The 140,027-nt window shown below is 50.7% G+C and overlaps 6 protein-coding genes and 1 long non-coding RNA gene across 14 annotated transcripts; 4 read left to right on the top strand and 3 right to left on the bottom strand.

Annotated features, from left to right (window-relative positions):
- Positions 1 to 27,218: 27,218 nt before the first annotated feature.
- NXT1 (nuclear transport factor 2 like export factor 1) lies at positions 27,219 to 30,251 on the top strand. 2 transcript variants are annotated; one of them, XM_012533206.3, is made up of 2 exons: positions 27,219 to 27,532; positions 29,590 to 30,251. In XM_012533206.3, exon 2 carries the CDS (start codon positions 29,649 to 29,651, stop codon positions 30,069 to 30,071), a length of 423 nt encoding a protein of 140 aa, XP_012388660.1. In that variant the 5' UTR covers positions 27,219 to 27,532; positions 29,590 to 29,648; the 3' UTR covers positions 30,072 to 30,251. The 2 variants fall into 2 exon arrangements, with proteins under 2 accessions (XP_012388660.1, XP_004270477.1); XM_004270429.4 differs by having other exon boundaries at positions 27,220 to 28,186.
- LOC117201529 (uncharacterized) lies at positions 29,105 to 34,896 on the bottom strand. 2 transcript variants are annotated; one of them, XR_007472070.1, is made up of 2 exons: positions 34,135 to 34,896; positions 29,105 to 33,307 (listed from the first exon to the last, which is right to left on the bottom strand). It is a non-coding gene; the product is annotated as an uncharacterized LOC117201529 (long non-coding RNA). The 2 variants fall into 2 exon arrangements; XR_007472069.1 differs by having other exon boundaries at positions 34,714 to 34,896.
- On the top strand, positions 33,630 to 43,360 carry GZF1 (GDNF inducible zinc finger protein 1). 3 transcript variants are annotated; one of them, XM_033429415.2, is made up of 6 exons: positions 33,630 to 33,780; positions 36,230 to 37,649; positions 38,797 to 38,891; positions 40,309 to 40,476; positions 40,910 to 41,067; positions 41,389 to 43,360. In XM_033429415.2, exons 2-6 carry the CDS (start codon positions 36,253 to 36,255, stop codon positions 41,722 to 41,724), a joined length of 2,154 nt encoding a protein of 717 aa, XP_033285306.1. In that variant the 5' UTR covers positions 33,630 to 33,780; positions 36,230 to 36,252; the 3' UTR covers positions 41,725 to 43,360. The 3 variants fall into 3 exon arrangements, with proteins under 3 accessions (XP_033285306.1, XP_004270536.2, XP_033285307.1); XM_004270488.4 differs by lacking the exon at positions 33,630 to 33,780 and adding an exon at positions 35,085 to 35,322; XM_033429416.2 differs by lacking the exon at positions 33,630 to 33,780 and adding an exon at positions 35,333 to 35,723.
- A 1,320-nt stretch (positions 43,361 to 44,680) lies between these two features.
- Positions 44,681 to 84,457, bottom strand: NAPB (NSF attachment protein beta). Of its 4 annotated transcripts, XM_049699128.1 has the most exons (12): positions 84,272 to 84,400; positions 70,362 to 70,477; positions 67,932 to 68,011; positions 63,281 to 63,397; positions 61,695 to 61,741; positions 61,526 to 61,603; positions 56,964 to 57,019; positions 56,708 to 56,792; positions 49,701 to 49,805; positions 48,928 to 48,996; positions 48,543 to 48,593; positions 44,681 to 47,623 (listed from the first exon to the last, which is right to left on the bottom strand). In XM_049699128.1, exons 2-12 carry the CDS (start codon positions 70,388 to 70,390, stop codon positions 47,513 to 47,515), a joined length of 828 nt encoding a protein of 275 aa, XP_049555085.1. In that variant the 5' UTR covers positions 70,391 to 70,477; positions 84,272 to 84,400; the 3' UTR covers positions 44,681 to 47,512. The 4 variants fall into 4 exon arrangements, with proteins under 4 accessions (XP_049555085.1, XP_004270478.1, XP_033285311.1 ...); XM_004270430.3 differs by lacking the exon at positions 70,362 to 70,477 and having other exon boundaries at positions 84,272 to 84,457; XM_033429420.2 differs by lacking the exons at positions 70,362 to 70,477; positions 84,272 to 84,400 and adding an exon at positions 75,179 to 75,307.
- A 13,255-nt stretch (positions 84,458 to 97,712) lies between these two features.
- On the top strand, positions 97,713 to 101,572 carry CSTL1 (cystatin like 1). Its single transcript, XM_004270431.2, has 4 exons — positions 97,713 to 97,809; positions 98,193 to 98,528; positions 100,719 to 100,832; positions 101,489 to 101,572. Exons 2-4 carry the CDS (start codon positions 98,313 to 98,315, stop codon positions 101,570 to 101,572), a joined length of 414 nt encoding a protein of 137 aa, XP_004270479.1. The 5' UTR covers positions 97,713 to 97,809; positions 98,193 to 98,312.
- Positions 101,573 to 106,130: 4,558 nt separating this feature from the next.
- Positions 106,131 to 109,071, bottom strand: CST11 (cystatin 11). Its single transcript, XM_004270489.3, has 3 exons — positions 108,585 to 109,071; positions 107,907 to 108,011; positions 106,131 to 106,314 (listed from the first exon to the last, which is right to left on the bottom strand). The coding sequence occupies exons 1-3, from the start codon at positions 108,807 to 108,809 to the stop codon at positions 106,231 to 106,233; spliced, it is 414 nt and encodes a 137-aa protein (XP_004270537.1). The 5' UTR covers positions 108,810 to 109,071; the 3' UTR covers positions 106,131 to 106,230.
- Positions 109,072 to 129,122: 20,051 nt separating this feature from the next.
- On the top strand, positions 129,123 to 133,233 carry LOC101284081 (probable cystatin-15). The gene is made up of 3 exons (XM_004270491.2): positions 129,123 to 129,403; positions 132,001 to 132,111; positions 133,052 to 133,233. Exons 1-3 carry the CDS (start codon positions 129,197 to 129,199, stop codon positions 133,196 to 133,198), a joined length of 465 nt encoding a protein of 154 aa, XP_004270539.2. The 5' UTR covers positions 129,123 to 129,196; the 3' UTR covers positions 133,199 to 133,233.
- The last annotated feature ends 6,794 nt before the right edge of the window (positions 133,234 to 140,027 follow it).

The following is a 140,027-nucleotide window of genomic DNA, read 5'->3' as shown; positions in this document are numbered from 1 at the left end:
GGGAGTTGGGGTGTCGGCAAGGGCAGGGAGCAGCTGACGGGTACCTGGTCTCATGAACCCAACAGCAGGGTGTGGATAATGAGCCTCCCGGACCCCACATGAGGGACCCAAGGCTTACAGAGGTTGGAAAGTCCCCAAGGTCACAGATGGTCCAAGGTCACAGGGTGATGAGCAGAGTAATGTCTCAAACCTGCAGGGCAATTGCAGGGCTCGTGCTGAGCTGTGATAGGAACTTCTAAACATCCTCATCCCATCCAAACGTGCTTGCACGTTTCCAGCCGAAATGAAGAAAAAAAAAAAGATGAGACGTTTCATTGAAGCTGGAGGAGGATATGGAAATCTCCACTGCCCGTCCTCACCACTAGCAGAGATCCGGCGCTCACACATGCGGTCCCCTCTGAGGGCCTGTTGGGATTTTCGACTGACTCTTCTGGCATGACTGATCCAGGGTCCAAGGCCTTAGGGAGTCTGAGTAAGATGCCCAAACTCCTATGGAGGTGAGCCCTCCAGAGGGGAGTAGTATGAGCACCTTAGGGAGGGCGGACAGGACAGAATGGGGAGGAGCCCCGCACACTGGGCGTGGTCCCGCTTCAGTTGACCCGCAGGGACTGCTCTCAGAGTTCCGAGCACTCAGCAACGGCACCGGCAACGGCACCGGATGCAGGGCAGGGCTGGGAACCAGGGAACAGAGTGAACCTGCAGACGGAGGTTCTGAGCAACAGGGCAGTGGGAGCCCAGGTTGAGGGAGGGGAGGGGGAGCCCTGGCTGGGGGAGGGGAGGGGGAACCCGGGCTGGGGGAGGGGAGGCCTCCAGGGGTCCCAGTGCTGCTCAGTCTCTTAGTTTGCACCCTTGTTCCAAAGGAGGAGTTTCTACTCCATCAAAAGACGGTGAATGGGGCCGGCTCCCCACCACTGCACCCAAGCCCCAGGTCAATAGGAGACAGCGACCCCCCAGCCAGGCTCAGCCCCAAAGCCCCAGCCAGAGAAGCCAGGACCGACAAGAGTCCCACCTGGTGTCCCAGAGCTGAGACCCCTGGCGGGACACCTCCGACTCACCCACGAACCCATCTTGCTGCCGACATGCCTCCACCCCGCCCAGTCTGGGGGTCCGTCCCTGGAAAGGCAGCTTGGCATGGAAGAAAGGGACCCACATTAATTATTCACCCCGCCAAGCGGCCTTTCTCTTATGAGCAAAATAGATAATTTCCCTACTTCACAGGGATGTGTGACTAAAGGAGATGGCACAGGTAAAGCACCTAGCCCACAGGAAACATCATGAATTCTAGGCCTTACCATCAATCCCCTGTCCTGGGAGAGAAAGCCCGGCAGGCCAGGCCTGGTACCAGTCACTGATGGATGGAGCCCCACCTGCCTTCCTCCATTCTTCTCCGGATCCCAGCACAACCTGCTGCAAACTGGTCCCCAGGCCCAGACCCCCTGCCGCTGCCTCCCTGCCAGACCCAGACCTCTGCCCTCTCCCCGCTCCCAGGCCCTCTGGCCTCTTCACACCCGACCCTCCTCAGCGAGAACTGATTCGGGTTATCCACCAGGCCTTGACAGCCCTCTGCTTTCTTGGTTCTGCTGCCTCTGATCAGGACCATTTTGTTGCCTTCACAGCCCTGGGCTGTCTCTCAACTTGCAACCAAAGAACAACCATGCTATCTGTGGAAAAGGAAGCTGAATGTCAGGGGCCTGTGGAACTGGGAGGGACGCTGGCCCCAGTAGGGTGGTTTCCATCAGTGTTAGGGGAGGACTAGGTTAAGCCACGAGGCAGAGACAAATGCCCCAGACCCCAGGGCCTCACACAGAGGACACTTACCTCCTGCTTCTCCTCCCACAGCCTTTCGGGTGGCGGTCCAGTGGCTAAGACTCCATGCTTCCACTGCAGGGGGTGCGGGTTCGATCCCTGGTCAGGGAACTAAGATCCTGCATGCCACGTGGCACTGTCAACAAATTTAAAAAAAAAAAAAAAAAAGATGGGAGGGTGGAGCAGGCTTCAACAACCTGGGATGACTTGCCTCTACGTCCACATGCTGTTACCAGAAGAAAAGGAGAATTGGCTCTCACACGATGAAACATTTGCTTTCCCCCAAATTAACCTTTATATAGAACCCCAAACTGGGTGCTTCTCTGTTTTAAGGGGGAAGGGGGAGAGGCCTCTTGAAAGCCCACCCCCTCCACGAAGGACCAGCCTCAGCCTTCTGTCCATGGAGCAGAGGGGGCAACCCGGTGACAGGGTCTACATCCCACCCCCATTTGGCACATTCAGAAAAGACCAGCAAAGCCAGGGGTTCCTGGCCAACACACAGCTTGCCACTGGCGGGGAACCATCCCAGAGACTTCTTGCTCTCGGACTGACCAGACTGACCGACAGCACTTCTTAAAGGACAACACAGTGGATGAAGTCGCCCCCAGCATGGACTTCAAACAAAATCCTACCCGGTGTAATTGCACAATCCTATTAAACCGTGATGCAGGCGAGGAAAGGGAATATTGCAAGACACCCACATCCGGAGAAGACTTTGCAGTATCTGAGAAAGTTCAGAAATTCATCTGACCTTAGAAAATGTCAGAGGAAGGTGCCTGATAACAAAGGCCAGGGTGTTAAGTAAAGAGACAGGAATTAATCTCCATTCATTAATAGGAATCTAACGTGACCTTTAAATTAAATCGAAGTCGCATCATTGAGGAGCAGAAGTTCAGGCGAAGTTCCCTCCCACCCATGGCGCCAGCCCTCTCCTTTGCCGATGGAGCCTAACTGACTTCTTCCCTCTGCCTCCGTCCCTCCTCCAGCTAAGGGCATGGTGCGTGTCCAGAGGAAGCCACGCATCTGTGCCAACTGGGTCACCCTCCACGGAGCCAGATCGAGACCCGCCCCCATCCTCTCAATGGTCTGCTTCCAGGAAAAGCACCGCGGCCCCCATGCACCTGTCTCTCCAACCCTGCCCTGCCGCTCCCGGCCCACCTGCTCTGCGCCTGCCCCTTGATCACACCTGTCCTGCCCCCTCCTCCCCGAGGTCTCGAGACCTGGGCTGGCTGGGTTGCCCAGGAGCCTCCAACGTGGTCTCCCAGCCCCGGCCTCAACTTGCACACACAGCTGCTGCCGGGTCCGGTGCCCCCTCTCACTTCTGCAGCCCCGCGGCCCTGCCCACCCTTCCCGTTAGGCACCGCGCCTCAGGTTGTATTTTATGAGCATCCCTTCCACCCCGCTTTGTATCCTGGTAACTCCCTGGGCTCAGGGATTTGTCCTCATAATCCCGCCTCCTACGGAGATGGTTGCTAAATACACACTCACACACATGCACGTATTATATATACGTACACGCACATACACCGGTGCATGCACACACCCGCATACACAGGCATGTACCCACATATACGCGCACGCACATACACACACACAGAACCCCACCCCAGCACACCCCCTTGGCCCTCCATGTGGAGAAGGCCCTAGCAATGTGTTTCCAACCAGGAAAGAAGCTGAAAGCTGATGGGAGACTCGGCCAGCAGAGATGAGCCTCACATCATTGTGAAGTGTCCTCTCCAAGGCTGGGCTGTGCTGTCCAGCATGGTCCCCTGGACACACATTCTACCCGTAGTCGCTACTCCAGCATGAGATGTGCCTTCCTGTAGAGCACACGCCAGGTTTTGGGGACTGTGCTGGAGAAGGGTGTGAAATATCTCATTTTCAGTGACTACGTGTTGAAATGATAATACTCGAGATGTACTGGGTTAAGTAAACTACATTATTAGAATTAATTCCACTTCTTTCTTTTTGCTTTTAAAGCGCCTACTGAAAAGGGTACCATTACATGGGTGGCTCGTATTATCTTCCTACTGAATAGCACCTCCCTAGGAGCTGGAGACAGCAATACAGCCACGACCGGAAGCCCCTTGCTGGACCACAGCCCTGGCCTCGCACTTGCTGCAGGTCTGAAGATGCATCACCCAGAGCGGAGCTGAGTCCTCGTGATGAGACCAGCAGCCTGCAAAGCCGAAAATACTGACTTCCAGCTTTGACTGACCAGCTGAGGCTGGTCCTTCGTGGAGGGGGTGGGCTTTCAAGAGGCCTCTCCCCCTTCCCCCTTAAAACAGAGAAGCAAGAAACAGCTGACCTGCTCTACTGTTAGACAGTGGATGAGTGGGCTGTGCTGCTTGAGGGAACATAGCAAAACTTCATCTATCCGCCATCCACGAGGCTGCGACAAATTCAATCTAGTTAACCGAAAACTCTAGAAAATCTGGGTAAAATTTGTTAGAATTGCCCCAGTAATTCAAAAGTACATTTCTCAGAATTTGAAAAATAAGGTGCGTGTGTGTACAACTGAATCACTGTGCTCTACACCAGAAACTAACACAACACTGTAAATCAACTATACTTCAATAAAAAACATATATAAAATAAAATAACTTTTTAAAGTACATTTCCCTGAGAAGTCAGTTATCAAATACGATAATAATTCAATTATGGACTATTGTTGTTAGAAAGTGTGAGATCCCGGGTGGACTCCGCTTCTAACTTTGGGAGAATTTTATTTCTGGCAGCGTTTTGGTAACTGACAAAGAGCGGGCACTGGCATTTCGTGGCACCTGCTGCAGGCTGGACCCTGAGCCGGGGGCTGGACAGATATTCTTTCTCTTCTTCGAATTTCTGGTTTTTGAAACCAAGTGGCTTCGACTTAGTCTCGGTTTCTACTAATAGGGAGAGTAACTCCTTTGGGTCCTGTTATAGGCTCAGTGAGACCCCAGGACGGGCTGCACCTTGGGTAAGGAAGGCAGCGTGGGTCCTCCTCTCAGGAGAGACCCTGAAACCAGCCACAGGGTCCCCCCATCAAGGAGACCTAGTCACCCCCCGGCCAGAAGGTTCTTTGCTGAGTAGCTCCACGGACTGAGACCTGTCAGGTCTGTGCCCCCTCAGGCTCCTCCCGGGCCGAAGGAGCACTGCAGGAACTTAGGGAAGGTGGGGACGGACCGTGGCGAGAGGGAGTGCCACCTGGCCGGCAGGGAGACCAGGGACCCTTGGCCTTACAGGTCACTCACTTCCAGAAAGTCCTTGGCGAGAGACGGTGCCGCGTGCTAAACACTGCTGCAGGCTAGTGTTGAGCTGAGGAAACTCTCTGTTCCTGACTCTGGCCAACAAGTGCTGACATGAAAGTGAGACACGGCCGCCCCCAGTGTCAGGATGGCTGCAAACGCCCACCTACCCAACCCCAGGTCCAGCCAGCCACTCGACCTCCTGTCTCCCAACTGTGGGAGGGGAAGTCTTGTCATGAAGCCACATCGCGTCTTCTGCACGTTTCTCCCCACCCTGCTCCCTGCCCCACAGAACACTTCCCAACCCACAGGGTTAGCTGTGACCCGCAAAAAAAATAAAAGAAAAGAAAAAAGGAGAAGAAGAAGTCTGTTCTTTGGCAAATGTCTAGGGAGCGTGGGGTGGGAGGGACACTCGTGTGTCCCAGAGGGACGCAGCCTGGGCAGTGTGCCCAAGCGTCCCCTCTGCCCCGTGGACACCTAATGCTGTGTTGGAAGCAAACAAGCTCCTTCTGCCCTGGCCTTCCCGGCCTCATCCCAGCCGCCACCACCGTTCCCGTCCCCCTTCAAAGCTGCTCCCACCCGGAGGTGGCATCCTTGCTCCCATGAGATTTCTAACGTCCGATGGTCTCCAGGACCTCAGCCAGAAGGCTGGGGCCTCCAGGGCTGAGCGGATGGAAGGCAGCAGGATGTTCTCCAAACCACCAACAAATGACTTGACTTTCCCAAGAAGAGGAAGCTGACAAGTCCTGGAAAGGCCTCATTCTGGGCAGAATCCCAGCCTTTCCTAGGAAATGGTGAGGAGGGGCCATTCTGGCCGCAGCCAGACAGCTCACGTGGCCCAGCAGCCCTCGTGGAGTTGTTCTACTTCCCTTCAGCTCTGAACAGCCCAAAGGTGGACAAGCTGAGCGGGCACGCGGGCCTCCTCCTGCAGCCCATGGCCATCCTGCCCCTCCCAGAGCCCTTGCCGTGGCTGTGTGCCCACCGCCCTCTCACCCTCCCTGCATCACAGCCCAGGCTCAGGCTCCAGGCCTCTGTGTCCGCCCTCCCACCCCGGACAGCTCCCCCATGCCCCCTCTGCCCGGTGAGCTCTGCACACTTCCACCTGCCCCTCGGTGTCTGTGTCCCTGAGTGGCTCACACACGCCTCGCCTACGTCTGTCTTTGTTGTCTGTCCCTCCTCCCTGCCTGCACTCAGATGTTAGCACCCAGCTCCACACCGGCAGACGGGGGCCGGGGACCAGTGTGGAGAGTCATTCCACAAGGCGTTTCCTCCCGGGTTCCTGCAGGAGACCCCTGCTAAGGGGTTCTGCCCCCGAGGAGCTGAGAGACACTAGGATTTTATGTACACCCCATAACTATGATTGAATGCTGCCCATTTTGTGTGTAAGGCACAGTGTCATGTGCTGCAAACACAAAAAAGGAAAGGAAAGGACTTCCTAAAGGTGCTCTGGTAGCCGCTTCCAGCAGGCATTTGAAAGGCCCAGCCTTCGTGTGGTTGGTTCACATCTTACGCCCAGAAAGGTGCATGTGAAAAAAAGTCATGTTTCTTTATTTTCGTTTTAACTTTAATTGCATTGATCTTTTCATAGGTGATGCATTTATATGGCAGAACATTCAAAAAGCTACACAGTGAAAATTCCCTCTCCAGCTCCCCAACACCCAGTTCCCTTCCTTGGAGACCACCTGTTTCCTTTCTGTCCTCCGAGGTATTTCTACTCATCTACAAACTAATACAGAGGCTTTATTTTCTCAAATATTTATAAGTCTGACTCCAGCCCCCACGTCACTTAACCAGGCACAAAGTCCACTTCGATAGTACTAGGCTCACCGGCCACTCCAGAGTCGCAGGAAAACCAGGTGGCTCGGGCTTCCCTGCTGGCGCAGTGGTTAAGAATCTGCCTGACAATGCAGGGGACACGGGTTCGAGCCCCTGTCTGGGAAGATCCCACATGCCGCGGAGCAACTAAGCCCGTGGGCCACAACTACTGAGCCTGAGCTCTACAGCCTGGAAGCCACAACTACTGAGCCCGTGAGCCACAACAAGAGAAGCCACCGCAATGAGAAGCCTGCTCACCACAACAAAGAGTAGCCCCCGTTCGCCACAACTAAAGAAAACCCGTGCAGCAAGGAAGACCCAACACAGCCAAAAATAAATAAATAAATAAATAAAAATAAAGTTCCCTTTAGAAAAACAAAACAAAACAGGTGGCTCATGCTAGGCCCAGAACACGAACCCAGGGGACCCTCATCTGCACCGTAGCCACGTCTCCCGGTCCTGGGACACCACGGCCACCGTTCTTCTCTGAGGCGCTCTTCCCAGCTGGGGAAGTGTGGAAAGTGGGGTGCTACTGATCAGTGCTGTCAGAGTCAGGCTGGGCCGAGGGTGCAAAGTGGGAGGAGGCCCCTCTGCAGCGGTGCCGTTGCCCGGCCTGTGAGCTGTAGCTGTCCCAGCGGGCATGTGGAGGAACTTCATTGCGATTTAACTGCATTTCCCCAATGTCTGAGGAAAGCGAGTACCCCTTCACGTGCTTGTGGACCATTCCTGTAGTCTTTGGACAAAATTTTAAAGGACTCTGAAAAGGTTTGGGGCCTAAGCGCTCGCACCCAGGGGTTGTCTCCCAGGCCCTCCCACCTGGCCTTCCCTTTACCCCCTCATCCCACCCTCCCAGACTCCTTTCCCTTGCTGAGAAGTCTTAGAACCAGCAGACCCCCGGGCCTTGGGGAAGGGGACTAATATCTTGCACCCAATTCCAACGTGCGGGTTTCTTCCCAACACATCCCAGCGATTCTCTGATGTCAGCTGGGTGCCCTACAATTCAACTCCATTCTGATGCCATCTACCTGGAGACGGCATCAGATCCCACAGAGTAGGTCACTCCCTCAAGGTGCTCCCCACTCCCCACCGTCCGCCCCTGCTTCTACTTCAGGTCCTCACCTATGCTTCTCACCAACCAGCTATAGATCAGAGGTTCCCACAACCGCCTCCTGTGTTTGATTAACTTGTTAGAGTGGCTCACAGAAGTCAGGGAAGCATTTCACCTACCAGGTGACCAGTTTATTATAAGAGGGTGTAACTCAGGAACAGCCGGTGGACAATATGCACAGGGCCGGGTGTTGGGAGGGGGTGCCGAGCCTCCGTGCCCCCTCCAGGCTCACCACCCTCCCCAAATCTCCACGTGTTCACCAACCCGGAAACTCTCTGAACCCGTCCTTCTGGCTTTTTTATGGAGGATTCAGTATGTAGTCATGATTGGTTAAGTCATTGGGCATCGGCGATGGATTCAACCTCCAGCCTGTCTTCCCTCCCTGAGGTCAGAGGTCAGGACCCAATCACGTGGTCGGGTCCCCATCCTTAGGTGTTTCCAAAAGTCGCCTCATTAACATGGCAAGACGCCTGTAACTTTCTCATCTCTTAGGAAATTCCGGGAGTTTAGGAGCTCTGGGCCAGGAGGGGGATGAAGAGCAAACGTGTATTTCTTATGATAAATCACAGTATCACAGGGACAGAGGTGGTTTCAGCCTTGATTCAAGCATTTCCTCAACAAAGAACATTCTCCCCTACAGGGACTCTGCTGCCAACCACGAGGACCCATTATGGCCATCGTGTCACGTGTGTCACATGAGAACTGCCTATGGCCTTCAGCAGGTACCTTCACTCCTCAGAGGAACCTGGTGAAACAGGATCTGAGAGCCCAAGTGCCCTTCCCAGGGGACCCCGGAGGACAAGGCAAGGTTCCCTGTTTCCAGGACAGGTTAGGGCTGGGCCTGCTCTCAGCCAGCTTCCCTTCCTGACTGTACATCCATCCAGCCCCGAATCCCACCAGCCTCCTACTCCCTCCCAGGTGCTGCCTTCCACCTTGGACCCTAAGCCAGCCTGGCCCAGCCCTAGCAGCGAGAGCAGTAGAACAGCTTCCCCACTGGGCTCTGCACCCAGGACAACACCCCAGAAGCCACTCTACAAAACAAGAACTCTGTCACTTTCAATCCTTCTCCCAGAGCCTCCCTGCCAGCAAACTGGCAGACTTGGGGAGTTGCCTCCATCGCTGGAGCTGGACCTTTGGGCAACGATTCACCCACACAATGAAAGGAGCTGGACCAGGTGAGGAGAGGCCAGGCCTGGTCTCCATGTGCCGCTAAGGGGCCACCCTGGGCAGGAAGGGCCCCACTGGGACGGGGAGGCCCCCTCGATCAAGGCCCAACTGGAGGAGTCAGGGCAGCCACAGGGGGTTGTCAGAGCCCCAGAGGAGGAACAGCAAGGAGGGGCCTGGAGGGGTCCGGTTTCTGGCCCCTGCACATCTTTTCGGATGGGTCATGCAGCCAGGAGACGGGCCCCAACCTGGGTGCCCATCCCTGAGGCTGTCCTGGGACGCTTGGCTTGAATCCTCCAGCAGCTATGCCCCTGAGTCTGATTGCCTCCATGCGGGGTCACCAAGGTTCTACCCGCTCCCTTCCCACCACCCCTCAGAGAAACTCCCCAGCAAAGAATCAGAGGGGGCAAGCCTGGGGCAGCTGTTGGCCTGGTGGACGAGGAAGCTGGGAGTGATGGCAGCCAGAGGAAAGGCTCTTTGTTCTGGGAGAGCTGGAGCTGGGCTGCGCCTGGGTGGGTGCCCACACACAGGCCTCAGCCCAGCCCTTCCACCCTGGGCTGCAGGGCACTGGAGACAGAAGGAAGGGGGGCCCCTGAGCCGTGCAGAGAGGATCCAAGTGTTGGGGCGCCAGTGCAGAGGGAGCTCTCTTGGGGGAGAGGGACATGGTGGTGACGGGGCTCAGAGGCCAGCCAGGCTCCGAGGAAATAATGATTTCTTCCTTCAGAAGCAGGTAGCTCTTGGAAGCATATACTGGGAAAAAAAAAGAAAATCTGTGATGAAACCCACTTTTTAAGTCCCTGAGAGATAAGGTGTGTTTGTTTGTTTGTTTGTTGCGGTATGTGGGCCTCTCACTGCTGTGGCCTCTCCCGTTGCGGAGCACAGGCTCCGGACGCGCAGGTTCAGCGGCCATGGCTCACGGGCCCAGCCGCTCCGCGGCATGTGGGATCTTCCTGGACCGGGGCACGAACCTGTGTCCCCTGCATCGGCAGGCGGACTCTCAACCACTGCGCCACCAGGGAAGCCCAAATATGAGGTGTGTTTAAGCTAACGCAGACCTGCAATGAGCCCCCAGTCAGATGTGGAGGGCGTGACCTCTGGACCACTTGTGCCCCGGGAGTCATGGAGGGCTGGGGATCGGAGCTTCCCCTGGCAGGTAGCATCTGAACAGGAACTTTCCAGAGTTCCACTCTCTTCCGTGGAAAAGGACCCCAGTGTCTGTCCAATGCGCCCCTCCGAATGACGCCTGAGTCCCTGGGGACCACTGGGAGGGTGGGGGAAGGAGCCCTCCGTTGTGCTTTACTCTGAGGGAAGCTGTGTAAACCTTATTTCTCTGAATCAAAAATACCTGTCCGATTATGATTTCAAGTGGTTTCTGTCACTTTCTCTGACACATTTCCATAGCAAGAAGCCTGTCTTGGATGCCAGCTGCCTCTCATTCTAATCATGCAAAATGTGCATAACGTACCTAAAGCATGCCTAAAACGTATTGAAATACATGCTGCCGTCTGTAGGTCCAGCAGCCCAGAGTGCAGGGAGGGGAACCAGACCCCACCTCTCAGCGGAAAGAGCAGCAGAGTGTCCAGCCGTCTCTAATCAGCCACACGAGCTTTGCATGTTCTGTGCATCTGTGCTGTGTCGTAAGTGTTGCTGTTGGCAGAAAACGACAGAAAGACAGCGAGGTCAGAGGAGACGGGAGGAATCCACTCCCACCACGAGGACAGGCTCTCCACACTTGGGACCTAAAAGGGGCCGGCCCCCAGGGGCACAGAGGGACAGCTATTTTAAGGGAAAGGTCCAGGGACATGAACTACGCTTGAAGAAACTTGATGAGCTAAGATGTAGCCTCATGGAAACACTGTGAAACAGGAATGGGCCACGGAAGTGGTGGAAGAGCCAGAAACCCCTACAGTCTGGCCGCGTCCAGGGACTCTCACTAACAAGAGCTGCACCACCTCCAGGTGTGTCCAGGGATTCCGGTGTCTTGCTCAGTCCGTGTGTTTTGCACACCCTTCCCTTCATGAAAGACAACAGCGAGGTGGGCGCTCACCCACCTGCTCTGCCTGAACCGGCCCACCCTCATGGGGGCAGGGCTGCCACACTGGATCCTGCCTGTCTCAGAGCCAAGGTGCTGGTGTGACAATCAGCTGGCCAGAGCCTTCCCGGTGAGCTAAGACCACCATGACCCTGGGGCTCATCTTCCAACAGATGTTAAGGCCCTTCCTCCCAAGATTAGGGCTGGGGAGTCAGCACGCTCCAGGGAGCTGACCCACCTGGGCAGCAGAACCATGTTTGGACAAAATGCCTGGAGGACCTCTGATTCTTTACCCTACAGATGTTACCTTAAAAGAACAAAATAGCACAAATCATGTGGCGGATGATGGAGAGCTTGAAGGGAGAAGGAAGGAGGAGAGTTTTCCCCACAGGAAGTGGCAGCTAAGACCTCAGGGTCCCTGCAAAGACCATCTCCCAGGGGCCACGTCTGCAGTCCAATAGGGTGAGGAGAAGCCGTGTTTACGGCTCTGCTGAGAAGTAGGTTTGCAGAACTGCGGGGACCTCAAGGCGAGGCAGGGAAAGGGGTCCATGTCCCCAAGCCTCCCGCCTTTCACGGGTGTCAGAGCCACGTTGCACAGGCCCCCTCAGTCCCATCTCCTCTACGGACAAGTTGCTCCCCAATCTTGGCATCTGCTTCCTGAGCTGACGCATGACCCATGTTCACCTTGAGCATCTCTAACTGCGGAAGCTCACAAGGAAGCCTGCTCTGCTCTGACGTGATGAAAAGAGCTCGCTTATCATCTGATTGCCGCGCTTGCAGAAAGCAGACGTCCTCACGGACGGTTCAGATGGAACCTTTAGTGGAGGGAGACGCATGTAGGGATAGGAAACAAACTAGGGCTGATGAGGCACCTGAGGCTCCCCCAACAAACCTGAAGCTCTTTACACCCTAAGCCTGAAGGGGGGACTGTGTTCCTGCAGCCCCATGGGACTGGAGCCACAAGGGTGCAGCCACTATGCAGCGTGGTACCAGGCAGGGAGGGGGCATGGGCTGCAGTCCTCTGGGCACTGGGCAGGACGGGGATGGACAGGAGGGGCGAGCAGAGAGAAGCATCCTCGCACCAAACTGCCGCGTCCCTTCCTTAGTGCCCACTTGTGGGTTCCCGGGCGTCTCCCTTGCTGCTGTTCTCATTCTGTATCCGACCCATGATTCCCCCAGTAGCTCCTCTCACGTTTCAGCCTAATACTCACTTTCACACTTTCGCCGCCGGCTCTGGGTTCACGCTCCAGGTCTCGTGATGACGCACAGGGGTCTCCACCTAACACACCCCACTCCTCGCCGGGGCCCCTCGTGCCATTAGCTGAAGCCAGACGGAGGGTGTGGCACCGACGGGGACCCTGAACTCATCTCCCTACACACATACTGTATCTTGAGTGGAAACCCTGGGCTGCCTGAAAATGTTTACCAAACCACAGAACCCTGTGGACTCTTGTTGACAGCCGCTGATTTCAGAAGTCAGGGACCACCCGAGCCCGCCTCATTCTACCGACTGTTTGTGGTTAAAACTAGTTTTCCAGCTGACCGTGGCCCTCCCCACGCCAAGCCTGCAGATCCCTGGCGACCACTGCACATCCACTCAATGCCTTGAAACCAGAACCAGAGTCCAAGGAACTTTCACCATCACTGCGAAATATATTAAAAATATGAAAACTATCTGAAACATACAAAAGTCCCAATTTACTCAACAAATCCCGAGGGAGTCGGTTGCCTCGCTATTGTATTTTTTGCGGGGTAGCCATGACCTCTCAGGCCTGGATTTTTATCGGCAGTAGCAGCTTCACTGATGCACTGATCCAAACACGGTGCCCTATCTCTGTCACATAAAAGCCAAGGAGCGTGATACAGGATAGAAAAAGGGACCTCCTTTATCAGCACGATGTCCCAGACTGTGTGACTCTTCCACAGGAGAATCTGGACTTAAAAGTACGGCAAGCTTTTTATTCTGAAAACTGTAAAACTACTGCATTACAGAAAGTGTTGAAAAAGGACAAAAGGCTTTGCTTTTTAGTGGTATCCTCCTACAGGTCTTTTCCAGACATGCATTTGCTACAGAAGGAAAGAACACCCCAAATCAGCCATCTAACCCCACCCTGAGAGTGACATGGGTTTTCCAGGAGCCGAGGACCAGTGAGTGAAAACCCAAGTGTCCCCACCCCAGGCACACATACCCCAACCTCCCATGGACCCTGCAGAGATGCATGCCCTCTCTCTCTCTCTCTCTCTCTCTCCCTCTCTCTCTCTCTCTCTCTCGGTCTCGCTCTCACTCTTTCTGTGTCTCTGTCTCTCTACCTCTTTCTGTCTCTCTTTCTCTCCTTCTCAATCTCTCTCCACCCCCAGGCTCACCCGTGGGAACGGCTGGCCATGTGGTGAGGCAGCCCAGGTCACACGGAGGCACCATGGGGCCCCTGCTGAGACCCAACAGTCCCTGGGGGCTTGTGGGTGGGTGACTTCAGGTGACCTGAGTCTCTGGCCCTCACATCTCCCAGCTGAGGTCTCGTCCTGTAGCAAATACAAGCCGTCCTGCTGTGTCGAGTCTGAATTCCTGACTCGGGGATACCGTGGCAGACAGTAAAGGGTCGTTGCTGTTTCAAAGCCCAGGTTTGGGGGGATGTGTTATGTGGTAATGGACAACTTCCTGGGCAGAGGGCAGTCGGTCAGCAAGCATCTCAGAGCTCCAGCCCCACCCACCGCCCCTCCAGCCTCCTCCCCATGTCCCCTCACTGCCCCGCCCTACCCTGCCCCCTCTGCCAGAAGGCCCCGCTTCCCAGGCCCAGCGCTGTCCCCCTCAGTCTGCAGGTCCGTGTGCAGCTGGTTATGTCGTTTCCAGACTCGGTGTCCCTGCAGCCATGGTCCCACAGCCGGATGTGGTCCAGCATCCCAATTAGAGACAACATCTCGGATGGGAGGCCTGAGGGAGCCTCTGCCTCTGCACCCATCTCCCCGGGGGTAATTATGATGACAAAGAAGTGACTTCTAGAAAGAAGTCTCCCCCTGGGATGCTTTCCATGCCACAACTTCAACTGCATGTGAGTCTGATTCGGGTGCCCCAGCCTGGACGGCCACCCCCTCCTCCAGCTTAGTTGCTCCATCAGTTGGAGCTTCAGCCAGACGCCAGGCGCCCTTCAGCCTCCTCGCCTGGAACACTCTTTCTTACCCCTTGAAATTCCCACTACGGCCAATCTAGTCTACTTCTGTGAATGGGAATAACCCTGTTAACCTTGAGAACTCAGGGCCGATTTCTCCCCCGACCTCCAGTTTTCACTGTCTGACTGCCTCGGGACCACCCACGTGGGTGCCCCGTGGACCTCACGCCCCAACTGGGCTCAGATGGGGCTCCCGCTTCCTCCAAAGCAGAGACTCTGAGACCTCCTTATCCTGGCCCATCAGGAAGTCGGGTCCGTATGATCCCCAAATGCACCTCACCCATGGCCCCTTGTCCCCGTTTTCACTGCCACGGCCTCCCCCAGACACTGTGACCTCTTTCCTCAGCTACTTCAAACGTCTCCAAGTTGGGTCACCTGCCTTGGGTCAAGCACTGAGCTCCAGCCTGAGAAACAGGAGTGACCAAGACACCCCCCTGCTCTCCAGGAACTTGCCTGTACATGGAGTTGGCATTGCCCGCAGGGTTGGCGAGCGCAACGAGGGTGGAGGCGGAGGGGAGGGCTTCAGAAAACTCCATCTGGGGTGGAGGTTCGTGACGTCAGGGTTGGGCAGACGGGGAATAGGATTAAGTGGGCCACCCGAGTCCTCTCGGCTCTAGGACTGGCATCTGCAGGAACCCTCGCCTCTGTCAGGGTCTCTCACCTTCTCTCTGCAGAGCACTCAGCAGAGACTCAGTCTTATTTGTTATGTCCCCTCTTCACAAGAACTTGGGGGGCACTTTCCTTCAGCACGGTCCCCCAAGCATCTGTGAGGAGGAACCCAGCCGGGACCCAGGGCAGGTGTGAGGGCACGAAGGTGAGGATGCCGTCACCTCGCGGGTCCAAGAACCGAGCAGCCCTGGAGGCTAAGGCCTCCTTCACGCAGAGTTTAGCGGGAACGCCAGAGTGGTTGTTGGGTGAGTTTCTTTTCCACCTTTGTCCTTCCTCCTAAACTCCAGCCTATGGTACCTTCACAGGGAACACACTCCCAGGAGATGGAGAGGACATTCGGGGAGCATGGCCCCCAAATCACAATAACCTTCGCATCACCATCATGTTTAGCAGATGTTCGTAACCTCTTGAAAAACGATTCTAATGATTGTGATAACTGTAGAACACGCAGTGGAGTCTTTTCTTAAATAATTACTAAATATACAAAGCAGCGCCCAGATGTCATGATAGGTCACCCTTAAACACTTGGCATGAAGACATGTCAACAACTGATTCCGGTAAGAAATAAATTCTTCGTTGTCATCCTTGATTCAGAAAGAACATGTGAAAGGAACTGGATTTTTGGTCCAAAACTTTTAAGTTTAAAAAAACTAAAAACTATCGAGTGTTGCTATGGAGGGTGAATTTCACGAGTTGGATAATTTTGTGTAAAGGTGGACTGTGGCTTATTCACCTGTGATCGATATACAGCAGTTGATGCCACATTCAAAGTACAAAAAATGACCACATGGAACCCTCCAGCCTCTCTCCAGAAAGACAGTCAAGTGTGTATCTTTTTCTGCTGTGTAACAAACCAAGCCAGTACTTTGTGGCTTAAAATAACAGTGCTTTGGGCTTCCCTGGTGGCGCAGTGGTAGGGAGCCCGCCTGCTGATGCAGGGGACACAGGTTCATGCCCCGGTCCGGGAGGATCCTGCATGCCGCGGAGCAGCTGTGTCCGTGAGCCATGGCCGCTGAGCCTGCGCGTCCGGAGCCTGTGCTCTGCAACGGGAGAGGCCACAATAGTGAGAGGCCCGCATACCGCAAAAAGAAAAAAAAATAAATAACAGTGTTTTGCTATTTCTCCCAACGCGTGGGCTTACCTGCGAGGCTCCATCCAGCTGACACTGGACTGGTCGGCACGTGGTGTTGGCCGTCGGCCGGGGCAACTCAGCCTCCTCGACATGACCTCTCTGGACCAGGCGTCCTCCCACCCTGGAGGCCTCAGGGCTCCAGGAGAGCAACAGCCAGAGCTGTCAGGGTCCTTGAGGCTCCAGAACTTACCCAGTGTCCCGTCCTCCACGTTCTACTGGTCCAAGCAGATCACAGCGACCCAGATTGAGGGGACAGAGAAACAGGCCCCTACCTTGGGGCAGGGGGAGCAGGGCCACATCCCAAAGGTGCGTGGACGCAAGGCGGCAACTCACCGAGATTCACTGGGCCCTCATTGTAACCACCTCTCTCGTGTCAAGCAGAGCACAGAGCACGTGTGGCGCTCTGCTGGAGGTTTATAGGAAGGCAGATGTGCCCAGAGAGGGTTCCAGTGCCCAGGGGATGGACCGCTACACCTTGGAGGAGAGCCTGGCCCAATGTCAAAGCCACCCCTTTGCCCCGCGTCTCACAGGCGTGTTAGCGGCTCCTTCAAACTCCTGAGCAAAGGGCCAGAGGGGCACCTCCTGTGGCTTCGCCCAAGACTCCATAGCTCAGAAGTGCGCTTGCAAACGCATTGGTCCAGGAGACTCGGCGCAGCCAGGGGGTGTCAGCCCCCTGCCCAGTGAACGGGTCTATGAGAAAGCGTGCTTTCCTGGCCTGGCTCTGGGGTGAAGGTCAGATCATTCCCTACTATTCCGGGGGAGAATGGGGCCGCCCCAGGCGCCTGCGGACCCAGGCTGATCCGCTCAAACACGCTGTTCTTGGCGCACCAAAAACTCCTACCTCTGCAGATCGTTCTCTGGAGTGAGCGTTTTCACGCCCTGGTTCCAGGCTCGGTCCACGGGGGAAATTACTCAAGACTCTTGAGCAAACTTGCAGAAGAGCCAGAGGTCTGACCAGCACAGACTCGCCCCTCCTGACAGCTCGTGCCACCTGGCGAGGACGTGAGACGCAGCACCCATCGCCGCCTCTGAGCCCCAACCAGACAGTTCTACAGGATCGGGGACCTCGCCCCGCTTCCCAGGCAGGCTCGCCAAAGCCCACAGCACCCTGCGAGTCACAGACGGACTCCTCATTCACCACGGTTCCCCGGCCGCACCTCCGCGCCGCCAGCCCCAGGTCCCACGCCAGCCGAGCCCGCTGCTGCGTGTCCGCACATCCAACCCCGCGCACCCCCGCCCCCTCCAGGGCCCTCCCTGCCACTGGAAACAGTCAGGGGTCTGGTTTGCAAGCAACAGAATCTGAAGCCAGACAAATTAGGCAAAAGGGGAAATTTTGTGGAAGGCTACCAGAGCTCAAGGAACAGATGGGAAGCGGAGAACGGTGGTCTCACGTGCTACTCTCAGGACCACCGGGTGGCTGAGAGGCTCAGGGAAGCTTCCCAGTTAACGATCCCAGAACCGAGAACTGGGGATGAACCCGAGTGGCCTGCCCACTAGCCCTGCCCACTAGCGCCCGCAAACTGGACTTTGTAACAAGAGAAAACCGGCCTGCAGGCCTAAAAGTGACTTCGGTGGCCTAGTTTGCTCTCATTGGGGGGTAGGGTGGACGGGGGTGCAGGGAAGAGCTCTCTTTGGGGTCAAGAGGTGGGGATTTTTGTCCGGATGCCCGGGAATGACACTGGGCCCCAGTTCCCTCCATGTAAGGGAGCAGCTCTTCCTGATGACTCTGAAGGTCCTGTCTTACGTCCTATTTGGCTGCAGAGAATCCAGGCTCTCCGAGCTCTGATGTCACCTTTGTAGGATCACGGCCAGGTTTTGCAGAGCAGTCGTCATGGCAGCTCCTTTTTCCTGAGCATTTACAAAGCCTGACTCCTGCCTAATGATCTCGACACTGAGGCTCTGAGTCCCCCAGCGATCACGAGCCAGCAGGCCCAGACTCCCTTAACCTGTCCCCAAAGTCTCTGGGCTTCAAAGCTCTCAGGGTACCAAAGTACCAATGTGCCAGCAGACAGCCCCACGTGGCCCACAGGCCGTGGGGCACAGGATCTGCCCACTATGCCCCTCGTCCCCTCTGGGGCTATTCCTGGTCTCCTTCTGCTGTTCACAAACCACGTGCCACTCGGGAAGAGCCCTGGCCAGCACCCGCAGTCCACCCCAGGCCTCCCACACTATTTGGATGCCAGAGCAGCCCTGGGCGCCCGTGCTGTCAGGGGCCCCTCTCTCCAACCATATCCCACATGTGGTCACTTGGCCCCCGAAGCAGCTGGGCCTTTGCCCACAGTCCGTACAGTTTCCTCCCTTGAGGAGCATCCCTGGCCTCTGGCTTTGCTCAAGCCCGTCCACGGCGCTGAGTTCAGATGCCATGCCCTTCTCTCTCAGGGCCCCAGGCCCAATCCAATCCCCTCTTCCTCCACTGGTAGAAAAACCAAAGCCCCAGGCAGAATGGTTACGTGATCTGCTGGGTCCAGTGCAGGCTGAAAACCCGGGGTCCCCTGCTCAGAAGTTGTTAAGATTCCAAGACACAACCGTAAAGCATGGAACCAAGCTCGGGGCCCTTCTGAGCACAGGGCCCTATGTGACGGCCCAGGTCACACACCAGGAAGCTGACCGTAGCCCCAGGACCTGGATGGGCGTCCACTGGCGGCGAAAAGGCCACCCAGGCAGCGTCAGGTGCCACCCAGATGGGGAAACCAAGGCCCTACCTGTCTGTGCACCTGCCTGCTTTCTTCCACTTACCCATCAAAAGTGCTCAGGAAGTAGACTTGACAGTTGAAGGAGGGAGGAGTCAACAGACAAAGAATCAGAACTGGGGCTGGGCTTCTCCGGCTCCTTCTGCATTTCCACTCTTCCCAAGGCAAAGCCGCATTGCGGGCATTGTTTTCCCCAAGGAAAATGTTCCATGCTTATCATATAACGAGGTTGGAGGCACGCTCCTCTCCTAGCCTTACCAGGAGCTCGGGCCCCACCCTCTCGACTGACCTTCCCCAAATACTTTGCGAGTGTCCTCGGGTCCCCAGACCTCGCTGTGCTCGCTGGATGCCGGACAGGCCTGGGGCAGGTCTGGAGCAGAGCAGGCTGTCGGGGGCCAGGCCCTGCCTGCAAATGATGACCTAGAGCAAACCTGCATGTCTGTCCCTGCACCCCACCTGAACGGTGTCTCTGGACGGCCCGTGACGTCCCTACAGTGTTTCTGCTTGTGTTCCGAGCCCAGCGTGAAAACCCGCTCACATCACCTGCCCGAGCCTCCCTGGGAAGCCGCGAAAGCCCATCGCACGGGCTCCTGGCAGGGGCCACTCACAGTGGGCTTGTTCTGCAAACTGCTTGTATCTGAACTCACTCCACTCCCATCCTCTCCTCTCCCTCGACTGCCCCATTCCTCTAAACGCATGTCTCGTAAGCTAACAAAGAGGGGGAGGATGGAACCAAAGGAGGTGCTTTATATTTTACATAAATTATAAATTTATTTAAATGTAAATAATATTCATATATTATTCAACCATAAAAAAAGAAGGATATCCTGCCGTTTTCCACAACATGGCTGAACCCTGAGAGCATTACGCTGTCGGGCAAAGACCAATACCATATAATGCCACTTATATATGGGATTTCAAAAAGCCAAACTCACCTCTGTGGGAATAGAATCTAAAAAAGAGTGGATGTGTGTATATGGATAACTGATTCACTTTGCTGTACAGCAGAAACTAACACAACATTGTAAAGCAACTCTACTCCAATAAACATTAATTAAAAAATAAAGAAAATAAAAGAATTCAAAGACTTTTTAAAGAAAAATAAATAAATAAAAAGCCAAACTCACTGAAACAGAGTGAATGATGATGAACCAGAGGTTGGAGGTGGGGCAGGGATGGGGAGATGCTGGTCTAGGGCACCAGTTTCCAGTTATAAGTTGGATAAGTTCTGGGGATCTAATGTACAGCGTGGCGACTGTAGTTAATACTGTGCTGTACACTTCAGAGTTGCTAAGAGAGTAGCTCTTAAGTGGTGTCAGCCATCCCTCCACAAGTGGGAGAAATAGATTTCTGTTGTTTAAGTCCATCCAGTCCATGGTACTTTGTTACAGCGGCCAAGCTGACTGGTACCTCACCCTCCCAGCCTGCGTTTCCTCCTCTATGACATGGAAATAATCGTGAAACCCCCCTCACAGAATTGTTGTGGAGCTTTCTGGATAAAGCCGAACACAGATGGAAGTAGTTATTCTTTGGGACAGTAAAAACAGCTTCTCACTCAGAACCTTGAAAAACAGTTTTCGGTAAGGAGCATCGGTTTGCCTCCCCGCTCTACCCCTCCCACCTCCCCCGCACAAAATCTCTGCAATTTGGGAGCTGCTGCCAGTCATGACCCTGACAGTGAGTGATGATAAGTTTGCAATCCTTCTGCACAGCTCTTTAAAGTAAAGCATCATCTGATCTGACTTCCAAATTGCAAGGTTCGTTCCTAAGCAACGAGCACAGGTTTCAAGAAAAACTGACGAGAACAGAGAGAATCCCGGGCTGTGGGAAGATCTCTGGCGCAGGGCTTGTGCCGGTGACAATAAGCTGTGGCCCAGTGTGCCGGCCACTGTCTACCATCAGGTCCTCTCCCTTGGGGACACCTTTTCCTCCTTCTCCCGGAGGCAGCGGACCCCAGCCCTGGTGGACCATTTGCTTGATCTCACCTCACGGGACCGGCTCTGCAGCTCCAGGAGCGCACAGGGCATCCGCTTTCCCAAAGGCTCCCAACACTTCTTCCCCGTAAAGAAAAACCCAAAGCCCCTCTGTACACCCACTGCCAAGCCACAAGAGATAGTCTTGGGCTTTGCCACATTTTCCCGGGTTTGATCTGGGAAAAACAGAGCTGCTTTGTCCTCGCAGCCCTGGAGCAGCTGAGCTGAGCAGACGTGCGTGCAGAAGCTCTTTCCAAAGTCTGGACCACACTCTCGTGGCCATTGCTTGAATAGCAGCTCAGAATCCAAGGGCAGGAAAGTTCAGACAGCGTCAAAGGTGGGGAAGCCACGCACGTAGTCAGGTCTGAGCTAACTGCCAGAGGAATGGAAAGTAATGCCCGATTTAAGATGCTAAAATCACGAGGACCCCAGGGCTGGGCTGCGGGGTTACTTCCATCAGCAGAATCTAGGAAGCCTCTGCTTCAAGGGGCTTTTCTCCCAGCCTTCACCCTGCAGCCCCTCGGAGCTCCATCCCTGGGCACTGTCCTCTGGTTCTCCCTGTGGTCCTGGACCAGCATTGGCGGCTCCAGCGAGCCCTGGGACTTAGTTAGAAATGCAACCCCAGGCCTCACTCCGTCCTCCTGAGGCAGAAACCGAGGCAAAGGCTCCAGCCTCTGTGAGTTAACAAGCCCTCCAGAGGGTCCTGATGCTTGTGGTCTGTTAGGTATGTTTGGGTTTATTTCTGTTTATTGCCGTTGCTGCAACATACCTGGTAGCCAAGGTACTGACCCGGCAAGGTGCCCGGAGGACCCCCTGGAGACTCCCCAGGACATCTTATGTTGAGACAGTCTTGTCTTCTCTCTCACTGCTGAGGCTGGGTTCCCCCAGCAGTGACCCCAACAATCATTCCCGTGCGACTGGGGCAATGGGGAGGTGGCCACAGGACGCATGTGCTGGGCGTGGGAAGGCTGAGGGCAGCCTGGCTCCAAGGGCAACTGGGGACGGTGTGGGCATCCTCAGAGATGTCCCTGCCGGGGCTCGGGAGCTGGGCTATCTATCCTCCAGCCTCCATCTGTCACTGTTGAGGGCAGCTCTGGGGTGTTGACCCCCGGGGTGTCCTGCTCCGCCCTGGGTGAGGCCGGAGTCTGTGGCCAGAGGACCCTAATCCAGAAAGGAGAGCATGGAGACCCCTACTGTCGGCCCTATGCAGCTTCCCCGGGCTGCCGGGCGGGAGGAAAGTTCTAAGACTCTGGTTCCTTATTCATTTCCTCGGCATTGGTCCCGTCTTCCCCGGACACCTCGGCCTCTCCAGGTGGAGCGCTGCCTCTCTAGACACACGTCTCCACGGACTCTGGGCCATGCTGTGGGTGTGGGTGTGAAGTGGGGCCCCAGGGGACAGGCAGTTTTACGAGGCCACCTCTCCCTGAGGACCTCACGCTGACGGTCAGCTCACTGAATGCAGGGACCAGGAAACGCTCTGCTCTTCCCAGGGTGGTCAGCTCGGAGCAGCCATGGCTTAAGGAGGGACACAGCGCACTCGGCTGGGTGTCTGGGGGCGGTAACACTGGCACCAGTCACCTCACAGGTCCACCCCGTGCCCGCAAGGGGTAGCCTGTGAAGGACACTGGGCATGGGGGTCCCCACCCCTTACAACGCCTGCCTTAGGCCATGGTACCAGGAAATGACGCCCTCCCCTCAGCCCTTGACCCTCAGGAGTTGGGTGCAGACACCTCAGCTCTATCCCCCTCTCTGGCCTCCAGGTGGGATTGTTACCTGAAAAACTGGGTTCACCTCTTGGTGGGTATCAGGCCAAAAGACACAAGACAAAAGACAAAGAGCGGGAGATAGGGGGATGTATTACTTGCAGGAAGTAAAGAGAACACGGAAGATCTTTCCCAAAGGAGTGTCTCCCCAGCAGCAAGACTGGGGAAGTGTTAAGCTGAGGGTATATGCATGTTCATGAAGGGGCTTGGGCAGGAGACCTCAGCATAGAATTAGGGCAAAGGTGGAAAGACTCCAAGCTTTAGTTGATTGAAGTCACAAGGGTCAGAAAAGGTCAACATTATCATCCCTGAGGTTCACTGAAGTGGGGGTCTTCACAACTGGCGTCCGACAGTTCAACACAATTCTATCTACCTGGAGATGGTGTCGGATCCCCCAGGCTGAGGGCTCAGTCCCACAAGATCCCCCCACTTCAGATGCCAGGTCCAGGTCACAAGTCCAGGTCGTCACCTGGGCTTCTAGCCAACTGGCTGGAGATCAGATGTTCCCATGACCCCCTCCTCAGGTTAGATTCACTGGAGCGGCTCACAGAATTCAGGGAAGCACTTTACTTACTAGATCACGGGTTTGTTATAAAAGGTTGTAACTCAGGAACAGTGAGATGGAAGAGATGCACAGGGCAGGGTGTGGAGAAAGGGCGTGGAACTTCTATGCCCCCTCCAGGCTCATCACCCTCCCAGCCTCCTCCTTCTGGGTGTTCTTCAACCCAGAAGCTCTCAGAACCCCTTCCTTTTGGGTTGTTTTTCTTTTTAAAAATTAATTTAATTAATTTATTTTTACACGGTAGGTTCTTGTTAGTTATCTATTTTATACCTATTAGTGTATATATGTCAATCCCAATCTCCCAATTCATCCCACCACCACCACCCCGCCTTTCCCCCCTTGGTGTCCATACGTTTGTTCTCTACATCTGTGTCTCTATTTCTGCCTTGCAAACCGGTTTATCTGTACCATTTTTCTAGGTTCCACATACATGCGTTAACTTTTGGGTTTTTATGGAGGCTTCATTACACAGGTACAATTGGTTAATCTTTGGTCATTGGTGATTGAACTCAACCTCCAAGCCCCTCACCTCCTCAGAGATCCAGGCATGGGTCTGAAAGTTCTACCCTTTAAACCTCTCATCACCAGGTGGGTTCTTCTGCAAACAAGCCCCACCCTTAGGTGAGGTCCCCAAAGTCACCTCATTAACACAACAAAAGACAACTTTATTGCTCTTATCACTGAGGAAATTCCAAGGGTTTTCGGAGTTCTATGCCAGGAAGGGGATGAAGACCAAATCTGTACCTTTTATTGTAAATCACAGTATCACACCCGCCCTGTCTCAACGGCCCGCTTCCCCAGCGGTGCTCCCACACCTCCCAAATCTACAATCCGCACTGAATCCCTGCTCTGGATCTGCCACACGCCAGCAATTCATACGCAACATTCAGGGATGCTGCCGAGAAGCAGAGAAATCAGATGGCCCTGAGAGTTCCGTCAGCGAGGCACCGACTGGAGCAGACAGGGGCCACGTCACCCTTAAGAGAAACGAGGCTCGGGCCAGCCCGGCTATGATCTATCAGCCAAGTGGGAAACACTGAAGCAGGGTGGGAAAGCTCACAGGGCAAATGTGGGTGGTGCTGCTGGAAGGAGCTGTGCTCACGGGACTCTGTCTGGTCCCCCTGGTGACACTTTCCCTGCTGGGAACGCAGACCCTTGGGATCATATCGTCCACTGCCTCTCCTTGTTCTGGTCACTGCTCCAGAGCCGGCGCACCCCACCCACACCGTCCACATTGCTGTGGCTCCCACGAGAATGTGCTAGTCTCAAAGCGGGGAGGGGTGTTCCAGCCCCCGGGACCCTGGCTCTGGCTGCAGATGAACAAACCTCCCTCTCAGGGCTTGATTTTAGAGATGAGGAGGGAGCCGTGCGAGCAGTTCCTCGAGGCCGTGTCCCAGTGGAAGACCTGGTGGGGTCTTCAGGGTCCCTTTAACAGCAAGTGGCCCACCCAGGTCATACAGGTGTAAGTTAAAAAGGGAGATCCTGGGCTGGAGGCTCTCCTGGGGCCTCAGGACAGGGCCTCAGCGGGGCTCCGAGGGTGCTGCACAACTGACCACGGGAGCCTCGGTGCATAACCAGGCGACGCCCAGTTATTTGCTCTGGAATCTGAGATCCATCGGGGCAGGGCTTGGCAGGGAGGCCCATTTCTGCCCTGAGCCACACCAGCACTGGCAGCCCGACCAGGACTGGAGGGTCTATTTCCAAGGCAGCCCCCTGCCCCGCTGCTGGCTACTGGGGAAGTTCAGCTGCTTCCTCTCTGGGGTGTGTGTACGTGCGTGTGTGTGTGTGTGTGTGTGTGTGAGTGTGTAGGTGTGTGCACACGTACCTCACTCCAGCTGCCCTTCTCCGTCCCTCCCTCTCTCTTGCTCACATCTCCCCTCTGGGCTCCGGCCACAGCTCAGCTTCTAAGCTAACGAGCCTCCATTCTCCCTGCCTTCCCAGAATCTCCCTAAAAGTCTCGTCCCAAGTGACCTTCCAGACATGCAGCCCCAGCTCACCCTGGTCCAGCAGCAGCTCAGATGATTCCTCTAGGGCAGGGGAAAAAACAACACATGATTGTTTTGGAGGCAACGTGTTGGAGGGACAACTGCCCAGCCATCACCGTAGACCCCCGGAGATCAGCTCCAAGTCACACAGCCTCTCGCAGGAAACAAACGTCATCAGATGCTGCACCAGAGAACTACGTTAACAACTCGGAAAGCTCGGCCCTGTGTTTACAGACCCAAAGATCCCAGCCTGTCTTCAGAGCTGCCAGCAGCTCAGCGTGTCTGACCAGCGGTGTCCTTCCTCCCTGGAGAGACTCCACGAGGCAAATGGGCCATTGGTTCCACAGCTGCTCAAACCAGGCTCATCTTCCAGAAGGCGCCCATGTGGTTTGGTGACAAATCCTACCAATTTGTCAGTACACTTGTCCCAAGTTTAAAAGCCAGGTGTTGGAAGGATTGTTGGCAAATAAGGAAGCTGCTGTCGATGCAAAATGTCAAAATACACCAACGTTTCCTGGATGCTTGCTTTGCGCTCGGCCCTGGGCTAAGCGCTGACCACAGCCTCCTCCATTAGCTCCTCACATCAACCCGAGGAAATGATGGCATTACTATCCCTCTTCTACAGGTGAGGCACTGAGCCTCAGGTAGGTTAACTCACTTGCACAATCACTCTGCTAGTACACTAATTAACTTACAAATACGTTTGTTTATGCCCAATTTTTAATAGTATTAAAAAATAAAGGGAATTTACTGGCTCTTGAAATCAGAAAGTCTAAACTTCAGAGTTGATTTGGTTCCCAACAGTCATCAAATTCTTGATTTCTCCCCATCTCTCCAGTCTGCCTCATGGTACAAGGGCACCCCCCTCAGCGTGGCAAGATGGCTGCAGCAGCACACATCACATGTCCAGGAGAAAGACAAACATCATCTTTTCCAAAATCCCCTGGCAAACTCCTCTAGGCTCAGTGGCCCTAACCAGGCATCCCACCACTCCAGAATTGTGCCCTTGGAGCCAGCGGTGTCTCTAACCTCCCAAACTCCAGAACCATAGGGGGAGTAAAAAACAGGCTTGCTTCCAAGAGCAATGGATTAAATGTTAGAGAGGAGTCATCACAACTAGAATGTTGTGGAGCAATGAATTGAACCCAGCCCTGTCTGTTCATTCAAACAGTACTTATCGCGCCCTTGCTGTGGGTCAGGCACAATTTAGATGCTGGAGACACAAATCTGAAAGCTTCCTGCCCTCCCATCCTCCCGCTGCTGGCTCTGCTGCCTCTCAGGCTTAAAGCCTTGTGTTTTCACCAGAACTTAGCGCTGGATTAATGTCCTCCTAACCAGCTTTTCTAGGACTGAAGTGGCTCTGTGACTCCAGGCTGTCATCTAATTTCTGTCTCTCGGCCTCCTCGTCTATAAAATCAGGAATAATGATACATCCCCCGAAGCTATGAGAACGAAATGACAAGGGCTGACATGGGAAACATAAGGAAACTTAAAAGCAGTGCGACATCCAACCCAGTGGACATGCAGGTCAACTCTCATTTTCATTCTACAGATTCGGAGTTTTGTACATTAAACTCCAATTTCACTGGCTCGGGCTTTGTAAAGTGTGAATACGTCTCCAAAGATGCGAGTTCAATTCACCTTTCTACTTAGCCTGCAACTTATTTGTTTATAATCCACACTTTTCATTGGGGGCGGAGGGGTCGCCTATATGGAAGAGCCCACCCAGTTTCTAAACTTGTCCTGAACACTGAGAGCAAGCTTTCCCTTAGGAAAGCAGACAAAGATACGCCCTAGCGTAGCCTAGTTGGGGTGAACGCACACACCCTGAAAACGCGGCGGCATCAATAAACTTCTCATGCCCGGCAGCTTTCGCGCAGCCGCGAGACAGCCCCGCCCCGAGAGTCGGGGACGGGACTTGCGAAGCTTCGTCCAATCAGAGGCCCCACCTAACGTCGGGCCGGAGTCTGTGATCCAGGTTGACCAATGAAGACTCGAGCGTGGATTTTCCGTGGTCTTCTGGGAAAGCGTCTCTCCCGGAAGCCGCCTCGCCTCTGCCACACATGGGCGGAGCTAGCCTGCGGTCCGCCGTCCCACTGGCTGGCACAGCTGCCCGTCACGGGGCGGGGGCGGAGGCCGGGCATTCGCGTCTGCGCGGACTGGGGGGCCGCGCGCGGGAACCTGCGGAGGTGCCGACCGGACCAGGCGGTTGCTGGGAGGAAGGGGTTCGTTGGAGGCGGCTCTTCCTGGGCCGCTTCGGGCGAGCAGCCGAGGAGCGCGGAGCCTCGGCGGGCCCGGCCCAAAAGTCCGTTGTGCCGCGGTCCGCGTGACCGGAACCGCCCACGCCGACCCGGGTCGTTTCGCCCACGCCTACTCGGCTGACTGAGGCCCACGCTGTCCGGTGCTGACTAGGGCCGCCGCCCCGCTGTCACTCCCGCGCAGGTAGGTGCCCCACGCAGGTCGGTGCCCCCCACTCAGGTAGGTGACCCCCACCCAGCGCAGGTAGGTGCCCTTCGGGCAGGTCGGTAACCCCGTGCAGGTGAGTGCCCCCTGCTCAAGTAGGTGACCCCCGCGCATATGGCTGACCCCCGCTTAGGTAGGTGACCCCCGCAGGTAGGTGCCCCCGACTCGGTTAAGTGATCCCCTCCCAGCGCAGGTAGGTGATCTCTGCTCAGGTAGGTGACCCCGTGCAGGTAAGTGCCCCCTGCTTAAGTAGGTGACCCCCGCGTAGGTCGGTACCCCCCAGCGCAGGTAGGTGGCCCCCGCGTGGTGGGGATGCCGGCTGGTCCCGCAGCGGGTCTTGGGCCGGTCGCAACCCCGCAGGAACGACCTCCCTCCCTGCGGACGCCCGGGCGGGCAGCCGGTTGAGCTGCGTTCGGGAGGCGGAGGCCCGAGGTGCTGGGGAATCGCGTGGACGCCGGTTGATGGGGAGTCCAGCGAGGGAGACGGGCCCACAGCGGGAAATGACAAACTGGCTATCCCGGAACCTTGAGCCCCAGACTGGACCCCAGAAGGGCAGGAGCCAGTGAGAGGACCGCGTCGTACCGGCAACAAGTTCTTGTAGTGACAAATCAGGGGTGTGACCTCCATCCACACGTAAGTTTTCTTTTCTCATTAGCGAAGTTGTTATAGTAACACCCTCATCCGTTCTCAGTGACCATTAAAGGACGTGGTGTACGAATGTAAAACACTAGGAAATAGGAGCTTGGAGTGAGTGTTTGGGAGGCTGGACTTGAGGTCCCCGAGGGGGTGACAGGACCCCGCATCGGCGCTCGGCACCCAACGCTGCTTTCTAGGTGGGAGCTCCCGCCCAGCCTGGCTAGTTCTCTCCTGGAGGCTCAGGCCTACACCTTCCTCCTCCCTTAAGAGTGCCTGACTCCTTCCCAACCCTGCCTGGGATCTTTTATCTCTTTCATAAGATGATTTTTTTTTTAAGGTTGTTGAAATTTTAAAAAATATTCAGTATTTAAGTTTGTAAATCTAAATCCATCCACTATTTTAGTAATGTTGTCCTCTGTTGGATTTTTGTTTAGTGAAATATTTTAATCGTGCAAAAAAGAATACAGCTATAATAGTTGTACCATACCCTGAAAAAAGGTAATAATAATTTTTCTTTGTGCTTTTGGACCTTTCTTTAAGGAAATGTGACATTTCGCCTACAGTTGAAATTCTAACTTGCTGCCACCACCCCGCACCCCGTAGAATTTCTTCCACCTGGCCTGTCTTTCCTCGGCTCACGGGGCTCCCCTGTGCTCCCAGGAGCTTGGCACCAGCTTAGCTTCTCATTCCAGTCAGCACCAGCTTAGCTTCTCAGAGCCCGTCATGAGGACTGTGGCCACCATGTTAGTCCCGTCCTGTCCTCATGGCATTTGCTCTCTTACCCTCTTAGGAAACCTGCCTCCTCCTTCACAGACCCTGTGGGTGAGCTGAGGGCCACTGTTCCCTTCCCCAGGGTGCAGCGTCTTTACCCGCTTCTCTAATTTTTTTTTGGCTGCACCACACGGCATGTGGGATTTTTAGTTCCCCGACCAGGGATTGAACCCGTGCCCCCTGCATTGGAAGCTTGGAACCCTTACCACTGGACCGCCAGGAAAGTCCCTTTACCCGCTTCTCTAGGGCAGTCACAGCTGTTCCATGCTTCCAGAAAAAAGCGGCCTTCCACTATCAGTTGTACTACAGCTTATAAAACGAAACCGTTAAAATTCATAGTAATAGCTACCACTGCGGACCATGTGGGTCTCAGGCTTTTTAACTAAGCCCGTGGTGTACACGGCTTCTTTTCATCCAACACTGCAGTTATGCACAGCTGGGGATGGTCCCGTTTAAAGTGAGTGAACTGAGGCCTAGTCAGACCAGCTGTCAGCACCAGTGTGCGCCTAGAATCATCTCTCCACCATGTGTAGCTGTTCTGCCACCACCAGAGGAGGAGGATATTCATTTGTCCGGCAGGATGGGCAATGGCATTCACACAGGGTCTCTTTCACCTTCCTGCCCCACAGCCTGGCTCCCCCAGGTACAGGAAGCACCTGGGTGGAGGCCTTCCTCAGCGGGGCCAGAGATGGCGTCCGTGGACTTCAAGACCTATGTGGACCAGGCCTGCCGTGCAGCTGAGGAGTTCGTGAACGTGTACTACACCACCATGGACAAGAGGCGGCGGCTGCTGTCCCGCCTGTACATGGGCACGGCCACCTTGGTGTGGAACGGCAACGCCGTTTCGGGACAAGAGTCCTTGAGTGAGTTTTTTGAGATGCTGCCTTCCAGTGAGTTCCAAATCAACGTGGTAGACTGCCAGCCCGTTCACGATGAAGCCACCCCGAGCCAGACCACGGTCCTCGTGGTGATCTGTGGGACAGTGAAGTTTGAGGGCAACAAACAGCGGGACTTCAACCAGAACTTCATCCTGACAGCCCAGGCCTCGCCCAGCAACACGGTGTGGAAGATTGCCAGTGACTGCTTCCGGTTCCAGGACTGGGCCTGCTAGTGGCGTGGGGAGACACCCCCAGACTGAACCCTGCGCTCCCTCGAGTCCCAGGGGCGCTTTTCTCGGCGTACACTTGTCATAGCTGCCTTTTCAAAGTAGTAAAATTCTCTATTTTTCTACTTGCCCGGTAGAGACCTGGTCTCTGGAAATTCTGACGAATAAAATGATGATATGAACGTTGCTTCTTTTCCCCTCGCCTGATGTGTTTGGTAGGTTTTGGGGGAGGGGGAGCAAGAGAAGGAGGATTAAAGGCAACAAGCTCAGCAGAAGGCACTGCAGAGGCTGAGGTCCAGGGCCGAGCACCTGCCCCAGGCACAGGTGTGCACACAGGTGTACGGGAGCCGGGCTCACAGCCTGCGCACACAGGAATCCGTTGGGACACTTTGAAAAATCACCAGGCTGCGCATCCCGGACCAAATACTTGTGAATATCTGAGGGTGGGGCTGGCGTTGGCATTTTACAAAAACAACCTAGCTGTCCATTAAGACACTTTAGAGCACATTAGAATCCCCTAAAGAGGTGCTGGGCCCTCCCTTAGCACCTGCGCTGGGAGTCACATGGATGAGAACAGGTGAGATACCTGGGGTTAGCTAATAATTGCTTGTAAGTGAAGCAGCTACACTGACTACTCCCTTACAAAGAGGAGGAGGAGAACTGCTTTTAAGAGGAAGAAGTACTGAGGTGGGGCTGGGGGGCATCAGAATTGGATGCTGGTTTTATTGACCCTGAGGACCAACCCTAACTGCATTTCTCCAAAGTAAAGAAAGAGAAGAAAACTAGAAGTTTCCATCATCCTTTGATTAATAGATGAGATCTTGTGGACACATGGCTTCCCTGGGTAAATCTGTGACAAAAGGTTGGGCTAGGGGTGTGGGTTAGGATTAGGAATGGGGGAATTTGATGTGTAGGCTGCACAGATAGCAGGGACCTCTACCCTGGGGCTGTGGCGTCCGCTGGGGATGGCTGGGCAAGGTGGACATTGCTGCTGTGTCGAGAAGGATCTCACTCCCCTCTGATAGAGCAAAGGGCCCTGACCCTGGGGATTGGACGGAGAGCTGGTGGGACAGGAACAGGGCAGGAGGCAGGACAGAGGCTGCTGTACGGGGGGCAGCTTGTACTTAAGGGCAAGCCCTGGTCAGTTTCCCTGGCTGAGATGCAGGCCTGAGCCCGGAGCCCTGCCTGGGGATTGTCTCAGGCGCTGGGTGATTGGGCCCCTGGGAGAGGCTAAGAGGAAGGTGGACATGGTCCTCAGGGTTCATAGAGTTGCTAGGGGAGCAAGAACCCACCCAGAGCAGGAGGTCCATCCTCCAAGGCCAGATCTCAGCAGTGTTGGGGGCCTCAGAAAACCCACTCAAGTGCCCCAGGAGAGAAAAGATCCCAGGTTCAGTGACAGCCAACTCCTCTTACAGAATGCTCCCTTCCAAAGGCTAATGACTGAGAAACTCAGGGGTGATGGAGGTGGGCACAGGGGGCCAGAGGGGCTCCAGCCCGGCTGAGGGGGTCCAGGCGCAGAGCCTTCTAACACTTGAGGCTTCGGGGGTATTTAGGTTAATGCAGGACTGTCTTATCTACAAGTGAGCACGTGTCATCAGGGTGTCCCCATCGAAGGGCATGAACTGCCCTCTGACCCCATCCCACTGAGAGCTCGGTCAGACATCACTTACTCTGTGGGTGGACCGAGCACCCTGGTTTGCCCAGGACTGGGGCTTCCCAGATGAGGCCGTCAATGCTATGATCAAGAAAGTCCCAGGAAAACCGGAACTAGCTGGTTACCCTACCCTCAGCCCAATTTCTGCCACAGACTAGTAAACTCTAAACAGTATGGTGGCTTCTAGAAATAGGCGAGGAGCGGAGTGGGGTGGGCCCATTAGTGCTGGGAGCAGGAGGGCATCAGGCTGTCCCACTGGGCCTGGTGTGCGGACATGTCCCCCAGCCACTTGAAGTGTGGCTCGTGTGACTGGGGCACTGGGTTTATACTTTATTCTAGTTAATTTCAACTTGAATAGCCATGGTGCTTGGTCCCTACTGTACTGGTGCAGAGATAAAGAGGAATGCTGGTCCGGAGACAGGTGGCTGGGAACCGGAAATGAGTGTGGCCAGGGCCTAGGCGTAGGCCCAGGCGACAGAGGGGACACATGCCCCTTCTTAGCCGGAATGGGCCTCAGAACTGACCAGGTTGACATGAAGCACAGATCCCCGCTGCCATCTCCTAAGGAGAGAATTTTGTCCTGCCCATCAGGAGGCGAGGCCAGAAAGACCTTGTTCCTCGATTTCCCAAGCACATCAGTGTTACTGAACTCAGCTCCAGATGCTCAATGCTTGAAAATCAATACTCGAGAGGGAAGTGTTGGTAGAAATGGAAATTTTTTTTTTTTTGCAGTACACGGGCCTCTCACCGTTGTGGCTTCTCCCGTTGAGGAGCACAGGCTCTGGACGCGCAGGCTCAGTGGCCATGGCTCACGGGCCCAGCCGCTCCGTGGCATGTGGGATCTTCCCAGACTGGGGCATGAACCCGTGTCCCCTGCATCGGCAGGCGGACTCTCAACCACTGTGCCACCAGGGAAGCCCATAGATCCCTGGGCTTTTGTGAGAAGTCCTCCCATGTCCCCCCAGCATCTTAGAAACCACAACTTCTCGGTGTTCACTTTTGCACTCATGCAAACCAGACATGGAATTTCTAGGATGCTATTTAATCACACCCTCTCTAGTTCCCTTTTGACGTTTACCTGATCTGACAGGAGACAGCTCTATTTTGCTGTAGTTGGGGAGGCATGTGGTCTGCACAGAGCTGAGCTGTGGAGGTTGTACCCTGGCTCTGTCTTGCTCTCTGTGTGATCTTGGGTAAGTTGGCTAACCTCCCTGTGCCTCAGTCTCCTCATCTGTATAATGGGGGTAATAATACTACCCCCCCACACACACACACAGAGTCTTGTGAGAAGTGACTAATACTAGTAACTGGGGGTGGGTAGTAGTGACCCACCTTCTGTAACCATCAAGCACATTCTGTTCTTATTATCCTGAGACTTGGGACCAGTTTGGGGGAAGTTGCAGGGAGGAGATCCTTTTGCAGGAGGAAGTCGGGGCCCCAAGTGCGGGAGGGCAGGAGAGTCGTAGGCTGGAGAAAGACTAAATTCAGCGTGTGCACCTGGGGCTGAGCCCAGCCTCCAGGAACTGAGATGGCTTCTGGAAATCCTCCTGAGATGGGGAGTGACAGCAGGATCCACTTCTGGGTGCACCTGGAGGTAGGAAGAGCCCATAGGTGTGTGAGGAGGGCAGGGCTGTTCTGGAACCAGCAGAGTCCTGCCATGTTTTTTAGCTGCAGCAGAAAGTAGAGATTGTATGCGTTTGTACGAATCAGAAGCTAGAAAGTAGGGCGGGAAAGATGGTAGAACTGCTTTGTCCTGTTTGGGCTCCACTGTGAATAGCGGCCGACCCCACTTCCCCAAGGTCTGGCTTGTGCACTGACTACACCCAGGGAGGTCAGGTGGGCACAGTGCCAGGTATCACCATAGGTGGCAGGGAGGGCGGGTGGCATGTGCCCTGCATCGAGGAGGAGCCAGGCCCAGGCAAGCTGAGCACCATCTTCTGCCACGCGGCCTCCAGGCTTCCTGGCCCCGGGCTCCTTCTACCAGTGACGCTGGGTCCATCAGGGCAAGGCCTCCCACTCTGTGGAAGCGCTTATAGCCCTAAACACAGACGCTGAAGGATGGTAAGTACAGTTATTTTCAAATGCTCCCTTTCCTTCCCCCCTGACAGCATTGAAAAGAGGCTGCTGTCCGAGACCTTCTTGCCTGGACCCTCTCACCCCGGCCCTGCTCCCCGTGTCCACACTGCATTCCAGCAGCTTCAGGCAGATGCTTTACAGGCTATGACTGAGACAGTAAGAGAGGGGTTGTTCTAGATCAGGGGTCCCTAACCCCTGGGCCATGGACCACTACCGGTCCACGGCCTGTTAGGAACCTGGCCGCACAGCAAGAGGTGAGCGGCGGGCAAAGCTTCATATGCAGCTCCCCATCGCTCACGTTACTGCCTGAACCGTCACCCCAACCACCACCAAAAATACCTGTCTTCCACGAAACCGGTCCCTGGTGCCAAAAGGGTTGGGGACTGCTGTTCCAGATGACTGCGCAGAGGATCTGTCTCATTTCTGGACGTTGTCTACACTGCATAACCTGAACCAGAAGACACCGGATGAGAGATCGGCCCAGGGTCCGCTGGGCGTTTGGGAGAAATGAGGACAAACGGAGGCTCGGAGTAGCGACGTGAAGCCTCTGGGACGCGAGGGCCCGTACCCTGGGGTCGCCGGCGAACGGCCGACGGCTTGCACACACCCGGGAGCGGCGGCCGGAGCCCGAGGCTCGGAGGCTCTCGGAGCACAGACGGCCTCCGGTTCAGTTCCTGACTGCCTGCCCGCCTGCCGCGTGCCCAGAACGAACACAGCCGCCGACTCTGCAAGGCGCCGCTGGGTATCCAACAACCGCTTCTTGCGGCACGTGGAGGCGCCGAGCTCCCTCCCCGAGCCGCGCCCTCTCCTGCAACCTCCTCCCGCAACCTCCTCCCGCCGCCCCGCCCCTCCACCTCCCTGCCCTCTCTCTCCGCCCCGCTCCTCCAGGGGCTCCACCCAAGCCGGCGACCCGCCCACCTGCTGTACAGCCCATGGGCTGGAGCCGGGGCGGGACCCACGTGAGACGGTGTGCGTGCCCCGCAGGTCACGTGATTTTCGGGGTGGGCCGGCCCTGCCCCCTCCGCGTAGCGAGAAGCGCAGAGCCGCCGGCACAGTGCTCTGCGCAGGCGCAGACCGTGGTTCGCGGTGGGTGACGCAATCCTGCGCAGCCGGCCAGGCGTACGGCGGCAGCGTGTGTCGGATCACGTAACTTCCCCGAATGGCCTCCGCAGTGGGACGTGCATGCGCAGGTCCTCCCCTACACGCGAGGGACGGGGCCAGGCCCACCGCGGCCAATCGGCGTCGCCTTCGCCGGCGCCGCGCCCCGCCTCCCCATCCGTCGGGCAGGCTGTCCGTTCCGGGGCCTAGTCCTCGGAAGCTCGGCGGCGGCGGCCGGGCGGTGGGTGCGCGGCCCGCGAGGAAGAGGGCGCTAGGCCTGGGTTCCGAGTCGGGCTCAGGGGCCACGCGCGGGCCGGGAGGCCGCCGGGGAGTCGGGGCTGGCCTAGCTGTCGGCGGGCGAGGGCAGAAGCAGCCACCTGCGGCCATTGCCCCGCCGACCGGCGGGCGCTGAGGAGCTGGACCGGGCAGGTGAGGCCGGCCTCAGGGACCCGGCCGAGCCTGGAGGCGGGCGGCAGATGCGGGAGCTAAAGGCGGGTGCGCCGGGGGGAGCGTCCGCGCCGGGTCCGGGAGGACGGATTCCCGGGCGGTCCGGGCTTGGCGGCGGGAAGGTGGTGCGCGGGGAGGCCCGAGTCCGGCCCGGCCGCCCTGTGACCTTGTCAGGGCCTCCCCCGTGACGCCTGCTCGAGGGTCGCCGGGACGGCCGGCGCGGCTGCAGCCCTCATGACGGCCTGTCAGCCTCCAGCACGGGAGCCACTGCGGCTCGGAGGTGTTGAGGGCCCTGCTCGGCGTAGCGCAGCTGTGCCCCCGGCGCAGTGTCCCGCATCGCTTCGCTGCAGTGACGGTGACTCCAGTAGGAGGGACTTAACGAGGTTGGAGAATGACTGTGAATTGTGGGCTACTTTCCATGAAATTTTCTTCATATAAAATAGTTTAGTTGGTTGTTTTTAAAGGTAGACAAGGTTTGCTGTCATCCGTGGCCGCCATGTATTATATTTTGTTTTATTTGGTTTCCTGATCAAAGTAGTAGAGGTTATTTATTGTTGCTATAAATTCTGTTAGTTTGGGGGTCTGGGTCTGTATGTAAATCACAAAATGATCTAGAGAAGCCAATTACTGCTTTAATGTATTTCATTAATCATCACTTTATCTTTAGGGCAGTCTTAGTCTGTTTTCATGCAAATATCTCATGAAGGTGCATCAGGGCTTCAGAAAAATGCTAAGAAGTGACGCGTGACTTGAATCTGTACATGAGAAAAGTTAGGTTTAGGTCGTTAATCAGCTTATATCCTTTAAAGAACTGATATAATCCTCATAATTTTTAATCCTTCTACTTCAGAGGTTGCTCATGCATGAATAATTCTTGGTTTGTTTTCAGAGCTGTTCCTGGGAAGAAGAAACATGGAGAGTGGTGCAGTTCTGCTGGAATCCAAGTCCTCCCCGCTTAACCTTCTGCATGAAATGCACCAGCTCCGGCTGCTGGGTCACCTGTGCGACGTGACTGTCAGCGTGGAGTACCAGGGCGTCCGGGAGGAATTCATGGCCCACAAGGCGGTGCTGGCAGCCACCAGCAAGTTTTTTAAGGAAGTGTTTCTTAACGAGAAGACTGCGGACGGCTCGAGGACTAACGTCTACTTAGACGAAGTGCAGGTGGCTGACTTCGCTTCTTTTCTTGAGTTTGTCTACACTGCAAAGGTCCAGGTGGAGGAAGATCGGGTGCAGCGAATGCTGGAAATGGCAGAAAAGCTGAAATGTTTGGACTTATCTGAAACTTGTTTCCAGTTGAAGAAACAGATGTTAGAGTCGGTACTTTTGGAGTTGCAGAATTTCTCGGAGTCTCAGGAGGCAGAAGGGAGCAGCGGCTCCCAGGTCTCTGCTGCTGTCTCCCCTGATGCTCGGGCAGGTGTGGCTGCGGACAGCCCTCTGGCCAACGGCATCGCGGGTTCCTTGGATCCCCCAGCAGCAAGAATCGGCAACAGCCTGTTGCCAGATCTGCCCTCGAGAAAGTCCAGGGAGAAGCCAGACAAGAGAAAAGAGATCGCTAAGTCCCCCTACCCCAAGCTCAGAAGGGCTAGTGGGAGGCTGGCTGGGAGGAAGGTGTTCGTGGAAATCCCTAAAAAGAAGTACACTCGACGACTCCGAGAGCAGCAGAAGAGTGCCGAGCAGGACGCCGGGGACCGCGGGGGCCCCCGTGAGCCCAGCCCAGACGCCGGGGGAACGGTGAAGGAGCTGGTCACAGTCACGAAAGACGAGGAGGACGGTGGGGCTGGGGCCGAGGCGGAAGCAGTGCTGCCGAAGGCGGGGCAGGGGCAGGAGGAGGAGGACGAGGACGAGGATGAGGACGAGGAGGGGGAGGAGGGCGCGGGGAGGCGGAGGAGCAGCTTCCGGTGCACGCGCTGCGAGAAGGCCTTTCTGTACGAGAAGAGCTTCCTGAAGCATGTGCGGCACCACCACGGCGTGGCCACCGAGGTGGTCCACCGCTGCGACACCTGCGGCCAGACCTTTGCCAACCGCTGCAACCTGAAGGGCCACCAGCGCCACGTGCACAGCAGCGAGCGCCACTTCCCGTGCGAGTTGTGCGGCAAGAAGTTCAAGAGGAAGAAGGACGTGAAGCGGCACGTGGTACAGGTGCACGAGGGCGGCGGCGAGCGGCACCAGTGCCAGCAGTGCGGCAAGGGCCTGAGCTCCAAAACGGCGCTGCGGCTGCACGAGCGCACGCACACGGGCCACAAGCCCTACGGCTGCACCGAGTGCCCGGCCACCTTCTCGCAGCCCTCAGCCCTCAAGACCCACCTGAGGTAGGCACGGGCCGCCTCGAACCCCAGAACGCACGTGGAGACGTGGGGGGCGTGCAGGAGGCAGCCGGTGTGGCTGCCTCGCGGGATGGGTCACTTTTCAGTTCGCTCCCTCTCAAAGTCGGAGGCTGTGTTGAGCCTCTGGGTTCTCTCTCGAGGCAGAGATGCGGGCATGGCGCTCCCTGGGCGCGGGCCCGGCTGATGGGGACCCGCGCCTCCCGCTCAGGCGCAGGGGCCTCTCCCGCTCCTGGTGCTGAGGCCTCCTGCCACCCTTGCCGAGTGGGGCCAACGACCCCGTCTCCCTTCCTGACCCTTCATTTGGGACTCAGTCCTGTGACCGGCTGGGTGGCGAGTCCCACTGAAGACCTCAGCAGGGCGACACTTCTTTGGGCTTGGAGAGTGCCTGTCGCCAATCTAAGCTCCAGGATTAGGACGGACAGGGACTCCAGTTACTGATTTTTGAAGTGTAGGTGGGTGACATTCAGTTTTTAAATAAATTCCCTTGCAGTGCTCAGTACTTATGCTTGAAATCCAGACAAAGCAGTTTTCTACTCTCCCCTAGATCTGCCATCATCCTGGGCCAGTCCAGGGGTGGGAGCTGGGTGTTTCTTGTCCTTTTATTGTCATTTATAGCCCGGCTCAGGAAAGGCTCAGTAAACATGGTGACAGCCACTCCATCCTCGCCCTGAAGTGAGTGCTTACGCATGCACCCCAGGGACCGGCTGGCTTCGTGTGTTGATAACAGTTCTTTCTAGACTGTTACGTCAAACTAGGAAAGGATGGTAAACATTTTGATCACGTGGTACTTTTGTCAGCCATGGTTCCTAAGGTGTCTGTGGGTGACTCTTCTCAACGAGGGAGCTTTATAAATACCACACGGTGCTGTTTGGTGTTGCAAACAGCCTGCAGAGGCACAGCCTGTGCCTGCACCTGGGGGCAGCACGCGGGGGGACTCAGCGTCTGGCGGGGATGTGGCAGTCTTGACTCGGGCAGAGACTGATTTGGGGGTGAGAGTCCTGGGCCTCGCCGCCTTTCAGTCCTTCGCATTCGGGCTCCTGGAGCAAAGCGTCTCCCCAGGTGAGGGAGGAGATGCTAATGCAGAGTGAGCTTTGACACATCCTGAGTTACCCTCTGAATGTTGTGCTTTCAGAATTCACACAGGGGAAAAACCTTTTGTCTGTGATGAATGTGGTGCAAGATTCACTCAGAACCACATGCTGATTTATCATAAAAGGTGTCACACAGGTAAATACTCCATCGTGATTGAATGTCTTTCCTGGCTGTAGGAGGAAAACTGCAGTTTTCTCCATTTAGAAGTTGGCATCTGCCAAGTGGTTTAGGTTAAAGCCCTGACACGCTCTTCCGTCTCGTAAGTGAGCATAAGTAAATGAGTAAAATCCGCCCGCTGCCTCCAGGGCTGTGTGCTTGTGGCCATGACCTGAAAGAAATTGCTCAGAGTATGGGGAAAGCTGTATGCTGTTATCCCGCTTCTTGCCATCTCTAGGAACAGAGCATTAGAAGAAACCTGACTGTCCAACCCCAGGGAAGTGGTTCAGTAAATGGGTAAATCCACCCTGTCCCGTCCCAGGCCCTTCTGACTAAGGTCTCTGAATATTAGGAAAAACACCTGTGTTTGGCTGTTGACTTGAAAAATGCACAATTGAGCACACAGTGAATCCCAGCTTTATTGAAAACCTGCAGAAATATGAAGTAGTTACTTCATATGATGTGTTAAGGTGGGGGAATTATGAGGTTTTCAGAATTTCTGTGGTACGATTTCATCAGGTGAGGGAGAACATTTAAGCTCTTTATTCTGATTTTGTGCAGTGCTCCTGGGGTTCAGAGCCCTGGGGCGTGTGGAGTCTAGCTGTCGGGTACTGGGCTTATCACGCTAACCCAGTTCTGCTCCCATTTAAAAATTTTTACTTCTTTGTCCTATGAGCCTCAAGTTCAAATGGTGAGATAGATGAGCCGCTTAATGACGTGAATTAATAGACTAAAAAGAGCAGAATTGGTGTCTGATGGAAGACTGGGGTCGGGGGAGGTCAGGCCACACCGAAGGATTAAGTTAGAATCGGTCATTTGATGAACATGCTAATATATTTGGATTTTATTAAAGCCAGTAGTTTTGTTTTGATGTTTGAGAAATTGGGGCACGCCTGACAGAGGAGTCTGGTTTGTGGGCCCTCAGAGCCCCAACTGCACAGCGTGAAGGGTGGACGCCCTCCTTGCCCTGACCCCACCCCGGGCGGCTGGGAGCTGCTCCGGGACAGCCCCGCGTGTCCACTGCACACTCCTCTCCCTTCAAGAGGGGTTTCTGTTCTGATAGAGACCCACAGAAGCCCTGTGAAAAAGTCCAGCTGTTCCACCAGACCAGTTGTCGAACTGTTTTTCTTGTTTGGGATGACTGAATTTCCAAAACGTGAGCTGGCTGAATGCGCTCTTTAATTCTCATCTACTGGGATCTTTCCTGGGATTTCCAGGGACATTTTACACCAGCTTTCAGCAGGTAGCAAGCACTGGACACAAAGAGATATTTTATGACAGTTTTAACTAGAAAAGAACGCGCTGCCTGCCAGGGCACTTGGGAGGGTGGACCCCATACTCCGCGTGTTCTAGCGCCCGTGTCTCTTCTAACTTCGTGTCTCATGTCTTCATGTAGGTGAGAGGCCTTTCATGTGTGAAACGTGTGGCAAGAGTTTCGCTTCCAAGGAGTATTTAAAACATCACAACAGGATCCACACTGGGTCCAAACCCTTTAAATGTGAAGTTTGTTTCAGGACTTTTGCTCAGCGGAATTCGCTTTACCAGCATATCAAAGTTCACACAGGTATGGCCGGAATGTTGCCAGAGAAGGGAGGTCAGTGTGGCAAGAAAATATCCCGAAGGTTTTAGATTTTCTGGAAAATTATTTGGAATTTAGCTTTAAGTCGTGCGTCCTAATAGCATTTACACATTTTTGAGTGTCTAGTTTCTGGCTCTGACAAACTGGAAAGGTGTGAATGTGTGAACATGGATGTGGACGTGTGAACCTTTGAACACCTTGAGATTAGAATTAGGGCTGATGATCTGCACGTGCTAGTGAACACTCACACCCGCGTAGGGTCACTTACGACTGGAAAGCTGTGGGTGAGGCCACGGACCCCTGGGGCTCCTGCACGGTCGGCTGCTCGTGCCCGTGTCGCCCTCCCCATGGCAGCTCGGGACGCCGGGCGGCCCAGAGCAGCCGGTAGCTCTCGTGTCCTCCGTCCCTTCCCTCCCAGGGGAGCGGCCCTACTGTTGTGACCAGTGTGGCAAGCAGTTCACGCAGCTCAACGCGCTCCAGCGCCACCATCGGATCCACACGGGGGAGAAGCCATTCATGTGCAATGCGTGCGGGCGGACATTCACCGACAAGTCCACGCTCCGGCGGCACACCTCGGTGAGCGGCCAGGCTGGCCCCCATGGACGGCCGCCGGACAGCAGAGCCACCCGCCCCCCTTCCCTGAGGCCCTCAGTCTGTAAGGGGGTCCCAGGGGAAGGCGGGGCTCTCCCTCCCCTGCAGCGAGGGCGGCCAAGGCGGGGGTGAAGCAGGGCCCGAGGCATCCTGAGTTCTTTCTGGCAGGGACCACGGTGGCAGACATGTGTCTGACGGTTGGAGAAGGCTGTTGTACTTGGTAACAAGTGGCTGTGAATTGGGGGCTCTGCAGATCCTGGTTAGGGACACAGTGGGTGACCTCTCTGTTCTGCGTTTGGTCCACAGATCCATGATAAGACAACTCCATGGAAGTCTTTCCTCGTCATCGTGGACAGCTCTCCCAAGGATGGCGATGGGCACAAGACTGAGCAGCCCGATGAAGAGTACACGCCATCCAAACTCTCTGATAAATTGCTGTCTTTCGCAGAAAATGGCCATTTTCACAACCTGGCCACTGTGCAGGGCAGCATGCCTGCCGTGCACGATGACAGTCCTGCGGACCCGGCCTGTAAGTCGGACGGCCCTGTGGGGTCCCAGGACACGCTGCTGGCCACCACCATCAACGAGCTTAGCGAGCTGACGCCGCAAACGGACGCGGGCCCACACAGCTCCACTCTCTGACTCACACGGACTAGAGCACAGGGTCACCTGCCCCGCGGTCCCAGCCTTGCACCTGCACGCATAAGGGCTGGACACGAGCGTTCGTCAGGGGTCAAGAAGAACTGTGGGCAAAGAAGTGGGCAAGGATGGCTTCCGCAGTTTCTTGAATTTCTGCTAACTTGCACGTCTCTATCGATCAAACCGTTTCTCATGCTTTCCCTTAGAAATCCTGATCTGCATGGTCTCAGCCACACTTTATCAGCAAACAAGGCAGTTAACATAACCTCACCTAATTCTGGTGGAATTATCCTAATGCTTGATGACCTTGACATTCCTGAGGCTGGGGTTACTGCTCAGCTTCTTCGTGGAAGTTTATTTCTGATACTTTAAAGCTATTTTTCTACCAACCTGAAGTAAAACTGGGACCATATATTTATTTTCAGCTGTTTCTTTCCTGTTGAAGCCAGTCAGGTGCTCTGGGACACTGGAATGGGGCTAAAGAGACAGATGACTGCACTTGTCCCCCTCTGCCCCCCTGTTTGTAGGCACTAAACACTTGTAAAGTAGCTGCTCACAGCACACATGCAACTAGGAAGTCTGTCATAAAATGACCTGAGATGTGGCTACAGGTTTCATTTCTAAAAATCCAATTTTAAAAAGCTGTCCTACCAAAGACTAGCAGAAAACAGCACAGTAGTTTTTGCAAAGAGGTGTGAAAAATTAAGCCAGGGGCTTGAGAACACTTGAAACATAGTGTAGTTATTTTATCCACGAGTAGCACTGAGGTGGTGGTAGCCAATCTAAGAACACAGAATACTAGTAGTTTTGCTAGGTTCTTTTGACAATTTCTGTGATTTTCAGAAACCCAGCATTTCTCATTAACATGTCAAGACGCTGACACAGGCAAGTCACTGGCGCACATGTTCCCCCGGGAGCATGAGTGAATTTGGCAAAAGGGACCAAAAGCCTCCGTACACTCCTCTTTGATTAGCCTTAAGAGTGGACCATGGAACCGCCAACCTTGTTTTAAATGCACATCTGTCTCATGCTGGCCTTTGGTAATTCTGCTGGCCTTACCCAGCCTGGTTCTTGATCCAGTGGTGAGGGCGGGTCACCGTGCGCACAGTGCTTTGACTCACACGTGACCCAGGTAAAAAGAGAAGGGGAATTGTCACTAGTTGCTCTTTTTCTTACATTTAATTTATTACACTTGCTGTTTCCTCGTTTTCTAAGAGGAAGGGTACTTTATGCAAGTCCAGGAAGAAGACACAGCTGCACGAGATGCCAGAAAAAGACCGAGGACACTTTCTTCCCCATGAGACGGTGACGTCAACACCGAAGGTGCTGAAGGTGTCGAAGGCGTCCCAGGTGCTGACACGGGCTGCAGGTGGCAGTACTGATTCCACCTCCAGCTGTGACAGCGTGACCCACTTGTGTTCACAGGACAAAACAGTGACTCTCACACACAATTTACTCTCGAAAGGAGAATGAACCTGCCCGGCTAGTGAACTGTTTCTTGGGGTAAAGTCATCTTAATGAGAAGAAATTTAAATAATAGATTATTTTGTTACCTATCGGAATAATTTTTGTCTTGAATTTGTTTCTTTAGAAATTCTACAGAAAACTTTAATGTGTTAATAAATGTTTTGTAAAAATAGTTTCGCAAGTCTAAGTTTATTTCCATTATTAGAATTTAGGTTCTACAGAAATAAGATTCCTGATTCATACAGGTAGCTTAATTCCCTGGTCCTTGGAGTCTCTCCACCTCCGTGCACTGCACGTGTGTTCCTGACACGGGACGGGACAGGCCTGGCCCCGCACGCGCTCGGCCTCGGTAGCTGGTGCCAGGTGGCGGGGAGGGGCCCAGCCTCATTGCAGCCACGGTGACTCTGTGCCTCAGAGGCTCCTCCATCTACGGTCACTTCTCTGCTTCCCGGGAGGGGACAAGAGGGCTGCTGCCCCAAACCCTGCCGAAGATGCATCTCACCTCGGGGATTTGTGGGGCGTCTCCGTTTCTCCCCATCCAGGTGCTCTGTTGCCACGTGACTGTCAGCCCCAGACGATCAGGTCAGGCCACACCAAGGCGGCGATTTCACGCCTTCCAACCATCGTGTGGGAGACGCTCTCAGCCCAGACTCCAAAGCTCCCCTGCCTCTGCTTTTAACCAAAATTTGTTGTACAGTTTGAAAACAAAATTGGCCAAGTGGTGGGGTAAAGCCTTTATTAAAGGTGATCTTCACAGAAATGTGGTTTTGCCAAAGGTGATCATCTAAACTGACCAATTTGAGTGTAAGTTATCATTTAATTCTAACCTGTTGTATATCTTGCCAGAGCAGGGACATTTTTTGAGACCAAGCAAGTGCCTGTCCCCTTAACTTGATGGTGTTCCTGTCACTCTAAGTAACATTATTTCAGGCGAAAGTCCATTTGTCCACAGGCACCAAGATGGGCAGATGGATGCGGGCACAGGGCCGCCTGGCACATCCGTCACCCCCCAGCTGAGCCCCGGGAACTGCCCACTTCCCTCCACCAGTTTGCACGGGCCTCTGGGACCCTCACCGAGGCTGGCAAAACCCACCACGGGAGCTTCTGTTAGGAAACAGAAGAGACATTTGAATGAGAAAGTAACCCTGAATATCAACAACCTGGCAGAATTCCTAGATGGGACGGCCTGTTCGACCATTCATTTTGAATTTGCCTCAAATGATCTTTGAGGGACCTGAACAAGGCCCGCTGTCAGCGTAGCTCCACCAAGGGAGATGGGGCTTCGGGCCCCCGGCCTCCCGCTCTGAGGTCTCCTAGGGGCCACTCCTCCTTCAAGCCTGCCAGTGAGATCCCTGACCAGGCAGCAGGAGGGAAGGGAACGGGGAGCCTGCAGAGCCCGGACGGCTGCTGCCCACTGCCCTGAACCCCGGGGGACACCTTCCAGGACAGGAAGCCACTCCCGACCTGTGCAAACCAACCAGGAAACTCACCATACCGTTCACAACTTCGACTTTATTTACTGTACAGGTTCACATGAAACACACAGGCTCTTTGCGAAGGTGGATTTATCATCACAGGATGAGTTCTCATAATACAACCTCCCCGACAGCGCGGGGGAGCAGAGGCCGTGCCAGGCTGGGGCCCCGGGAGGCAGGCTGCCTGCCACAGGCCCTGAGAAAGCCACGGGGGTTGCCTCTGGGCATCTTAAATGCACAGTATCAGAGGAAACAATAAAGGTTTACAGGGACATCATCACACATGGTCACGACTGCAAGAATACTGTTTTCAAATCATTAAATAAAAAAGGAATTCACATAAGCTATAAAAACGTTGCCACAAAAAGCAAAGCTTTCCTGTAAGAAATTTTAACTCATTCTGACAATGAACTAAACACGATCTGCTAAAACACAAGGACTGTAACATAAATAGTCATTATACTTTGTTCATAAATAACGATCTGTAAGTCCTGGAAACCTGACCCGGGCTCTGAGTCACAGCACTGCCCACTTTGACGGAACACTTCAAGGGAGAAAGTCTGGATACTGTTAATGGGACTTTTTTCTGCTCATTTTCCTGTTACGTTCTGGCAGGTCTGCTCTAGCCATTACAATTATATTTTACTCTTTTTCACGTGAAATATTAAAAACAAAAACATCTTAACCCAGGCACTGATCCCAGTGTTCATTTCAACACAAGCAACTCTAACTGATGTGACAAAACGCTGCCAATACTATTTCTCAAAACCACAGGTCTTCTGTCAGGGGTGCAGGATGAAAAGCTAATAAATTGCCTTAAAAGACATCATTTGCTTTTTACTTTACATGGTCAGACCAGGTTCCTTTAACAAGTGGGAACAAAGCTTCCAGACTAACGACAGAGCGCACACACTGGCGGCGAGGGTTACAGCCGCTCAGGTGGCACAGATCTGCAGCCGGAGGACACAGGCCCCACACTCTTCTCACCCAAGTGCTTCTGGCCGGTTGGCACTGGATTAGGTAGAGCAACAAAACCCCACTTTTCTCTCCAAGCATTTTTCATAGTTCCAACAGGAAGTGGAGAAGTACCAAGCAGCTCCATCCCAAATGTACCGTAGCTGACAGCCAGCTTTCTTTTAAGAATCCCAGACCTCTGAAGGAAGGAAGGAATCCTCATCGGATGCCAGGGCCCACGGTCCGAGCGCCTGCGTCTCCTGGTCTGTTCCTGCTGCCCTCAGCCAACACTGTGACATGACTGCCCTGCCTCTCCACCAGCCAGCCCAGCCTGCACAAGTGACCCCGCAACTACGGCCACCGAATCCTCACGGCTGCCCACAGGGCTTGCTCCATGACCGGGTCCCAGCTGGCCCTTCTTAGCCTCCTTTCCTGCCACTTTCTGCTTCATCCCAGACGGACCTGTTCCCCATCCCCAAGCCTTCCTCCCCGCTCAGCCCTCAGCCTGGGCACACCCTCTATTTCTGCCCAACAGCAGCTACCAATCCCAGTCGAGGACCGTCCAAAAATGCAAACACCATTCAAATACCAGCTAACGTTGACAGGGCACAGGAAATTCCACTTATCTGTCAACACTGTCATTACCTGGCAATTAACACACATCAAACATAAATCATTTATGCCTAAAAATATGGACACAGGAGATTCAGGAAACAAGACCACGTCTAAAGTACGATGTCAGCACATAACATAATGCACAGGGATCAAGTTCACAGGTCAACAGAGCACATATATAAGCCAAAATAATAGGACAGAATTCAAACACACAAGCTAGAACAACTCCATCAGCTAAGCGCAGGTCCCCTCAGAAGCTAGTTGGGGATCTTTTCCTGACTCAGCACAGCAAACCTCTGTACCGTACTCAACCTACCAAGCCCATCACATCCAATTAATGGATAAAATGAACATGACACACAATTAAAAATTAAAATTAATGACACACAAGCTCCGACTGAGGTAACCTCCCAGCCCTGGTGAGCACGTATGTGAGGGGGCACACGAGGTGCCCTCTCAGCGTGGGAAAGTGTGTGAACACAGAAGTAAAGGGATGTGCCCGTTCAAACACCTTCCTATGAAGATGAAGCAAGGGTCCCGCCCCAACTAAAAGTGGACGCCATCTGCAGGAAAGGAAAACGCCCAAGTCTTCTAGATCTTATATGTGTGTGCACTTGTATGTAAGATCAGGCCCACCTCCACACGCGTCCACACACATAACCAGGCAGTGCCAGGACGCTCCCTCTTTTCCCACTGTAAGCGGCTGGCAGGCCCGGCTGATCTGAATTCTCACACGCACATTACCTACGGAACGATATAAAAAGCAAAGAAACTGGTCACTAGCACCATCAAAAGAATCACGAGACAACAAAAAGGATAAACAATTTCTCACGAGGAAAGTCATAAACGCGCTCCTAACAACGATCCTACACTAAACACACACGTTTAGAGAATCCATCCAGGTGCAAGTTCACGGAGAACATGCAAAGCGTCTATTAGAACTGGGCTGGGTACTCAAGTCCAGGAAAAAGGACATAAAAATATGTGGCAAAATTAAACAGGAGCTCTGCATGTATCAAAATAACAGGAGTAAGATTCGGAAGCAGTTCTCGGAAAACTCTGGGGACTGACAAGCGGGAAACAGCCTGTCACACTCGCAATACACACAAGAGCCACCCACACATCCACTGCACGGTGACACACATGGCGGCTTAAACACACACACATCATCAGGCTCATGTGCAACAAAATGAAGCCATTGAATGGGCATCCCATAAGGATCACTGGCCCTAACACGAAACTAAAGAGGACTCGGCGGCATGCCACAGAGACACAGCGCTTCACTTGAGGTCTCCATCTCCTTCCCCGTCCCCCTGGATGGACTTCTTGATGCGCAGCAGCATGGTGGTGAGCCACTGGTCCAGGCGGGATATCGAGTCAAATTCCTTCACCTGGTTTAAGGGAAGAGGAACAGGAATCATTCCATGGAAATACAATCAAACACAGAACTACACTGCCCCACACTGCTTAAACATTAACTTTCTTCATTTAAAATCATTCGTTCAAGCTTGCAACTTTCTTCATTAAAAACTTTTTTTATATTGCTCTTATGCTAACATGCAATGGCAAAACTCCATAACCGCCTACTGGACGAAGAGTACATTTAGCGTGACAAAGGACATGAGACCCTGCATAAGAACAAGGGGACATGGAAAAGTAATGTGGCTCCAGTATCCACTGAACACAAACAAACGTATTTGCAGCAAGGGAACATGTGGAAGCAGAATTCCTTTAACTCATTTCCACAAGTTATCGAAGAATGGACTTTCATAGGATGAAGAGGGTTTGGCAGCAAAAGTTAAAGGGGAAACCTCACCTTCCCACTATTGCTTCAAAGCCAGGATGAATGACTTACTGAAGGACACTAAGAAATTCACTTGATTATGAACATAAGATGGAAAAAGATGGGAAAACAGGAAATTGATGAATGTAAAACCAATTTTCCCATTTACTTTATGCCAAGAATATAACAAACTCTCATTGCTTTGTTTTTGTTTTAAATTTAAGTGATTAGATTTCACTGATTTTACTTGACACTTATTTATGGAGCAGATTATTTTCCATAGACAACATCCAAACAAGTCATAACATTATGTGATGTATATTTGCCTCACAGCTAAATTCAGCACAGCTCATAGAACTGTCTGATTGTGAAGCCTGGTGGGATCTAAAAACATGCCTTTTGGAAAACACAACGTAGGTATAGTGCAATAATGTCCAAATAAATGTTCAGCATTTATACGATGAAAAGGAGTTGTTTCTGTAACGTAAACTTTCAGAGAACATGCTAAATCCCAAAAGCGAACGTACTGCTTCCGTGTAAGCTTCACTGTTCTGCTCTTCATGAGCTTCTAGAAGTTTCTGGGAACATAAATACAGAAAAATTAGTTTGGTAGGCTAAAAAGTTCCATCTATGAATGGATACTTTAAATACAAAATAGCCTTCATATCACACTAACTGATGTTGCCAAATGACTTACAAAACTGGGGAAAATTCCAAATACAAGTCAAGAGTTACCCCGAGTCAGGGATCCAGCCTTGTGCTAATGTGCCTGACCCGCCAGGTTAAGAGCAGTGTGCGCCTGACCCTAACGGCACCTGAGGCCTAGTGTGCAAGAGCAGGAAGGCACGGGGCTGCTCAGTGAGCGGATTCACAGGATGAAAACGTCACTGTATCCCAGCCCCGCCTACTTACTTTCAATAACTTGCATTCTCTCGAATCAGTGAACGCCGGAAACATTTCCTCGTATTTCTCCAGAGCAAGCTGGGAAAGAAAACCACTCGTTAACACCTGAGTCACTGAACCAGGAAACGAAGCTTTGACATTCTACTAACTTCAGTACGATTTATTTACATCCTACTTAATTATGAGACTCAACATCAAAATCAACCTGTGTTGATCAAACCCGTTGATTGTTAATTTCAATTTCAGTTAAGAATAAACTTCTAAACCAGTTTTTCCGAATGAGGTTGCTGTGGGGAAGACCACGTGAGCCAGATCCAATGTTCGGACCTCCCAGAGCAGGCGTCTATTTTCACGCGCTGGAGGAGGCTCTGCCCGGAGCCCGGGGCCCTAACCCCGACCCCGAGGACACCAAGGCGGCCCTGTCCCTGCCTCCACCTCCAGCTCTCTCTTTGCTTTCCTCCCAACCCTCACCCCAACTCCATTTCTGAGTTTAAAAAAAAGACACGATTCTGCTTTTACTGTCTCCCCTCAGCCCCTAATTTCTTTAAACCAAAACTACTGAAGGAAGTGTGGCCCCCAGGGGGCGTTCACTTAAGAGAAGAGCCTCAGCAGCTGTCACTCCAGCTGCGGTAGTACAGCCAGGACAGGGTCAGAGTATCACCCTCCATGTTGCTTTTCATGTACGCAGCACATTCTTCCTCCGAGCTGGTATCACGGACAACGGCTGAGCACCTGTGCTTAGGGGTGAAGCGCATCAGAACCCACACCGCAGGGCCCCTCACCTTGGCATTTAGCTCATCCACTATGAAGTGACAGAGGGCAGCTTTAAAGAAGTAATCCTTTGCACTGTACTTCAACAAAGGGTTATCCATGGTGTTGGCCCCAATCTAGGCAGAGAAAGTGGGGTCAGAGTGAAAAGGTTTGCCCTCCTACACTAGGCATGCTAACCCTCATCTACTCTTTAGCAAGTACTCTGCATCTTACGTTAGTTAAGCTATGAAATCCATTCTTTTAACCCAAAGCCATGTACCAGAAATGTTACTAGATAAAAAAACAATATTTAAGACATAAAGTGCTGACCTGTTAAAAACAACTCAGCAGAATTCCACATCCAGGAGGATGGAACAGACATGCTGTCCTCTGTCCCTCCTGCTAAGTACAACTAAAAGCCCTGGATCTTTTATATGAAACTAACATAGGGAGACTGAAAGGTGGAGAGAAGAGCAGACAAGCCAGGGACACAGGGCAAACACGGCAGGGAGTTCCCTGGTTTTTCTTTTTCTTGCATAAATCCCTGACTTGGAACAGAAAAAGCCAGCAACCCATAAATGCCGGTGGGTGCAGCGAAAGAAAGAGAGAGAATCGATGAAAGCCTGCTTTCTCCAGCCAGAGGACCAGGAGAGGGGCAGCTAGCAAGACAGAAAATGTTTAGATGACACCTGCTTTGATCCACGCCACTCACAGCAGCAAAAGCCAAAGAGGAAGACAAGACGCCCATCCTCCTGGGAGAGCCCCACTCTCCTGCCAAGGAGGCCAGAGCAGGAGCCAGCCTGCGCCCCCATCACAGAGGCACTGGAGACCACGTGGGGACTGCGTCACCTCCCCCCAGTGAGAAAGAGGCCCCGTCATCTCCCAGCGGGCATGGATTCACCTTTACCTGATGGTAACCAGGCGGTCAGGTGGGGAGCTTGAACCCTACCTCCACCTGGCAGGAGCGAGGCCACACCCCTTCAGTGCCAAAGAAAACCAGCTGAGAGTGGAGGTTTAAACAAGACCCTGTCTTATAACACAATGTACAAATATCCAGTTTTTAATTAAAACTCACTTGCAATACCAAGAAAAGGGAACATCTCAAGTTGAATGAAAAAAAGACAACTAATCAGAGTGAAGTAAGTTAGAAAGAGAAAAACAAATATCGTATATTAACGCATATATGTGGAACCTAGAAAAATGGTACAGATGAACCGGTTTTCAGGGCAGAAATTGAGACACAGATGTAGAGAAAAAAACATATGGACACCAAGGGGGGAATGCGGCGGGGTGGTGGTGGTGGTGGTGTGATGAATTGGGAGATTGGGATTAACATGTATACACTGACGTGGATAAAATGGATGACAAATAAGAACCTGCTGTATAAAAAAATAAATAAAATAAAATTTAAAAAAGACAACTAATAAACAACAGCTCTCACATAGCAGAGATGTGAGACTTATCTAACAGATTTTAAAGGGGCCTTTCTAAAATGCTTCCACAAGCCATTAGAAAATTGCTTGAGACCAGAGGAAAACCAAAGCATCAATGAAGAAAAATTCTCAGTAAGAAACCCCAGAAGATACAAAGAAGAAATGAGTGGAAACTTCAGAACTGAAATACACAATAACTGACATAAAAAGTGGATGGGTTCAACAGCAGATCCCATGGAACACAGGAAGGACTCAGTGAACTGATGGTAGAACATTAAAAATTACTCAGTCTGAACAACAGAGAGCAGACAGACCCAGAAAAGAGGAGCAGAGCATCGGGACATATAGGATGATAAAACAAGGCATAACATCTGGGCTGTCTGAGCCACAGAAGGGGAGAGAAAGAGGGAGTGGCTAAAAAAGCACTTGAAGAAATAACGGCTGAAAACTTCCTAAATTTGGCAAGAAACAAACATAAACCTACAGATTCCAGAAGTTTACTGAAATCCAAACAGCATAAAAGCAAAGATACCCATGCTAAGCCACATAAACTTCTGAAAACTGAAGACAAAGGTAAAACTTTTTGAAAGTAGCAGAAAGAAACACCACCTCACCTACAGGGAAAACAGCTTGAATGAGAGCAAACTTCTCATTAGAAACCATGCTGGTTGTAAGGGCACATTTTTCAAGCACTGAAAAGAAAAGAGCTGTCAACCCAGAATTGTATACCCAGGGAAGATATGCTTTAGGAATGAAGGGGAAATCAAAACATTCCCAGATGAAGGAACACCAAGAGAATGTTTAGCCAGCAGCACTACCCTAAAAGAATAGCAAAAGGTGGTTCTCTAAGTAGAACAAAATACAGGAAGGAATCCTGGAACATCAGGAAGAAAGAACACATTAAGCAAAATATGGGAAAATACAATGGGCTTTTCTCCTCCTCCTGAGTTTTCTAAATTAAGTTGGATGATTGAAGTAAAAATTGTAACAGTGACTGATGTGTTTCTAAAAGTGTGTAGAGGAAATATTAAAGACAGTTATATATTGAATGGGGGACGATAAAGGAACAGAAAGTAAGGTAAGATTTCTGTATTTCACTGGAACTGAAAAAATGATGACATCATTAGCCTGTGATACTTTATGTAAATAGAATACCTATAGCAATCACTACAAAAGCTATTTAAAGAGATACACCCAAAAACACTATAGGTAATCAAAAACCCCCTGGAAGGTAGGAAAAAGGAAACAGAAAAACAAAAAACAGAGGATAAACAGAAAACAAAAAAATAAAATGGCAGACTTCAGTTCTAATACGTCAATAATTACATTAAATGTGAATGGTCTAAACATACCAATTAAAAGACAGAAACTGGCAGAGTAGATTAAAAATATGACCTAACTCTGTGCTGTTTAAAACAAACACACTTAAAAAAAACAAAACAAAACAAAAAAAAAAACAAACACACTTCAATTATAACAATATAGGCAGGCTGAAAGAAAAAGGATGCATAAAGATATATCATGTAAACATTAATCAAAAGAAAGCAGGAGAGGCTATATTAGTATCAGATAGACTTCAGAGCAAAGAAAATTACCAGAGACAGAGGGGGACACTATATAATGATAAAAGGGTCAGCCCAACAAGAAGACACAGCAATCCTAAATATGTATGCACCAAACAGAGCTGCAAAATATTGTGAAGCAAAGACTGACAGAAATGAGAGATAATCAAATCCACAGTGATAGTTAGAGACTGTAACACTCCACTCTTAACAACAGAAGTAGACAGAAAATCAGCAAGTATACAGAAGAACTCAACAACGCCATTAACCAAGAGGAGCTAATCAACATTTATAGAACATACCACCCAGCAACAGCAGAACCACAGAATACATGCCAAGACCATATTCTGGGCCATAAAACAAACTTCTAAGAATTGAAATCACACAGAGTGTATTTTCCAGCCACAACAGAATCAAACTAGAAATCAGCAACAGAAAGATAACAGGAACACCTCCAAACACTTGGGAATTAAACAAAACACTGATAAATAATCCATGAAAATCAATAAATAAAATAAATAAAACAATATAACAGAACTGTGAGACACAGTCAAAGCAGCACTTAGAGGGAAATTGAGAGCACTAAAAATGCCCACACAACAAAGAGGAAAATCAATTAGCTAAGCTTCTACCCTCAGTACCCTAAAAAAGAAGAGCAAAATAAATCTGAAGAAAATAGGATAGAAATCAGGATAACAATAGGAATCAATGAAACTGAAAACAGAACGACAGAGCAAAATCACTGAATTCTACCAAATGTCTAAAGAATTAACACCAATCCTTTACAAACTCTTCCAGAAAAGGAAGAGGAGGGAACACTTTCTAACTCATTCTGAGGCCAGTATTACCTGGCTACCAAACAGACAGAGACATTACAAGAGAAAATTAAAGGTCAATATCCCTTACGAATGCAGATGCAAAATCCTGAACAAAACACTAGCAAACTAATTCTAGCAACTTACAAAAAGGATTACACACCATAACTATGTAGTAAAGGATTAATTTTGTCCAAAGTGCCTTTGCCCATGATTCCTGGTAGATAATCTCTAAGCCCCTGGAATGTCCTGCCTGAAAGAGTGTTTTTGTTTACCCAGGGGTCTTAGACCATGTAGTTTAGCTCAACCTATGGAGGGACTGCAGAATAAGGCCAACCATGTTCAGGTGAGTTTCTTCCCCGGTGGCAATACCCTACACATGCTTTCACACATCACTGTTGGGAGAAGTCAGTGCTGTCTGCACAGTTGCACAGTCCCAGTCTGGGCAGGACAACAGGAAGCTCACACTCAGGGCTCTCCTGACCTCCTCTCTGTGCCTCTTCCTCTGGCTGATGTGGGTCACATCCTTCTGCTGTAATCAACCATAACTGTGATATAGCAGCTTTCATTGAGTTTTGTGAGTCCTTCCAGAGAATTATCAAACCTGAAGGTGCTCTTGGAGACCCTGAAACTTTTCAACAACCAAGCAGGATCTATCCCAAGGATGGAAGGTTGGGCCAACAGATAAAAATCAACCAATGAAAGACACCATGTTAACAGAACAAAGGACAAAAACCACATGATCATCTCAAAAGATGCAGAAAAAGCACCTGACAAAAACAAATACGCTTTGATGATAAAAACAACAAACTGGGAGGAGAAGGGAACTTCCTCAAACTGATAAAAGGCATCTGCAAAAACCCACAGCTGACATACACTCAATGGTGGAAGACTGAATGCGTTCCTTCTAAGACAGAAACAAAACAAGGATGTCTGCTCTTACTACTTCTACTGATCATCGTTCTGGAGGATCAAGCCAGAGCAAATGACAGGAAAATGAAGTAAAAGGCACATAGATCAGAGAAGTAAAACTATCGCTACTTGCAGAGGACATGATTTTGTATAAAGAAAATCTTAAGGAATCCATAAAAACTCATTAGAGCTAGTAAACAAGTTCAGCAAAGTTGCAGTATATAAAATTAGCAATTAAAATCAGAAAAGAAAATTGAGAAAACAATTTCATTTACATAGCATCAAAAAGAATAAAATACTTAGAGTACATTTAACCAAAGAAATGCCAGTCTTGCACACTACAAAACTCTAAAACATTGTTGAACAAAATTAAAGATGATCTAAATAAATGCAAAAGCACCCTGAGTTCACAGATTATAAGACTTAATGTCAAAATGACAATACTTTCATCAAAATCTCAGCTGACTTTTTAGCAGAGGTTGACAAGCTGATCCTAAAATTCATGCGGAAATGCAAGGGACCCCAAATAGCCAAAACAATCTTGAAAAAGATTTTAAAACTTTTAAAACTCCTGATTTTAAAACTTACCACACAAAGCCACAGTAAACAAAACAGTATGGTACTGGCATAAAGACAGAAAACCAGTAGAATAGAATAGAAAGCACAGAAATAAACCCTCACTTATATGGCCACATGACTTTCAACAAGGGTGCCAAGACCCTTCAATGGCAAAAGGACAGTGTATTCAACAAACAGTCCTGTGAAAACTGGACATGCACACGCAAAAGAATGAAGTTGGACCTTTTACCTTCACCACATACAAAAATTAACTCAAAATGGATGAAAAACATAAACCTAAGAACTTAAACTATAAAACTCTTAAAAAGAAACATGGGGAAACGCTTCAGGACATTGGGTTTGGTAATGATTTCTTGGATCTGACATGAAAAACACAGGCAACAAAAGAAAAAGACAAATTGGACTTCATCAGGACTTAAAACTTTATGCATCAAGCGACACTAATAACAGAGTAAAAAGACAACCCACAGAATGGGAGAAAATATTTGCAACTCACATATCTAATAAGAAATTAATATCCAGAATATATGAAGAACTTCTAAAACTCAACAGAAAAAAACAACCCAATTCAAAAAGGGACAAAGAGGGACTTCCCTGGTGGCACAGTAGTTAAGAATCCATCTGCCGATGCAGGGGACACAGGTTCGAGCCCTGGTCCAGAAGATCCCACATGCCGCGGAGCAGCTGAGCCCGTGCGCCACAACTACTGAAGCCTGGGTGCCTAGAGCCCGTGCTCCGCTACAAGAGAAGCCACCGCAATGAGAAGCCCGCGCACCACAACGAAGAGCAGCCCCTGCTCGCTGCAACTAGAGAAAGCCTGAGTGCAGCAATGAAGACCCAATGCAGCCAAAAATAAATAAATAAAAAAAATTATATATAAAAAAAAGGACAAAGAAACTCAATAAATATTTCTACAATGAAGGTATACAAATGACCAATAAGCACATGAAAAGATTCCCAACATCACTAATCACTAGGGAAATGGATATCGAAAACACAATGGGATATCACTTCACACATTAGGGTAGCTATTGTTAAAACAGAAAACAAGTGAAGCATGGAGAGCTGGACCACGTGCGCTGACAGAGGGGATGTAAGATGGGGCAATTTGGCAGTTCCCCAGATAGTTAGAAAGGGACTTGACGCGTGACCCAACAATCCCAATTCTAGGTATATAAACTAGAGAACCGCAAACACGCCCCCCAAACCTGAACACAAATATTCTTAGCTGCATTCTTCATAACACCCCCAAATGCAAACAGCCCAGATGTCCATTAATTGATAAACGGTTAAACAAACTGTGGAGTATTACAGTCACCCCTCGGTATCCAGTTTGAAGTCACCCCTCCAAGCTGTGGAGTATTACAGTCACCCCACGATATACAAGGGGGACTGGTTCCAGGACCACTGAGATACCAGTGTCTATGGATGCTCAACTCCCACAGTCGGCCCCCCATATCCGAGGTTCCACGTCCACGGACTCACACACCACGGGACTGGGAGGAGGGGAGGATGGGATTTCTTTGTGCGATGATGGAAATATTCTAGAACTAGGCAGTGGTGCTGATTACACAACTCTGTGAACATACGCAAATTCACTGATGCGCACTCTTTCAGAGGCTGAATTACATGATACGTGAATTAGATCTCAATAAAAATCATTACTAAATCAAAAGTTGAATTTAAAAAGAAGATCCAGAAGGCCTTCTGCCGGAAGCTGCGCAGACAGCAGCCTCACCTGCTCGAAGATCTCGATGGCCTTCTGGTACTGCTCCAGCTGGGCGGCGTACGCAGCCACTTTCAGCAGACATTTGTTAGCCGAGCTGAAACCGAGAACCAGAGCAGACAGAAAACACTCCCAAAGAGAAATGACAAGACATCTCAGTGCACCTTCACGTGGTATGATGCAAGGGGCTCCCAGAGCAGAGTGAAGGTCTGTCTTTTATTACATGTAACAAAACCCATTGAATTATATCAAGAAAAATAATACTTGCCTGTTGGATTCTTCCCCTTTGTAATAATCAGCTGACTGTTCGTAATGGGCGATAGCCTGCAAACACACACACATTTTATTCAAACTATTTGTTTGAAGAGTTGCATTCAAAAACTACATTTGCACAGATATTTTTCCTATAAATAAACCTTTTCCAGCAGCAAATCTTTCACAACCCGGCCTGCTTTATTTTGGGAACAGAAGAAAGCACGCGCTTCCAGCAGATGGCTTGCTGTCCATCAAAATCTCTTCTTCCCTACCTCCCACCCAACAAACGCCCTGCCACCCCGTCTCCCCAGGCCTGCTGCAGTTACGGGCAGCCATGTGACCTGTCCTTCCCAATGGGATGTAAGCAGACATGCTGTGGGCCACCTCCAGATGTGACCCACACATCTGACTCTGCAGCCTTCTCCAGGCCTGTCCCCTTCCCGTGAGCTGGAAGGCAAGGGCCACGTCTAGTGATGCTGGAAGCCGCAAACTGAAGATGGCAGCCCTTCTGTCACCCTGGTTCCCAAGTGATGTCCCCACGACGGCCAAACCCCAAGCAGTGACAGTGGGCTGTTACTTCAGAGACGTGTGAGGCCCTATTCCATTCAGATCTGTGGCTTGCTGAAGCAGCACAGACGTCCCTCACGGATGCCTAAGGGTCATCCAGAATAAAGGTGTTGCCTTCCACCTAAGATGGGGGGAGCTGTGAACAATCAAGTGGAGAGGAAACAGGCTGCAGCCTGGAAAGCTAGAAGCCCTCGTCATGCTGCAGCTTAAGACAGTGAAATCAAGCACCTGACAGCTCAGAAAGCAGAACGGTGCCTGCTGGAGCAGTGACCCCATGGTTAAACATAATGGGCTACCGGGCTAAGACGAAGAATAATGATACAAAGCATCAGTACGAAAGCTCTTCATGAAGCAGTAAATAAAAACAGCCAGGAAAGAGTATATACAGACACACAAACACGTGGAGGAAACACCTGGAATCCACCCTTTTGGAGCACCGTCAGAGCCCTCACACACACACACACACACACACGCGCGCGTGCGCGCGCGCATGCTTTACTCTCCCACTACACCATTAGCTCTGACGGCAGGCAGGCCCACGTGGCTTTGCTCCCAAGCCCGGCGCGACGCCTGTCACACAGCGGGTGCTCAGCAAACAGGTGCTGAGGGGACGTGGGCAGCTGCATTTCACAGGTGGTCCGGATTACACTACCAGCACCATCATGACTCATGGGAATGCCTATCAAAGAAAGGTTTCCCATGAATTTCTGATTAGTCCAACATCATCTCTGAACTGTCCTCATTCTCTGAAGTACTTTGCACCCTTTCCCATCCTAATAATGGGGTTAAGTATGGGAAACAATACCAAATCACTGTGTAAAGAGTACCAGGCTGTATAACCTCTTCCCAGGGAGGGAGCTCACCTTCCTGGCTCTTACCGCCCAGAACTCAGGGAACAGTGCTGGGCTGAACCATGTGGAACTGCTGTTTTGGAGGGTAAAAAAAAAAGGCCAAATGCGGATGATATGGTGTAACCTGACACGTAGTAAATAATGACACTGGTTCATCAAGACATTATAGCTCTAAACTACAGCTAGAGTTATCATAGTAAAAGAAAAAATCTGTTTGGTTTTTAATAATTAATAATGCTAATTAAACCACTAATCAAATTTCATGGTATTCCCAAGTTTTGACAGAAAATAGTTGAAAAAAAACTTACCTAGCGGTTAACAGAGAAGTTTCAGAGAAAAGAGGTTGGGCACGGGTTATCTTTGGATGTTCACACTAGTGTGGAATTTTAACACATAGTGACATTAATCAGGCACAAGTCAACCCTTACACGTTAGAATTCAGCCCAGAGTATCTTACAATTTCAAGGATGATAATAAATATCAAAAGTAGAGGGCTTCCCTGGTGGCGCAGTGGTTGAGAGTCCGCCTGCCGATGCAGGGGACACGGGTTCGTGCCCTGGTCCGGGAAGATCCCACATGCCGCGGAGCGGCTGGGCCCATGAGCCATGGCCGCTGAGCCTGCGCATCCGGAGCCTGTGCTCCGCAACGGGAGAGGCCACAACAGTGAGAGGCCCGTGTACCACAAAAAAAAAAAAAAAAAGTAGAACACAGCCGCCAATAACAACAGCACATGTAACAATAAATCCAGACACAAAAAGCAGTTATTATCCTGTAATTTGGATAGCGTGCCAAAGGAATCACAATACTCCTCCTTGGGGAGTCTGGTAGGCGTCACGGTGCTGGAGAACACTGGGCCCTGAAGGCAGAGACTGGACTCTAGGACTGCGCTCACCAGCGGAGTCTTAAGGCAAACGCAACAGCTGAGGGTCAAGCTCAAGAGTCCACTTTGTAGGTGAAACAGCCTTAAACAGCCTTCAGATGGGATCGTCCTTTCAGAACCTACGCCCTGAGAACCTGCCATAGACACTTACCCTACACTGTAACAGACAACACGAAATCACGTTCTCCAGGGGCTGAGACGGACACGAGCCAGAGCTCCTCTGGGTCACTGAATATTACTGATTATTATTATATTAATGTTTTACTTGGAAGTCAAAGGAGTATCGTGAGCTTATGGAACTTCACGTTTCCTTGTTCACCAGCTAAAATCTGAGTGAACCAGGGAACACATCGCGGCCATATTAACAGGGAAGAAACATAATGAATCAGACATAAGATGCCTCAGTGTAACTGATTTTTCAAAGAAACATCACGCGCCACCAACACAACCTGGAGAGTCCCACCAGGGAGGCGAGGGTGAGGACGCTTCTAGACACAGGAGCCCAACGTGAGGCAGCAAGACGAGCTGAGCCCCACGCGTGTGCTGAGTGATGTGGTTCTTACGACGCACCGTGACACGCCCCACGTAAGCGCCAGGAGGTGCTGCCCACGGGCACCCTGTAGAATGGCAGGAACACCGCGGGCGACAGGCTGCAGAAGGTCCTGTGCGTGACAAACTGTCAACTTTGTTCAAGAAGAAGGAAAACAAGAGTTCACCACAGGTCGTTTATCCGCCCTGAATCTTCTGGAGACGCAAGTCGTAAAGAGGCTGCCCAAGACCACCCCGGAAGACAGAGGACTGACCACCGAGGACAGGAGCGGACCAGCGGCCTCGGCTGGAGAAACGCTCTGCCCAGCGGCCCTCATCCCCGCAAGGTGGTTCAGCTCAGTACAGATGTGGAGCCACCCCAGCCACCCGGACTCGGCTCCTCCTGCTCTGCCACCGACTCTGCGCCTGGGGCTCATCACCTCCTCCTGGGTCTGCAGAAAAGCTCCCCACAGAGACGGGGAGTACGGCCCTGATGTAGTCAAGGTCTAAGGGCAGCCTCAGAAAAGCATGGCACAGTATGACAAAAACGGCTCAAAGCCAAGTCCATGAAACGAGCCAGAGAGTTCTGAGCTGTGTGACCACAAGGGGCGTCAGCATGAAGTCAAAGGGCAACGTTAACAAGGCCTGTCTGACTGCAGTACCGAGAGGGCCTCCCCGCCCGAGACCCCGTCTGCTCTGGCGGGTGCAGTGTGACAGTGAGGGCATCCTCTGCTCACTCACCAGAGCCTGGGCTCTCGGACACACCAGTAAACCACAGGAAGGTTCGGGCTGACGTGGGGCACCCACTCCAGTGGAGGGAGACGGCAACACAGGGACGGTGAGCAGGCCATCAGAGTGCCTGTAAGGGGGCCACTGAGGTGGGAGGGCGTCTGGGTGTGTCCCCGCGAGGGCTGAGGTCCCAGTTTTAACTAGGTGGCTGTGATATACTTCTCATCACAGTTACAAATGAGCAAAGCTCTGAAGGACAACTGACGTGTGGGAGAAGAGCTCTGGGCAAAGGGACAAGCAGCGCAAAGACCCTGAGGCAGAGAACACCTGTGCGAGGGTCAGCAGAGGTCAGGGTGGCTGCTGCAGGGGGAGCAGGAGAGCAAGGGGGGACGAGGTAGAGGGAAGCCTGAAAGGTGCTGGGTGAGGGGCCAATCCGTGGGGTGCAGGAGGCCACCTGCAAGGTTGGAAGCAGTGGAGAAACAACCTGATCTCCTGCGAATGAGGATGGCGAGTTGCTAGCATACACGGGACACTTCAAGCTGTGACGCTGCGTGAGCACAGACCGGAGCACGGGAGCGAGCACAGTGAGAGCGGACGAGGGCCCAGCCCCAAGGGGAGAGAGGAGGAACCTGCCAAGGGTGGGGGGCAGAGAACCAAGCGGGGGCCGTGCTCCAGAAGCCGAGGGAAGAGGTGAAACAGGAGAGGAAGAGAGACAAGAGTGACAACGGTCCAGCGCAAGCAGCAGGCACGGGGTGAAGGGCGCTCTCTGAGAGCTCAGCGTCCGCCCCAGACAGTGCAAGCCGTCCCTCCCTGACTCGCACCTGCTTCCCACGGCGCTCGGTTTTACATCAACGCCGTCCCCAGTTGGAGGGAGGCAGCCTGGGCAGCTGGCAGGGCTCTCCCTCCCGCCCCAGCCCGAGGTCTCCACATGACCCTGTCTGCGCGCGCATCCCTCTGCCCTCACGAGCCCACTGCAGGGGCGCCTGGGGTCCCTGCCCGCCGCCTCCCCCGTCCACACACCTTCTCGATGTCCACCAGCTCCGTCTCGTAGATCTCCGCGATGGTGATGTGGTGCTTGGCCGCGATCGTGAACCTTCCCTGGGGAGGAAACAAAGCAGTCACATCCCGGTTAACTGTGAGCTATCTCGAGGGTTCCACCCCACGGCCGCTCAAGCAAGGCATGTCTTACCATGTCTGTGTAAATGTCGATGGCTGCATTTAAGCAGTTGATAGCCTCTGAAGCGAAGGCATTCAAGAAAGACAATGAAAAATCCATTCAGTCAGAGGGTTCGCTGAGCCTGTCTTCCTGGCTGCTTCTACACGGCTAAGGGGCCCCGCTGGGGCGGGGATGGGGCAGAGTGGTTGGCAAAAAGCAAACACACGTCCAGCCCCTTGCGGAACCTGTCCACGGAAGTGTCATCAACACCTGTCAATCTATCCACTAAAACCTTAAGTGCAGTGCACTCCTCACTGGTATCACGTGTATGTATTAATTTTGAAAGACAGTACTTTTTGTACAGTGTTAAAAGACGCTAACTTTCGGTGTACTAACAAATACCAGTAGGAAGAAAAAATCTAATAAACGAGAGTGCTAATGACACTCATTTTCTGAAACAGTGAGCCGACAGCTTCCCACCACACGGTGGCGTTTACAACGCTGGCAAGCAGTTGGCGGCTCCAAGTTTACTGCTTTTGCTCTAAAGAGGCAGCAGAGCAAAAAGGCCTGACCGAAGGATCAGAAAGATAGTAGATTAGTGAAAATAAAAGCAATTTCCCCCTAAGCTGCATAAGAAATGTGGATTGTTATGCCGTTAAAAATACAGAAAAATAGAAAAGCTACCCACAAAACCCGCTCAAACCCCCGGCTAGGAATTTGATGCACTTTTCCTCCCTGTGTTTTCTGGATGCATTTCTATGAGCACTGACGTATTGTGAATTTCAGATTTCGGCTCTCCACGGTTCCTCAGCTGCCTGAGAACATCTCCCAGGTCAGTGAGACACCCTGAAGACAGGGGTTCAGTGCCTGCAACACACTCTGAAATACTGATGTGAGGTGATTCTACTGTGCACTTAGGCTGTGCCCAGTTTTTCCCCTTTGGAAAATAAACTGTGGCTAATCCTTATACCACGGCCCTTGAAATAGCTTGTTTCAGTGTGATATATTCACAAGAGCTGGGATTTCTGTGTTCAAACGGGCTGCTGAAACAAGGAGGGAGGTTCCACAGCCACCAGTGCACGTGTGGAGGGAGGAGATGAGGCCTTCAATCGCTAAGTGTGCGCTCCTCTAACTCAAAAATAAAGAACGTCTGCAAAACTTCACCTCTTCAAATACCCAAGATCATTCTTTCCTCAAAACCTAAAGTGTTTGAAAAACACTTTTTAAAGAAGTCACATGAATGCTGTGTGAATAAGCTGTTTTCAACTATAGGATTTTACGACCTTCCATTAACTGGATCTCCACACACACTATTCGGGAGCGAGGGAACACTTGTTTCCTTTAGTGAGCGATGTACACACTCACACAATTAAGGTAAGACTTAGATAAAATTAACGCTAATTTCCAAAACACTGTCCATAACGCAACTCCACAATGGAGTTCAAGAAAATGGTGTTGAGCACTAAGCTGGATAAATTTAATAGATTTTCGCCTCATAAAAGCTTCAGCTGATTGCAGTTAAAAATCCCCAAATCTCCACCGTCCTGAAGCACGAGCATGTCGCTCTAGCAGCACAACCTGCATGAGGTCCGGGGGGCACGGGACAGAGCGCGGCTCACCTTGGGGGTCTGCCTTCTTGTAGGCGTTCCCAGCATCCACAAAGCTGGTGGCGGAGTCGTGTTTGCTCTGCAGCTGCATATGGAGCTTGGCTGCCTGACAAAACGCATTTCCTGCAGCTGAAGAAGACAAATGACTCAGTTAGCACAGAGGAGCAAGCACCCTGCAGAGCGGCCCTGCTCCAGGAACCCGGCCCACGCCCACCTGGGGAAGGCGCCATCCCTGACAGCAGCACACGTGCCTGTGACCCAGTGCACCCTGGGTGGCCACGAAGATGCCCAGGACCCAGGGGGACAGCAACAAGGGCTCCTCTCAGCCCCAGGCCTCCTTCCATACTGACCGCCCGGTGGCGGGTGTTCAGCTCTGTCCCCGGCACAGGCCCCGCACCAACAGGGTGTCTCCACAGAGGCGTGAGGCCAGGAGGGCCCGCAGGCAAGGATGAGCACCGCCCATCTCTCTGCGTCCACTGGCTCAGCTGGCATCACCGGAGAAACAGCGACAAAGGCTCCCAGAGCAGGCTCTCAAGGAATGAAGATGAGGCCCACAATTTCTAAAGTCAAAGCTCTTTCCTAAGTTTATGACAAAGTGTGACAGAGACCCATGGGGTTGAACTGTGCATGTCCCACTTAGCGTGGAACTGGCACACTTCCCTGTAGTCACACGGGTGCTGTCCGGGGGCACAGCGTGAGAGGTTCATGCACTCAGCTTTTCCAGAAAAGGTTCTGGATCAGGAAATGTGGCTTCTGGTGGGGCTGAAATGGAGGAACGAAGGAGGAAGGACCGGGCTGGGGCGGAAGAGGTCAGGCCTGCCCAGGAGGCTGTGAAGGTCAGCATGGGACCTGGACGAGGATGAACCCACTTCACCACTAGGTCCTCAAGCGCAGGGGAGAACCAGGACTGGGGGCGGCTGATGCGGGTCTGGAGTCGGAAGTCAGGACCAGCAGGGATGGAGGAAGAGCTCGCCCCATTAGGAAAGGCACGACCAAGAGTATCACAAAACCTCCTGGTACTTAAAAAAAATTTTCAGTCATAAACATTTCAAAGACATTCAGAAAAGTATAAAAAACAGTGACAGATGCCTAAGAACCCTGATGGTATTAAACATTTACTTTAAATTTCTTTTCAGAAACAGAACAGTCAATTCCACTGAAGCTTCAGTGGCTCTCCGTGTCCCAACAACATTCCCAGAGGAAACTACATAACTCCCACTGTGGTTTCTGGACCTCCACCCAGGGGAGAAGAGGCAGCACAAACCCCTGAGCCAGCCTGCCCAGATTCAAGTCTTGCTCTGTGCAAGACAAAAGAGCGCCCAGGCACTTCTGAAAATATTTACCCACCAGCGTGGCCTGGGCCCTGCCAGTCCAAGCAGACACTGGCCTGCGGCTGCAGCTGAGACTGCAGAAGCCTGCCCGCCAGGCCTTGACCCCTACCTTGGTGGACCGTGAACCCAGAGGCCCAGAGGAGGGGCCAAGCCACTGCCAGGGTGGTGGGCAGGCACCCAGGTCCTACGGGCAGCTGTGAACTTCCCGGTGGCAGTTCAGGAACGTAGCGGCCAAAGAGTGGCTCTGATGGGCTCGGCCTCAGAAGTGTGTAGCCATCACTTGGACCTTCTAGGCAAAATGCTCAGAACAGCCTGGCCCCAGGCACTTGCACGCATGCTGGCCATTGTCATTATCACACGTAAATGTCCTTAGAGAACACCTGTGCTTTGCTGTGTTTAAGTGTCATCGTTTCTTTTACAACCGAATCCTCCCTCTCCCACCAATAATTTAGTTTTTGACAGTTTATTTGTGCTGGCCGTCCCAGAACCAATCGTGGTCCATCCTTCCCTGGCTGAGGGTAACAGCACGGCATCCAGGCTCTGCCGTGTTGGCTCCACTTCCCCGGATGATCTATTTTCTTTTAATAAATTGATTGATTGATTGAATTTTTTGGCTGCGTTGGGTCTTTGTTGCTGCGCGCGGGCTTTTCTCTAGTTGCGGTGAGCAGGGGCTACTCTTCGTTGCGGTACGCGGGCTTCTAATTGTGGTGGCCTCTCTTTGTTGTGGAGCACGGGCTCTAGGCATGTAAGCTTCAGTAGCTGTGGCACGCAGGCTCAGGAGTTCTGGCGCACGGGCTTAGTTGCTCCGTGGCATGTGGGATCTTCCTGGACCAGGGCTCGAATCCGTGTCCCCTGCACTGGCAGGAGCATTCTTAACCACTGCGCCACCAGGGGAGTCCTCCCCAGACAATATTAAGAGCTTTGATTTTACAATTTCACACTCCCACCTTCCAAAACTAGGTGCTGGCTCACTTTTTCAGTCTGAGCACTCACTCCAAACACCGCTAAAAATGCCAGCTCCATCTCTCCAAACTTGGAAGTGGTTTAATACATGCGCCTTCAAAGACAAAGTTACACACTTTCTCAGGCCCAATTTCCTCAACTGTAAACATCTAATACCTGCCAGGATGACCTCTCAAAATTGGAGTAGCAGATGAATTACTTTATAAAAGAACTTCTAAAACTATAAACAAATGCAGTGGTGCCATGATCACCAACCACTAGGACATGGAAGTAATTTCAAAGAACCTGATTTTTTTTCAGTTTCTTATTTCATTTTTTAACCATTTTTTAAATTGAAGTAGAGCTGATTTACAATGCTGTGTTAGTTTCAGGTGTACAGCAAAGTGTTTCAGTTATATATATATATCTATTCATTTCCAGATTCTTTTCCATTATATGTTATTACAAAAGATTGAGTATAGTTTCCTGTGCTATACAATAGGTCCTTGTTGTTTATCTATTTTATGTATAGTGGTGTGTATCTGTTAATCCCAAATTCAAAGAACCTAATACTTATTAATTCACTACACAAATATGCTGAGTATCTATCGTGTTGCACATACTGGTCCAGGGCCTGTAGGTAGAGCAGGGATAAAGGCCAGAAACACCTTGGCTTTCTAAGGTTTATGTTCTAGCGAGGAACAGCACATAATAAAAGCACAGACAATACAAATGAACAAACGTACTTCATTTATTTTTGCTAGATGGTGGTAAGGGCATCGGAGAAAAGGGAACGGGGCTTCCCAGAAGAGAGGACTGCTATCTTTAAAAGCGACGGCCAGGAAAGACCTAAGACGACGATGACATTTGTAGAAGGACCTGGAAAAAACAGGGACTGGCCACGCCCTACTGTAGGGAAGAGAGTGCCAGAGGGACGGCACAGCACAGGCAGAGCCTCAGAGGAAAGAGCCGGGGAAGGAGTGGGTGGGCAGAAGTGTCCAGAGTCGGGAGGGGATGGGAGATTGAGTAGATCCTGAAGGGCACCGTGAAGGACTGTAGTTCTGATTTGAAATAACATGACCTGACTTAAGATTTAATGGGATTACTTTGTTTTCTTCATTAAAACACACTAGGAAAGTAAAGAAGCAGGGAGGTAACAGGCCAGGCAAGAGATCACTGGGGTCAGGGTGGGGAGAGCACACACGTCCCCCTCGGTTACATAACCGGTAATGTCCTGCTGAAAGGCATTTCCAAAGTTTAGAACATCTGGTCACCAAATAAATAAAGGGTCTTTTTAGATAAGATCACTTTTTACGTATGATTACAGGACCTGAACCAAACAAAAGATGTGAATGCTAATACTCTTTTCTCCTCCATTTTAAAATACATTATAATTCAGGTATAAATGCACTTTGGAAACAGAACATACCTTTTTAACCTACAACTAAACCTATAAAAATAATTTTACAGCCAGAAAAGACCTTTTAGGGTCATCCAGTTCAACAGCATTTTCTTCACTGAAATGATTTTAAAGTGTCAGCCTTAGAAGCAAGGGGGGAAATCGTCACACCGCACACCTCACACTTACATGATGCGATGTGTCACTGACATCTCGATCAAGCTGGGAAAGCACACGGGGAGACACACTTAGAGAGGGCAAGACCCTGCCTCAGGTCATCCGCAGGTGCGAGGGGCCTGGAGACCCACGTCCTGCCCTGTCAAAGGCTGTCTCCACCTGCACTACAGAAAAGCCCCAGCACAGAACTTCTTTCTCCAGGGGTAGAGGATAAATTTGTTTCTCAAATCAGTGTTAGAAAAAGCCATCCCCTCTCAGAACAACGAAAAGAATTCTGATTTTATTTTGTGTAATTTCCCCCAGTAGAAAGCATTATGTTAGAAACTGACAAGTCTGTCAGGGTGTATAGAAATAACACCTCCCACTGCTGCATTTCTCAGTGGATTACAACCAGTTATCAGAGTAAGGAATGGTTAGAAATTCTGCACCAAGGTTTAGGTAAACAAAAGCAGACTCTCCTGTTTATCCTACTTGTTTTCAATAAGTTTTACTACAACTTTCATTCCTTGCGGTACTGAATTTATTTAAGCACATTAATAAGAAGCAAAGATTACTATTCTTAAATCCAAGTAACTTTAAGTCTTTTTAATCACCATATGCCCACTGTATGAAATGGTTTACAGACACTAAAACAGACACGGCCTCTATGCTTAAACTTCAGCCAGGATTTCAAGCTTTGTTCCCTTGGATCAAGCCCCCCCTCTCCCAGTCCACAGCCAGCAGTTTTTCTAAGGGGAAGGCAGACAGTCATTTCCTCCTTCAAAGTGATTTTAAAGTTATTTGCCTAAAAAGCAAACAAAAACTTTATACATACCACTCCAATTCTTAGCCATCTTGAACATATTTGCAGCTCTGGTATACATTTCACAAGCTTCTTCTATTCTTGTGTTTCCTCTGAGAAAAATTAAAAAATGAGGTTAAGTTTTACTATAACAACCATCCACATCCCTAATCCTCCCCTCCTCCCTCAAACAATAAACATTTAATGAGCACGTACTATATGCCAGACCAGCATTAGAGAACCTTAACAGCTGTTCAAAGGAGTTACTCTAATTATCCCTGTTGTCCAGATGAGGAAACTGAAGCATAAGAAAGTAGCCACACAGCAAGGATACCACAGAACTGAGACTCAAATACAGATGTGGCAGGACTCAGGGCTTACACCCTCAACCAGAGTCTTTTCCATGCTTGAAAACTGAAGTTTTACTCATTCTGAGAAATGAGAAGTATATTTTTCAAAGGAAATTAGGATAAAGACATCTTGACACTTTTAACATCCAAGAGTTCAGCACTATGTTTATTCAGACTTAAAAGTAAAAACAAAACCCAGGGCTTCCCTGGTGGCCCAGTGGTTAAGAATCCGCCTGCCGATGCAGGGGACACAGGCTCGAGCCCTGGTCCGGGAAGATCCCACATGCCGCAGAACAACTAAGCCCGTGCACCACAACTACTGAGCCTGCGCTCTAGAGCCCATGCTCCACAACAAGAGAAGCGACCGCAATGAGAAGCCTGTGCACCACAACAAAGAGTAGCCCCCGCTCGCCGCAACTAGAGAGAGCCAGCACATGGCAACGAAGACTCAACGCAGCCAAAAATATGAATGAATGAATGAATGATACTCAACGTCATTAGCCATCAGAGAAATGCAAATCAAACCACAAACGAGCTATCGCTTCACTCCCACTAGGCTGGCTAGAATCAAAAGACAGATCTAACAAATGTCAGGGAGGATGTACGGAAACTGGAACCCCCATATACTGCCGGTGCAGGCGGCAAACTGTATAAAAAAGCCACGTTGGATAACATTTTGGCAGCTGCTCAAAGGGTTAAACACAGTTACTATATGACCTAGAAATCCTACTCCCAGGTACATACCCAAGAGAAATGAAAACATCAGTCCACACAAAAACCTGTACACAAATGTTCACAGCAGCGTTATTCATGACAGACAAAAATGGAAACAACTCAAACGTCCATCAAATGATAAAGGAGGTACACACACAATGGAGGAGATCAGACAATAAAAAGGAATGAAGTACTGATCATACTACAACGCAGACGAGCCTTCAAAACACATAATGCGCAGTGAAGAGCCAGTCCCAGAGGAGCACACCATTCACATGAAAGGTCTACAACAGGCCAGTCTACAAAGACAGAAAGCAGATTGGTGGTTGCCTAGAGCTGGAAGTGCTAGAGAAAAATGAGGGGGGAGGGTACAGAGTTTCTTTCTGGGGTGATGAAAATGTTCTAAAACTGCTTGTTGTGACAGTTGCAAAACTTGGTGAATATGCTTAAAACTACTCAACTGGACACTTTAAACAGGTGAATTGTATGGTATGTGAATTATATCTCAATAAAGCTGCTCCTCTCCCCTCTAAAAAAAACCCCTTTGGAAGCTATGTCACACAGCCAATGATAGGATGGCAACAAACCACACCAAAAATGAAGCGTCAGAATAGGCAAAGCCTTCTCTCACTCACACCTTCATGTTTCTTTTTCTCTACTTCAGAGCTACATTTAAAAGAAAAAAAGAAAAAAAAAAGCTAATTATCCCAATGGAAAATTCCCAACTTGAGAAAGCTTTCAAACTTAGCCACAGCTCCTTGGAGCTAACAAAGGCTTGCCACTTTCTGTCTTATTTTTCTAACATGTACCAGGAATCTTGAATTGTAATTATAGTGCAATCATTCTTTTTTTTAAAAATTTATTTTTGGCTGCGTTGGGTCTTCATTGCTACTCGCAGGCTTTCTCTAGTTGTGGCGAGCAGGGGCTACTCTTCGTTATGGTGCGCGGGCTTCTCGTTGCGGTGGCTTCTCTTGTTGCAGAGCACGGGCTCTAGGCGCGTGGGCTGCAGTAGTTGTGGCACATGGGATCAGTAGTTGTGGCTCACGGGCTCTAGGGCGCAGGCTCAGTAGTTGTGGCTCATGGGCTTAGTTGCTCCGCAGCACGTGGGATCTTCCCGGAACAGGGCTCGAACCCGTGTCCCCTGCACTGGCAGGCGGATTCTTAACCACTGTGCCACCAGGGAAGTCCAGTGCAATTGTTCTTATTAAAGGTTTCCAAATAAAACTAGCTTAATTAAAATATACTTTATCCTATTATTTTCAGAAGCAGGTTCAGCTAGGAATAATAGACCACCTACATTATGCTAGGTTTTATGCTGCATATTTCCACATGCCTTACGTCATCTTCATTATTACGACGACCACAAAAGATCTCCATGTTACAGAAGAGAAAACTGTACCTGGAGGTCAATGGCTTGCCCAAGGTCATCCAGCCAAGGTCAGTGGTGGAGCTGACACCTGATAACAGGTTCAGTGATGTTTATAAAAATAATGAATGAACCCTGCCTCACCTCTCCTAAAACAGAATCACCAGAAAATTTCTCATGTTAAAAGCACCAGAGAACTCATGTGTCATAAACAGACATAACTTAAAGAATTCATGAAAAAAATATACTTTTAAGTCACTCCAAATGCCTACTGTGTTCTACACCCATGAACGCTGATTTTTATGAGTTTTAAGGACAAATATTCAGAATTCACATTCAAATAATTCAACTGATCATTACCCAGAGCCCCTATAAGTGAGGTAGCTCCTCAAAAACAGAAACAAGTTTCATTGAGGGAGTCTACATTATACAGTGATATAGCACAGTACATGGCACTGACCTGCCAGAAATCACTAAGAAAACAAAGTCCTTACCCAGGAGGAGGTCAGAATGCCAAGAAGAGTATTTAACTTCAGGGCTGGAGAAGTCTGAGAGTGTCTAACATCCCACCCCAGGTTCCAAGGAGATGGGGTGAGAGTCACACGCCTCCCCCAGCCCCCAGGAGCAGCAGAGCTGGGCCCGAGCCTGCCTGCAAGCCCCTGCCTCTCTTAACTACCTTCCCCGGCCCCCACCTGTTCTCATTTTAATGTTTAGGAGGAAAAAAAATCAGCCTGGGAAAAATCACAGCCCATTATTCCAAAGAGCTCCGATGACATCTACACGCAGACCGGCCTATTAATCCTCCACTCATCCGAAGTCTTGCATTTTCCTCATGGTGAGTGAGAGCTATCTGGGAGCAGCGGGAAACTGCAACTGAGCACGTGCACAGGTGGGGGCCAGAGACACCAAATCAAGAGCCGTGGGGACCAATGACACACACCAAGAGATATGCCCCAGAGAAGCGGGGTAACTGCTGAGGCGGAAAGAACGCTGCTCTTAACCCTCGAGACCTGGCACAGAAGTGTCCTACCACGTGACAATCACAGAGCTGTGATGATGCCAAAGCAGGACTAGAGACGGAATTCAGCTTCATCATCAGAACACCCCGAAGGGCTGTCAAACCGTGTGGAAGACTGAACACAGGGATCACTTTGAGTTTCCCAGGGCTGGGAGGGGCTCCTCCTGCTCGTTCACCAGTGACACCACTCCAGCCACCAGGCCGATGCCGGGACAGGGTCCAGCACAGGGCCTGGCTCACGGGCCTCAATCACGAGGCTGAAGACCCAGCGTCTGCATGGAAGAAACAGCCCACATCACAGATCTGCAAGTTCTCCCACGTGTCCCTCAAAACAAGCAAATACAGAAAGCATCCCGAAAAGAAGTGAAAAATTCAAAGTCTGTTTAAAATACCTCTATCATTAAAGGAAACAGTTTCTCTATTCACAACACTTCTGACACCAAACGTGGGTTTTCTATGCTAAGCAACTCTCCAATTCCCTGCGGCCACCAGCGGGATGTCCTGAAGTGCGGGTTGAGCACCCGCACTTCAGGTGCCCGTTGCAAGTGCTGGGTCCCCCGTTCTGCTGACTGACTGGCTACAAATCAGTAGTTCCCACAACCTCCTCCTCAAATTCGATAATTTGCTGGAAGGATTCATAGAACTCAGAGAAACACATTCCTATCACTGGTTTCTTATCAAGGACACAGCTGAGAAACAGCAAAACGGGAGAGAGGCACAGGGCAGGCGTGTCAGGAGGGCACCCGGAGCCCCCCTCTCTCCAGGAGCCCCCCTCTCCCGGGGAGCCCCACTCCCCCAAGGAGCATCCTCTCCCTGGGAGCAGCACCTCCATGTGTCTCCAACCCGGAAGCTCTCTGAGCCCCATCGTGTAGGGTTTTCACAAGGCTCATGGCAGAGGGACTGACTACCCTGGTGACTGACTCAATCCCCTCGGGGGTGGGACTGAAAGTTCCAGCCCTCTAATCACTGGCTGCTTCCTCTGACAACCAGCCCCCATCCTGAAGCCATCAGGACCCACCTTGAGTCACCTCATTAGCATAAGCCAGGTAGGGTTGAAAGGGGCTTATTATGAATAACAAGACACCCCTCTCACCCTCACCACTCAGGGTCTTACAAGCCTTTACCAGCTCCGTGCCAGGAACCCAGGGTGGAGAACAAATATATATATTTCATATATCACAACATCACAGCCATATACAACTATTTATTCTACTTTTTACCCTCCAACAAGCAATTTACTTTCATCTGATACTTTATATTTGTAATCTCCACAGATTCTAAAACTTGGGAGTTTTCCTAGATAAACTTAACCCTTTCAGGGTTATTTTAGTTCTGGGTTTAATATGTCTGTAAACAGTCCAGCTTCCTCCACCTGATGACGAAGCAGAGCGCCTGCAGCAGGTGGAATGCAGAGGCCCCAGGGAGATACTTTTCTTAGTGCTCATTTGAATTCTTAAACCAAATGCCTGTAACTGCTTGACTGAAGTCCTCTGCTTTTTCACCAACCAGTAACAGGAGGAGTAGTGCAAGCACGCAGGCTTTAGAGTCGGACTGCCTACCACAAACGTAGGCATCTATCTGCTCCCCTCCCTCCCCGCCCCCCAAGAGCAGACACAGCTCCAAGCCCCAGAGCAGCTGGCAGGAGACAAGCAGGGGCCTCATACTTGACAGGTGGCCTCAGTGCTTTGCCCTGGACCCTGGGATTCCATCTTCTGAGAACATCTCACTTTATTTCCATTTATGTAAGAAAAAATAATCACAGATTCTCAGACACAGGAAACAATCTGAGACATTTAAAGACTGTCTGACAAAAGTATCTGCATTTAAGCATAACTTGCTGAAATAAAGTTACAAGAACAGGTGCAGCAAAGAAAGCTACTTGGACTTTATTTGTAATAGTCCCAATGCCTTGACTTGACATGGGGAGTCACCTCTCTTGAAGAGGAGAGATATGTATAGATTGGACCTTTTAGTAAAACAAACCAAGATTCTTAAATATTACAAGGAAGCCAAAAATAGGAATTACTGGATAAACTCAGAAATGACACACACAACATGACTTGCCAAGAGAAGTTTTTATATTTAATTTCAATCTTTATAAAAATTCAAGTTTTAAACTGAACTCAATCTGTCAGACTTGCGATTCCCATAGGACAACGATGGCTGCCTAAATACAAGCGCGTCCTCACATCCTCGAGAACCACACAGATCGACAAGGAGCAGATACAACCACCCATAATACACTCACGGCAGAACTAGCGGACAGAATTCAACAAGACTTCATTTAAATAAAGACCCTGAACTAGCAGAGACAGGGACACAGCCCCTGCTAGAAATCAGGAGGGGACGCCTGGACACAAGACGGGGTGCGGCAGGGTCCCAGCAACAGCAGCTCACAGACAAGACCCCAGCAAGGAGGGGCCGCAGAGTGGGGTCAAGGAGGCAGGTATGAGACCTGGAGCACCTGGGGGGCTGGAAGGGTGGCCTGGCTAGAGGCGGCAGACTCCAGAAGACGTGCTTCTGCGGGAGGGAGGGGGAGAGGAGGCTTGGCAGTGAAGGGAAAGAAAGCGGAGGTGGAAATAAACTCAGGGTCTTAGGAAACGGGAGGAGGCAGAACTGGAGTGGCAGCAAGTCCCAACCCACCCCCATGACCCTAGTCATCAAAGAAGCCGCACTAACTACTGCTAGAAGGCGGAGCGCTCAGGAGGAACCAGGCTTCCCATTTTGATCCTTCCCCAAGTTAGGGATACGCAGCAGACCCTCTCTTGTGATGGGTCTGGCAGGGACACCAGCTGCGCTCGCAGTCAGCCATGTGATCACCGACACACTCACAACTATTCTGGACCCAGATGCCCGCTCTGCTTTTCACTTGCAGTACCTATTCAATGAACAGCAAGAGACATTCAACAGTATTATAAAACAGGCTTTGTGCGAGATTGTTTTGCCCAACTGTAGGCTAATCCAAGTGTTCTGAGCATGTTTAAGGAAGGCCAGGCTAAGCTATCATGTTCGGTAGGTTAGGGGTATGAAATACATTTTCAACTCACGAGGGGTTTATCAGGACATAACCCCACTGTAAGCGGAGCAAGAATAACTGAACCTCTCCGGTACACACACACCCTGGATAAAGGGGTAAGCAGAACACCCTCTCTGAGTGGCACATAGGTAGGTAATGGATTTTTCCCAGGGCAGACAAAATACTAGATGCCTAAGTAAGAAAACCGAGCGAAGGGTATTAAAAAAGATTCATGGCATAAAGGTAGCCAGTAAAATAAAATTACGAAATTTCCTAAATAAAAAGCAAAGAAAAGAGATCACATGAAGAAAAACTGAAAATAAAACACAATACGGTTGACCCTGGAACAGTGCGGGGTGTTGGTGCGCTGACCCTGGTGCAGCCAGCCCTCCAAACACGCGGTCCCCCGCCCGCACCCTCGCGTTCCACAGATCGGGCAGCACCGCAGTATCTACTAGTGAAAAAAACCTGCGCGTAAGTGGACCCACGCAGTTCCAACCCATGTTGTTCAAGGGTCAGCTGTACATAACAAATATAACAAAATGACAGAATTAAAAATCAACCATATGCTAGTCATACCAATAATGTAAATGTGCTGAAGATTTTTAGATTTGCTCACAAATCTAAACAAACAAAGCCCAACTCTGTGCTCAATATGACAGACACAACTAAAATAAAGCTATTCTGAAAGCCTCAAGATAAATAGCTGGTCGGGAGTTTGCCAAATATGTCAACCTGCGTTTGTTAGATTTGTTGCAACAAGAAATATCCCCACGTCTTCCCAAAGCTTCTCTCTCTCTCTCTCTCTCACTCTACCTTGTGCTGGTTGTGACTCGCTGGCTCTTTCTCCATGGGTCTTCTCTCTGATCTGGAATGTGGTCCCCATCGGGTGTACTCCTCTCATGACGGAAGCACAGATGACCCCTGCAGCTTCTGCTCTCACTTCCTACCTCAAAGTCAGTCCCGGCCACCTTGCCTGGCACTGCGCCTGGACTCAACGGGGAGGGGAGGTGCCCTCTCCCTGGGGCGAGGCAGCACAGGCCACATGGCCACAGGCATCAGGTATAATCCTCTTACCTAACACAGCTCTAAAACAGGCAAATGCAAGTAACAAGAAAGCAGGGATTGCTGGCATCAGACAAGGTAGAATTTGGGCTCAAAAGTATCAAATGAAATAAAGAAATTCACTTCATAATGCTAAAGATACAATTCAAATGAAATTATATTAATTGTGAATATCTATGTACCAAAACCTGGCAGCCACCTTTCTACAGCAGAAATGACAGGAATCCTAAATGCCAAAATAATCTTGAGAAGGAAGAACAAAACTGGAGGGCTCATACTTCCTGATTTCAAAACTTACTACAAAGCTACAGTTATCAAAACAATGTGATACAGGCATACAAAAAGACATACAGACCAACGAACTAGAATAGAGAACGCATGAATAAATCTTTGCATATATGGGCAAATGATTTTTGACAAGGGTGCCAAAATATTCAACAGGGAAAAGACAGTCTTTACAACAAACGGTGCTGGGAAAACCGGATACTGACTTGCAAAAGAATAAAGTTGGACCCTTACCTATCACCTTATACAAAAATTAACTCAAAATGGATCAAGGACCTAAATGTGATACTTAAAAAAAACATCTTAGAAGAAAACAGCAAAATCTTCATGACACTGGATTTGCCAATGATATCTTGGATATGACACTAAAGGCACAGGTTAGAAAAGAAAAACAGACAAATTGCATTTCACGAAAATTAAAAAAAATTTATGCATCACAGACACTATTCACAGAGTAAAAAGGTACCATACAGAATGGGAGAAAATACCTGCAAATCACATACCTGATAAGGGATTAATATCCAGAATATAAAGAGAACTCCTAAAACTCAACAATAACAGAAAAAACAAACCAATTCAAAAATGTGCAAAGGACTTGAATAGACATTTCTCCAAAGAAGATATATGAATGGCCAATAGGCATATGAAAAGATGCTCAACATCACTAATCATTAGGGAAATGCAAATCAAAGCCACAATGAGATATCATCTCACACCTGTTAGAATGGCCATTATTTAAAAAAAAAAAACACAAACAGAAAATAACAAATGCTGGCAAGCATGTTCAGAAATTAGAACCTGTGTGCACTGTTGGTGGGAATGTAAAATGGTACAGCTACTGTGGAAAAACAGTATAGCAGTTCCTCAAAAAATTAAAAGAATTACCATATAATCCAGCAATTTCATTTTGGGGTATATACCCAAGAGAATGAAAGGCAGGGTCTTGAAGAGATATATGTACAATCATGTTCATAGCAGCATTATTCACAATAGCTAAAATGTGGAGGCAACCCTAATGTCCATTAATGAATGAATGGATTAGCAAAATGTGGTATATACATACGATAGATTATTCAGCCTTATAAAGGAAAGAAATTCTGAAACATGCTACAATGTGGATGAATCTTGAGGACATTATGCTACGTGAAATAAGCCAATCACAAAAACACAAATACTGTGTGATTCCACTTATATGAAGTACTCAGCATAGCTGAAATCATGAAGAAAGTATACGGTGGTTTCCAGGGGCTGGGGGAGCAGAGAATGGGTAGTTATTAATGGGTACAGAGTTTCAGTTGTACAAGATGACAAGAGGTATGGGATGGTGGTGGTGGCTGCACAACAATATGAATGTACTTTAATACTACTGAACTCTACACTTAAAAACGGTTAAGATGGTAAATGTTATGTGTATTTTACAATAAAAAAAGAATTAAAAAAATTACAATAGATCCAAGAAGACAGAAATACACTCATAAAAGGAGATATTAATATAACCTTTCAGTCCAAAACAGGTCAAGTGGACAAAAAATATAGACATGAAAGACCTACACAACATAATCAGTAACCAGATCTCAGGGATCTCTAGCAAGTCACACACTCTGAAAAGAGAAAACCCACTTCTTCTTAAGGGCACATGGACCACTAATGAACACCAATCACATATTAGGTGGCAAAGAAAACCTCAGTACGTTCTCTGATCATAATGAAATAAAGCTAGAAATTAATAAGATACAAAAAAGGCCCTTCTACCTGGTACAAAACCCTCAAAGAACTCCTGGGTCAAAGATGAAACAAATTAAAATAAAAACACTATATATCAGCATCTATGGGATGCAATTAAAACAGTAATACAGTTTTAAAGGAAAATTCATCCATGAATATTTGGATCCATATAAATAAAATAGAAATAATGAATTAAATACCACCCCTCACCCCCCAAAAATGCCAAGGGAAAAAAACAAAAGAAAGTAATAAAGGCAAAAGAGAAATTAATAAGGTAGAAAACAGGAAACCAGTAAAACTCATAAGTCAAAATATCAGTTGTTTAAAGAAAAAGAATCAAGACAAAACGGGGACAAGCCCTAACACATAAGTAAGAAGTAAAAAGAGGGAAATAACTGCTGCAATAACATTTTAAAAGTCATAAAAGACTACTTTGCACAACTCTGCAAATAAATTTTAAAACTTGGATGAAATGAATAATTTCCTTGTAAAATACAATTTACCAAAACTGACCTCAGCAGAGATAGAAAGTTTAAACATTATAAATTCCAGAGGGAAAAAAGAGAAAGTTGTCAAAGAAATACCCACCAAAAAGCCCAAGATGATTTCACTGTAAGAGGATTCTATTTAAAAATCCAAAGACCAGAGCATGGGAAAAAAGAAAAACTTACAAATTCTTTTTATGAGAGTACCTGCGACATGCGTGCCTGTGACATCAATACTTCAATCTGAGAAAGACTATACACAAAAGAATTGTAAATAAAAGAATTTGAAGTAAAATATTTAAAAACAGAATCCCAGAGTAAAAATAATACATTGCAATCCAGAGGGGTTATTCAAGGGATGCAAGCAGAGTTCAATATGAGGCTATCCATTAGTTAATATACTAATAACTAAGAAAAAAAGTCACGCTTACCTGACAGCTATTGAAAAGGCCCTCATTCAATCCCTAATGAAAACACCCATTAAAACCGAATTGTGGGGCTTCCCTGGTGGCACAGAGGTTGAGAATCTGCCTGCTAATGCAGGGGACACGGGTTTGAGCCCTGGTCTGGGAGGATCCCACATGCCGCGGAGCAGCTGGGCCCGTGAGCCACAACTACTGAGCCTGCGCGTCTGGAGCCTGTGCCTCGCAACAAGAGAGGCCGCGATAGTGAGAGGCCCGTGCACCGCGATGAAGAGTGGCCCCCGCTTGCCACAACTAGAGAAAGCCCTCGCACAGAAACGAAGACCCAACACAGCAAAAAAATTAAAAATAAATAAATAAAAAGGCCGTGCTGAACCGTATGGAGGAGTTCGGGCTTTCTGAGCGTTGGCTGTCCTGGACTCCTTGTATGGCGCCTCACAATAAATGCTGCCCTTTCGGTCCTGTGCTAATGAAAAAAGAAAAAAAAATGAATTGGAAGATGCTTCCTTACGGTGAAAAACATATTTTAACCCAAGAAAGAACTATTACTTTGTTAGATTTTAATTAAATTACCATTACTTACGATAAGCTCTATTCAAATACAGACGTGATTAACACTCTGAGATTCTATTTTCAAAGTCTCCTTACTGTGCACTCACAAGCATCACTAACTGAAAATTCTTAAGGTACGGAAGTTTTACCCATTTTATCATCTAATCAAATGAATGTAAAGTGAAAGCATAAAAACAGATTATAGAGTCGCCTTTAACTAGGATGATCCTCCGTCCTGGTTGCGGGGACACTCCTAGGTTATACCTCAAAAATATCCCAGTTTGGACATAATACTCACGGCCACTCTATAACTCACAGTAATAGGGAAATATCTGAAAAAATTTTAAAGTAGAATTATAAATTTAAATGTTACTTACATATAAAAGATACTATTTGGAGATTGAGAATTAACTAAAATGAAGAGGTGAAGGAGAAAATGCACTGCCACATAAGCTATGTGGCAGGGTCGACAAGTATTATCTAAAATTAATCAATCTGGTAGTAGAAGTATTCTAAAATTACTTAGACTTATGGCAATAACCATCAGAAGAATCAAAAAGAAAGTTAAATGGTTACGTCTGCTGAGTAAGATTTAGGAGAGTGAGGACTCAGGGAAAATTTTACTTTTCAACTGAAACCCTTCTGTACTCCTTGCATTTTCCTACCATATATGGATTTATTACAAACACATATTTAAGAAAACAGAAGAAAGTGACATGAACTCCCCTGCTCTTTGTTACCTTTGCTCTTGAAACTAGACAAAAGTGTACAAGAAAACAAATCAACATCTGTATCCGCATTCACCATAGTCCACGCGCACCTGCCACAGCCACGTGCTGCGGGAGGTGCTGGGCCAAAGCCACCAACTAAGGCAGACGCCCCAGGACCTTACATCCTAGAGCCACAGGCCACCACAGTCCTCCCTACTTCTTGTAAAGGACTCTGCACCTCGCAGGGCTCACAAGAATGAGAAAATATATGGTGAACACTGCAAAAATGCAGACAGAAAAAGGCCAATCTTGTGAGAGTTTATCACTTGATATACAAACTGTAACTTGACATTGACACTCAAATTAGGAAAGCAAATGATTATAAGTAGCAGTAATATAGCTCTGTGCAGCTTAATAAGCATTCTGACACCTCATTCAATCCTTACAACTCTGACAAGTAAATTCTTTCCCTCTGCCCATTCATTCAAAAGCCGAAAAAACAGAAGCTGCGAATATTATTTACTTGGCCAGGGTCACCAAGCTAGTAAACTAGAGTCTATATTTGGTCTTCTTACATATAATAGTATGTATTATTATGCTTCATACATAATATACCTTATGTAATATATAATTATTCAATATATAGGTTATTCTATTTTTTCTTTTTTGGGGGCTGTGTTGGGTCTTTGTTGCTGCGCGCAGGCTTTCTCTAATTGCGGCGAGTAGGGGCTACTCTTCGTTGCATGTGTGGGCTTCTCATTGTGGTGGTTTCTCTTGTTGCAGAGCATGGGCTCTAGGTGCGTGGGCTTCAGTAGCTGTGGCGTGTGGGCTCAGTAGTTGTGGCTTGAGGGCCCTAGAGCACAGCACAGGCTCAGTAGTTGTGGCACATGGGCTTAGTTGCTAAGCAGCATGTGGGATCTTCCCGGACCAGGGCTCGAACCCGTGTCCCCTACATTGGCAGGCGGATTCTTCACCACTGTGCCACCAGGGAAGTCCTCTATTTCTTATTACATAGGAAATAAAGAGTAAATATACATATATATTTCTTATACTGTACTACCTGTCTCTGAGTAAATCTGGGCTTAATGCTTTTTTTAAAAGTTTAATCTGCATTTGAATATCTACTGTAACTGAGGCAGACCTAAATACTTTATAAATGCTTTCACATGCCCCCACCATATTTTGGCAAAATTTAAACACAATCTTTGACAAAATAAAGCTAAGTGAAGAATACTGATAATGTCCTATAATGCTTAAGAAACATTGCCAATTTTTACAACTAGCTAAGAAATTATAAACTTATAGTTATTTCAAGATAACCCTACAGGGCCTTTCAATAAATTTACTTCAACACTGCCAGATTTACAGCTCCTTATAAGCTTTGAGACTGGGGAACGTTCAAGAGCACGAGAAGGAAGCATTAACCATCCAGAACATCTTCCCACGGTCTGTCTTAAGCCACTTTCTCCATGTGCGCTGGGCAGTGTACCCAGTGTGGTCTCCTATAACAAGAGAAATGCGAAGCTATCTTGCTGTCAGACCCAGGTCAGCTAACCATCATACCAGTAGTTAAGATGCTAAATTAAAATTTGAAATTAACTACAAAGTTCAATAGCTCATCTCTGGAAACAAATGAAACCGAAACACAACTCTTCCGGTGGTAATTTTGCTATACTAAGCTCGGTCAGCAAAAGAATAAGTTTTAATTTCATTCCACAACTACAAAAACACATCACTGTTTAACTGGCAGCCAAACAGAAAGACAGACCACCACGACAGTGGCTTCTTGTGATGGCTGCATCCCTCAGCAGCTCCTTTCCTGCAGGGGGACACGGGGAAGGAACACTGACATCTTGCAGACAAGCCTAGACACAGAAGAACGCATGACTGACTTTTTCTCGGGAATACACAATGCATATTTTCATCTAATTTTACTGAAAGCAACAAAAAAGGAAGAGCTACAGAACAGTAGTGAGAGTACAGTATTGCCACAAAACTAGCGTGGGTGGTGGATCAGCACTGAGTGAAGGGGACCAACTTCTAACAGGTTTTAACCTGCAGCTGGGTTAATGAGTCCGTGGTGTGAAACATCTGCAGTAAAGTACACTGAGCACCTATGATGGCTGCCACAGCCCCAAACAGCATCACATGCCCCCTTTAAAGCACTGTTAGCTCTTAAACAGATGGGCTCGGTGATACTGGTGATACTCATGCAGGTATGTTTTGTTAATTAAGGAGCCTGACATGAAGATAGATTACACTGTGGTTTGAATAAAGGAAAACAAGTAGATGGGAAAATTCTCAGGCTAAGGGAGTAGGGGTAGGGTGGAGTAACATATATCCCAGCTTATAAGGGTGATGACAGGGGCAAGTGATGCTACATGTAACATCAGATTCTGAACAACTGAAACTGATACAGAATCTGTCTTCCCACTGTCACTGAGAGAGAAACTAGGCCTGGTTTTTGGCTTCAAAGAATTATGTAATGCTATTAAACCTCACAGAACTCTGAGTACCCTCTTCCCCAAGTTTTTCTGGAGCCAAGTATTACTAAAAACACAGTCTTCCATAGTATAAATAACCCTTACATGGTGCAAAGCTCTTTCAGATACTTTATTTCATTAAAAGACCAATGATACAGTCCAAAAGGTCTCTGGCTCCGAAATCCTGGCAAAGTCACTTGATCTGTCTGGCTGCTTCCTTGATAAATAACTGGGCCTGAAAATTTTGATGAAGATACTAATTAATATTTCATAATCCCCATCTTCAGTGACTAAATGTTTTACAAGCATATACTCACAAAACCCTCACTCACTATGAGATATACTTCTCTTACCCTCATTTCATAGCCGAGGAAACTGAGGCACAGAGGGGCTAAGGAACTTGCCCGAGGTCCCAAAGCGAGGATAATAAACTGACCTGCTGGATCCAGGTCAGACCTAGGATGCAATGACTTTCAAGCAAACTGAGTGTGAATGGTGAGGATGAAGTCTTCCTACACAGCCTGCCAATGAAACAGGTGATCAAAGGCCAAGGAGAAAAAAAGACAAAAGGCCTTTTTAAAATCCCTTAAGGATTACTAATTCAAGATCTGGCATACTTTTCAGGAAAACAATAACGCAACACCTCTTCACAGAAAGGAGCACGCCCCTGAGAAGCATCAAGTGCTCTCCGGCTTTTTTCCTCTGCCGATTACAGATTCCCTTCCAGGGAAGCACATCTGGACTTGAAATGCTGTGCCTTTACGATCACCTCCCAGTGTGAGGTGCTATGACATTAAATTTTATATAAATAAACTGTAATTGTTTTGTGAACAACCAGAGAAATGAGCTATTGTTTGGTGTTAGCATCGAGTATTAGGCAGTGCTCCTTATGTCTTGCCATAACTTTCAAAGGGGAACAAATTTATAATTCACTGCTACAATGCAGACCACACATCACATGAGAAATTTAGAAACCAGCTGAGATAAATGCCCCGAGAGATTTTTGAGGACAGGAACCCTTACCTTTTTGCATCTTTGCACCCTGCACTACGTGCACTGCATGAAACCTGCATATGAGCATTTCCTGGAGATTATCAACAACGGTAAAGTATTACCAAAAGAACGAAGGTGGCAAGACTAGCAGATTCCAAACCGATTTTGTACAGATATAAAACTGCGTCTAATAATGCAACAGTTAAATACGGACCCCCGGTCCTTCTCAGAATAAAAACATGCTCTGGTGTTGGCCGAGGACCTTTCACCTCCAAAAGGAAAAAGAGTAAACCACCACGAACTTTCTGCCTCTCTCATCCTAAACAGCTGAATCATTCACATATTCAACCGCCCAGAATTCTTCCAAGGACTGTCAATGCAGGCTCTGCTTCTTGGGAAATCCGAATTTAAGACCTTCCCTAGGAGAGCACAGAAGAATTATAGGAAATGAACGGGATTCCCAAATGACGCAGACTTAGAGGAGTTGCGTTATCCCTAATCCAACAGGAGGCCCTGGATATCACATCAATCTCCAGTGAAGGAAAGACACCAGTTTGAGAAAACGTACTCATTCCTCCCACGGATATTTATTAAACCTGTACTTGGCGCAAGGCGCACGGGCACCGGGTGGTGGAATGCGGCTGCCGCGGCCCCACCGCCAGCCTGACGCCCCCAAAAGACCGCGGGCCAGGCGCTGGGGCTGGGGGTCCGGGACCCGGCGCCTCACGCCCACACGGGTCTCCCGAGCTGCGTGGGTTCACTCGTGGCGAAATAACAAACCGGTGTGGCCGCCGCGGCGAGGGTCACGCACACCCGCGCGGCCGGTGGGACACCGCACCCGCGCTGGGGGGGGGCCCTCCGGGGGTCATAGGGGATCCCTGGAGGGCGCATGGGGGCCCCTGAAGCGCCGTGGGGTTCCAGGGGGTGCGTTGGGAGGGCTACATGGGTTCCAGGGGATCCCTGGAGGGCAGGTGGGGGACTCCGGGGGTCCTAGGAGGTCCCTGGAGCGTGGGGGGGCCAGGGGCATTCTGGGGATTTCAGGGGGAGCCGAGGGGCCCTAGGGGAATCTCTGGAGGGCGTGTGAGGGTTGAGGGCCCCTGGGACGTTCTGGGGGCCCCCAAGGAAAGTGGGGGGGCCGCCGGCCAAGGACGGAGACCCCCGATCAGGGCACGCGCGGTCCGGCGCTCACCCAAAGAGCCCTCGGAGGAAGGAGTGGGAGGCCTTGACTCGCTTCTCGGCCTCCGCCATCAGTTGCACCGCCTCTCGCTCCTTCCCCGCGTTGTCCATGTCGCCAGCCGAGACCGCCGCCACAACCTCCTCTACGAGTCGGACGCGCCTCCCGCGCCTCCCGCGCCTCTCGCAGCAGCGGGCCGCGCAGCCTGTCGGGAGTTGCAGTCCAGGCCGCCCCCGGGCCGTCCTCTCGCAGCTGCGGGGCGCGGAGGCGCAGCGTGCAACCTGTCGGGAGTTGTAGTCCAGGCCGCACTCTGCGGCGGGAGCGAGCGAGGCGTCCACTACCATACCCAGAAGGCCGCAGAGTCCGCAGGCGTCGGGGGCCTCGAGGCGGGGGTCCTGACCCTCTGTAGGGCCCTCTGCGAAGGGGAACGTTAATCTTTTAAGGATGTGGGGAACGGAAAGGAGCCCGTGTCTTCCAGAAAGATCGCCTCAAACTCAAGCATCACGTTGGATCAGGAGTCTCTGCCCAGCACGACCGTGGCCGGGGGATGGACGGGGACGCGGGGACAACGGGGTGGATGAGGACACGGCGGGTGGCAGGCTGGAAAGCTTCACTGCACGCGAATTCCGCGAGCGTGTAAGGCGGCCAGGGACGCAGCTGCAATAACCTTGCGATGCCCCGCCCACCCACCCTCCAGCTCCAGCAGGAGGAGGAACCACGTTTATCTTCAGAGCAAGGCATTTAAGAGGGAAACCGTTGCCCCAATATAAATTCAGAGTTGGGGCTTCCCTGGTGGCGCAGTGGTTAAGAATCTGCCAGCCAATGCAGGGGACACGGGTTCAAGCCCTGGTCTGGGAAGATCCCACATGCTGTGGAGCATCTAAACCTGTGGACCACAACTACTGAGCCTGTGCTCTCGAGCCCGCGAGCCACAACTACTGGAGACCCCGCGCCTAGAGCCCATGCTCCGCAACAAGAGAAGCCACCGCAATGAGAAGCCCGTGCACCACAAGGAAGAGTAGCCTCCACTAGCCGCAACTAGAGAAAGCCCGCGCGCTGCAAAGAAGACCCAACGCAGCCAAAAATAAATAAATAAATAAATTTATTTTTTTAAAAATTCAGAGTTGTTTTTCAGTCTCTGCATATTGTAACTTTCTGTCGGTCCTCCTCCTTGGTTAAAGAAGACTTGCATATATGGGATATGTGCATAATCCTCTGTTTTTACTGACTGAATTCTTTTCAATGGATGTGAGCCATTGAGCTCTCTTATTCTTTACATAATGCTGGCCACAGTGTGGAGTGGGTCTCCTGGGACACAGTTCTGCCTGCCAGGAACTTATAATCTCCTAGGAGAAGTATCCGTAGATAGACGCTACCCTGTGCCAACGATTTCCAGGCCTGTCCTGGAAGGACAGGGGGAGTTATTTTTTAATGCAAAGTCTAGGCCATTTACATTTGGTAATGCTAAAGCAGAGGTGGTGAAGCAAATATGAAAATCGCTGCGAAATGAGAACTTGTGACAGTTTCAAACTATTAATAAATACACTGTGGGCACTGGCACACAAAATACATCTAAGCAAATGAAGCCTGAACTGAGAGAGCAAGGTAAGAAGGGCGAAACTCCTAAAAAGAAAGGTCACTAAAGCGTATGTCAGAGTCCCTACAGTGCAGCCACTCTAGAGACGGAAGGAAGCCTCAGATCCTCAGGCAGAGTTTATTAACTTTTACTACATGCATTATTCTAATTTCAAAAAGCTAATCTGGAGCAGTATTGGTGAAGAAGGAAGCAGGAAACTAGAGGAAGTAAATGCAGGAGTAAAGAGAAAAACTGCGAAAAGTGGACACGAGCAGTCGAGGAGCAGAGCAGTCTGTGGGAATTTGGTGGAGGGTCCAACTCGAAAACTCCAAGTGCAGCGTGAGTGTGTTGATTAAAGCAGTTCCCAAAGGATGTTCAAGAAATACTGATCCCTGAGCTCCTCGCTCTTTGTTTTGGCATCTCGTGGAGCTGGAGTCTAGGAAGTGTGCGTTTAAGGAAGAACACCACTATTCTGAAGCATGCAATTCTAGATTCTCAAATCTGTAGTCAGCGGAGAAGGAGGCAGGATGGACTGCCTTCTCTAAAGCAGAACTTGCAGTGATGGGTGGCAGGGGGACATCTGGACAGTTTTGATGTTTCTGGGTATTTCGCTCAGTCTCTTCTCTCTCACGGGCACTCCCAGCCTTCCCCGCCAGACCACACCCCTGTGGGAAAAAACGTCAAACCTTCATTGTTGTGTCAAGTGCGTGTTTTCTTCTCCCGGTGGCTGGGTGAGGGGAGGTAGCAGGGCAGAGGGACAGACCTCTCAGAATAAGCACTGACCAGAGGGATGGAGGAGGGATCCTCAAAGCAGGAGGGAGGAGCTGTAGTGGACCAGGGAGGGGGCAAGGCCCTGGAGTAGATCCGAAGGAGCCGTGGCCCACACCTGTGCCAGCCAGGATGGTGGCCACTTAAATTTAGATCAGATAATATGAAATGAAATGTGAATTTCACCCCTCAGTCACGCCGCATTTCAACCGCTGGGCAGCCACATGTAGCTAGTGGCTGCCGTTTTATCACTGTACAGAGTTCTAGTGGACAGCACTGGCCTGTGCATACCTTGCGTTTTGACAGCTCCGGACACTTTGAAGAAAAGAGGAAGACGGCTTCAGAGCTTCTGAGAAGATGGAGCTGGGAAAGAGGAGCTTCACCCCGAACGAGACGGAACCAGGCAGAAGCTGCAGGCCTATGCCTGTGAGCAGGTCAGGTGACCGACACACAGGAGTAGATGGAATGTCGTGTCCACCCACCCACCTGAGAGGTGGTCTGCAAAGGCAGACACAGGCCCTGTGACAGCTGCAGCTCTAGGAAAGGCGGGTCAGGACGCGACCCACGTGGGAATCTAGGTGTGGTGTCTGCATGTGCTCGCAGAGGGGCTGCAGCATGGGGGTCCCGGGTGGAGTCGGCACCTGGCCAGGCGGCAGCTGCCAGGTACAGCTCACCTAGTGTCACCCTCTGGTTCCAAAGTCAGTAGGAAACTTCTGACAGTGACTAGCACTTAATCTTCCTGTCCCTGCTGCTCCCGACTGCCAGCACCTGCAATTCTCCTGATGGTTCTCTCTGGCCTTCCAGCCTGCTCTGATTGGATGCTGCGGGAGGCAAGGGGGAGGTAATTAACCTCATGAACAGGGGAATTCACGCCCCTTTGCCTCCTGGGAGCAGCCCTCAATCAATGACTGTTAGAAGTTGGAGGATAAATACCCCTCTGGTCGGACAGCTGAGGAATGTTCTACACTCTCCCCCGAGGTGCTCAGTGGGAATGAGCCCCCGTTGCCAAAAGGAGAAGGTAGCTTCTTCGGTGCCCTGCATTGGCTTCCTTCCCCGCCCTGTCCCCACACCCCTACTGGCGCTGCCTAGTGGTGTCACCTCCCCACAAACTGCTCTCACTAGAATCCTTGTCTCGAGGTCTGCTTCTGGGAGGACACCAGCCTGGACAGGGAGAGTGTGCGCTGAGGACCAGTAGGTGCGTTCCGGCCCCCATGCTCATTGCCAGTTCATCAGCCGAGCTTCTCACCTGTGGGTCACTGCAGACGCAGGGCTCTGGTTCCCACTTCCAACGTGGTATAAAACCACAACGGCCATTTGTCACTGGCATCCCCCGTGGTCGAGGCGCTGCCTGGGATGCCTGGCGTCTCACTCAGGGTCTCTCAGTGAGGGTGTAGCTGGAGCTGGGGTTGACTCTTCCCACTCTCCTGGTGCCGGGGGTGGGAAGACTCATGTGGCCCCTCGCAGGCTCTCTCTGGACTCACGTGGCGGCCAAAGAACCAAAGGTGCTGGGGGCCGGCACCCAGGCAGCAGCCCCGTCACCTTTAACCTAGTCTCCAAAGTTTCCAGGCATCACTTACGTTTCCCGGAAGGAAATCACTCACCTGTGTTCAAGGAGAGGATCTCAAAGGCTTTGCAGACATGTTAAAACCTCCACAGTTAGGTTCCAGGGAGCCAGTCCCCACCCTGGTCCACTCTGGTTGTGCTGACAAAGCTGGGAACCAGGAGCCCCCAAGCTGGGAGCCACCCTTTCCTCCAAGGGCCCTGGAGACCTGAGAGGCTCTGCCCCGTCTTCAGCTGCCTCCTCCAAGGACATCTCGGCCTCGCTTCCATCTGCAGCATGAGTGGCTCAGAGGCAGCCAGTCAAAGCCAGGCCCCATCCACTGCTCCCCTTTAGAAAGAGGGAAAAAGGAAGCCATTCCAGAAGGCCCTTCATCCAAAAGCATCAAAGTAACGAATTCAGGACAAGGAATATTCTCCATTCTTGTTGATGAGGTTGGGCTTCTGTACTTTTTGCAGCATTAAGGGTAGAATTTAATTACTTTATTTCCAGTGGTTCTTTTCATTTTCCTCAAGGACTTGCAAAACGCAAGAGCAATTGAATGGGGAGCTTCAGAGGAATCATTGGATCTGTGTTTTTTATTACAATTGTTTTTACTTTTCGAAACAACATTTGGGTATGTGTATGTTTGAGACATTTCACACCATGTCAAAATTTCTAGAAATATTCCCAAAGGCAGCTTTGTTAATATTATTTAACATTTCCTTAAGAAATTATTTTATAAAATTTAGAACAAAGAATTAGAAAAGGTAAAATTAATTTAATACACAATATCTGTTATAGGAAACATAGAAAATCTTAAGGTAAAATAAATACTCATGAAAAAATAGTATTGTTGTTAATGTTATTCTTCTAATTAATCTATATGAAACTCTAAAACGTGTTTTGAAATTAACTTGATGCATTTAAATATGGCAAATAGGCATAAAAACAAAGATGACACAATTTTTATTCATATGATATGTTCAAAGACCTCTCTTTTCTCTCAGCTTAATATAATTCTTTTCAAAGTTATGGTTCTGAGCTGCAGGGAAAAAATAGTTTATTTCCTGGACTGTTCTGATATCCTTTCACATTATTTTTTAAATGGAATTTGTTTATTTTAATATTTATTTATTTATTTATTTGGCTGCACTGAGTCTTAGTTCCCTGACCAGGGATTGAACCCGTGACCCCTGCGTTGGGAGTGTAGTCTTAACCACTGGACCACCAGGGAAGTCCCTCCTTTCACATTATCATTTAATGCTACAATAAAGGAAATTTTAGGAAAAAAATTTTCACCCATATTTCTACCTACCTGAGACTTCCTTTTTCACAAATATGTTTTCCTATCAAATCTTTATCTTTTACACTGCTATATTTAAAATGGATGACCAACAAGGACCTACCGTATAGCACAGGGACCTCTGTTCGATACAGGGGAGAAGGCGGGCCATGCCCTCCAGAGGAAACACGTCTGTTGGATAAGCTTTGTTGAGGCACGAGTTACAGGGCTGTTGGCTGTGAGTCCCTGTTAATGAGTCAGCGACATGTCAAATAAAACAATATATTTCACATACAAGATGGTGACATACTGATGGGTGACCAGACACTCACGGGAAGCAAACCTATGTTACCCTGGGATGGCGATGGTTCGGTCTTTGATAATTTAGGGATTTGTGCTGACTTTACAGAACGGAACTACCTCGAATGATGAGAATCGACTACACTAGGAGGGTATCCGGTAAAGACAATGAAATGAAGTCAGATCAGGGAATCTCTCTTTCCCGCTCCTTAAAAGAAATGGATAAAGTAAAAATCTAGCAACTCTTCCTGAGAATTAAGACAGAGAAATCTCCCCGTGTCAGATCACATTGCCCCCAGCTCCACTCACCACCCATCTATGAGATGTCTGTCCTGTGGTGCTGACCTGTACGGACTCCATCAATGGGGCCCTGACTTCTGACTTCCTGTTGTGTCTGGCCAAAAAGGTGCCCAGCCTGTGGTAGAGGGCAGAAGGTAAGGGACATCCCCTGACCAGGTGGCCAGCTGAGGCTCCCCTCATCCCGTAGCAAATGATGGCCCTATGCCCTGGGCTCCCTTGCCCCTGCAGCATTGTAGATAACCCCATAAATAAGCCCTCCTATTGCTAGTGTATCCTATTTGCTACTGGGACCCTGACAGACACACTCCCCAGCTCATTGTCTGAAGACGGTGAAACCTTGAAACCCAGACCAGAAAAGGTCAGTGTGAGAAAGGACAATTTTAGGCCAGTCTCACTTAGGAACATGAACACAAAAATTTTAAACAAACATTAGCAAACACACCATGCAAAAAAAATCTTGATGGTTATGGACATAAATGTGAAATGCTAAACTTTAAGAAGTTTTAAGTGAAAATACAGGAAAGAAGCCTTATGACCTTGATTTCCTAGATAGACATCAACACTGCAAACCGTAAGAGAAAGAATCGATACATTCACTCCCTTAAGATTAAAGATTTATTTTCACCAACTTTGACTCCAACGAAAAGACAAAACCGCAACCCAGAAAAAGATATTTGCAGCACATTTGCCCTCAGATAATTATTATTAAGGGTAAAGAAATTCTACAAATCAATGGAAGACCAACAACCAAATAGAAAACATGGGCAAAGGACTTGAAGGACTGAAGGTTGCAGCAAAGTCTGGGTCCTCTTCAGCTCTTGCTGCTCATTGCCTGAGGAGGACAGTGGTTTGTTCATAGAAAACCAGAAAGACAGCAGGGAAGTAGCCAGAGGCCTGCGGGGCCTGGGTGCCTTTTCTTTGCTTTCAGGACGGGGCCTGATGGCTGTTTAAGTGGAGTAGCCTGTTAGGAACTGGTAAACCAACATTGCAGGATTATGGACACCGTCTGCAGAAAAGCAACGTGACAAAGGACAACGGCGTGTGACAAACCCGCCACCCTCGGTCCCCACGTAGAAGTCCCATGGAGACAGAATGCCAGCCCCTGTGACCTTCTGAGTCCCATGGTTTCTCAGGCGTCCTAGTCTGGAAAAAGCAAACGTCCGCTGGGCCTTTGGAGGCGGTGTGAGCTCCAAGCCATCTGGAGCTCCGCCTCGTCACGGCTGGCTTTCTGCTGCTGGCCTGCTCCCCGGGACCAGCAGGGCTCCCCAGCCAGGGTCAGCCACGTCCTTCTGCTACAGCGCAGGGATCAGGGCTGCCGCTGGCGGCTGGCAGTGTCCCCTGCAGCCTCCGCCCGGAGCGTGCGGGGCAGCCACCCCTCCATCCCGGGGCTGCTCCTTGCTGGGCTCTCTTTGAAGGGTTTCTGTTGGCAGGGTGAGCCTCAAATAGATTGGCATCCTGCCTGGGTTACATCCAGGTCAGCAACCAGGCCGGATCAGGACTATTTAGGGGAAAAGGAGGAGCTTATCAAACACAAACACAAACAAAACAAAACGGAAAGACAGTGGAGAGAAGAGCCCAGAGGAAGCCAGCCTGCTGTTTGCAAGGGCTCAGTTGTTCCCGCAGATAGAGGAGAAGAGGTTTGGGAGCAGACGCAGGTCCCTAAGAAGGCGTGACACTGTGACCCATGTCCCAGGCCCAGGCTGGCAGTGGCAGAGGGATGGAGGGAGGGAATGGCCAGAAGCCCAGGGCCAGTCCACCTGCCTCACCTCCTCCTTCTTATTAAAACAGCTGAAGCCCTGCCCCAGGCACTTCTGTACCTTTTATCATTTAACTTTCACAGTCAGCTTCCTATGACACCGATTTTACAGGCCCGGAAAGAGACTCAGGAGGTAAAGCAATGGCCGAGCCCCAGTGGCGAGGCTGCCCCACCTCGGCCCCTGCTGGGCAGCGGCCCCCTTCACAGCAGCCCAGGACACACAGTGAGACCAGACTGACCACTGACCAGCCCGGATGTCTGGACCCAGCCTGGCTGGGCAGGGGATGCTCTACCTGGCTACCTGTCCTGGAGCATGCCGGGCACCCTAGGGCATGGGTTCCCACCTGCTACATGACCTCCAGGTCCCCCCACACTTTGGGGAGCAATGCCACCCCACTTCAGATGTCTAGTCAGAGCGTAACATGACGAGCAGAGGTTTTGACCAGGGTGATCTGTGCAGGCCCTGAGAACTTCATGGGACGAGGGCAGCAGGGGTGGGGGACACAGCAATGACCAAGGTAGGACCAGGGAGTGGGTTAAAAGCCACAGCCAGGAAACTCCTGTCTCCAGACCCCAGCCTCACAAGCAGAGCCTTTCTGCTGAGTGCTAAGGCAGTTTCATTTCCTGCTTATTTTCCCCTGGGAGCAGCTGATAAAGAAATCCCAAGCCTGGTTGGCAACAGCAAAACCAGGAAGTTGTGCAGCTCACAGAGGGGCCCCCCCTTGGATCCCTGCTACCTGACCCACACACAACCAGCCAAGGGCTCACCTGAGATGAATCCCATCCTCTTGCCCCCGTGACTGGTGCAGCCATGGCTCTGCTACCAGGTTCAGCCTGTGAGTCAGGAGGTCAGGTTTGTTGGACTCTGGGGAAAGATGCTTCCTCTTTCTTAAGAACCAACTGTTGTCTTCCTCTGGGTGGCGTGGCAGCAGACGAGAAGGTAGCCTGGGTCCAGGCAGGTGGAAGGGGCCAAGGTGCAGACCTCACTCTTCTCATCCTTGCCCCCGCAAGGCTCTGCAGGGGCAGCCCTTTTCTACTCAGTGGCCCGGGTACCAGTCAGGAAAAGGGGTGGTGGCAGGAGGCGGACTCCAGTCTGAGTGTCTGTTCCACAGGGAGCTCTGTGCTTATTCCTGCACACCCTTCATCCATCTATCCATCCACCTGTCCACTCACTCACTCATCCATCCATCCATCCATTCATCCATCCATCCCTCCATCCACCCAACTGTCCATCCATCCTACTATCCATCCATCTGTCCATTCATCCACCTGTCCTTCCATCCACCTGTCCACTTACTCATTCATGCATTTGTCCATGCATCCGTCCATCCATCTGTTCATCCATCCATCTGTCCTTCCATCCACCTCTCCACCCACCCACTCATCCATCTGTCCAAACTGCTCTTTTGAGGTATAATTGACATACAATGAACTCACATATTTAAACTCACACTTTGATGAGCTTTGACATACGAACCTCCCATGAGATCGTCTGTACAATCCATAAAAATGAACACATCTACCCCCCAAAGATTCCTCATGCCCCTTTGCATTCCCTCCTTCCCACCCCTTGTTCCATGGACATACACAGGTCCCATATTTGCTATGGTTCCATGCTATAACCAGGCCATATTTTCCCCTTCTTCTATTGACAAAAACAGGGTTCCCATTTTTCACTTTTCATGAACATAACCAACAAGTGTATCCTTATTCCATGGAAATAGTCAGGCTCCCTATTTTCCTCTTACCCCTTGGCTGTAACCAGGCAGCATATTTTCCTATTATTCCATGGAAAGAAATACGTCCTGTATTTTCCCCTTGTTCTGTGGACATGATTGGGCCAGATACGGAGCCAGGGCCTCTAGCTCCCTGTTGGTTATTTCATGGACATAACCAAGTTCCCTATTGTGGGATAATAGAAAATATACATACTGGTGTCTGCCCCTGGTTCCTGGCACAGGGTTCCTTGAACCCCGTAACTTCCTGGGTGACGGGGGTGTCTTCTATTCTAATCATGTGACTCTGGGTGGCTTCTGGATGGAAGCTGGTCACCAGAAAGATCAGGCCATGATTGGAAGCTTGGGATTTTTAGCCCTACCTCTGCTTTCTTTTGAGAAGGGAGAAGGGCTGAAAATGGAGTTCGATCATGCCTACATGATGAAGCTGCCATGAAATCCCGAAAGTATGGGATACAGACACTATCAGGGTTGGTGCACACAAGGAGGTGCTGGGAGAATGGCGCCTGGGCGGGGCGTGGAAGCTCCGTGCCCCTCTGCACACACCTGCCCCACGTGTCTCTTGCATCTGGATGGTGTCTGTATCCTTTAACATATCCTTTTATAATAAACTGGTAAACCTACGTAAATGGTTCCCTGAGCTCTGTAAGCCTCACTAGCAAATTAATTGAACCCGAGGAGGGGGTCATGGTGACCTCCGATCTCCAACTGGTCAGTCAGAAGCACAGATGACGACCTGGACTTGCGGTTGTCCTAGAAGTGTGGGGCGGGAGGCATCTTGCAGGCCTGAACCCTTACCCTGTGGGGTCTGATGCCGTCTCCAGGTAGATGGTGTCGGAATGGAGTTGAATTGCAGGACATCCAGCCAGTGTCACAGGGAGTTGCTTATTGTGGGGAAAACACCCACCTATTTGGGAACCAGAAGTGTCAGAAGGTGTGTTTAGTGGGAGTAATAAAGGAGGTTCATGGGAAACAAAGACATAGTCGGGGAGAAATGGGTTTTTCCTACACAGGTGGAAAGCTGAGTTTTTCCTTTATACCGTTTTTCCCCTTTCCCGTAGAAACATCCAGAGACCCTCCTTTTCCTAATCCCATGGGTATGCCCAGGTTCCCTGTTTGCCCTGTTGATGGATGTGATCAGGCCACTTCCTTTGACTTCATGGACTTGCCCAGGCCGTGGGTTCCCCCGCATTCCCCGGACATAGCCGTGTCTTCTCTTTTCTTCTCACTGCTGGACACCAAGGGCTCCACTGTCCCATGACTCCACGAAGCAATCAGGCCTCATACTCTCCCTTTCTATGGATTTTATCAGTCTCAATATTTTTCTCTTAATTTGTGGACAGAGGCCCCTATTCCCACCGTGTTTCATGGACATGACAGGTCCACGGTTTCCCTTTATTTTATGGACATTAAGTTGCTGCCTTCCCCCGCAGCGTGTTCCAGCTATTTCCCCTTATTCCATGATCTTAACCAAGCCCCTGTTTCCCCTTCTACCGTGGACATGACCAAGGCCCCAGTCTCCCCCTCAACTATGGAAACAATCCGTCCTCTGTATTTTCCCTCTGATTCATGGACGCGGCACTGCTGCCGGATTCATCTTTGCCCCATGGATGTCATCCAGCCGCTGTTCTTCCCTTTCCACGGACGGGACCAGGATGCCATTTCCCCCTTAGTCCGTGATCATGCGCTGCTGCATCCTTACTCCTGGGGAGAACCGTAGCCCTGCTTTTTCCTCATTCCACAGGCATGACCGGGACTCCTACTTTTCCCTTAGGTATAGAACTGATGGGGCGTCCTATTTCCTCCCATTTCCTCCTGTTTCCTCGGATGTGTTCATTCCCCTTCTCTCTTTCCTGGGACGTGACCAGGGCCCCTGTCCTCGCCTTGTTCCATGGATATAATCAGCCTCCGATTTTCCCCTAGTCATGGTGTGATAGGCTAAATAACGTCCCTCCACAAGATATTCACATCCTAACCCCAGGAACCTGTGAACATAATCTTAAATGGTAAAGAAGGACTTTGCAGAAGTGATGAAATTCCAGATCTTGAGGTGGGCAGACATCCTGGATTCTCCAGTCAGGCTCTGAGTGTCTCCCCTCTATCCTCATTAAGAGGGAGGCAGACAGGAGCAGGGAGGCCACGTGACCACAGGGGCAGAGATTGGCGTGATGAGGCCACGAGCCAAGGACGCTGGCAGCCCCCAGAAGCTGGAGGATCCAGGGAACAGATTCTCCCCTGGAGCCTCTGGGAGAGGACAGGCCCCGCCGGCACCTTGATTCTGGTCCAGTGAAAATGACTTCAGACTTCTGGCCTCCAGAACTGCAAGAGAATACACTTCTATAGTTTTTTTTTTTTGTTGTTGTTTCTATTTTTTATTTTTTTTGCGGTACGTGGGCCTCTAACCGCCGCGGCCTCTCCCGTTGCGGAGCACAGGCTCCGGACGCACAGGCCCAGCGGCCATGGCTCACGGGCCCAGCCGCTCTGCGGCACGTGGGATCCTCCCGGACCGGGGCACGAACCCGCATCCCCTGCATCGGCAGGCAGTCCCCCAACCACTGCGCACCAGGGAAGCCCAGTAATTTTAAGGCATCAAGTTGGTGGCGCTGTGTTATAGTAGGCACGGAAACGAATACACATGACCCTGTGCTCTCAATTTTCTTCTTATACCATGGGCGCTTCAGTGGGTAGAGGTGTGTTACCCCCCAAATATATGGCCATGTCCTGACCCCTAGTACCTGTGAATGGGAACTGACTTGGATACAGAGTCTTTACAGATCTAATGAAGTGAAGGCTGTTAAGATGAGATTATATAAGACTGATGTTCTTTTTTATATATATATATAAAATTTATTTATTTATTTATGGCTGCATTGGGTCTTCGTTGCTGCGTGGGCTCTCTCTAGTTGTGGCGAGCGGGGGCTACCCTTTGTTGCGGTGCGTGAGCTTCTCACTGCAGTGGCTTCTCTCATTGCAGAGCACAGGCTCCAGGCGCATGGGCTTCAGTAGTTGTGGCAGGCAGGCTCAGTCATTGTGGCTCACGGGCTCTAGAGCGCGGGCTCCGTAGTTGTGGCACGCAGACTTGGTTGCTCCGTGGCAGGTGGGATCTTCCCGGACCAGGGCTCGAACCTGTGTTCCCTGCATTGGCAGACGGATTCTTAACCACTGTGCCACCAGGGAAGCCCCAAGACTGATGTTCTTATAGGAGAAAGATGAGACAGATTTGAGACCAAGGGAGGCAGGGGAAGCCATGTGAAGAGGGAGGCACGGATTGGAGTGACACTGCCACGAGCCCAAGAACTCCGGGAGTGACACAACAAGGCTTCTTTTAGTTTTATTCTACAGACATAGCCAGGGTCTATATTTTCCTCTCATTCCATGGAAATCACCAGAGTCCCATTTTCTCTTATTATGCTATTAATCTACAGACTTTATCCACATTTCATCAGTTGTCCCACTAATGTTCTTTTTCTGGAGCAGAACCCCATTCAGGATCCCACCTTAATGAGTGCCTTAAAAATAGGGAGCTCTTACAGGCTTCTGGGTGCAGGTGATGGGGTTCAGGACATGCTACCCCCAAATATGGCACCTTGGCTTATGGACCGTCTTAAGCTGGAGGAGTCTGAAAAAGTGGCAGAAGCTGGAAGCTCACTCTGACCTCCCACTGGCCCCTCCTCCCTGAAGCAGGAGATAAATGTCCCAAGTGAAAGGTCCCCTCTCTGCACAGGAAGATGGAGGATGTCCTGGTAACCAGAGACGGGAAGGCAGGGCCAAGGAGGCTGCTTAACCTAACTTGTTACCCCTTCACCACTGGGCACCCCGAGCCCAACCCCTTTGTCCTGGCAACTCCACAGATTTATTGTGTCCCTATCTACAAAGTATGAAAGCTCCCTGTTCTGGTCACTTCTCTGGGTCTTCATTCTCTTGTGAAGTCTCCCACGTACATGTCAAAGCTGGTAAAGTTTGTACACTTGTCTCCTGTTCATCTGCCTTCTGTCAGTTTAAGTCTTAGGCTCAGCCAGAGACCCAAAGAGGGGAGAGGACATTTCCCTTCCCTATATGGGCGACACCTAACCTTCAGGGGTCTGCAGGATTAATCTCTGAATGAGGCCCACAGCAGGCTGGGGTTACCTCACAAAGCTCCACTGGGGTCACACCAAGATGGTAAGAGCTAGCGCTGGGGTGCAGGCACGGTGGGATCCAGCAGGCTGAACTCTGTGGCGAGTGGGTGGCAGAGATCCAGTGTCTAGAGGAAGTACGGAATAGTGGATGGCCGGGCTGGATGGCTGGAACCCACTGTAGGTAATGTGGAATGTATCCTGTTCAGTGTCCCTGATTCCTTGCATCCCAGTTCAAACATTACCTTCTCCATGGCCTTCCCCGAGTCCCACAAATGGGCCTTCTCTGTCTGATACACCAGCTCTTCTTGCCTGTGGGGTCTGTTCTGGGGGCTTTTGTCCTCACTGGGTGTGAAGGTAACGAGAGGGTCTTGCCAGCCTTGGTGGGTGTTTAGAAATCACACTTGCCTCAATCACTGAAGAACCCAAGGGGCAAGAAAGGTGAACGAGCTGACGGCAGGTTGGGCAGCTGCGCGGGAAGACTTCCCCGGCGGGTCCTCTGGTCAAGTCATGGGCAGGACCTGAAGGAAGGGGTTGGGGCCTCAGTCTCTGTTTTATGGCAGGCGGGCATCTCCTGGGGATGCCTGCGTGGCGACGGCTGCGGGGAGAGAGGGTGAGTGGACGAGGCTGGCACCTTTCTACCTGGAAGGCCCGGTGGAGAGGAGGCTTCTCAGGCCACAGAGATGGGAGCTGGACCCTGGGGGAACCCTCTGCTGCTGCTGGCGGCCCTGGCCCTGGTGGCCAGGATGGGTCAATTGCAACAGTGGAGCGGCTTCCAGGAGTCCACGAGCCCAAAGAACGTGAACTCCACCGTCGCCTTCTTCATGGAGACATACAACAACAACAGCGATGACTCCTACCTGTTCCGCATGGACCAGCTGCTCCGAAGCCAGGTGCAGGTGAGAGCGGGTGAGCAGGGCCTCGTGGGCACAGGTGTGCCTCCCAGAGAGGACCAGGGGGAGCCTTCCTGGAGCAGGGTCGTTCAGACCCAGAGCCGCCTGAGCACCGAGGTTACTCTCATTTGAATGGAAATGTCCCCGAGCTCCTCAGCTGCTCTTCCGAGGGAAGAATCGCTTTCATTCAGAAATTTGCCAGAAGGACAGCAAAGGAGGATGGTCTCGTCTCCTTTATTATTCCTCTCGTTTGGCAAAACTTAAGTGTTCTCTGTATGTTCCCCTCAGCGATAGTTTTTCCATGTCCAGGGTTGTAAACTCTGAGTCTCGATGTTCTAGCGTGTCCTTCAGAAAGCTGGAATGACACAGAGGACCTCTAGCAGGGTCCTATAGGAACCTGGAGGTACACGTCATCTCTCATTTTGTTTTACATATAAAGTTTCTCTGAAATACATCAATTGAAGGATAATAGAGGAAAGAAAAATTGTTAAAAAACCACTTTTGTTGGTCCAACCTGCCCTCAAGGTTAGATAGTAAACTATATGAGTTAGGAAAGAGGCAATAATGCATCTTTGTTCAATTAACTGGATTTGGAAAAAAAACTGACTAGGAGGAAAGGGTTCTGGCCAGAGAGAGGGATGGCAGGAGCCCAGAAACCAGCCACGGTGAGGCAGGGTAGGCGGGCAGTGCTAGTGTGACACTAAGGGGCCTCAGAGGGCGTGGACAGCAGCCTGTCTGCCTGAGTCACACACTCTTGCTGCAAGACGGCGGCTCGCGGCGCCAAGGACATTGAGGTGACATGGCCACAAGGTGGCGGCCATCCACCAAATTCTGCCCAAGTTGGCATTTTCTCCCCCATCAGTCTTTGGGGTGAAGCTGGAACCCAAGGAGGCCAGTCATGTGGAGTTGGTCCGTTGTCACTAACAGTTAACAGAAATCATTGTTTATAAGCAAACTTTTGATGTCATACAGCTGGATTAGTGGACAGAGCGAGTGCACCCCTGGGTAGCTGGGTGACGATCGCCTGCTGCCACGTGATTGTGTCCATCTGTACCTCACAGAGGGCAGGGAGGGGATGCGGTGGCCGTCTCTGCTGGGCTCCTGGTCCCCCTTCTGGGTTTGACACGCAGCTCCTCCTGATCGTGGAGTCTTGGTCAAGCACCACCCATACTCTCCAGGCCTCAGTTTCCTGACCTGCAAAGTGGGCAGAATAAGAGTGAAGCGGCACCTGTGAGAACATTTGTATCATCATGATTATTCCTATTATTATTTAACTAACGAGCCTAAGACTGAATAAGAAAACACTGTGCACTCTGAAATGTTAGTTAACTTTGCCACCAGTGTTTTAATTTCTTCACGCATGCGGGGTGTGCTGAGGGTCAGTGTGAAACCTCTGGGCACCAGCCCTGCAAGCTGGATACAGCCGCCCTTCGATGGAGAGCCAGAAGCCCTGCATCCTGAGGTCCTTCCAGTGGCTGCTGGGACCAGGGCGGTGGTCCTGCCCCAGGCCCCTTCCCCTGCTGCTCTGCCCTGAGGTTTTCTGGGGGGCTGTCCTCCCGGGGGCCACCCCAGAGAGTGCCCAGCCTTCTCACTGGTGTGACCACTGACTTTGGGACAAGGCAGCGGGGAGAGAGGAAGAGGACAGAGGCAGAGCCCAGGGAACCGATGAGGCTCCATCCATGCATTTTGAGGACCCTTCTGCAGACTAGGGGGTACGAAGGGGCTGCAGCCAAGCTGCCTCCCTGGTCCCGAGGATGCGAGGGAGACAGGTGAGAAGCCACCTGTGGCTGCAGCAGTGGAGCCGGTGCAGAGCAGGGACCGGGCTCTGCACATGCTGGGCGCTGACCGGGGACCACTAGGCATTCTCCAGCCAGAAGGGGAGGAGGGAATGGGGACAGAGGCTCCTGGGACTTCACTCTACAACACAGCTCCTCCTGGGGAGCATCAGCAATGCTTGGAGTCAAAACTAACAGCCCTTTGGGACTTCCCTGGTGGTCGGTAGGTAAGACTCTGCGCTCCCAATGCAGGGGTCCCAGGTTCGATCCCTGGTCAGGGAACTAGATCCAGGGTGCATGCCGCAACTGAGTCCACATGACACAACTAAAGATCCCATGTGCCACAACTAAGACCTGGCGCAGCCAAAATAAATATTTCAAAAACAAACAAACAAATCTAATAGCCTTTGCTTCTTGGTAGCTGACGACAGGCGTGGAGTACCTAGTCACCGTGAAAATTAGCCGGACCAAGTGCAAGAGGAACAGCACGAACAACTCCTGGTGCCCCATTCAGAGCAAGAAGAAGCTGCAGAAGGTGTGTGCCGGAAGCTGTCTGAGAAGGCGCTCCGGTCAAGGGGGGAATAAACGTTTTACAAGGAAACATGGACAGGATGTCGGAAGCTCTGGCAGCCGTGTGGCTGGGACAGAGCGAGGACGCAGCCCCAGGGCTGCCTGATGCCACTGCTGGTGCCTGGGGCCGGGAGAGGGGGAAGGGGAGCCCTCTGACTGGGTGTCTCCCCACCCTGCACTGGCACAGCCCTGGCCCCAGGCCTCACGGCTGCTGGATGCCTCACCCACCTGGCACACACCCCGGCCCTTAGGTGGAAGCAGCTTTACCTTCCTCGGGGACCTTGTTCTGTCTGGGCTGCACCGCTGGGTCCCTGTGGGTTGTCCAGTCACCTCCTTGCCTTCCAACCTATGTCCTCCTTCTGGTCCCTCCTAGCAGCACCTCCTGCAAGCTGGCAGGTGCAGGAGGACTGTGCGGGGGGGCCCAGGGTGACATTCCTGTGCCGGCTTGGCTGACCCTCTCACCCCCAGCATGTGCCAGTGAGTAGATCTGGCCTTGCCCACGTGTCAGCCCAGGTCCAGACTCCCCAGGCAGGGGCTGGTGGTGGAGGCAGGAATTTTTGTTGCCTTCAAAAAAAATATTTCCCTGAAAGCTGATTGTCCGTTTTCTTTCTCCTTCCACAGAGTTTCCTTTGTGATTTTCTGGTATATACTGTGCCCTGGATGAACCATTACCAGCTGTGGAACAACTCCTGTCTGGATGCCTAGGTGCATATGTGCAAAGGTCCTTGAAGAAACGTTGGACGGTCGTGCTATGTGCTTTGCATTGTAGAATCTGAAAGGCCCTTGAATCCCTCATCAGGATCTCGGAACACGCTCACACGTGCATGCACACTCACAGCCACCCAAACCTCACACGTGTGCACTCACACACTCATGCCCACAGTCAATGGTCTTTAGGTGGCTGATGTGGTTGGAGCAGAAGGTTGTTCATCCTTTGGGGGAAGCTCATCACTTAGTTTCTACCTCCAGCCCACATCTCTGAGGCTTTTCACGAGTCAGGTACATCTTGACTCTGGCCTGAGCTTGGAGAGCCCAGTTTCTGTCCCACGCACGTACAACTCTGTGACTGACACCTGTCTTTGTGAGTGTGTCAGGGGTCCCCACGCCCACCCTCTGGCTCAGGAATTCACTAGGAGGATTCCCAGGACCTGGCAGGTGTACAGTCGTACTCAGGGCTGTGAATTTTACAGTGAAGGATACAGGACAAAATTAGCCAAGGGAAGAGGCTCGTGGGGAGAAGTCCCTGAAACCAGGGTCCCCTCCGGGGGCAGCCACACAGGACATGCCTCATTCCTCCAGGAATTAGATAATGTGTGTGCCGGGGAAACTCCCCAGGGACTCAGTGCCCCAGGATTTCACTGGAGCTGCTCACACAGGCAGCCTCTGCCCAGCATGTACCGAAATTTCAGATTTCTGGAAAGAAAGCAGGTGCTCAGCATAAATCCCATTGTTTGTATAAACACTGTAGACCTAGGGAGGCCCTCTTATCACTTAGGGCAAGTTTTATATCGGGAATGGTCTACCGTCCTAGTTCCCAGACTCCAGCCAAGGCCGCCTTTGCAAGCAGGCCTTTCCAAGGACCCTGTGTCTTGGGCTGGCCGTGGGATGGTCTTCCTGACAGAGTTCTCGAGCCGCTCACGGGCTCACTGCTGGTGGAGTGAGGCCCACGGTGTCTTCCGTCATGTGACTCACAGTCAAGCAGAGAAGGTGTGGCCTGGACCACACCCAGGGAGTGGCTGTGGGCTGAGATGCGCCCCCAGACCAGCTAGCCTCATCCCCAGGGAGCAGTCCCACCATCAGTCACACTGGCAACTCGAGAGAGTGTTTCCTGAGGGGGAAGAGTAAACACACAAACCAGAAACTCACATTTGCCAGAGGGGCCTGAGGCAGAGCGGAGGATGGAGGTGAAGGGTTAAAGGTGGTAAAACTCTTGTGCAAAAACGAGGGAAGCTGGAAGCATCTGGTTTTGCAAATCTGACGTCACTGGGGGCTGCCCGGGGGCCTGGTGCTGCCTGCTGCCCTCACTACCTCACTTGACAACCCTAAAAAGGGGCAGCTTATCTCCACGTCACAGGCCAGGAGCCTCCAAAGGAAACTCTGTCCAGATCCTAACATCCCAGCCGAGGCTGGCCTGTTGGCTGAACTTCTAGAAATGGAATGTAAAGGAAGGTAAACTTTCTCTCAAACTGGTAGAATACTGACACCAGTAGACCAAATTATATATACATAACGTAATATCTAGGCAACCACTAAAAAGGCTATGCAGAGTTACACTCAAAAACAGTATAGATCCGTGCAAGGGGAATTCTTAAAAAAGTGTTCAAGAAACTCACAGGAAGAATAAAGAAAACACAAATAAAAAGCAGAGGGCTTCCCTGGTGGCGCAGTGGTTGAGAGTCCACCTGCCGATGCAGGGGACACGGGTTTATGCCCCGGTCCGGGAAGAACCCACATGCCGCTGAGCGGCTGGGCCTGTGAGCCGTGGCCGCTGAGCCTGCGCGTCCGAAGCCTGTGCTCTACAGCGGGAGAGGCCACAACAGTGAGAGGCCCGCGCACCACAAAAAAAAAAAAAAAAAAGGCAGAGAGAACAGAGAACAAATAGTAAAATAGACGTAAGCCTTGACACGTTAATAATGTCATGCATGGTATGTACAAACCACATGTAAATTGTCTAAACAAGCCAATTAAAAGACAGATAGTGATAGAGTGGATTAAAAAAGTGACCCAACTGTGTGCTGTCTACAAGAAACTTACTTTAGATATAACAATACAGGTAGGTTGGAAGTAAAAAAGTGAAGGTTATATTATGCGAACATTAATTGAAAGCGGGAGATCCTATATTAATATCAGATGAAGTTGACCTCAGGGCAAAGACTATCACCAGGGATAGAGGCGAACATTACGATACATCTACTCTGGAAAAGTTTGACAGTTTCTTTAAAAAAAAAAATCCTAAAATATGCTTTAGCGTACAAGTCAGCAATTGCATTCCTGGGCATTTAACCTAGAGAAACGAAAACTTAGGTCCACGCGTGAACCTTCCAGGCTTGTACGTAGAAGCTTCATTTGTAATAGCCCCAGACTTGAAAACAACTAACACACCTACAATGGGTAAATAGTTAACTGTGGTACTGAGGATGGCATGGAATGCCACTAAGCAATTAAAAGGCACACACTACTGATGCATGAAACAACTTGGATAGATCCCAAGGGCATTGTGACCAGTCTCCAAAGGGCACACACCGTATGATTCTATTTACACAACATGTTTGAATTGCCACAGTAATAAAGATGGAGAAGTGAGTGGTTGCTGGGAGTTTGAGATGGCGAAGGAAAGGTGTGACTACAGAGGGCTTAGTGCAGAATGTCTTCGTGGTGGTGGACACACAAATCAACACATATGACAAAATGACACACATATACACTGTACGGCGTCAGTTTCCTGCTTGTGATATTTTTCTGTAATTACAAAAGATGTAACCATGGCGGGAAGCGAGATGAAGGGTACAAGAGACCGCTCTGTACGCTTTGTAACTTCCTGTGAATCTGCATTTCAAAATAAAAAAAAAGTTTCAAAAACCCACTGGGCTGAGAAATCCAAAATCAATGAGCACAAATGTCCTACCTTTCCTTTATTCTCCCCTCCCACCCTCACCTCCAGACATAGCAACCAAAGTGCCGGAAGAGAGCTGCATGGCTGGTTAATATTAAATTATACTGCTGGTGCCCGTATTCTTACGAATCCCTGTCTGTTTGAATATCTGCTTTGTGTTAGGCATTGTGTTAAGCAACTTACAAGCATTATCATCATCAATCTTTGCAACTCTTCCAAGAAATAGGTACTGTCATTCTCGTTTAAAGATGAAGAAATTGTAGGTTAGCATTTTCCCAGACAGTTGGCGGAGGGAACTCTCACCTGGGTCCCACCTGAAATGGGGTCCTGAGGACTCCGGAACTTTCATAGGGAGAGTAGAAGTTGAAAAACATTGTTCTTTCAAAGCTCCAGCCTTCTCCAGCTGGTGGGGACGTGGGTGGCCGCTGTCAGCTCATGATTCACCTGTCCCTTTGGTGTTCTGCCCGTGTCCTCTCACATCTCATCCTTCTGGAGCACACCAGCTCCAGATTCCAACACCTGTGCCCTGTCACCTCTGGCTGTTTGCTCTGCCCTCGAGCCACCCCAGGCCAGAGGTTCCAGGGAATTAATGCCCCACAGGAGCTGTCCTGCAGCCAGTAACTGGGGATAAATGTCCCAGCTCCCTCTCTCTGCCGGTCGATGGATGCTGTGTGTGCCGGTGTGTTTTCCACAGAGTCCCTGGGATTCCCCTGTGATATTAAACCCCAAGGCTTTTGCCCGAACTCTTGCGGATGGGCTCGTCCTTTCCCTACTTGATGTGAACGACGGCAGATGTGACCCAGTGAACTGCTAGCACCGTCTTGAGACCACATGGAGGAAGTCGAGGGGAGAGCTGAGCCTGATGACATTATTTGAAACACTGAATCAAGCTGGTGGGTGAAGGATGCTTATTCCTCACTGCTAATGTGACATCCATGAAAAGGACACCACTTTAATGCAGCATTCCTGGTTTCACTCTGCCCTCGATCATTCCCCTCCTGCAGGAATTCATCAGATGGGTCTGTTTGGGAAGAATAAACGGGGCGTTATACCCACGTCCTCCTCCTCTCACAGGCGCCCACGTTTTCCGTGCCAATTCTGGGAGAGGAATCTCTCTGGGAAGAGACCAGCTCTGGTCCAATGTTGCTGATGCTGGAGGTGTGAGTCTAATTCAGGAGTCTGGTATCAGAAAGTGCACGTGCCTGCAAAAATAAGGCACATCTCCCAACCTAGTTCTTACCAGCAACAAAGGCCCTCCTATTTTCAATTACTTGCATTATTTCTCCTTGTTTCCCCTTGCTTCACACTTTAGGCAAGGAAGATTCACTGGGTCCCTCAGAGATGTCATCACAGGCATTCTTGCCAGTATCTCTTAGCTGTTCATTTAAGTAATTAGAGCATCCTCCCTTGTTCTCCTTCTCCCTTTTCTCATCTCCTTATTTTAAAATCTAAAGAATCCTACTTGATATAAGGATGAGTCTGAAGGTCTGCTATCCTGCAGGTAGAAGCTATAAGACCAAAAATTATACATGTCACCTCATTTGGACCCCCAAACTGCCCTAGCCCAGAAGACCTTCAGATCATATTATTATGAGTTGAAGAATTTTGGGGAAAAAAGGAGTGGAAACATAAACATTCAAAGCATTAAGAGCATAGGCTGACCAACATTTATTTTCTATGTTGAGAACTCGTGTTTAATGCAGGGTTCTTTTTCACACAGTGACTCCGTGTGGGCTGCACTCTGGGACACCTAGCCATCCGTGCAGTTTCGGGCCAGAACTTTATACTTTTCAAACCAGGGAATAACAAATACTGAGAAGAAGCAATCGATTTTCTGAAAAAGACAAGAAAACAAAATATAAAAAAGATTAACATGGAAAGAGGAAGGTGTAAGACAAGCAGATGGGGAAAATGACCCTGCCTCACCTGCCTCCAGTCCACAGGCGGGCCCATCTTTATTTTGATTTCAATGACTTGAGAGTGTTACTGCTGAAACCACCCCACAAAACGTCCTTCTGCTTGTGGTTAGAATTGGAGACTGGAAATCAAGTGTCCACCCGCCCACATCACCATGGTAACGACTGATGTTTCCTCTTCTTTTCTGCTCATGTGCTGTTCATACAGTGAACACACTTACCCTCACTTGGCTCCCTTTCTCTTTCCCTCCACCCACTCTCCCACCTCATCCCTCCTGCTTCCTTTCGCCTTCCTTCCACCCAACCCATCCCCTCTCCTTCCCTCCTGCTGTCCTTCCTTCCTTCCTTCATCCATCCGTCCGCCCATCATCACATCCTCTCCTCCCCCTTCCCTGTTCTATCTCAAGATCCCCTTTCTTCTCCACCTCCCTCTTCTCCCACAAGGAAAGATCAATCAATGTATTTTGCATATTATTATCATTTCGTAGTGCGATTTTGCTTTCCTGCTCTCTGCTGGGAAGCCAGGGTGGGGATGAGGTGATGTGGGAGGCATAAAAGTTGACATTTCTCCTAAAGTAGAATTCAGAATATTAACCCCACAACTTAATCTCTCACAGTGATGAGACTCTCTAAGTTTACCTTACTGTTATCGTCAACTAGTCTTTTCATAGATTTCATGATCTTCTCCAGGGAAGAAGAAAAACGTCTAACTTGCTAGATTTTGAAGACTTCTCCATGGAGGGGGAGGCCCGTGGATGGACATGTGTTTGTCTTGAGAAACCTAGGCCATTAGAACTAGGGTGACCATGGAATCTATGAACCGAACCGGGACATGTTGTAGACAACTGGGGATGCTGTTAACAGTGACACTAAGAAGCTGGGCACAATCAGGACTGTTGTAGGCAAGGTGGGTCATGTGATCACCGTCATGTTAGTTCCTTTGGGTAAAGAGCAGAGATTTGCAGGGCCTGTAGGACTTGGGACCTTCAAGGCCCCTGAGCACGTGGGCCCATCTGACGTGTGTGCATGTGATGGTCCACCACTTGCAGTGATGACGGCCCAGCCGGCTTCCCCGATGTGACAACACTGGGTGGGGACAAAGCCACTGTTGGGAGGTGGGCCTGCATCGGGCCACTTGCCTGCAGGCTTGTCCCCTCTCTGACCCACCCCACAACCAGTTGAACTATTTCTGAACGCATTTTCCCACCTCTTTCTCCTCCTCTTTGCCTAAACACTGCTGGATGAAAGAAACAGAGGCTGCAGCCCAGCGACCGTGTCTTACGTCAGCCTGAGGTTCAGATATTCAGTGGGTGCACAAACAAGGTCCCCCGGCTGCTAAAATATTATCATAATCAGCTACTTCTCTCGGGCCCAGAGTGTCCCCCCACTCCCCCGCAGCTCAGCCACCTTGGCTTCTCCCTCTGGACCCCCCAACTGCTTCATCATTCTTCCAACGACAAAGGAGCAGAGCACTGAGAAATAAGCTCTTTCTGGGTGACGTGACCAGTACCTTGTAGAGCTCGCCTTCCTGGAAGGAGCAGTTGTTCTCCTCCATCTTGAGGCAGATGGTCCGCCGCATCTCCAGGTTTATGCGATACTCCATGTGGTCAGTCACCTGTCGGAGGTAAGGACAGGGGGATAAAGGACCTCCTCTCCTTTGTCTGTAGCTTCTGGGGCTGGGGACTCCTAGTGTGGCGCCCCAGGTCGAGGGCCTGCACTGGACAGACCCGTGGGCTCCCCCCACCCCCTGTCTGCCTCCCGTGCCCCTTTCTGCCATTTGAGCAGAATTCCCCAGAAGCCACTCCATGGGCAAAGTCGCCCTTGGGTGACCCACGTGATGCTCACGGTTAGTAAAGGGCAGAGAGCAGCAGCCTAGACTCTGAGGGCCAGCCCGGCTCAGCTGTGGGTCCTGGCGCTGCCGCCCCACGTGGAAACAGCCCCCGACGTGCACACATGTGGTGCGCCTGGCACCCTGGAGACCCCTTACGCGGGGCCACAGGCGTCTCGGGCCCTCAGGCCGGGGTGTGTAGCCCTGGTCCTGGGTATCAGTTAAGCAGCTCCACTTCATCCACTCCAGGGGATTTCTGCTTCTCTTAAAACCTCCACTTTGGACTAAACGAGGCTGAGTTCACTTGCATGGCCACCCCGAGCCTGCGGTGGCCTGGCGCGATGGGAGGGGGACACTAACTCTCTTCAGGACCTTGAGGACACGCACAATCCGGAAGTTGTACGGGTCCTCGCTCTTCTTGTTGAAGTCCTTGGTCACGAAGTCCAGGGTGGTCACCACGACAGGATCTGACGCGGGCACCTCGCTGACACTTAGGAAGGTTTTCCTCCTTGTTTGGTAGGTGAGGGCCACCAGGGCCCCCATGATGGCCAGCAGCAGCCTGGGGCCCTGCTGGGTTCTGGCCATCGTGGCTCACCCTGCCAAGGCTGCTCTGCACAAACGGATTTAAGGCAGCCGGGGGACGCCCATGCGTGTCCTCCCTCGTTATCCGTAGCCGAGGCTGCGGGGAGATCAGGGCAGACTCGTGTTCTCCTCACAGGCCTCCGCATCTCACAGGCACACACACACCGAACTCCCCTCTCTCTATGGGGGGCTGCTGTCTCAGCAGCACAGACCCTCCTGCTGCCCCAGCATCTCTGGGTGGGAGCCAGGCCGGGGGTTTCTGTCTGCTGAGCTTGGCCCAGCCAGGCCGTGGGAGGCCTGAGCTGCAGGCAGGAAGCGATAAGCACTTGGGGGCGCTGGATCCCAGGGCGGTGGAGCGAGACGGAGCCCTGAACACCTCGTCCTCCTGTCCCTGTGATCTTCCTCAGACTTTCCTCTGGTCGTCCCCTCCCCACTCCCCGGGCTGGCTGGGATGCAAGCTCGCCCACAAGCCCAAACCTTGGCATCTTCCTCCTGCTAATATTTCTTAACCCTGGGAGGTAACTGGGCCTCCCTGGAGAAGCTGATACTCCCCAGAAAACGGAGGGTGTGCCCCGTATGGGAAGCTTGTGGGTGTGGCCACAACGCGGCTCTGTGTTCATGTCCTGCTGTCCCTGTGGATGCATCAGCCATGCTATCCGTTCCTGCGACCCTCTGTGGCACTCGTACAACACACGCACCCTTGGTCCAGTACCAAGGGGCCAGGGTCTTCAGATGCCCAGAGCTTAGAAGGCACTTGGAGCTGCCCTTCTCCATTCTGGAGGCCTGCCTGGAGAGGGAGAGACGGTTTCTGTCATTCTCCTCTGCCCTCTGTCTGCCCTGCCTCCCGTCTCACCACCCACGGGTCCTGGACCTTCCTGGTCTGGATGAGGCAAGGAAGGGGAGGGACTGGGAAGCTCCAGCTGCGGGGCTCCCGCCCCGGCGGGATTCTGGAGCTGACTGCCAAGCAGGTCCCTTCCCTGTTCTCCCCAGCCTCCATAGCAGTGACCTCTGCTCTCCTGGCACCTGGCTAGTGTCCTGTGGCTGTGGTGACAAGTGACCACCAACAGTGGCTTAAGACGACACACACTTATTATCTCACAGTTCTGGAGATTGCAGGTCCTAAAATTACAGTGTGCACAGGGCTGCACTGCTTCCAGAGGTGTTAGGGAAGAACATTTTCTTTGCCTCTTCCAGCTTCCAGAGGCATTGCTCAGCCTGGGCCCCCTTCCTCCATCCTCCCAAACAAAAATATGAACATTCCCTATAGGATGTAAGTAAGATATAGTCTCATAACACAATTTTCAAATGTCCCGGATACAATCCAAGATTATTCAGCATATGAAGAACCAAGAAAATTTCTCTCTGTTAAAGAATTCCTGGGCTTCCCTGGTGGCGCAGTGGTTGAGAGTCCGCCTGCCGAGGCAGGGGACACGGGTTCGTGCCCAGGTCCGGGAGGATCCCATATGCCACGGAGCGGCTGGGCCCGTGAGCCATGGCCGCTGAGCCTGCGCGTCCGGAGCCTGTGCTCCGCAGCGGGAGAGGCCACAGCAGTGAGAGGCCCGCGTACCGCAAAAAAAAAAAAAAAAAAAAAAAAGAATTCTCTTAGCCCTTCTTTTATAGCAGGTCTGCTGGCAATGAAATACTTTAACCTTTCCTCATCTGGTAACATCTTTATACCACCATTATATTTTCCCTAAATATAGAATTCAGGTTTGGCCGTTCTTGTCTTTCAGAATTCAAAATCATATTCTACTTCCTTCTAGCCTCTGTGTTCCTGGTGAGAAATCTGCAGTCCTTCAAATCTTTGTTCTTCTGTAAATTATGTCTTTTCTCTAATGGCTCTCAGGTTTTTTTCCTTTGTCTTTAGTTTTCAGTAGTTTGAGTATGATGTGCTCTGATGTGGATTTCTTGGAATTTACTTGTTTTGGGGTTCTCCGAGCTTCTTAAATCTGTGTTTTCGACAAATTTGGGAAAGTCTCAGCCATTATCTCTTCCCCTTCTTCTCCGTCTTCTCCTTCCTCCTTCTCCCCTCTCTCTCCCCCCTTCTCTTCCTCTTCCTCCTTCTTCTTCTTCCGGCACAACACGTTCTCCTCTCCCTCTGGGAGTCCAATGACATGAAAGACTTTCTGATATTGTCCCATAGGCTTCCGAAGCTCTAGTCATGCTTTTTAATGTTTTCTTCCTCCTTAGTGTTCATAGCGGATAATTTCTATTGATCTATCTTCAAGTTCACAGGCCCTTTTCTCTGACATCTTCAGTCTGCTCTTGAGTTCATCCAATGAGATTTTTATTTTGGTTTTTGTATTTTTGCAGGATATCAGTAAAATATCCATCAGGTTTGTACAGATATCTTCTATTTCTTACGAATAGTTCCTACCTTTCCAATCTTTGAAGAGTGTTTACCCTTACTAGGAACCTTTTGATAACAGCTGCTTTAAAGTCTTTGTCAGATATTTGCAACATCTGAGTTATCTCAGCATCAGCATCTGTTGATTGTCTTTTTCCGGGAGAGCTGAGATTTTCCTGATTCTTCATATGCTAAGTAATCTTGGGTTGTATCCTGGGTGTTTTGAAAACTGTGTTATGAGACTCTGTATCTTATTTATGTTCTTTGGGGAATGTTGGTATTTTTGTTTCCGCAAGTGATTCAACCAGCTGCATTCAGGGTGCAAATTCTGCTCAGCCTTCTGAGGGCTGTGATTTCACCGTCAGGTCAGCTCTGTGTCAACCCTCTGCAGGGCTCTTTGGGTCTGTGCACGTGTGTCTTCCAGAGGCTAGGCTGGCTGGGTGGTGGTCTGTCCCTTCCTTCAGTTCACATCTTTCGTGTGCCATTAGGGTTATACCCACACTTGTGCTGTTCAGGGTTCACTTTCCTGAGCTCCTATGATCCCTCTGGTCCTTTCTGGTTCCCCGGATCTTCCTCACGTCGCTCAGCTTTGCAGGCCCACATCTAAACCCAATTCTGGGGCCACAGCGCAGGAGGACAGAGATGGGAAAAAGCAGTGGAGGTTTACCCCACCCTCTTAGAACCACAGCTGCTCTGATCAAAGAGGGAGGCTGCGCCCCCACCAATGTTTATGTGGCTGCAGTATCTGCCGTCCCTGTTCTGCTGTCAGGGCTACTGCCATGGATCGCGCAGGGGCTGGGGCAGGAGAGGACTAAGGAGAGAAAAGACAGGACTTCTCCCACTGTCCCTGTGCTTGCGAGCTCCCCATCCTGCTCCTAGAGGGCTTCTCCCAGAGCTGTCTGTTGGCTCAGCCCCAGCTACACACACGGGGATGGGCACGCCTGCTCCACCCCCGGTAATAATGGGGCATCAGGAGGTATGTGCCAGCCCTCCCCAGAGCACTTCCAGAAAGCCCCCATTCTCCCCATTCTCCCCTCACAGGGGCTGGAGCAAGGACCTGAGTCTGGACCAGAGCAGCCCTCCTGGCCCAGGGCATTGCCAGGAGGGGCACAGGGCCTCCCCCAGGGGACAGAGCAGCAGAGGGCCCCGACGTGCCTCCCAGCAGAACCGGGCCTCCTACCATGTTCCCTGTGCTTTGCCTGAGGCTTCTCTGGCTGCGGGCACGTGTGCCCACGGGTGGGCACAGGCCAAAGCGGCAGGCGGTGGGAGCAGCCTCTATACAAGACAGACAGGAGCTGGAGACTCGATACCCCCCTCAGGTGGGCCCCTTCGAGGCACACACTCTGTATTGTCTCCCAGGAGCCCTAGAGGAACAGAGCCAGTGTCACCTACTCGCCAGTAGCCCCGCACTGGCTTCCCTCCACCGCTCTCACTGTGCGCCCTGAGCACCACCAGCACCATGGGGCCTCCACCTGCCTGAGGAAGGCGGGCCGGAAGCTCTGCTTAGGGCCCCCTCTGATGGCCTGGGGACTTCAGCCAGAAACGCTCCCACGGAGCTCTGCTCCCCTCCTCGTGGAGGTGGCGCTGGTCTGTGTTTAAGTCACCTCCAGCTGCAACAACGTGGGATTCCGTGTCAGAGGCAGCAAGGTGTGTTCCCGTTGCTAGATCAGGGGTGGTGGTCCCAGGACTGCCCAGGCACACCCTCCATTGCAGTTGGTGTCCCCCAGTGCGGGGACAGCCCCATCCTGCTGGGCTCGCCTCCCCTCTTCTGACCCATAACCACATACTGAGGGGATCGCTGTGTCTCAGTCCTGCTGTGTTTTCAAAAGTAGGTTTCATTTTTAAAAGAATCTCAAACCCCCCAAAATCCTTAAGAGAGTTATTTAGGGGGAGGGGAAATGAACCCTCTGGAAGAAAAGTTATGTTGAGGGAATGATGCCCAGCAGAAGGGTAGGTATGTTGCTAAGTCCAAGTGAATAGCAAATGTGTAAGGCAACAATCATATTGTTCTATGGACTTTCAAATATGACAATAACACACAAGGCAGAAGTGGGGTTAAGAGCAATAGTGTTCCCGCCATCCTTGAAATGGTAAAGGTACTAATTTACAGTAGATTCAACTAAGTCAGTGGTGCTCATTACAATTGCTTGAGTTACCACTGAGAGAAGAGAAATAAGGGCAAATAAAGCCATTGGGAGGAAGAAATGGAACAATGAAAAGACCACGAATAATGCAAGAGAACACAAGACAGTAGAAAAGAAGGAACAGAGACAACCAATATGAAGAGAAAACACACAGTAATATGGTAGATTTGAACCTGAATATACTGATAATGATCAGTAATAGGAGTTATCGCAAATGGGATTAAATCACCCAAATAAAAGAATGTTAGACTGATTTAAAAACCTACATGCTGTTTACAAAGACACATTTTTTTTTTTTTTTGCGGTACGCGGGCCTCTCACTGCTGTGGCCTCTCCCGTTGCGGAGCACAGGCTCCGGACGCGCAGGCTCAGCGGCCATGCCTCACGGGCCCAGTCGCTCCGCGGCATGTGGAATCTTCCCTGACTGGGGCACGAACCCGTGTCCCCTGCATCGGCAGGCGGACTCTCAACCACTGCGCCACCAGGGAAGCCCCACACAGACACATCTTAATTATTAAGGTACCATCTTCGAGTAAAAAGATGGGTAAAGATACATAATGGAAACGCTAATGAGAACGTTGCTGATGTGGCTACTCTGATGTCAGACAAAGCTGATTCTAGAGCAACAGCATCACTGGGATGCAAAGGTGTGACTGATGAGGATAAAATGGCCTAACAGTTCTGTTTGTACAATCACTTAATGACAGAGTCTCAAATATATACAGCAAGAATTATGAGAAAAGAAGACCAGACAAATCTACAATCATAATCACAGTGAGAGACTTTAATGCATCTCTCAGAAACGGACAGAACAACAGACCAAAACCCAAACCCAAACCAAAGGAAACTCAATAAAACAAAGCAAAGTGAAGAAGTCAATATGTGGAAGGTTTGGTCACATGGGCAACCTGAGTTATGTCAATACCTAACTCTGCACCTGAAAAATGCAGAACATACAGCCTTTTCAAGAACCTGTGGGGACTTCCCTGGTGGTCCAGTGGCTAAGACTTCGCCTTCCAATGCGGGGAGTGTGGGTTCAATCCCTGGTCAGGGAGCTAAGATCCCATGTGCCTTGCCGCCAAAAAAACAAAACCTAAAACAGAAGCGGTATTGTAATAAATACACTGAAGACTTTAAAAATGGTCTACATCAAAAAAAAAAAAAAGAAAAGAAAAGAAACTGTGGAATATTGGCCATAAAACAAATCTCAACAAATTTCAGAGAAGAGACATAATAGAAAGTACATTCTCTGATGTTGTAGCTTTTCTTATGACAGGGCCGAAAGCAAGCTCATGACATGAGATGTGCCGAAGCACAGCAGTAGAGGGCTGCCGCTCGCTCAGGCAATACAGCGCCGTCTGTCCTGCTGTGGTAGCTTTTATTGAAGCATTATCTCTGTTTACATCTTAAGACTTGTTTTCTTAACATTCCAGAAATGCCAAAGCAGCAACATATGCTTTTATTGATTATACACGCAACAGTGGGCTTTCTTGAAGACATGCCGTGCTTCGTCCTTGAGCGCCAAAGCAGCACAAGGACATTGCCTTGTGTTTCCATTATTCTGATTATACTGAAGTAGCACAAGGACATTTCCTTGCATTCCCACTGTTCTGATTATACTGAGGACGTCTCATGGATCAGTGCCCAAAGCACTCAATGCTTATTCGCACACCCCCGGTTTGCCGCGGGGGGGCGGGGCTCAAAGCAATCAGGACTGTTTGCAGTTCTGGCTTATTCGCCAGCCCCTAGTTTGCTGGGGGGGGGGGGGGGGGTGGCTCATGGGTCACGTCGTCTCCTTTCCGTGTCCTCAGTTATTCCACTACATTTCCCCCTTTTCGTTTTGCAGCTTATGCAGCATCAAGGAGAACACGGCAGCTTGTTGTGACGTTGCATGGCGGGTAGCTTTTACTCGTCGTTGGACTACAATTAAACATATGATTATTATTACAATGAGCATTAGCAATCCTGTAGTAGAACCAAATAAAGCATGTAATCTAGACATGGGATTTAAATTATTAAATCCTTGAGTAATTCCAGACCCTATTTCTTGCAAATTAAGTCGTTGTAATTTCTTCTGAAAAGTTTGTTGAATTTTCCCTTGTAAATTCACAATTTCTTCTGTCAAATTTTTGTGATGTAATAAATACTTTTTTATTGTTGCCCAGGGAAATGCAGACTGATTATATGGGACTGAAGTGACACAAAAGGCACTTTGATTCCAGTCACAACGTAGCTTCATTTGTCTTTGTAAATTTACAAGTTGGTCCCCCAACATAACCACAGCTTGTTGTAAGTCTGCTATTTCCGAATGTATTTCCGAATCAATTTGTCGTTGAGAGGACCAAAGCATTTCAGAATTTTTATGCCAATCAGTTATATAATCAACGGTCTGAATAGATTGTTCTAAAGCAACTCCAGCTACTGCAGCAGTAGCTGTTATGGCTATACTACCCATGACAGCTGCAATCAACATTCCTACAAATCTTTTACTTCTTTTTAACGCATCAGCTAAATATTGCAAGACAGCCATAGGAAGAGATTCTTGCCATTCCCTTCCAAGACTGACAGGAAGCCAAAGACCTGTCCGAGCTCGTAAGATATACAAACTTTCAGTAGATATGTTAAAAGATATACTAGAGTTAATGCAGGTATACAGAGAGCAATTTTTACACATTATAATACCTTGAGTCTCATTCCATACAGCTGGTTCCTTTAACAATATATAAGGTAATTTTACACAACTACGAGTATACCGAGTAACATTTTTATGAAAAGTCAAACTATGATTTCCAGATTTGTTAACCATATGTCCTACCCAAGCATTAATCTTTTTCAAAGTTGCCATAAGCTTCCACAAGTCCTTTTGGATAGGATATCCATTTAAATGAGGACCTGGAGGAGAAAACCCTCCAGCATGTCATACTATGGTACCATTAATAGTATTGCTATAAATAGTGTTATCCTCTCTATGCCAGTGTAAATTCTTCAGACCCGTTTTTCCTCGGGCGGAGCCAAAAGGGCTCCAATCAATGACGCTTCCCCAAGTAGTATTAACAAGAACCCGAGCCATTTCTCCTCAGCATCGGGTCCAATGGACCCAATCTGATAATCGATCCACAAGAGGCAGCTGGCATGGAGGCAAGTAAGGTGCGGAAACATTCTCATTAAGAGTGGAATGAGAACTTTTAAAACTATAAGCACTCAAAGGATATAACCCATGATATCTGATTTCATTTTTGACAACACTTAACCATGCCTGATAATTCATTTTAAGGCAATGATCTCCCTTTCCCATACAAATAGGAGGTCCATTAACACCCACCGTGTAATTCTCTATTATCCTTCCTTCTTCTTCTGGCTTCAAAGGGCCTCTATCATCAAAAGGACCAGGCAACCATCCAGACTCATTTACATATACAAGAATTGGGGCATCCCACCAGGTAACCCCCATATTAAGAGGGGGGTTAGGAATATAAGTCCGATAAGTATGGTTAGTACAATTTATCTCATTGGCTGATATGCTTATTACCTGTGCAGACAACACTGCCATCATGGCCACAAAAAGATTGGTGCTATTGAGGGGTTTACCCTGTGAAATAACAAGATTTTCGGCAGTGCCTGCAAACTTTTTCACTTGCCCCCAGGTCAATGGAGACGCCCTCTTTGTTCGATCCAATGGCACACGGGATGCTCTCTTGCTCAAATCCATCTCCGCAAATCCCTTCGTCATTTCCGTCACATCAAGCGTACGCTTAGTTGCCATCCCGAAGTTTTATCTTCTTAGCCGGCACCCAATAGGATTCAGCTCCTGCAGAAACAAAAGCATATCCCCGGCCCCAGCGAAGAACCTCGGCAGGTTCCCAAGTGTTAGTATTTTCATTTAATATAAAAACAGGTTGCCTAAGTTCTCATGTACTTACTTTTGTCCAATGTCTGTCAGCTGCACTAAAATCATCTTCTCCGTGATTCAAAAAATTAAGAGTAAATAAAGCAATATGTATTCTTTTCCTAGGACTTTGTACCTCATCTCCCCCTTTTTGTTTTATAAGCATTTCTTTCAAAGTGCGGTTTTGTCGTTCAGTAACCGCTTGTCCCGTACTGTTTCCTGGGATACCTGTAACATGCCGTATATTATGTGTGGCAAAAAAAGTCTGACATTTTTGAGAGTGATATGCAGAAGCATTACCGGTTTTTATGCTGTCGGGAATTCCCGTAACAGCAAAAGCTTCTAATAAATGAGTTATTACAGCATCAGCTTTTTCAGAAGATAATGGAGTTGCCCATGAAAAATGAGAGTAGGTGTCTACAGAATGATGAATATATTTTAACTTTCCAAAACCAGGATATTGAGTTACATCCATTTGCCAGATAGCATTAGCAGATAAGCCTTTAGGGTTAACTCCAATATTCAAACAAGGTTGATTAATGGCAGCACATTGCGGGCATGTACGGAGAATAGTTTTTGCTTGCTTCCATGTAAGATTAAATTTATTTTTCAATTTTCTGGCATTAGTATGATATCTATGATGTTCTGCTGTAGCTAATTGTACGGTACCCACTAAAGTATCAATAAAATCATTTCCATCTACCAATGGGCCGGGTAAATGAGTATGAGCACGATTATGAGTAATATAAAGTGGTGCAGTACGTAGTCTAATTATATGTTGTATTTGCAAAAATAAAGAGTGCAGTTCTGATCCATTATTTGGGATAAAAGCGGTCTCAATATTTTAAACTGTAAATTCCACATACTGAGAGTCTGTAATTATAAGAGCAATTGGATAATCTTGTAACAATAGTATTACAGCAAATAGTTTTGCTTTTTGAACTGAAACATATTGAGATTGTAACACCTTTTGATCATGACTGTTAGCATATCTTGCTCTTCTCGTTTTATTGGCATCAGTAAAAAAGGTTGGTCCTATAACAGGATCTGACTGAACTATTTTTTTCAAAATCCAATTAGTCTTCTTCAAAAATTGGAAACGTTTATCAGAAGGATAATGATTATGTATTTTGCCTATATAATGAGCACAGGCAATTTGCCAGTTATCCTCTAGTTGAAAAAGAGTTTGTATCTCTTTGTTTGAAAAAGGAACTATAAGTTCATGTGGGTCCTGACCACATAATTGCCTTAATCGTAACCTACCTTTAATAAGAATATCAGCTATTTTCTGTACATAAGATTGTAATTTCTTTTGAGCTTTATGAGCTAAAAATACCCACTCTATGAGATTATCTTGTTGTTGTAGTAAACCAGTAGGGGAATGAGGAGTATGAAATACAATAAGTCGTAAATGATCCAGAGACTCAATCCGATCCAATTGTGCATCATGTATATGTTTTTCTATCCATTTAAGTTCTTGTTCAGCCTGGGGAGAAAGTTCACGGTGACTATTCAATGCTGGATCGCCTTCCAAGGTGTGAAATAAATTTTGTAACTTATAAGTAGGAATTCCTAGGCTAGGACGTAACCAATTAATATCTCCTAGTAATTTTTGAAAATCATTTAATGTTACAAGAGAATCTCGTCTAATTTGTACTTTCTGAGGAATAATTTGAGTATTGGTTACAATTTGTTTAAGATATTGCCAGGAAGCACATTTTTGAAGTTTTTCAGGAGCTATTTGTAAACCCCATTTTTAAAATTTCAACTCTGCTTGTTGTAACATCTGTTGTAACATTTGCTGATGAGAATGAGCAAATAGAATGTCATCCATATAATGAAGAATACGTGTCTCAGGATATATGTGACGTAATTCCTCCAAAGGTTGATTAACAAAAAATTGGCACATAGTTGGACTATTTAACATCCCCTGAGGGAGAACTTTTTATTGAAATCTCTGAGCCGGATCTTTTTGATTTAGGGCTGGTACAGTAAATGTAAATTTTTCACAATCTTGAGATTGTAATGGTATAGTAAAAAACCAGTCTTTTAAATCTATAATTATAAGTTCCCAATTGCGAGGGAGTATTGCAGCAATGGAATTCCAGGTTGCAATGCCCCCATAGGTTGAATAATCTCATTAATTTTTCATAAATCTGTCAACATTTTCCATTTTTTTGATTTTTTTTTAATTACAAAAACAGGTGAATTTTAAGGGCTAGTGGATACTTTAATATGTCCTGTTATTAATTGTTTTTGTATTAATTGTTGTAATGTTTGTAATTTTTCTTGAGTTAAGGACCACTGCTCTGTCCATATAGGGTATCTTTTAACCATTTTAATGGTAATGCAAATTTTTGAGCAGTGGCCCCTACACTAAATTTGGATATCCAAGCCCAGTATAATCTTTTCCCATTTTAGTTACATATTGGGGTTTAGTAGCATTTAACTGTGAATAATCACATTTTATGTTTGACATCATTTGTATTGTTTTAGGGGAAATTGTTGGTGTGGAGATAGAGGTTTTCTGTTGTTGTAGTATATCTCTTTCCCATAAATTAATTTTAATGTTGGCCACATATGGTTGTAACATGGCTTTTTGTCCTTCCGGGCCTTTACATCTCAATAATTTTTTATTGTGTCAAACCATATGTAATGTTTTTATTTTCGTAAAAGTAGCTTCCATCTTTTTTAAAGGCCAATATGACGGCCATTCAGACTGTTTTATTATAGACACATCAGCTCCCGTATCAACAAGGCCCGTAAATTTCACATTATTGTTAAAAATAATCGTTAATTGAGGACGTTGGTCGTTGATAAAGGATTGCCAAAAAACATTTTTTCCCGTGCTGCCGAACCCCCCAGTACGCTTTACTGGGGCGGCTGCTTGTTTTACGTATGGTAACAGTAACAATTGAGCAATTCTTTGTCCCTTATTAAATTCTATAGATTTTGTAACAGAAATCATCATAGAAATTTCTCCATTATAATCCTCATCAATAACTCCAGTATGAACTGTTCCATCCTGTAGAGTCAAACTACTTCGTTCTAATAATAGTCTCACGGTTTCTGTAGGTATAGGGCCATAAACTCCTGTAGCTAATTTGTGTATTTCTCCTGCTGGCGTAAGGATACAATCTCGAGGAGCACTCAAGTCAACGGCAGCACTGCCGCTGGTATTATGTATGAGATCAGTAACTAAGAGCCGATGTTGAGATTGTTCTGTAATGTCTGATAAAAGCTGCCATTGCTTACTGGATACTGTTGAGAGTTTACTGTCACTTCTCCCGTATTGTTGTTGCGGCCCCAGGTTGGGCCTAGCTTCCTGTTTCCTGAGACGCCATCTCGTGGAGGCAAAAGATTTCCTAACTTACCCCTTTTGGAACGGCATTTATTAGCCCAGTGTCGTCCTTTACCACACCGGCGACGCATACCAGGTGGCTGTTCATTCTTAACCTGTTTTGATATCTGGCCTTGCCCTTTTCGACAATCTCGCATCACATGTCCATACTTTCCACAACTGTAACATTTAGTACGATTATCTTTCAACCCTTCATTTATGGCAGCTGCAAGTAAATTGGCATGATAAGTAGGAGATCCAATATCATGGCAAGCTTTTATATACTCCTCAAGGGGAGCATTTACAGCCTGTAAAGGCCATAATGCCTTCTGGCATTCAGGATTTGCATTTTTAAAGGCCAAAGATTGTAATAATAAATCTTGCATGTCTATTTGTGTTACAGCTCTTTGAATGGCTGCATGCAGCCTAGACAAGAAATCAGAGTAAGGCTCACCAGGCCCTTGCATTTACTTAGTAAAAGATTGTGTTTTTCGGGGGGTTCCACTCGTAACCATGCTCGTAAACAACACATACGTATTTGAATGATTTGTAAATCATCAAATTGAGCTTGAGCTTGTAGATTACTAAATGCGCCTGCTCCTATTAATTCATCTAAAAGTGGCCCTGGAGGATTGCGGACCGCATTAGTCCTTGCCATGTTTTCAGCTTCCTCTCTCCACCAAGTCTTAAACTGCATATATTGTCCAGGTTCAAGAACAGTTTTGGCAATCGCTTCCCAATCATGAGGAATTAATATGTTTTCAGTAGCATACCCAGACAAAAGTCCTTGAACATAATTAGAATGCATCCCATACGCATTAATGGCTTCTTTTAGCATTTTTAAAATTTGTATATCATGATGGTTATACTCAACACTTACATATCCATTCGGAAATGGATCATTAGCAGGCATAGCTTGTCTAACAATAGGGAAAGCAAAAAAGGATTCAGAATATTGCTTTTCTTCCTTATTCATCTCTTCTTCCAACAATAGTCTATTAGATTCAGGTTTTAGAGGAATGCGAAACTGACGAGAGGCTCCAACAGGATAAGCTGCTAATTCTAAAGGAGGAGCCAAAGGAATAGTAGGACATGGCTCCTGATGTAAAGGAGCGGTAGCATTGTTTTTATTTTCTTCCAATTTAACCATCAAATTTTTTAACTTTGAAAGTATATCAGAAATCTCATTCTGTTGAGAAAGTGGCATCTCATTTTGTTTGCTCCCGATCTTTATCATCATCAGAAAAAGCCCCTTCATCACTGGAACCTGAAAAATCCTCTCCTGTCTCAGACACAAGGGGAGGAGGAGGCGGAGGAAGGTCCTCTATAGGAGACTCACGGGACAGAGTACGAAAAGCAGCAGAATGATCCGGAGCAGAATTTGGACGCTGAGGGCGCGCCCCATTTTCACTTTCAGTTTCAGATTGTAATGGTTCCAGGGCAAGGGAAATTAATTTATAAAGAGACCAAACACGGACAGATATAGCGTCCCCATGCTGATGAGCTCTTCTTAAGGCTCGCATAACCTGTTTCCAAACTTTCAAATTCAACTGGTTATGACCAGTAGGTTGAAACCAGTAACAATGTTTACGAACCAGCGCAAACAATTCATCAAAAGATTCTGGTTTCACTTTCACTCCTGAACTCCGTAATAACTGTTTCAGGAGTCTAATGTATTGAAATTCTACCGAATGGGAATTCCCCATTACAGTTACTCCACTGCTCCCGAAGGTTTCGCTTACTCCTGAGCGGACCAAATTCCCCTTCGGTCCCGCGATCACGCGATAACTTACCTTCAGGTCCCTGTTCGGGCGCCAAATGTTGTAGTTTTTCTTATGACAGGGCCGAAAGTAAGCGCATCACAGGAGATGAATTGTGCCGAAGCACAGCAGTAGAGGGCTGCCGCTCGCTCAGGCAATACAGCGCCGCCTGTCCTGCTGTGGTAGCTTTTATTGAAGCATTATCTATGTTTACATTTTAAGACTTGTTTTCTTAACATTCCAGAAATGCCAAAGCAGCAACATATGCTTTTATTGATTATACACGCAACAGTGGGCTTTCTTGAAGACATGCCGTGCTTCATCCTTGAGCGCAAAGGCAGCACAAGGACATTGCCTTGTGTTTCCATTATTCTGATTATACTGAAGTAGCACAAGGACATTTCCTTGTGTTCCCACCGTTCTGATTATACTGAGGACGTCTCATGGATCAGTGCCCAAAGCACTCAATGCTTATTCGCACACCCCCGGTTTGCCGGGGGGTCTCAAAGCAATCAGGACTGTTTGCAGTTCTGGCTTATTCGCCAGCCCCTAGTTTGCTGGGGGGAGGTGGGGGGGCTCATGGGTCACGTCTCCTTTCCATGTCCTCAGTTATTCCACTACACTCTGACTGTAGTGGACTTGAGCTGGAAGTCGATAAGAGAAAAGACAATTAGGAAATCAACTATGGTTAGTAATTCCTATCAGGGCAGTGATGAGGACAACTCCTCCTAGACACCTCCACAGCTGGCTGTACACCCCGTACTCCCCTGTGCCCGGCTGGTGGTGTTGGCTCCAGCCAAGGTCATAGGCAGGCTTGGCTTCCTGGAGCTCCCAGGAAATCACAGGACTCTGGCAGTCCCTGCCTGCACAGTCCCCAGGGCAAGCAGCAGCATGCAGGGCCCTGCGGAGTGGGACCCTGTCAGGATGAAGCTCTGAAAACAAGGGGGACAGAGCCTGCTCCGTGCGTGTCCCTGCATCCAGGCTTTCTGTGATGAGACAGGGATGTAACCCCCTGCTCTGCCTCTTTAGTGCCGGCAGGAGGGACAGGCAGGGGATGCAGAGGAGGAGGTGGGCACAGGCATATTCAAAGCGGGAGGCCAGAGCGCAGGGCTGCATGGGCTGTGGGCTGCGGAGGGCCGCCCCCCCACCCTGCCCCCAATCACCTGTCTTTCGTGCTGGCTCTGGACAGCATGTTCCCAAAGGCAGCTCTGCTTCTGGGGCTCACTGTTGTGGGCATTCACGTCTGGATCATTCAAAAGGAATTTGTAGACATTAGTAAGGACCACAATTATTGTGCGGTGTCTGTGGAGTTCGCCGTGGCTTGGTTCAACAGTGACCATGAGGAAGAGCATGCCGACAAGCTGCTGGAGGTCAGGTAGCCCAACAAAAGGCGAGTGGCAGTCGTGGGCCCAGGCTGCCGGATGGCTGGCCCCGAGCCGGCCCAGGTCAGCGGGGCTCTGATGTGAGGGTCCCCCGCTGCACACACTCCTCATGGGACTGGAGGCTGGCCCCCTCCCTGCACAGACGGCCCTGGCTTCCCTCAAGGGCTCTCATTTCCTGACCAGCTGGCCCTCTTCTGGGCTGCATCGCAGCCCTGGACCTGGGGAGGCTGAGGGCCCCTCGAGCATCACTGCAGACTCAGCTGCCCCCAACCCTTGCCAGGCCCTAAGCCCGTCTTCACCCAGGGTCCAGCGGCAGTGCAAGGGGCTGGGCATGTGTGTGTGTGTGTGTGTGTGTGTGTGTGTGTGTGTGTGTGCGCCTGGTGGCATCAGCTGCAGGCATTCCTGAGCCCCTAAGGAAGCCAGCTTTCTAGACAATTCCAGGTCAGGGCTGTGCTCCTCCCTATGGAAGTTTCCGGTTACATTCCTCTCCGTGTTGGAGTTCTTCCGAGTTTTCACGACCTCTCTGTAGGGGATGAAACCCTGTCTTGTGTTAACTTCTTAGAGAAGCTGATGAACACACAGAGCAGCACCCGGTTCACAAACATCCACCTGGATGAAGGTTTACAAGGTGAGCCCTTTGGTGCCGCAGCTGCCCCAGGAGAGACAGAGCATCCAGCCCCCAGCCCCCAGCCCCCTGTCCTGGTCTGGATGCAGCCCCCGAGGGACAGGGCAGCTCTGAGGTTGGCTCGGTGGACAAGCACCCCCATCCACCTCCCTAGAAGGAGCCATGCGATGCCCTCCGTGTGTCTGGCGGATGCGATCGAGAGCTGGGTCTCGTGTCAGGTGTGCTGTGCGTGTGCTCTCAGCGCCGGGACCCTACCTCCCGTGACCACCCCCCTCCCCCACCACCATGTACTGGTGATGTGGCTCCCGGGTAGCGCCATCAGGAGGGCGGCAGGGAAGGGTCCAGGGCTGCCGGAGCTGCACTCAGGGACATCTTTTCTACTGGATTCTTTGCCTTTCTGTTTTCTAATTTCTCCTTGACAGAACTGGACAATGATATATTTAATGGACCTGGAGCTGGGCCGCACAATTTGTAAAAAACACGACGAAGACATTGACCACTGACCCTTGCAAGAAGGCCCAGGAGAGAAAAAGGTTTGAGAGTAAAATCAACCCAAAACATCACCAATCTGAGAAGGAAAAATCATATCACGGGGGGGGGTATGAAGAAAACACATAGTTCCGTGCATCTCCTTTATTCCCTACGCTGAACACCTCACTACTGACCCTTCTGGTCACCAAATGTGTGGGGTTTTCCCCCACCAAACAATTCTCGGGGACACCAGTTACCTACCTGGAGGGGGCATCACGTCTCACAGGTTAAGGGCTCAGGCCCACGAGACACCCCGACCCGTTCAAACGCCAGTCACAGGGAGTAGGTCCCCAGGCTGCCCACAGCTTCTGTCCAATTGACCACAGATCAGAGGTTCCCATCTCCCCCTCTTCAGGTTTGATGAATTTGCTAGAGTGGCTCACAGAACTCAGGGCAATACTTACGTTTCCCATCTTATTAAAAGATATGGTAAAGGATACAGATGAACAGCCAGATGCGGAGATACACAAGGTGAGGTGGAGGAGGGTTCTGAGCACAGGAGCTTCTGAGGATCGAGGGGTATCACCCCTCCCCCCAATATGTGGATGTGCTCACCCGCATGAATGCTCTGAACGCCACACCATCAGGATTCTAGGGAGGCTTCCGCACGTAGGCAAAACTACCCCGAGCCCCATCATTGGTCATCATTGGACTTTCTGCTGACCAGCCCCCAGCCAGGGGCCCACCCAGAGTCACCGCAATAGAACAAAACATGCTCCTGGTGTTCTTATCACTTAGAAATTTACAAGGGATCCAGGTGCTCTGTGCCAGGAATACAGGCAGAGACCAATATACATATTATCTTTATCTCACAGCATGCCGAGGGGAGGGTGCATAGGGAAGTCCTCAGGGATGACCCTGGGGCAGAATGACAGGCCCTGGCCCCTCCCCGCCAGGTCCCAGGGCTCCCCCTGCACAGAGATGCTCCCAGCACAGCACCAAGCTGGGCCCTGTGCTCACAGCCCGGCTGGCCCCCCAGAGAACCCCAAAGACCCCCATGGGCCCTTCCCTCTTGGATGGAGCCTCGCCGGGCCCCAGCCTCCAGCTTCCTGAGAACTCGGGTCCAGGAGGACGCTGTTCTCCCTGTGGGCCTCTTTCCTTTGCTCCGATTCTTCCGGACAGAAGGACACTTTAGTTTGCTGGTCGCCCCACCCCTCCCTCTTGTCTCCTGGGCGGCAAGGAGGAGTCCCGGTCAGTCAGACCGTTTGTCATCACCCTATGAACTGACATCTGGTCCATTGAACTGAAACCTTGGGGACGGGCCTCAGTCAGGGTGATGCCCTCAGTGGGGCTGGGGTCTCCCCGGACCCCAACCTTGGGGTAGCCTCTCCTTGGGGTGGGTTTGCAGCTGCAGCTGATGGCGGGGTGGGCACCATCTGGGCCATCTCCTGGGCAGTCTGCTGGCTCCCCCAAGAGCTCACGGGGCAGAGACCCTTCAGGCAGCGTCACGTGCCCAGGGTCGGGGGGGACCCTGAAGGGCAGGTGATGGCCCCACCAGGCACCCTCTCAGGAGCGCCTGCCTTGATGGTGGAGACTAGAGCTCTGGAGCCCAGCCCCAGGCCACTGTTTGATTCTGCTTTTCTTTCCCCTTTAGTTCTTAATGCACCTTGAGCTCCTGCTAAGTCCTTCCTGCTAAGCACTCTCATTGTTACATTGTTCTGATTTTATGTCTTACATAAAATTACTTTTTTCAGGTGAGCTGCACTTTCATTGTGGACTTACGCCCATGGTTTACCCAGTTCACCCTCCTGAACAGCACCTGCCAGCAGAAATGGGGGGAGGAGCTCCCGGCTCCCACAGCAGCTCCTTTCCTCCTGAAGAATGAGGGTCTGCAGTCCTAGGTCTGCGTGGCACCAGAGCAATTAAAGGCATCTCAGAGCACATCCTGGGTCCCTGTCAGTTTTGCATTCTCCCTGTTGGTTTATTTCCATGGACGTTGCTGCCAGTGACAAGCGATGGAGAATTTACCATTGTTCTCACCTTGGCTGTGGGCGCAGGGTGCTGAGTCAATCCAATTCCTCAGCTCATGGGAGGGTGCCCTTCCTGGTTCTTGCAGGGTCCTCATGGTTGGTGTGTGTACTCAGTCGTTCATTCTTTCATATATTCTCCATTTGTCCATCATCTGTCCATCCATGCATCCATCCATGTATCTAGGCATCCATCCATCTTTCCATCATGCATACAACCATACATCAATCCATTTATCCCTCCTTTCATCCATCCATCCAAACATGCATGCATCCATCCATCCGTCCATCCATGCATCTACTCTTCCATTCCTTTGTTCATCATCCTCCAATCTCTCCAGGCCCCCATCCATTCCACTCAAAAGGAATCCAGACAGTTTTGCCAGATGACAGCCACCTGTGTCCCTTCTGTGTCCATCTCTGAGGCCAGATTCACAGTGAGTGGCCCTTCTGCGGTGGTGGTGTTGGGTTGATGCCCAGGCACACAGGTGGGAGGTGGGTGACAAGGATGACAGAAGGCTCTGTCCTCTGTGGATCGCCATTGGGGCGTCTGCCCTGGAGCTGCCTGACTGACGAGAAATCTTCTCAGGGCGTCTGGGGTCAGCTCAGAAGATGGCAGCTCCAGTCACACCTCCCCTCATGCTCCCTGACCCCTGCGCCCCCCATCGGCACCCAGCCTGGCCTCCATGGCCGTCAACACTGATCACCAGCCCTGGGACAGGCCTTGAGTTGACAGATCCCCCCATGAGCACCTCTCTCTTCCCGGGTCCTGGTGGGGGCAGCCCTGGAGGGGCCGAGGGATGGGGGCCTGGGGCTCTAAGTGGGACAGAGAGGCCATGGGACGCTGTCTGGAGGAGGACTTCAGAGGGAGGGGCTGAGGGGTCTTCCCTCCACCTTTTGAGTTCGGGGATCTGATTTGTGTGTCCTGTGGTTGGCAGGCTGTCCCTTTCCTGACTGACCTATTGCCGTGATGTGGCCATAAGCACTGGTGAAACAGGCGTCCCCCTCCCTGCCCCCCAGCTCCGGGCAGCTCCATGAGCACAGCTGGCCTGAGCCAGCTTTGGTCTTTTAGTACCTGTGTTTGGGATTTCTAACATCTCCCCACAATCTGATAGGTGCAAGTACAAACTGATAAGGGTGGCTGTGTGGTCAGCCAAGCTCCCTTTGAGGGCACTTGGGTTCAGAAGGGTGGAGCCATTATTCCTGGGCCCCATGCCGGCCAAGGCCAGACACAACCCCCTGAGTAACAGCGGCCACCTTCACCTCAACTCCTGTTTCCCGTCGGAAGGTCTGTGTCCTGCTCTTTTCAATTCTTCTGTGGTCTGACCTCAGATGCATTTTAACTACACTGGGGGGCTTTGCACATGTCCCTCAGCATTCAGACCCAGTCATGGGGTGATTTTAAACCCACTACGAGCCTCCCGTGGGGCACCAGGGTACCAATGCAGGTACCAGAGGCTGAGTGCAGCCCCAGTCCTGTCCTACAACCTGTTCCCATGGTGATGGCCCAGGCCCCGCATCCTTTCTGGGATCATCATTAACATACAGGAGTCCGTCTCCCCCATGTCCAGTGTGGAGCATCCTCACGTCCACAGGCAGCACATCCCACTTTGCCGGCCCGCTTGCTCCCATGGCCTGGTGTGCACCCCAGGCAGGGCACATCAGTAACACGGTTCCCGTGAGAAGAGCCTGACACGGCCACACGGCAGAGGCCACAGCGCCACAGATGGCAGCTCTGTGTGAGAATGCACATTGGCTGGGGCAAGGCAGGGCCTGACCTTCCCCAGCCCTGGAACCCCTCCTCCCGTGGCTGCCGCTCACATCCATTCCAGCAGAGCCCCTGCCTTGGCTGGCTTACCCCTTGTCCCCTGCCCACTGCCAAGCATGGCCAGGCCTCCTGTCATGTAGGTCAGCAGGTGCCAGTGGTGGTGGAGAGGATGGTGCCCCGGCCCCCATGCTGTCCCTCACTGGACCTTCCCGTTGTGCCCTGAGGTCATCGGCTGCAGCGAAGGTCAAAGGTAGATCTGGTTTTCTCCTCGGCTCCGGGGACTCAGGACCCACCAGCATTCCTAAGTGCCCGTGACTCTGCCAGCCCAGGGAGGCACTGCCATGAGGGCAAAGCCTAGTGGGCTTGAGACCCTCACCAAGGCCCTACCGAAGCTGGGCTGGGGACGCCCTGGAGATGAGGGGGAACAGAGCCTGCATGTCCTTGGGCTCAAGGTTTACGTGATGAGGGGTGGAAATTGGGACACTCCCCCGCCACGGCCTCCCGTCGGGTGATGACGGGAGGGACAGAGAGGAGGAGCTGGGCAGAGGGCCTGGCCAGCAGCACAGGGCTGTGCAGGGCAGGGCGGCGCTGGCTGGGGAGCTGGGGAGGGTGGCCCACAGTACTGCTGGCCTCCAGGCTAATGCCGGACAGCATGTTCCTGAAGCTGTCTCTTCTCCTGGGGCTTCTTGCTCTGGGGCCTCATGTCTGCAGCTGGAAGTTTGAGGACATCAGTAAGAGTACGCAAAACTTCCGCTTGTGTGTGGAGTTTGCTGTGTTTCACTTCAATGAACACGAGCCAGATGAGTACGCTTACAAGCTGCTTTGGGTGGGGCGGAGCCAGCGCAAGGTGAGGCGGATGGGAGTGGGGGATGGGGGTGGGGTGGGAGTGGGGGATGGGGTGGGGATGGGAGTGGGGGATGGGGGTGGGAGATGGGGGATGGGGCTGGGAGTGGGGGAATGGTGGATGGGGGTGGGAGATGGTGGATGGGGGTGGGAGTGGGGGATGGGGGTGGGAGATGGGGGATGGGGCTGGGAGTGGGGGATGGGGGTGGGGTGTGAATGGGGGATGGGGTGGGAGATGGGGGATGCGGCTGGGAGTGGGGGAATGGTGGATGGGTGTGGGAGTGGGGGGTGGGGGTGGGGAGTGGGGGCCAGAGGGTGAGGGAGGCTCCCTGTCTGCGGCTCCACCTTCTTCCTGAAGCTGGGCCCGGGGTCGGGGGAAGGGGCCGTCCGCTGTCTGCAGGAAAAGGTAAGGGATGTTTCATTTGGTCAAGGATATTTAAAAACACAAGGTACCAAAATAGAAGGGCTCCAAGTTTCTGATGTGTTAGCTTAGCGCTTGGAACAGGGAGAGAAGGAGAGGGAGGCAGAGGGCAGGTGAGGAGGGAGACAGACGGAGCAGAGGCAGCGCCCCGACATCAAAGCCCAGGAAGGGCCAGCAGCGCAGAGCGGAGCCGATCGCAGGCCTCAGCTGCCAGGATCACTGCCTGGATGCTGGGCTGAGGCCCCACGTGAAGTGAGCCGGCCTTGACCACGTGGCCGCCGTGGGTCAGGCCTGGCCGGAGGCAGCAGAGGCAGACAGGGCGTGACCTCGCGGGGCTGTTACACTGGTGGTGAGAAGCACACAGGCCCTAAGTTTTCAGGTGAGATAGTGGAAGACCTGGACAAGAGAGGTCAGTGTAGGACCGCAGGGCTGAGGGGAGGGGGGGTGAGGGGGTGGGGAAGCGCTCTTCATGACGGGCACTCCTGGAAGGACCCGGCCAAGTGCAGGTTTGGGGACAAGAAGGGCGGGCAGCCCCGGAGAGGGTCCTGGACCAGGGTGAGCTGCCAGTGCCCGGCGGGGCCAGCCTGAGGGCTGTGGGCCAGTGTCTCAGGGAAGGAGGTTCAGAGAGGTGGGCGTGCAGGGTGGGTGTGTGCCAGGGCTGGGTCAGGATGTTATCCTCAGAGGAGCAGGGACTCATGGAAGGAGGTCGCTCAGCTTTGTCCAGCATCTCTCTGGACCCCGTGGGGGTAGTGGGCTCCACAGCTTGGGGGCAAGTTGAGACCAGGGTGCAGGAGCTGGGCCCTGGACGACAGGAGGCAGAGGAAAACCGGCTTCTGAGTCGGCTTGGAGGTTGACGTGGCAGGTAGTGGGGCGGGGATCAGGCACAGACCCCAGGTCTTTGTCCTGAGCAGGTGGGCAGAGAGCAGAGTGAGGGGCGGGGGAGACAGGAAGATGGCCGGGCCGAGTCCGTCACAGTCAGTGTTCCCGAGGCAGTTCTGGGAAAGAAGGTCATGGGTTACAGAGCATCAGGGTGGGGAAGAGGGGGCACCTGATGGGAGTGTGGGTGCCCTTAGCACCTGGCTGTGCAGCGCTTTCCCACCGATGCCCATACCTCCCCCGCCCCAGGTACTTTGTCTGGATTAGTTGTTGTCCAGCAGTCTTGAGCCCAGACCCATTACTGGCCCCAGATGGTTAGCCCCAAGGTGGCCCGGGTCAGCGGGGCTCTGATGTGAAGGTCCCCCGCTGCACACACTCCTCATGGGACTGGAGGCTGTCCCCCTCCCTGCGCAGATGGCCCTGGCTTCCCTCAAGGGCCCTCATTTGCTGACCGGCTGGCCCTTCGCTGGGCTGCGCCCAGCCCTGGACCTGTGGACGCTGAGGGCCCCTCGAGCATCACTGTGGACTGAGCTGCCACCCTCCACCCCCCACTGCCCTAAGCCTATCCTCGCCCAGGGTCCAGCGGCAGTGCAAGGGGCTGGGCATGTGTGTGTGTGTGTGTGTGTGTGTGTGTGTGTGTGTGTGTGGCTGGTGGCATCAGCTGCAGGCATTCCTGAGCCCCTAAGGAAGCCAGCTTTCTAGACAATTCCAGGTCAGGGCCGTGCTCCTCCCTATGGAAGTTTCTGGCTACATTCCTGTCCGTGTTGGAGTTCTTCTGAGTTTTCACGACCTCTCTGTAGGGGATGAAATCCTATCTGTGTTAACCCCGAGGGACAAGGCAGCTCTGAGGGTGGCTCAGTGGACAAGCACCCCCATCCGCCTCTCGAGAAGGAGCCGTGCGATGCCCTCCGTGTGTCTGGAGGATTGAGAGCTGGGTTTCATGTCAGGTGTACTGTGCGTGTGCTCGCAGCGCTGGGGCCCTACCTCCCGTGACCATCCCCCTCCCCACCGCCATGTACTCATGACACGGCTCCTGGGTACCAGCTATCAGGAGGGTGGCAGGGAAGAATCCAGGGCTGGAGCTGCACTGAGGGACATCTTTTTGTAGGAAGAGTAGAGAATTAAAATGAAAAAGTAAAATAATACATAAATTAAAAATAAGAAAAATGCACCTAGGTTTGTCCCAATTTATACACGTGTGCACATTCATACCTATTTGCCCATTTTCTACTTGGTTGTCTGTGTTTTTCTCATTACTGCAAAGTAAGTATTTCACAGAAGTTTCTACAATCTCTCCTTGACAGATGTATAGTTGGATATATTTAATGGACCTGGAGCTGGGCCGCACAATTTGTAAAAAACACGACGAAGACATTGACAACTGCCCCTTGCAAGAAGGCCCAGAACAGAAAAAGGTTTGAGGATAAAATCAACCAAAAGCATCACAAATCTTCAGAGAATGAAAAATAATGTCAAGAAGTGTCTATGAGAGGAGCCTTGGAAGGCCTCAGGGATGACCCTGGGGCAGAATGACAGGCCCTGGCCCCTCCCCGCCAGGTCCCAGGGCTCCCCCTGCACAGAGATGCTCCCAGCACAGCAGCAAGCTGGGCCTTGTGCTCACAGCCCGGCTGGCCCCCCAGAGAACCCCACAGACCCCCATGGGCCCTTCCCTCTTGGATGGAGCCTCGCCGGGCCCCAGCCTCCAGCTTCCTGAGAACTCGGGTCCAGGAGGACGCTGTTGTCCCTGTGGGCCTCTTTCCTTTGCTCTGATTCCTCTGGACAGGAGGACAGTTTAGTTTGCTGGTCGCCCCACCCCTCCCTCTTGTCTCCTGGGCGGCAAGGAGGAGTCCCGGTCAGTCAGACCGTTTGTCATCACCCTATGAACTGACATCTGGTCCGTTGAACTGAAACCTTGGGGACGGGCCTCAGTCAGGTTGATGCCCTCAGTGGGGCTGGGGTCTCCCCGGACCCCAACCTTGGGGTAGCCTCTCCTTGGGGTGGGTTTGCAGCTGCAGCTGATGGCAGGGTGGGCACCATCTGGGCCATCTCCTGGGCAGTCTGCTGGCTCCCCCAAGAGCTCACGGGGCAGAGACCCTTCAGGCAGCGTCACGTGCCCAGGGTCGGGGGGGGCCCTGAAGGGCAGGTGATGGCCCCACCAGGCATCCTCTCAGGAGCGCCTGCCTTGATGGTGGAGACTAGAGCTCTGGAGCCCAGCCCCAGGCCACTGTTTGATTCTGCTTTTCTTTCCCCTTTAGTTCTTAATGCACCTTGAGCTCCTGCTAAGTCCTTCCTGCTAAGCGCTCTCATTGTTACATTGTTCTGATTTTATGTCTTACATAAAATTACTTTTTTCAGGTGAGCTGCACTTTCATTGTGGACTCACGCCCATGGTTTACCCAGTTCACCCTCCTGAACAGCACCTGCCAGGAGAAATGGGGGGAGGAGCTCCCGGCTCCCACAGCAGCTCCTTTCCTCCTGAAGAATGAGAGTCTGCAGTCCTAGGTCTGCGTGGCACCAGAGCAATTAAAGGCATCTCAGAGCACATCCTGGGTCCCTGTCAGTTTTGCATTCTCCCTGTTGGTTTATTTCCATGGACGTTGCTGCCAGTGACAAGCGATGGAGAATTTACCATTGTTCTCACCTTGGCTGTGGGCGCAGGGTGCTGAGTCAATCCAATTCCTCAGCTCATGGGAGGGTGCCCTTCCTGGTTCTTGCAGGGTCCTCATGGTTGGTGTGTGTACTCAGTCGTTCATTCTTTCATATATTCTCCATTTGTCCATCATCTGTCCATCCATGCATCCATCCATGTATCTAGGCATCCATCCATCTTTCCATCATGCATACAACCATACATCAATCCATTTATCCCTCCTTTCATCCATCCATCCAAACATGCATGCATCCATCCATCCGTCCATCCATGCATCTACTCTTCCATTCCTTTGTTCATCATCCTCCAATCTCTCCAGGCCCCCATCCATTCCACTCAAAAGGAATCCAGACAGTTTTGCCAGATGACAGCCACCTGTGTCCCTTCTGTGTCCATCTCTGAGGCCAGATTCACAGTGAGTGGCCCTTCTGCGGTGGTGGTGTTGGGTTGATGCCCAGGCACACAGGTGGGAGGTGGGTGACAAGGATGACAGAAGGCTCTGTCCTCTGTGGATCGCCATTGGGGCGTCTGCCCTGGAGCTGCCTGACTGACGAGAAATCTTCTCAGGGCGTCTGGGGTCAGCTCAGAAGATGGCAGCTCCAGTCACACCTCCCCTCATGCTCCCTGACCCCTGCGCCCCCCATCGGCACCCAGCCTGGCCTCCATGGCCGTCAACACTGATCACCAGCCCTGGGACAGGCCTTGAGTTGACAGATCCCCCCATGAGCACCTCTCTCTTCCCGGGTCCTGGTGGGGGCAGCCCTGGAGGGGCCGAGGGATGGGGACCTGGGGTCTAAGTGGGACAGAGAGGCCATGGGACGCTGTCTGGAGGAGGACTTCGGAGGGAGGGGCTGAGGGGTCTTCCCTATGCCTTTTCAGTTCAGGGATCTGATTTGTGTGTCCAGGGTAGATAGTCTATCCTTTCCTGGCCAGTTGGTTCCCTTGACGTGGTCATCAGTGCTGATGGGACAGCATTTCCCAGGACCACTGAGGACAGCTCCACTGGGCAGGTCACAAAGACAGCGGCCTGGGTCAGCTTTGGCTCCTTGTCCAGCCTGTGCGTAGAGTCTGTAACATCGTCACGCCCTGCTAGGGGCGTGTATACACTGACGGGGTGAGTCTTAGGGTCAGCAAAGCCAGCCTGTTGCCCACCCTTGCCTTAGAGCTGTTAGTTCTGAGGGTCATTGCTCTGGGCCACACACGCTGGCCCAGGAACAACAGCCCTGCCCTGAGGGCCAGCGGGCTCTGCTCACAGGTCAGCATCTTCAGCCCAACCCCTATTCCCCTGGGGAAGGCCTGCCATCTGCTCTGTTTCATTATAAGTCAGTCGTTTTCTACTTTGGAAACCCCAGTGGCTTCATTTCACTCATCTCCTAGAGACCCACTCCCCCCATCTCTGCTACCTGATGTCAGAAACACACGAAGTCCCCAGGTGGTTGGCACTTGTGCCCAAGATTGGGAAATGCTTTCTAAGGAAGCCCAGTATTTCGAGGTGTGTGAACCGCAGTGAGGATAGTTTGTTTGTGGCCCATATCTTGCCTCTGGCTCCCGCTGTCTGGGAATATGTGGTTAAAACCATGGCCCATTCACCGAGCTGAGGCTCAGGGTCCTGGGCCGTGTGAGGGTCTTGGTGGGGCTGGTGAATTTCATGCCCACCACTGTTGTCATTGGCGAACCCATGTTAGCAGGTTGGGGATGACGCCCCACTCCCTAAGGTCAGTCACAACCAGGGGTGGCCTGTCCTGTGTCACCGTGTCCTGGAGGAACCCCTCCATATTTAGCCTAGTCACTAGTCTTCCCAAATCAGTAGGGAGTGAAAATATACACAGTAGAAGCACACAATAGAAAAATGGACACTGGTTTAGAAATTCTTGATGTCCACAAAACCCAGAATGTTTTCTGGGATTACCTGGTTTGGAGAAGCAGGGCCCTTTGGGACACACATGCTGAGACCCCTCCTTAATCCAAGTCTCAGCACTGGGGAATGCGTGCAGAGGCAGCAGGAAAGGATGAGAAGGTATGGGAGAGAAATGTCGGGTGATTTAAGGATAGAAGTTGAAGTACAAACATCCGTAGAACTGCGAACCTAGGAACACCAAAGGAAGAGAAAAGGAAAAAGATAGAAATATTTGAAGAAATAATGGAGATACATTTTCCAAAATTAAAGGAAGACACAATGCAAACATTTTGTGTCCATTAGCTCTTGTTCCATAAGATGCAGCCTCAAAATATCGGCGACACATAGCAGTGAGCGTTACTCCTTCCTGACGGGCATGCAGGGTAGGGGGAGTATTATGTTCAGAGCTGCCCAGAATGAAACTTCTCTAGGTAATATCAACGTGCTGATGGAGTGTGTGTGTGTTTGCACATGTTTGTGAAGTTCAAAGGCTTATGAGAGTGTTAGGGGCATAATATTTGGTTCTTTTACAAAATCAACAACAGTAACCACATATTTCTACAAAATATCCAAACCCTAGAAATATCGCTTCAGTGTGGTGAATTTTGGTGCACCGATCAGCTCTTGGCACAGAAATGCTGCACTACAAACCCCCCTTGACCTCAACAGTGCGTCACAGCAAGAGTCCATTATCAAGTCATGGGTCTGAGGCTGACCCAGAGGCGTGGCTGTGTGGCTTCCCTTCAGATCAGCACAGCTGGGCTCACCCTGGAGTGGGGACAGGTCTGTTCCACCTGTTCTGGGGCCCCGACTAGGTGTTTCCAAATAGCTAGACCTTTAATAGTTCCTAGACCAGGTTGCCGGACGCTAGGAGCTGCCACACCACGTGTTCTCAGGCTAGGTGCCCCCAGGACACCCCTCACCTTGAGTGACCACCCGAGAGTAGGAGGAATCTTCACACCTCGTCCTGACGCTGTCAACTCTGCCTCCACGGCACAGGTGGAAACCAGCCATGTGCCAGGCCCACCACGGTGGGAGGCTGGGAAATCAGGGCAAAGTGTGCAGATGGGCTGGTCTTAACCAGGGAGGGCTTGAGGACCACAGGGATGCTTCCGTGTGCAACAGTTGGTACCATGACCTTGAGTGGACAGCCCAGGTCCCAGGGCTTCACGTGCCATGGTGGATACTCATCTTTTCCCAAAGTACAAAACCCAGCAGAACTGGACATGTTGGGGTTGCGGACGCTGGTGATGAAGCTCTGAGTAAAGGCAGGGATGAGAAGTACAGCATCCAGAGTGGGGTCACAGGGCGGCTGACGAGTACACGTCAGAGACTGAGAACAGTCCAGCTCTCGGCTTGGGTGAAGGATTCACGGGTGTCCACTGCGTCATACAGCTATGCGTGGACCCATGCCAGGAGTGCCGCAAACCAAGACAGATGATGTTTAAGCTGACTTTGGGCAACTAGGCTTCATAAGAAAAAAAAAAGGCGAGCAAACAAAAACCTCAAATGCACCCTAGAGTCAGACAAAAGTCCAGCAGGTGCTTTGAACTTGGTAGTTCATGGGGAAAGGGCTGAGGGGCAGCTGGTGGGGTTACTCCATCAGCCCAGCCTTGGAGGACATGGGGGTAGGGGACTCCATGCACTGATGACCCTCGAAGCGGGCTCTGCATCTGCCAGGTTGGGTCTTGGGGTTTGCCCTCCATGACACCCCGGCCTGAGGGGCCCAGTAGGGCCTCGGGTGCCTGCCAGCCTGCACAGGCTCCCCTCCCGAGGGCCTTCCCTCACCCCTATGTCCCCGGGTTGTGGGAACCACTGAGCGTAGAAGACCTGTCTGCTTTACATTCTCGGCCATGACAGCACTGGGACCAGGTGCCCCGATCCCAGGAGGCACGTGGAGGCCCAAGGAAGAGGCCACTGTGGGCTCTGGAGCTTAATCTGCCCCCAAAGCGGGGTCTCCCCTGGGTCAGACCTTGTGCTATGGTGCCTGAGGCCTCCTGATCCCAGGGACAGAGGGGCATGTGTGGCCAAATCCCTAGAGGTGACAAATTGTCAGCCCTCAGGCCCGGTTCCTCTTCGATCTTCTGCCGTGAGCACAGGAACTGCCCTTCGCTCTAACCCTGTTTTTGTTTACACACCATCATACCTTTGCTAAGGTTATTTTCCTTTTTTCCTAATGATTGAAGTAATGCTTGAAACAATATAAAGAAAAGTCAGAAATGAATGTTTTTTTCATCAAAGCAAAAGCATTTCTCACTCAGTCCACAAATACTGACATGTTCTCTCTGTGTTCAGCCTGGCTGCAGGCTCTGGGGGCGTCATGATGCGTGACGGGAAGGATTCCCTACCCTTAGAAAGTCCGTTTTATTTCTCGTGGGGAAAGACAGGCAATAAAGATATTCACCAGTATTTAGTGTTTTGCATCCTGCGCATCACTTCTTTTAATAAGCATTTTCCAACATGGCTGAGAATTCTTTAGTTTTTAAGTCAACGTCATAGGCTTCTTTTATTCATATCATAGTGCATTTGTATATTTACTAAAGGTGGGAACCTCTTAAACTTCCCTGGTGCTTTTAATATGCAGCAAAATTCAAAAATCATGAATACATTAGAGTTGACCTCAGAACAACACGGACTTGAACTGGGCAGGTCCACTTATAAATGGATTTTTTCAATAAATACATATATGGACTGTAAATGAATTTCCTCTTTTTCATGATTTTCTTAATAACATTTTCTTTTCTCTGGCTTACTTTACTGCAAGAATACATTATATGATACATCGAATATGAGAAACATGTGTCAATCACCTGTTTAGATTATTGGTAAGGCTTCTGGTCAAACGTAGGCTATTAGCATTTAAGTTTCGGGGGAGTCAAATGTTACACGTGGATTTTCGACTGCACTGGGGCTCGGCGCCCCTCACCCCTGCGTTGTTCAAGAGTCAACTGTACTAGTAAGTGACCGGCAATCGGCCGTTTATACTAAATATAAATTCATGTTAAGTTTTTGCATCAATTCTCTCTCTGTCTTTTATTATACAGAAATACTTGCATAAGTTTTCAAAGATATCAGAAAAGTGTTGTCCACTACAGCACTGTTCGTAGCAGCTGAAAATGAGAAAACCAAACCTCCGACAGTTTAAGTACAACGTGGAGGAAGGGTTCCCACCCAGCAATGCTTCCAGCAGCCAGATGTATGCAGCGGTTTCCCATACATAGCCCAGTGTCAGGAGCCCATCAACCTTAACATCCTGGGACCAATGCCCACCTCTCTGTCCCTCCAGGAACATCTAAGAGCCCAGGGGTGCCCACGCCCCCTCCCACTAAGGTGCACGCCTGAGCCGCAGGGTGGGCTGTGGCCACTGCTCCCCGGAGGACGGGACAGCAGAGGGCAGTGCTGGGGCTCCAGAGGAGGGAGTCAGAGGCCAGGCGCTTAGGAAGCCAGGATCACGGTGTGGGTGGGCCCTCTGCCCCGAGGGCAGAAGCAGGAGGGGCGTGCCTGCTGTGTGAGCTGCCAGGACCACGGGCCAGTGGCCAGCAGGGGAGAGGTACCCGCACCGAGATACGGTCACTGGTGTGGGATTACATCACAACGTGGGACCTCCCTGCAGGGCATGGACTCAGAAGGTGACCACACACCAGGGCTCAGGAACGAGGAGGCCCCAGAGCAGGGCTTAGATGCAGCTGAAAGTGCTGGGTTTGTGGGAGAACCCCGGGCTGGGGCACCCAACTCCACAGGAGGGGGAGCAGACTGGAAACAGGGCCAGGGCAGGAGACCTCAGGGCAGCCACACCCTTCACAGCCACATCTTACAGGCCTGAGACACAGAAACCGGAGTGGGAGGAGAGGCTCACAGGGTAGGTGCGGGCCCGCCAGCTCTAAGCGCTCTGCCTGGAGCCACAGAGCCACCCAGGAGGAGAAGAGTAGGATACTGGGGTGGGGTGGGGGCACTCCTGAACTGGCTTCTCGTGGGCAGGGTTCCTTGGAAGACAGGGGAAGCCCCACCAGGTGACGCTGACAGTTCTGTCTTCATCCAGCTGGGCTGATGTTCTCAGGGTAAGATCTCTGGACCTGTAGTGGCATCCGCGGTCACCCCACCCTACCCACAGCTCCAGCCCTGAGAGGACGAGGACGTTCATTTGTGCCCCCGGAAGAAGGGACCATGACCAGACTCTGGGGTCCTGGTGGATAGCACATTCCTATCCAAGAACACAGGCAAGGTGTTGAGGGAATTGACCATCAGCACCTCAAGTGGCAACGTGAAGCAGTGTCTGTGGTTCGCTGTGCAGGATACAATAAGGAGAGCAAGGAGAAATCCTCTTCCAGGTGGTCAAGGTGCTGCAGGTCCAGCTGCAGGTAAGGGTGCTTCCTCCCAATTTGCATATTTGTTCCCATCAGCACAGACTGAAGCCAGGCTGAGAGAGAGGGTGTGTAAACATCACTGGGACCCAGCGGTTCTGGACACTCGAGCGCCGGACTCCACGCCCAGCGTCTTTTCTCCACGTGCTGCGACCTCTGTCCGAGGGGCCCCAACCTGTGAACTCAGTTAATTCCCAAACTGCAAATCACACGTCTGTGATCCGTGTTTGCTAAGGCTGGGAGACAAGTTGAGCGCCATGAATATTTTGTAATCATGCAGCCCCAGGCAACATTCAATCTATCCACATCCTGTGGAATGTGAATTGATATCGAATAGGTAGTCTCATATAGTGCCTCCTCCCAGATTCCTTCATTTTGTCAGTCCTACATTTCTCTAGTGGCAGTGGAGACATTCTGTCCACA

Source organism: Orcinus orca, chromosome 16 (assembly GCF_937001465.1).
Source record: "Orcinus orca chromosome 16, mOrcOrc1.1, whole genome shotgun sequence".
Lineage (NCBI taxonomy): Eukaryota > Metazoa > Chordata > Mammalia > Artiodactyla > Delphinidae > Orcinus > Orcinus orca.
The sequence above is the reverse complement of the archived record's forward strand: the minus strand, read 5'-3'. Positions and strand labels throughout refer to the sequence as shown.

What these genes read in the sequence shown, in the direction of transcription:
- LOC101284081 (XM_004270491.2), top strand. Translation starts at nt 129,197, where the DNA reads ATGCCGGACAGCATGTTCCTGAAGCTGTCTCTTCTCCTGGGGCTTCTT. An exon ending in TGGGGCGGAGCCAGCGCAAG is followed by an intron (nt 129,404 to 132,000) that starts GTGAGGCGGATG and finishes TCTCCTTGACAG; the next exon opens with ATGTATAGTTGGATATATTT. An exon ending in AAGGCCCAGAACAGAAAAAG is followed by an intron (nt 132,112 to 133,051) that starts GTTTGAGGATAA and finishes TACTTTTTTCAG; the next exon opens with GTGAGCTGCACTTTCATTGT.
- NAPB (XM_004270430.3), bottom strand. Translation starts at nt 84,369, where the DNA reads ATGGACAACGCGGGGAAGGAGCGAGAGGCGGTGCAACTGATGGCGGAG. An exon ending in CCATCGAGATCTTCGAGCAG is followed by an intron (nt 49,806 to 56,707) that starts GTGAGGCTGCTG and finishes TTCTCTGCCTAG; the next exon opens with ATTGGGGCCAACACCATGGA. An exon ending in TGGATGAGCTAAATGCCAAG is followed by an intron (nt 48,997 to 49,700) that starts GTGAGGGGCCCT and finishes TTTCTTTCCCAG; the next exon opens with CTTGCTCTGGAGAAATACGA.
- NXT1 (XM_012533206.3), top strand. Translation starts at nt 29,649, where the DNA reads ATGGCGTCCGTGGACTTCAAGACCTATGTGGACCAGGCCTGCCGTGCA.
- CST11 (XM_004270489.3), bottom strand. Translation starts at nt 108,809, where the DNA reads ATGGCCAGAACCCAGCAGGGCCCCAGGCTGCTGCTGGCCATCATGGGG. An exon ending in TCCTCAAGGTCCTGAAGAGA is followed by an intron (nt 108,012 to 108,584) that starts GTTAGTGTCCCC and finishes TACCTCCGACAG; the next exon opens with GTGACTGACCACATGGAGTA. An exon ending in AGGAAGGCGAGCTCTACAAG is followed by an intron (nt 106,315 to 107,906) that starts GTACTGGTCACG and finishes TGTCTTTTTCAG; the next exon opens with AAAATCGATTGCTTCTTCTC.
- GZF1 (XM_033429415.2), top strand. Translation starts at nt 36,253, where the DNA reads ATGGAGAGTGGTGCAGTTCTGCTGGAATCCAAGTCCTCCCCGCTTAAC. An exon ending in TCATAAAAGGTGTCACACAG is followed by an intron (nt 38,892 to 40,308) that starts GTAAATACTCCA and finishes GTCTTCATGTAG; the next exon opens with GTGAGAGGCCTTTCATGTGT. An exon ending in GCATATCAAAGTTCACACAG is followed by an intron (nt 40,477 to 40,909) that starts GTATGGCCGGAA and finishes CTTCCCTCCCAG; the next exon opens with GGGAGCGGCCCTACTGTTGT.
- CSTL1 (XM_004270431.2), top strand. Translation starts at nt 98,313, where the DNA reads ATGGGAGCTGGACCCTGGGGGAACCCTCTGCTGCTGCTGGCGGCCCTG. An exon ending in TGCTCCGAAGCCAGGTGCAG is followed by an intron (nt 98,529 to 100,718) that starts GTGAGAGCGGGT and finishes GCTTCTTGGTAG; the next exon opens with CTGACGACAGGCGTGGAGTA. An exon ending in GCAAGAAGAAGCTGCAGAAG is followed by an intron (nt 100,833 to 101,488) that starts GTGTGTGCCGGA and finishes CTCCTTCCACAG; the next exon opens with AGTTTCCTTTGTGATTTTCT.